At 40.7% G+C, this 144,179-nt stretch overlaps 7 protein-coding genes and 1 long non-coding RNA gene across 9 annotated transcripts; 6 read left to right on the forward strand and 2 right to left on the reverse strand.

The window, feature by feature from the left end:
* The first annotated feature begins 36,020 nt into the window (after positions 1 to 36,020).
* LOC139454435 (acid phosphatase type 7-like) lies at positions 36,021 to 76,105 on the forward strand. The gene is made up of 9 exons (XM_071236136.1): positions 36,021 to 36,400; positions 55,576 to 55,784; positions 57,930 to 58,022; positions 59,011 to 59,160; positions 61,000 to 61,075; positions 62,985 to 63,105; positions 65,682 to 65,879; positions 68,324 to 68,520; positions 69,687 to 76,105. The coding sequence occupies exons 1-9, from the start codon at positions 36,280 to 36,282 to the stop codon at positions 70,217 to 70,219; spliced, it is 1,698 nt and encodes a 565-aa protein (XP_071092237.1). The 5' UTR covers positions 36,021 to 36,279; the 3' UTR covers positions 70,220 to 76,105.
* Positions 76,106 to 82,958: 6,853 nt separating this feature from the next.
* Positions 82,959 to 85,635, reverse strand: LOC139454436 (uncharacterized). Of its 2 annotated transcripts, XM_071236137.1 has the most exons (4): positions 85,430 to 85,635; positions 84,682 to 84,723; positions 83,828 to 84,404; positions 82,959 to 83,632 (listed from the first exon to the last, which is right to left on the reverse strand). In XM_071236137.1, the coding sequence occupies exons 3-4, from the start codon at positions 84,386 to 84,388 to the stop codon at positions 83,219 to 83,221; spliced, it is 975 nt and encodes a 324-aa protein (XP_071092238.1). In that variant the 5' UTR covers positions 84,389 to 84,404; positions 84,682 to 84,723; positions 85,430 to 85,635; the 3' UTR covers positions 82,959 to 83,218. The 2 variants fall into 2 exon arrangements, with proteins under 2 accessions (XP_071092238.1, XP_071092240.1); XM_071236139.1 differs by lacking the exon at positions 84,682 to 84,723.
* Positions 85,636 to 90,557: 4,922 nt separating this feature from the next.
* LOC139454437 (uncharacterized) lies at positions 90,558 to 96,268 on the reverse strand. The gene is made up of 3 exons (XM_071236140.1): positions 96,203 to 96,268; positions 94,277 to 94,638; positions 90,558 to 93,897 (listed from the first exon to the last, which is right to left on the reverse strand). The coding sequence occupies exons 2-3, from the start codon at positions 94,628 to 94,630 to the stop codon at positions 93,493 to 93,495; spliced, it is 759 nt and encodes a 252-aa protein (XP_071092241.1). The 5' UTR covers positions 94,631 to 94,638; positions 96,203 to 96,268; the 3' UTR covers positions 90,558 to 93,492.
* A 1,854-nt stretch (positions 96,269 to 98,122) lies between these two features.
* Positions 98,123 to 103,029, forward strand: LOC139451426 (uncharacterized). The gene is made up of 3 exons (XM_071232959.1): positions 98,123 to 98,232; positions 99,588 to 100,290; positions 101,097 to 103,029. Exons 2-3 carry the CDS (start codon positions 99,595 to 99,597, stop codon positions 102,939 to 102,941), a joined length of 2,541 nt encoding a protein of 846 aa, XP_071089060.1. The 5' UTR covers positions 98,123 to 98,232; positions 99,588 to 99,594; the 3' UTR covers positions 102,942 to 103,029.
* A 2,731-nt stretch (positions 103,030 to 105,760) lies between these two features.
* On the forward strand, positions 105,761 to 107,539 carry LOC139453848 (mucin-22-like). The gene has a single exon (XM_071235300.1). The coding sequence runs from the start codon at positions 105,761 to 105,763 to the stop codon at positions 107,537 to 107,539; it is 1,779 nt and encodes a 592-aa protein (XP_071091401.1).
* A 15,150-nt stretch (positions 107,540 to 122,689) lies between these two features.
* LOC139451442 (uncharacterized) lies at positions 122,690 to 124,384 on the forward strand. Its single transcript, XM_071232961.1, has 2 exons — positions 122,690 to 123,091; positions 123,550 to 124,384. Exons 1-2 carry the CDS (start codon positions 122,696 to 122,698, stop codon positions 123,943 to 123,945), a joined length of 792 nt encoding a protein of 263 aa, XP_071089062.1. The 5' UTR covers positions 122,690 to 122,695; the 3' UTR covers positions 123,946 to 124,384.
* Positions 124,385 to 127,795: 3,411 nt separating this feature from the next.
* On the forward strand, positions 127,796 to 131,312 carry LOC139451458 (uncharacterized). The gene is made up of 2 exons (XM_071232962.1): positions 127,796 to 128,257; positions 128,686 to 131,312. Exons 1-2 carry the CDS (start codon positions 127,796 to 127,798, stop codon positions 130,972 to 130,974), a joined length of 2,751 nt encoding a protein of 916 aa, XP_071089063.1. The 3' UTR covers positions 130,975 to 131,312.
* Positions 131,313 to 134,864: 3,552 nt separating this feature from the next.
* LOC139451474 (uncharacterized) lies at positions 134,865 to 137,501 on the forward strand. Its single transcript, XR_011652346.1, has 3 exons — positions 134,865 to 134,947; positions 135,432 to 135,487; positions 137,106 to 137,501. It is a non-coding gene; the product is annotated as an uncharacterized lncRNA (long non-coding RNA).
* The last annotated feature ends 6,678 nt before the right edge of the window (positions 137,502 to 144,179 follow it).

Raw genomic sequence — 144,179 nt, forward strand, 5'->3', positions numbered from 1 at the left:
CTTTACTGAGGCTGGTCTCCTATAGTTCAAGTTCAGGTGGATGCATCATTGGAAGGGAATTTATCCATTGGATGGTGATTGAACGGACATAGTGTCCTGAACATTTGAAGATAGAGATGTAACTACTTCTATACATCTGTGGTCAGGTAGATCAGTGAAAAACGTCCCACGGATCAAGCAATGAAGCCTTTCCCTTTTCATGTGGGACATTGATTTACAAAGTCTTTAAATAAAATGTTTTGTCAGAATTGAACTTGTTTTTTTTTGAGAATGCAAATACATGTATTCAATAAAATCGACCAAACCCTTTCCATAATCATAAGAATATCCTCTGAGATTCTGAGAATTCACATGTCATCCTCAACATATACGTAAGTAAGATACAGATGTTTAAAGAGTACATGACATGCTTCGTTACAGGAAATGTTGGAGCTGAACTGCCTAACCATAGGACGACTTGTGCCAAAAGAAGCCATCAAGCTCAGGATTGAACACCGGAACAAAGCCCAAACATAGCATTTGTGATACTTTGTTTAAACCCGGATCAGCATGTATTATTGTATTCCTACTTCCTTGATCTATTATCAGTTGGTATTAAGAACAGGGTATGACGGAACTCGTCAGCGAGTTGCGAGTGAAAAAAAGAAAGGTTCAGTTTTTGTCCATTTTAACACGTTTTCTGTAACAATAGAATCTTAACATTTCCAGTTGACCAAAGGACCATTGACGTACCTCACCCATTGGGCAATCTGCATCCAATCAGTGAGAACCTCTGAGTTAATTTATCCTTTTAAACTTTCATTCCCAGTGTTCAAAATTGATAAAAGGATTAAATCTGATGGCTAAATATCCCACATGTGATAATTATATGTATTTGTATATTAACCAGACACGAAGCGTTAACTACACGGTGGAACTTCCGTTGCATGCAGAAATGTAAACTTTAAGGTATATATCTTAAACCCGATACACGTATGTAATGTAAAAATATTTATTTTATTGGATACATGGTTAATAGCGTGGCTTGTGAATGTCTCAAAGAGAAATGACTTGTACAGCATTTAGCCTGCCTGGATTTTAAATAAAAGAGACAAAACCCTTTCCTCAATCATATGATCTTGTCACTGCAGTAGGGCAACGTGCGGTCATCGTGAAGACATCTGTTGGAATAAAGAACATTAAGAAGAGTGTCCCTTTACCAAACACAATTTATTTCTGTCTTGTTAGATCGAATGAAGAGACGTGTCCCTTAGCCGTCCTCGAATCATTGAAGCCCTATTGCTTCCTTGAGAATACCATTGGTTGACATTGAAGTTTGTAAATATTCCTGCACTATTTAAGACACGATTTTCACCCAAACAACAAAGTTTCTAAGGGGGGGATACTGATCTGACTTTAAAGTGAGTGAATATTGTTTTACGCTGCTTTCAGCTGTGTTCCCATATATATTACGGCGGGGGACACCAGAAATGGACTTCACACATTGTACCCATGTACCCACGAGCACATGTGTATTCACCACAGGTTTCAGTGATTGATTTGCCAACACGGTACAATTGTAGGAACGTTCATTATGAGTGGCGCCTATCAATCGACTTCAATATGAGTGAGTGAGTTAAAGTTTAACGTCACATCGGCAATATTTCAGCCATATCGTGATGAAACAAAATTTGACATTAACACAATATATAGAAAACTGTATAAAAATCTGCCGACGAAGAGCAGTATAATAACTAGAATATTACGGACTAGTTTGAGAACAAGTAAACATAGATAACTAACTAATCATTCAACAACACATTATAAAAACGGGCTATAGATCGCCACCAACTGAAGGTTGATCACCGCGCTGGGGACCATGGGGACTTACAGTACTTTTGCTACCTGCATTGACCCCAGTCGGATTTACATCATCCCTTCAGTTGTTGGCGATGGATGACAAATTAGCCAAACATTAAAATAGCACATATACTATTATTAAAAACGTGCCAGAAATAAATATACTTTGAAAGACGAGGTCTAACATACCCTCTCAGGGGGCCAATATTTTTACAATACATTAACTCCCTTCGGGGATATTGCCACTAACAACCTCAGTTACTGATTGTTTCAGCCAATTATAAACATGAATTTATTTATTTACAAAACATTGTTATCAAAATTTATGAATCAGTTGAATTTCCTTGACGAAAACAAGAATTAAACGAGAACTTTCCTGATTAAGAAGATCCTTGATACCTGAAAGTTTGAAATGTTGATCCCTTTTGACGGAAAAATCAATGCAGTCAAGCAGGACATGTTTTACCGTGATTCTTTCATCACAAGGGATGCAGATTAGGGTATCTTCACCTTTTAATAAATATTCATGAGTATATCTAGAATGGCCAATAATACATCGTCTTAATACGACCTCTTCAAATCTGGACTGACAACCCAAGTAGGTATAACCGATATTTGCTTTTATTGCATGTAATTTATTTATACCGACTTGGGTGTCCCACTTCTTCTGCATTAGATTTCTGATGTAATATCTAATGACAGGCTTATAATCACTGTATGGTAAAGAAGTGGTGTCACAGATTTGTTGAATGCTGTTTTTGCGGCAGCATCAGCCATTGTATTACCAACAATTCCAACGTTACCCAGCACTCACAACTGGGGGGTGTTGCTCTTCACAAGTGCCAATTGGAAATAGGATCTGTCCACTAGCCGTTCCTGTCTGGGTATGCGATAGCCTGCCATATCTTGTCCGAGTAGCGATAGGTGTTTGGTTTGGTTTGGTTTGTTGTTTTACGCCGCACTCGGCATTATTCCAGCTATATGACGGCGGTCTGTAAATAATCGAGTCTGGACCAGACAATCCAGTGATTTACATCATGAACAGGGATCGATGACATGCATCAACCAAGTCAGCGAGCCTGACCACCTGATCCTGTTAGTCGCCTTTTACGACAAGCATGGGTTGCTGAAGACCTATTCTACCCCGGATCTTCACAGGTCGTAACGATAGGAGTGGGGTCTTGACGCAGCTGGTCTCTCTACGAGAAAGGCCTTACTGTTAAGAATACTTGACTTTATCCAGGACGAAGACGTCTTTGACAAAACTGTGCCTGACTATACCAAAACCGCGTCCGCCTTTAGCAAAACCCCGACCGACTTTGACAAAATCTTGTACGAGTTTAACAAACGTGAGACAAACCATTCTAAAAGTATGTCGGGGTGTTCTAAAAGCGTGACAGATCGTGTCAAAAGTATGACAGACTGTTCCGAATGTATGCCATTGGTAGTGTGTCTTTACAGCACATTTTACTAATAAATTGAGTGAGTGAGTTAATATTTAACGTCACATCGGCAGTATTTCAGCCATATCGTGACGAGAAGTACATTAAGAATACACATATTTATACGAAATAAAAAACCTGTCAATGAAGGACAGTAAAATAACTAGATTTATCACAGATTATATCTAAAACTAGTAGTTAGCCATAAAAAAGAACATCATACGAAACAATACACGATAAAAATGAGCTATAGATCGCCAGCCACTGAAGAGAGATGACCATGCTAGGGTCCATGGGGACTTACAGTACTTTTGCTACCTGCTTGGACCCCAGCCGGATTTACATCATCCCTTCAGCTGTTGGCGATTATTGACAAATCTAGCCACAATTTAAAGGAACATATATGCTGCGATTAAAAACGTGGCTGAAATAAATAGACTTTGAAAGTCATGGACTTACATATCCTCTCAGGGGACAATAATTTTACACTACTTTAACCCCCTTTGAGGATACAGCCACTAGCAATCTCAGTTATTAATTTTATTCAACCAATTATAAAAAAAACACTGATTATGTACAGAATATATAATTCAAAATTTAAGCAATAATTCAATTTCCTTTAAAAAACCGATGACTAAATGAGAACTAAGATTAAAAAGATCCTTGAGTCCTGAAACTTTGAAATAGTTATCCCTTGTGATGGCAAAATCAATACAGTCAAGCAGGACATGCTTGACTGTGATTCTTTCATCACAAGGGATGCAAAACGGAGGATCTTCACCTTTCAACAAATACTCATGTGTATATCTTCAAATCTGGACTGACAGCCCAAGTAGGTATAACCGATAGTTGGTTTAATTTCATTTAATTTATTGATACCTACTTGGACGTCCCACTTCTTCTGCATGAGATCCCTTATGTAAGCTCTAATAACAGGTTTATAATCACTGTATGGTATCAGAAGTGGTGTCACAGATTTGTTGAGAGCTGCTTTTGCAGCAGCATCAGCCATTGTGTTACCAATGATTCCAACATGGCTGGGTAACCAACAGAAAACGATGTCATATTGGCCAGTAGCAAGATCATTAAACAATTCAATAATTTTGATTAAAAGCGGATGTGTACAAGATAGATTTTTAATAGCTTGAAGGCAAGAGAGTGAGTCTGAAAATATAATGAATTGTTTATGTTTCGATTGGTTATTGATATATTCTAATGCTGTGAATATGGCCTTTGCTTCGGCCGTAAAATAGAACAGTTATCTGGTATTCGGTTTGATATAATCCTGGATCCAATGACAGTGGCGATGGCAACAGCGTCACCATCCTTGGATCCATCTGTAAATATAGATTTGTAGGTATTGTATGAGGATCGAAGTTGATTATATTCTTGCAGATACATTAGTGGATTTGTTTCAGATTTTTTTAAAATTAGTGAGAGAAAGGTCTACTTCAGGCCTCACTAGTTGCCAAGGGGGAGTAGACAAAAGACGGCATGGAGATATTAAATCTAAGTCAATATTTGCATCTGCAATGTGAGACTTGATCCAAATGCCAAGTGGCGGTACAAGTTTTGGTTTGTTGTGAAACAGGTCCTCATTAAGAGGATGGAAGACACAGTTATAAGCTGGATTTGATGGGTTTGTACGTAATTTAGTTATATACAGAAGGGATAATTTTAGTCGGCGTTGTGCAAGTGAAGGCTCATCGGCCTCCACATACAGACTATCTACAGGAGAGGTTCTAAATGCCCCAAGACAGAGCCGCAGTCCTTGATGATGTATGGTATCTAATTTCTCTAAATTACTTTTAGCAGCTCCACCATATACAATTGAACCATAATCTAGTTTAGATCTAATAAGGGATCTATACAGGTGAAGTAAGGTTGCCTGATCCCCACCCCACTTAGTATTTGCAACAACTTTTAGTAGATCAAGAGCCTTCAAGCATTTAGTTTTAAGATATTTAATATGAGGGACAAAAATCAAGTGGCGATCAAAAATAAGACCCAAGAACTTGGTCTCCTCAACAACCTTGATGGGAGCACCGTTTAACAATAGTTCCGGGTCTTTATGCAGTCTATAATTTCGACAAAAATGAATACAATTTGTCTTTGCTTTAGAAAATCTAAAGCCATTTTCAAGCGACCACTTTTGGATTTTATTTAGGCAAAGCTGCAGTTGCCTTTCTATTGTACGCATGTTTTTGCCACGACAAGCTATGTTGAAGTCATCTACTAAGAATGACCCATCAATTTAGTCATTCAATACCTTGGAGAGACTGTTAATTTTAATGCTGAATAAAGTGACAGACAAGATACTGCCTTGTGGGACACCTTGATCCTGATTGTAATGATCAGACAGGGTTGAACCCACACGGACTTGGAATTGTCTGTCGGTTAAAAAACCGGATATAAACGACCTCGCAAACCAAAATCATGAAGATCTTTTTAAATGCCATGCTTCCAAGTTGTATCATAAGCTTTTTCTAAATCGAAAAAGATAGATACAGCATGTTGTTTATTTACAATGGATTTTTTTATGAATGATTCTAAACGCACAAGATGATCAATGGTACTTCTATTTTTCCGGAAACCACATTGTATATCTGTAATGAGATGATTGGTTTCCAAATACCAAACTAATCGATTGTTCACCATACGCTCCATAGTTTTGCAAACGCAGCTAGTGAGAGATATGGGACGGTAATTTGATGGATCTGTATGATCCCGTCCAGGTTTTGGTATAGGGACAACAATTGCATCATGCCACGAAGGAGGAAAAATCCCTGATGTCCAAATATCATCAAATATAGTTAAAAGTGTCTGGAGACATGAATCAGGCAAGTGTTTTAACAGCTGATAATGAATATTATCACTTCCAGCTGCAGTGAGTGAGTGAGTGAGTGAGTGAGTTAAGTTTTAAGTCACATCGGCAATATTTCAGCCATATCGTGACTATCAAAGGTTAAACATTAGAAATACTTGGAAAACGTATAAAAACCTGCCAACGATGGGCAGTAAAATAACTAGATTTATCACAGAGAAATATTTAAAACTAGTATGGAATCATAAAATTGATAGTACGATACATAACAATACATTATAAAAACAGGCTATGATTTCCAACAACTGAAGGTAGATCACCATACTGGGGACCATGGGGACTTACAGTACTTTTGCTACCTGCATGGACCCCAGCTGGATTTACATCATCCCTTCAGGTGTTGGCGACGATTAGGGAATTTAGCTGAATTTAAAAGAACATATATGCTACGATTAAAACTATGATAGGAATAACAGACTTCGAATGATATGGACTTACTATGCCCTCTCAGGGGGACAATAATTTTACAGTACTTTAACCCCCATCAAGGGCACAGCCAATAACAATCTCATTTCACAATTAGATACTATCAAATTAAGAAACAATTATGTACATCAAAATTTATTTATCAGTTCAATTTCTTTTAAAAATGCAATAATTAAATGAGGACTAATATTGGTAAAAAGATCCTTAAGCGATGATGATTTGAAATATTTATCCTTTGTGATGGAAAAATCAACACAGTCAAGCAGAACATGCTTGACTGTGATTCTCTCATCACAAGGGATGCAGAAAGGAGGATCCTCACCATTAAGTAAATATTCATGAGTATATCTTGAATGGTCAATGCGACATCGTCTTAATATAACCTCATCAAATCTGGACTGACAACCCAAGTAGGTATAACCGATATTTGCTTTGATTGCATGTAATTTATTTATACCCACTTGGGTGTCCCACTTCTTCTGCATCAGATCTCTGATATAACATCTAATGATAGGTTAATAATCACTGTAAGGTAGAAGAAGTGGTGTCACAGATTTGTTGAGTGCTACCTTAGCAGCAGTATCAGCCAAAGTGTTACCAATGATCCCAACATGGCTGGGCAACCAACAAAAGACGATGTCGTATTGGCCAGTTGCAAGATTATTATGTAATTCAATAATTTCAAGTAAAATTGGATGCTGACACGACATAATTTTTATTGCTTGAAGACAGGAAAGTGAGTCTGAAAAAATGATAAATGCCTTATGTTTGGACAGCTGGCTATTTATATAGTTTAGAGCAGTTAATATGGCATGTGATTCTGCTGTAAAAATTGAGGAGTCATCTGGTAATCTGGTTGATAAAGTTCTGGATCCAATGATGGTTGCGCTGGCAACAGCACCTCCATCCTTGGATCCATCTGTAAATATTGATTTGTAAGTGTTGTATTCACTTCTTAACTGATTATATTCTTGTTGATATTGAAGTTGGTTCGTGTCAGATTTCTTTAGTTTAGATAATGTAAGATCCACCTGTGGCTTTACCAATTGCCAAGGAGGAGAGGAAATCAGACGGAAAGGAGATATATTTTCAAGGTTAATGTCAGCAGCAGAAATAAAAGGTTTCATTCTTATTCCGAGAGGCGGAAGAAGAGATGACTTTTTACTATACAGGTCCTCATAAAGGGGATTGAAAACACAACTGTATGCGGGGTTTGACTCATTAGAATATAACTTTGTGATATACTGTAACGAAAGTTTAATACGGCGCTGTTTAAGAGATGGCTCGTCGGCCTCAATGTACAAACTGTCAATAGGGGAGGTTCGGAAAGATCCAAGACAGAGTCTTAGACCTTGATGATGGATTGTATCTAAAAGTTTAAGATTGCTTTTACAGGCTCCACCATAGATGATGGAGCCATAATCGAGCTTAGAACGGACAAGTGATCTATATAAGTGAAGGAGGGTCGTTTGATCTCCTCCCCACTTGGAGTTAGAAACGACCTTTAATAAGTCTAGTGCCTTCAGACATTTAGCTTTCAAATATTTGATATGTGGTAAAAACGTAAGGTGATGATCAAAAAGTATTCCTAAAAATTTAGCTTCTTTTACGACTTTTATTGGAGTTCCAGCTAGATGTAATTCTGGGTCCTTATGTGGGTTATATTTTCGACAGAAATGTATACAATTTGTTTTAGATTTAGAAAACTTGAATCCGTTCTGCTCTGCCCAAACATTGATTTTATTTAGACAAAGCTGCAACTGTCTTTCTATCGTGTGCATATTTTTACCGCGACATGAGATATTAAAATCGTCAACAAATAACGACCCATCAACAGAGTCACTTAAAACCTTAGCTAAACTATTTATCTTGATACTAAACAACGTTACTGATAATATGCTACCTTGTGGAACACCTTGATCTTGATCGTAAAAATCAGACAAAGTGGATCCCACACGTACCTGGAAATTTCTATCTGTTAAAAACTGAGATATAAAAGAAGGCAAACGGCCTCTCAACCCCATCTCATGAAGATCTTTTAAAATTCCATGTTTCCAGGTCATATCATATGCTTTTTCTAGATAAAAAAATATAGATACGGTGTGTTGTTTATTGATGATAGCATTCTTAACAAATGATTCTAATCTAACTAAATGGTCAATAGTACTTCTATTTTTCCTGAAACCACATTGAATATTTGTTATTAGATTATTTGTTTCTAAGTACCATATTAATCTATTGTTGACCATTCTTTTCATGGTCTTACAAACACAGCTAGTAAGCGATATTGGTCTATAATTTGAAGGATCAGTGTGATCCCGTCCAGGTTTGGGAATTGGAATGATAATAGCATTCCGCCATGACAAAGGGAAATTACCAGTTGTCCAGATATTATCGAATATATTTAAGAGTGTTTCTAAACAGGATGCAGGTAAATGTTTAAGTAACTGATAATGGATATTATCAGCCCCTGTAGCAGTATCATGAGCTTGCCCTAAGGCAGTATTTAGCTCATGAATGGAGAAAACTTCATTATAATCTTCACCATTATCAGAGGTAAAATTAATTGGCTTTTTTTCTTGTTGATCTTTAAATTTCTGAAATTTTGGTACATAATTAGATGAAGAAGAATGTTTAGCTAAAGTTTCTCCTAATTTATTTGCTATGTCAGAATTATCAGTTAGTAATGTGTCACCCTCTTTAAGATGGTGAACACTAGATTTGTAACCTTTACCTTTAATCCTTTGAATCATATTCCAAACTTTAGACATCGGTGTTCGGGAATTTATTTTAGTTACATAATTGCGCCACGATTGGCGTTTGTTTTGTTTGAAAGTAAGACGAGCTTTTGCATTTGAAATTTTAAATTTATTAAGATTGTGGACAGTTGGGTGATGGCGGAAATATTTTTCGGCCTTTTTCCTAGCTTTCCTAGCTTGTTTACAATCAGTGTTAAACCATGGCTTTCGTACATGCGGATTTGTAGAGGACTTTGGTATACATTCATCAGCAATTTCTTTTAAAACGTCAGAAAAAACCTGAATAGGATCAGCAATATCACTGAAACACTCAGGAGTGAGCTTACTTTTGGATAATGTGTGAAATAAGGTCCAGTTAGCCTTGGTAAAATTCCATCTAGTTGAAGGTGGATTATCAGATGGATTGATTGCTTTAATAATAGTTGGGAAATGGTCACTTCCACAAAGATCATTGTGTACTGACCATTCAAATTCGTTGAGTAGGTTGGCGTGAGTTATAGATAAATCGAGAGAAGAGTAGGTGCCAGTTGCAGGATGTAGGTAAGTGTTGGAGTCATCATTAAATATGCACAGGTCATTATTAGTGAGGAACTCTTCAATTACTTTACCTTTGTTGTTGGTGTGCAGACCACCCCAGAGTGGGTTGTGGCCATTCAGATCACCCATGATTAAGCAGGGTTTAGGGAGTTCATCATATAGTGCTTGAAGATCAGTCTGCTGGAGAGCTGATGAAGGCGGAATATATAATGAGCAGAGAGTAAAAGCAATGTTCAAAGTAAGTCGAATTGCAACGGCTTGGAGATTTGTTTTAAGTGTAACAGGGCTATGGATAACATCGTGTCTCACAATGATTGACGAACCTCCACTGGCTCTATCGCCCGGAGGAGAGAAATAGTGATATGCATTGAACTGACGGAAGTTAAAGTTATATGTTTGTTTCAGATAAGTTTCTTGCAAACAGAATGCTGAAGGTTTCAAATCCTGGACTAATAGCTGCAATTCATTAAAATTAGTCCTCAGGCCTCTACAATTCCACTGCACAATATTATTTGAATATTCTATCTTTTGGGGGGATTGATTGGGGATCTACCCCGCACTTTTTTAGAGGGCGACAAGCTATGTGCCCTTGGATGGGTGTGTTCTGACACATCCATATCTTCAAGTGAACCAAATTTATTGAAAAATTTTATTTCATTTTCTGACCCCTTGGAGGCTCTGCCACTTTGATATTTCTTTGAAGCTTCTGACCGTGGTTTGTTTTTGCTTTTGACAACTTGTTTGACATTAGTTTCCGATTGATGTTTTGGAACCGACTGAGATGATGATTGTACCTGTGTGAGAGATGAGTCCTGATCACAGGATGATTGAATTTGAGGCGTGCTGGGAAGTGTGTCTGGCGTTTGTGTGGATTGTTCAGGTGAAAACAACTGTGGAGTATCAGTGTTCACCCATGTAAGATCAGTTTGGCAATTTATGGATTGAGTGTTGACTGGTAAAGTAGGACGTTTTGTGGTGGTTTCAGAAGGTGATCTGGTGACAGATGCATACGTTTCTTTTAGTTCAGGATTTTGGATAAGTTTTTTAGCATGAGTGAAATTGATGTTTCTGGTGAATTTAATTGTGTTTACTTCCATCTGATATTTCCATACTGGACAATCCTTTGAGAAAGACGAATGGCTTCCGGCACAGTTGGCACACTTTTTATGGGTACTGTCACAATCTTCTGTTACATGTGTCTTCTCACCACAGTGAGCACATGTAACAGACAATGTGCAAGTATTGACACCATGACCATACTTTTGGCATTTAAAACATCCCAGAGGATTTGGAGTGAGTGAGTGAGTGAGTTAAGATTTATAGTCACATCAGCAATATTTCAGCCATATCGTGACTAAATCAAGTTGTACAGTAATAATACATAACTATAAACTATAAAATCTGTCGGCAAAGGACAGTAAAATAACTAGAATATCACAGCTATAAATATAAAACTAGTAAGTAACTATAAAATTTGGACTAATCAATACAATACATTATAAGAGTTGGCTAGAGATCACCAGCAACCAAAGTTAGGCCACCACACAAGGGACCAGAGGATTTGGAATGTAGACGTCAACATTGATGTTGCAGTATCCTGCCTTTAATGATTTTGGAGCAGTAGGAGATGAAAAAGAGAACAGGTATGTATTGGTCGGAGAGGTCACATTGTTTTTACGGGCTGTGAAGCGTTTGACGAAAATAACACCTTGGTCTTTCATTTCTGAGATGATATCATTTTCATCCATGTCTGCAAACAATCTATCTCTGTCTCTCACAATACCTTTACTGGTATTGAGAGTACGGTGAGCAGAGACTGAAACCGGGACGCCTATAAAAGACTCAGTTGACATGAGGTTTGTCGCTTGCTGCCTTTTACTACATTCAATTAACAATGCACCTGAACGCAAGCGTTTAATGTTTTTGACGTCACCTGCAATACCATATATACCTTTAGATACTGCGAAAGGGTTCAATTTTAAAGGTGTTTTATCTAAAGTCTCAATCACAATGAAACGTGGCCAGTAATCAATCGATTTGGATGGTCGTTGGTCATCATCAACTTCAAGTGGACGTTTTGTTTTTTTTGGAGGGTGTTTCGTAATCCATGTTTAATTGTTATTGTTTCGTCACCCGAGCTCCCCACCCACCATGGAGTGTCACAAGGACAATGCTAATAACAAGTGGAGCTCCAACTTGCAGCACCAAGGATACAGGGGTGATATACTAAAGCAGAATAGTTAAAACAGTAACTATTCCACCAGATTGGCCCATGAGCCACGGCCTTCTGGGCATAGGACTCTAGGCAAATTTCATAATTGAAATACATATATTTGAAACACATACATGTGAAATTCAAATAAGACAACATTGTAATAAACAAGGCCAAACCTCAAGTAATATATAATTCTGAAATACAATTTGTGTAAATACAATTTTGAATGCACAGGGCTCGGCATGACCAGCCGATTGATAAGACCGGGCCCATCTTACCACCCGTCTAGGCGAAGTAAGGGTCGAAGTAGTGTATTGGGCAAAGGAACACAGTTCCAGGAACCAGTGCCCTCAACTACCAGACTCCCGTCCTCCGCCGACACAGGGACGCAACCCACGGCAAACAGGTTGCCCATTTTAGTCGCCTCATACGACCAGCAATGGGAGGCTGTGGAAATATTCTGCCCCGGTTCCACACGGGGGAAGAGCTATTAGCGTTACCCAGCACTCACCACGATGAGGTTGCTCTTCACGAGTGCCTCCAGTTGCAGTATCATGAGCTTGCCCATGGGCGGTATTGAGCTCATGTAGTGAAAATACTTCGTTGTAATCTTCACCATTATCAGAGTGAAAATTAACCTTTTTCTTTTCCTGTTGTTGCTTAAATTTCTGAAATCTGGGATCATAGTTGGATAATGAAGAGTGCTTGGCTAAAGTTTCACCTAATTTATTTGCTATGTCGGATTTATCCGTTAATATATTATTACCATCTTTGATATGTTTAATGCTGGATTTAGAACCCTTGCCTTTAATTCTTTGAATCATATTCCACACCTTAGATATAGGTGTGCGTGAATTGATTCTAGAGACATAATTTCTCCAAGACTGACGTTTATTCTGTTTAAATGTACGTCTAGCCTTTGCACTATTTATTTTTAAATTATTTAGATTATGGCCCGTTGGGTGTCGGCGGAAAAACTTTTCTGCCTTTTTCCTACGCTTTCTGGCCTGTTTGCAATCATCGCTAAACCATGGTTTGCGAACGTGCGGGTTCACAGAGGATTTAGGAATGGTTTCATCAGCTATGTATTTCAACTGTTCAGAGAACATCTGAATAGGGTCTGGAATGTTTTGAAAAATTTCAGGTTTCAGTGTTTCAAAACAACGGGTATGAAATAAGGGCCAATTTGCTCTATTAAAATTCCACCTTGTTGAAGGTGGCTCATCAGTTGGAAGAATAGTTTTTAGGAATGTGGGGAAATGGTCACTTCCACACAGGTCATCATGAACTGACAAGTCAAATTCATTCAGTAAATTGGCATCTGTAAGTGACAGATCCAATGCTGAATAAGTTCCTGTTGCAGGATGTAAGTACGTGTTTGAACCATCATTAAATATACATAAATTATTGTTTGTTATAAAATCTTCAAGGACCGTGCCCTTAGCGTTGGTATCAACACTTCCCCACAGAGGGTTATGTCCATTTAGGTCACCCATGATGACACAGGGTTGAGGGAGTTGGTCAAATAAAGACTGAAGATCAGTCAACTGAAGCGGAGAAGATGGTGGAATATACAAAGAGCAAAGTGTGAAGGCGATGTGAAATGTTAGCCGGACTGCAACAGCTTGAAGATTGGTGGTAAGAGGAATTTCTCTATGGATTATGTCCTGTCTCACCAAGATTGAAGAACCACCAGTGGCTTTTGCCCCTGGAGGTGAGAAGAGATTATACATGTTATATTTCCTGACATCACATTTATCTGTGTTCTTAAGATATGTTTCTTGTAAACACATAGCTGATGGATTAAAATCTTGAATTAAAAGCTGTAAATCATTAAAATTATTCCTAAATCCTCTACAATTCCATTGAATTAAGGTGTACGATTGAGTCATGGTGGCTCAATCGGTGAACGCTCACGTACTGCTCTGTGACGATGGGGTGACATCCATGTCAAGAGCATCAAAGGAGTTATGAACAACTATCTCTGAAGAGGAGGAGTTCCTGGTTGACTGTTTTTTAAGAAGTTTTTTCCTTTCTTTCCTGGTCAAAGGTTCAATGTCTGGTTCTACAGCATCCGATTCCTTAGTGACAAGCACTTCAGCAGCAGACACTGTATTGTCTGGTTCAGATAGATGCACAGTTTGGGTTGAAGATGTTTTAGAAGTTATGGTGACAGGTTGAACTGACTTAACCCAGGACAACTCTGTCTGAACAGAGATTGATGAGGTTTGTGTAACAGGACAAGCAACAGCTGCAGAATATGTTTTATTTTGTGACGTTGGAGGAGATTTGTTCTCAACAAGCTTCTTTGCCTCATGAAATGATATGTTATTTTCATGTTTGACCTTCAGAATTTGTGATTGGGTATGCCACACAGGACATAACCGTGAAGAAGCCAGATGTTGTCCTTTACAATTTGCACATTTTATCTCTGCATCACAATCGGTGTTCTCATGTCCACCGCCGCAACGTTGACATATCGCAGAGTGGTTACAATATTTAGAGCCGTGGCCAAACTTTTGGCACTTGAAACATCGAAGTGGATTGGGGACATACACCTCCACTCCGATGTTCAGATAACCAGCTTTGATAGACTTAGGCATTGTAGAAAGTGCAAAGGTAAACAGATATGTATTGGACGGGATGATGTCACCGTCTCTAGATTTCATAGTGAAACGCTTCACTGCAGTCACACCTTGTGTTTTTAACTCTTCTGTAATGTCTTGCTCGGACATGTCGGACAGGCAACGAGCTCTGTCTCGAACAATGCCTCGGCAAGAATTCAAAGTTTTGTGCACGGACACAGCAACCTCAATATTTGCAAATGTAGTTAAAGATAGCAGGTTGAGAGATTGCTGTCTCCGTGTACACTCAACAAGAAGAGAGCCACTGCGAAGACGCGTCACATTCTTAACTTCTCCACAAATTCCAGATACAGCCTTGGAAATGGCAAAGGGATTAAGTTTGATTGGTTGTTTGTCAGCTGCTTCTATGACAATAAATCGGGCCCATGAATCTAAAACAGGAGATGAATTATCAGTTTCATCTAGATCGACATGTCGTCGTTTGGAACGGTTTGAACCAGGGTATTGCTGAGCCATGATGAAAGAAAATAATTCAACACCCCTGTTCCCCACCCACCATGGAGTGCCAAAAAAGCGATGTTTTATTGCACCGGATCTCCAACATGCAAACATCAGGGATACAGAGGTGGTATACTCCAGTAAAAACTAAATGAATTGCTGAATTTGTCTACCAAATATAATGCCAGGCTGGTTCGGCCCATGACAGTAAATTGGAGACAGACAGAACTCAGAGGTTGATAGTACCAGATTGGCCGATGAGCCACCGCCTTGTGGCATGGGACTCTAGGCAAGTTGATATCATACATTAATAACATATACACATACCCAACATTCACATAAATTGCAATATTTTAATATGAACATGGTTCATACACAGGGCATGGCGTGACCAGCCGATTGATAGAACCGGGCCCATTCTACCACCCGTCTAGGCGAAGTAAGGGTCAAAGTGGTGTATTGGGCAAAGGAACGCTATTCCTGGAACCAGTGCCCTCAACCACCAGAATCCCGTCCTCCGCCGACAGAGGGGCGCAACCCACGGCAAACAGGTTGCCCAATTCGGTCGCCTCATACGACCAGCAATGGGGTGCTGTGGACAAATTCTGCCCCGAGTCCACACGGGGGAAGAGCTATTAGCGCTACCCAGCGCTACCCAGCGCTACCCAGCGCTACCCAGCACTCACCACGAGGAGGTTGCTCTTCACGAGTGCCTTTTACTAATAAAAAGATGATAGAATGTATAACACAACCATCTGCGTCGACGGGGATGCCTTTTTCTGATGTTTCTTGACGAGAGGTGCATTCTTACCCATCGTGGATGACGGTGTTTCGAAGTCGTGGTCGCTCGGTACGGCGTTTTTTTTCTTGCCGTGTTGGGAAGTGGCTGGTTTGTTTCCGTTGTTATGTTTGGTCGTTATGCTTGGTTTTGCTGGTGGTATGATGATGCTCTTCGTCGTTGCTGCTGTTGGTTTGATCGGTAGTTGTCACCGGAATACCCGTCCGGTGATGGTGGTGGTGGTGTTGTTGGAGTGGTGGGGCGGGGTTCGAAGAGTACAGGCTGTGTCGGAGAGCTACCATGACGTGTGACAGGGGGTTAATCAGGGGTCACTGACATGGAACATAGTGTCCACATTCTTACACATCCTGTCGTTTGACTGTTGAGACATAGTGGTAGGTACTGTACTGGGGCTGGGGGTAGACACCAACTGACCGAGCATACCGGTACCAGGGTGTTTGTAAGACTAAAATAGCTAGTGGGTCGCGGGGACGATGGGCTATTACTGTTCCAAGTCACGGGATAATATGGTCGAAAAGGGCGGATCGACGAATCACGTGGTACTGGTGTCATAACCGTAGGGTACGGTGTAAGTCAACCTAGAGGTTACGGGGTCGCGAATAATGCGTCGCTTACTGTAGCAAAACCCTTAATCTTTAGTTTGACTGACAGTGGGCACGTCCAGCCCACGCTTTAGCCCCGCCCTCTTAAGAAAATGTTGGTACCTGACGCGGATTTTTGTTCTAGCGTCCGGAGCCTGAAGAGCTGTCCAAGGCCTGGAAATTCAAAAGAGTCGAGGCGTGATAGTTTAAGGTAAAGTCTCGGATCTTGCTGGGGGGTTGGGGGAGGAGGGGGGGGGGAGGGGGGGGGGGGGGGAGGGGGGGGGGGAGGAGGGGAGGAGGGGAGGAGGGGGGTGGGGAGGAGGGGAGGAGGGGAGGAGGAGGGGGGAGGAGGGGGGAGGAGGGGGAGGAGGGGGAGGAGGGGGGGGGGAGGAGGAGGAGGGGGGTTTGGTGTAGATGATAAGCATCATTTTTCCGTCGTGAAAGAGGTCGTACAACAGACGCTCATTCGTGTTGTACAGACACTACGTCTTGTTCTTAGACTGACCAAATTTTCCCCAGTGGCTGTTCATCATAAATTTGCCTATAGACCACATGCCGGGGTTGTGTTCGATTTTGGAATTGTCCAGACGAAGGCCTTCCTTTCGAAATACTTCCTCGACAAAACGGACCTTGCTATCCTCCGTCGTACATTCGGGAGGATAGCCACTAAAATTTAGCTTCATGCTTCAGCTTGTAAAAATTGTCCACGTAGCTGGCGAACAATACTTTCGCACCGAAGAAAGGAATACCGTCAATGCTAGTTTGTGGCTCGTTGTGTTCGAATTGCGAAAAGTGCCATGCGGAGAAAATATGTCTGACCGTATAGCCCAGTTCCCAAACTGCTTAATGTACCTCTATTGTCATGTATGTACTCACCAACGATCTCTGATCATCGGTACGCTGACATTCTGACCTGGCATTTGACTCAGCACACGTCAGGCAGAGAGGAAAGTAAAGCTTACCATTTGCGCAATATGGTAAGAAAGGATGATAGAGACATCGAGGCGCGAGACCGTCCAATTCAAACAAACTTGTCTGAGGAGGGATTGTGTATAATACGAGGATGCAATACGGGAAAGCGTTCTCTCTTACACACGTACGGGTACCATATCTTTTCACCCTCCCCGCACTTTTTGTGTAATTGGATACCATCAGTGCGGCCCCCATAAAAAGCGTCCGGAGCTTGGAGAGGTACCGTAGCCTCGTCGGGTAGTTTGTCCTCCTCCTCGCCTCTACTAGCCTTGTACTGACACTCCCATATCGCGTGTATGGCCTTCATTTGCGAATGCTGGCGCAACAGACCTAAACGATACATAGTACAGTCGTGTCTGTCAGCCAGATTAGAGCCTGAACCCTAGTGTATTTTGACATTCCGCTTACGCGGGAAACACGTCGTACACGCTTGCCAGAAACCACCTAGGAATTCGTACACAACTTTGTTGACAGGATCATAAGCATCTACTATGTATGTATGCTGTCTCTGTCCGGTCGTTGGATAATAGTAGGCGTGATTGCCAACGTCGACGCCGCAGCTGAAGGACACTTCACGGTACAGCCTCAGACCTCTGTTTCGTTCGCGAGACGCTAACCACTCGGCGCATATTTTTGATTGCCCTGGATGATTGTCCTCGTATCCACCGGGCGGTATTATGGCTATGGTATTGGGTTTCAAGTACTTTTGTCTAAACGTCAACATGCAGGCACTCAAAAAAGGGGTTGATGTTGTTCAGAGACAGGAATGTGTCTATGAATTTCGCACAACCTCGCCGACATTACTTTATGAGTTCGACCTGCATATTGAAAGAGTTTTGCTCATTTTCCCTATACCCAGACATAAAAATGTCGCGACCGTCTCGAGACATACCATCCGGATCGTAAAAGTGTGAGGTGGGTAGACTGTCCAGGAAAGCTGACTGATTTGTGCCGACCTTTTTTGAAGAGATGGGGAAAATACCCCTTTTCACCTCCGTCCAAGCCAAACGTCTTACAGAAGTTCTTCAGAGCGGTAGGGATATAGTTGTGCGAGTCGCGAAAGAGAAGTCTACAGGTAACCATGTTCAAAATTTTACCACCGGTCAAGATCTCCTCGGGCTTTAGTGTCAGATGGTAGCAGTGATTTCAAAATGAAATGATTATCGTAACCCTTGGCATAGTGAGCCACAACCACGTTGCTATCGTTGCCACCTTCGTCACTAGTGGTAGAAGTTTGATTGGGTTCTCGGCTTTTCTGTGCCTACCCGGTTATACAATCATACCATTCCTGAGGTGGAATGGTTTGTCAAACTTATAAACCGCTATCCATTAATCTATGTCATTTTTGGAGCTTACATTTACACGGTATACGGGTCGCAAATAAGCGCGGTATAACGAGACACGCTTTATAAAAGTTGTTATCGCGGACTGCACGTGCAGAAGAGGGCTGTACGTGCAGAAAGAACCGCGTGCGTCGTACCACATGGCATTGTGTCGTTGACTGTTCACAAGAGAGGATGTCTGACGATGACGATATTTTCCTTACTCGAAGTAAGTAAATTGATGAAAATTCTAATTGCTCCTTGTTGAAAATGGTGGCCCAATCCTACTGAATATGACGTGGTCAGATTCCTTCCTCATCAGGCACCATTTTGTTAAAAGGAAAGCTACAAAAGCTGCTAGGAAAATACCAGCTGACTTTGGAAAGAAACGGGACGAATTCATTTCGAATGTGGGGGAGGCAGTTGTGTCAAAATCGATCCTATCTGACCTAGTCATTAACTTTGACCAAACTGGTGTCAAAATCGTCCCAGTTTCGAATTGGACACTAGCAAGTCAAGGCTCAAAGCAAGTCATGTCCTCGCCCCCACCCTCCCTCATCACTTTCACTGCACCCATCAACAGCAGCAAACACTTCCCAGGTCTAACCCCAACACATAATACAAACCCTGTGCCATTTGATTTTGGCTTGGACCTGGAACACCTTATCATACATAACCAAATGTGGCAGAGGGTACAAAATTACTTTTCCCTCCCAAGAAACACTCACACATGCCAGCAGACAACCCATCATGGAGCACTTAAACATCACATGGCAGGTACCCAACTGGTTCACACAAATTCAAGGAGTAATTCACATTGACTATAGAGACACCCAAGAAGATATACAAGAATACATACACATGGCTAACAAAATCTCAACTCAACCCCAAATCATCAACTACAAAAACATAAACAACCGCACACCTATTCCGGGCAGGACAACCATACAAACAGTCTTTCTCACCTTCAAAACAACCAAACTTCCCACACACATTATTTTCACTGCATCCACTGTTAATGTGAAGGACACACGGCAACACAAACACCTGCCCCATAAAACAAACACATAACAAAGGAACACCTTCCCTAACCGGCAATCATAACCACTTACAACTCCTTACCTGACTACTACGAGCTCAACACCACCTCCAACTCTACATCCAGCTCCCTTCCTGACCCTCCCCCACCCCCACCCCCAAACCCATACTCAAACAACTCTCCTCCACCCCCATTCCACCCATCACAACCCCTTCTGTCATCCCCACGTCCCAACCTTCCCTCCTAGTCTCTCCCCACCCCCCTCCCCACTGAACCCCATCCCAACCCCTCTAGCAGGCTCAACCAACAAACCGTCCCTAAAAGGTAAAAGGGCCCTTCCCCCTCCCTCCCAAGCCTCACCCTGAACCCACTAAGTCAAACCCGATCCTCACTTACCCACGTCTCACACACACCACCCAACCATAACCCTACCCCTCTCCCTACAATCACGCACGCACGGTGTTAGCGTTGGGCGTCTCAACGTGCCTGATTACCGTGCAGCCTTTTCGAGTTGAGTTGATTGGTTCAACTGTGTCATATGGCCCTGTGACGCAGGGGTAGCATTATGCAGATGACTGTTTCAATGAATGCTCGTTCCACTCGTGACGAACAGGTCTGGTTGTTGATGAAATATAGTGATAGCTAAATAGACAGATTTTTTTATTCATGCACCGATTGTCTTTAAATGTAATATCCAGTTATGTATGGCTGTTTAATAATCTCATACCAACTTTGACTGGAGTAGGTCCGATAGTTTTTCAGATATTGTAGTAAACGTCGGTACCTTAAATTACCTTCCAGACTATACTACAGCAGAACTTCTAGCCATCCAATGTGCATATCACCATATCAAACTATCAAAAGACAAAAATTTCTTAATCATATCTGACTCTTTAGGCTCCATAACCCAAATCCAGAACAAAAAGTCAAAATCGCGCCAAGACATTATAAACAACATTGATGTCACAGACACTAACATCTCAGCAACAAACAAAACAATAACACTAATATGGATACCTGCCCACACCGGCATACATGGAAATCAACTTGCAGACACAGCAGCCAAATTAGCAACCACACACCCCTCTCCATAAATTAATTTCACTACAAGCAAAGCCGAAACTTAATCACTTATCAGAAAAAGCATTAAAAATCAAAATTTCCAGATCAATATTCAAAATTGCAAATCCACATGGATAAAATCCTCTTTATCAAACCAGTAACTAAATGCCGCAAATTCACTAAGTCTATTCTTTCGGATAAAATCATAAACAGAATGCTAAGTGGCCAATTCAATTTAAACGAAAAACTATACAATCAAAACTGACACCCACACCCAAACCCACACCCTCCAACGACATATCAAAATACTCTTATCTAGCCAATTTCCTAAAAACAACAAATCTCATTAACAAACTTTAGACCAGTCCCAACAAACCTACCAACCTTACTTACTTACTTATATTGGAGATTTTACGTGCGCTTACCGGCTGTAAGCGTATGTCGCACACGGGCCCGCCAGGCATTTAATGTGTTTCTGAAAGGGGGGAGAAGGAAGTGGTGGTGCAACCGAGTGGTTGGGGGGCGAACTAAGGGAGCTGTGTGTGGTGGATTTTTTAGTTTACGTGATTTGGATTTGTAAGTTTATTGGGGTTTAAATGCGACTAATTAGTCCTGTTTTGATTAAGTATACGCCTAAGGCTTTAAATTTTTCTATTTTATTTTGTGGGTTTAGGATCGCTTCTAGAGTATGAGCAGTATTTAGATTTAGGGTGGTTTGTAGTGTGGTCCGGTGTGTTTGCTAGTGGGTGCAGTGAATGAGTACGTGTTCGGGGGTTTCTTGTTGGTTGCAATGTGGGCAGGTTCCTGTTGCGTGTGATTTAAATTTTTAAGGTGGTTATTTAGTTTGGTGTGGCCTGTCTTTAGTTTAGTGATTATTCTGTCTATTGTTTTGGATGGGTGTAGTATTTTTGTTTTAGTTAGGGCTTTTTTAAGAACTTTTCTGATTTGGCCATTTGAGTTTAGGTATATATTTTGCCATTTCTTGGTGACACTTTTAATTTCTTATTTTGAGATAGGTAAGTTTAAGCTTATTTCTGATATTTCAAGGGATAATTTTGCCGTTTTATCGGCGTTTTCATTGCCGTAGAATCCTACGTGGGCGGGGATCCAAATGAATTCTATTTGTTTGCTGCCTTAGTTAAGTCGTTTGAATTTTTAAGTATTTGATTTATTAGTTTGGGGCGTTTTTTTGTGTTTTTATTTTAGAGGGCTTGCAGTCCACTGAGGGAGTTGATAAGGATAAGGAATTTTTGGTGTTTGTTAGATTGCTGATTATGAAGGGCTGAGGCCATGTCTATTAGTTCGGCCGTGAATATTGATTGGTTGTTTGGGAGTCGGTAGGATTGGGTGGTTTTGGTTGGTTGTGCGATGTGGACTCCGAAACCTGTGTGTTTGGAGATTGGATCTGAAGATCCGTCTGTGTATATGAGACACCAATTTGGCCAATGTTCGTGTATGTATGCTAGTGTGGTGGTTTTAGCGATGTTAGGGTTAGTCTATTTATTTATTGTATTGGCTAGTGTTGTGTCTATTTTGGGTGTATGAAGTTTTGGGGTGAAGATATTTGATTGTTTAATGTTTTGTTAAAGATTATTTATTTGTTGTTCGTTTAGGTAATTGATTATTCTTTGGGATATTGGAGTAAGTAGTGGATGTTTCCGGGCTAGGGCTTGGTTATTGGGGCTGATATTTTTGTTTATTAAGTTTTGGATCAGAGGGTTTGATTGAGACGCGGCCCGGAAATTTAGGGTTAGTTGTTCCCTACGTAGATTTAGCTGTATTTCTCCTGTTAAGGCCTTGAGTGTTTATTGTAACTTGGATGCCGTTTGCTTCTAGGTTTGGCAAGTTTATCTTGATTTCTTCATAGTTTATATCTTCCCTGATATATATTATTAGGCCTCCTGCGGCCCAACCTGTTATGGTTTTGGCTCGGTCTGTTCTAACTGAGTTATAGTTTGGTAGTGTAAATTTGGATTTTTTGGAGAATTTAGTTTCCTGGATGCAAGCAATATGTGGGCCTTTATCTTGTTTAAATTAAGTTAACTTTTTAATTCATGGCCGTGGGGGGTTAGTCTGTTGGCGTTCTACTGGAAAATATTCAGACCTTCCATTATCAAGGGCTTTGTGGTTGGAGGTTAGGTTTTGGTTTTTTAGGTTTAGTTTGTTGTGGTTGCTGCTTTTAGGCTAAGGTTGAAGGTTTCGTATGACTGTGTTGTTAATTTTAACTTATAAGCTACTGCGTGGAGGGATTTGGTACTAGCTTTTCGGTTTACTTTGTGGAGCATGTAAGCTAGTAGGACATCTGTGGGGTTAGTGAATTTTGATTTAGTGGGGGTCTGAGAAGGTGATTTCATTAGTTTCCTCCGTGGTTGTGTAGTCGTTGTCTACGTTTAGATTTGTGTTAGTTGCCTCGCACTCCATGGGGGTGGTTTGCGTGCATGGTTGTGTTTGTGTTTGTATGTCGGGTGTAGCTGTTGATTCCCTATTGTCTGGGTTTTCGGGGTGTGCTTGCTTGTGTTGAGATGTTGCTGCCATGGAGGCTGTGGTGTGTTTGGTGCTGGGTTGTGGTACGGTGATCGTCTTGCGATTTGTTTTGCGTGCGGGTGTGGATATTGTGGATGCGGTTGGTATGGGGGAGAATGGTAGAGTGAGTTAAATTTTAAGTCACATCGGCAATATTTCAGCCATATCGTGACTATCAATAATTAAACATAATACATATATTGAAACTTGTATAAAAACCTGTCAATGAAGGACAGTAAAATTACTAGATTCATCACAGAATAAGATATAAAACTAGTACGGAATGATAAAAGAGAATAGCACTATACATAACGATACAAGATAAAAACAGGCTATAGATCGCCAGCGGCTGAAGGTAGACCACCATGCTAGGGTCCATGGGGACTTACAGTACTTTTGCTACCTGCATGGACCCCAGCCGGATTTACATCATCCCTTCAGCTGTTGGCAATTATGACAAATTTAGCCAAAGGTAAACGAACATATATACTACTATTAAAAATGTGGCCAAAATAAATATACTTTGAAAGACGGGGACAGGGGGACAATAATGTTACACTACTTCAACCCCCTTCGAGGATACAGCCACTAACAATCTCAGTTATCAAATTTATTTTACCAATTATAAAAACTATACTATATACAAAACACATCAATCAAAATTTAAGCAACAATTCAATTACTTTTAAAAAGTCAATAATTAAATGAACACTAATATTAAAAAGATCCTTTAAGGATGAAACTTTGAAATATTTATCCCTTGTGATGGAAAAATCAAGCAGGACATGCTTGACCGTGATTCTCTCATCACAAGGGATACAAAATGGAGGATCCTCACCTTTTAAAAGATATTCGTGTGTATACCTGCAATGGCCAATACGACATCGTCGCATAATGACCTCTTCAAATCTGGACTGACAGCCCAAGTAGGTGTAACCAATATTTGGTTTAATTTCATGTAATTTATTGATACCTACTTGGGAGTCCCACTTCTTTTGCATCAGATCACAAATATAAGATCTGATTACAGGTTTATAATCAGTGTATGGGATAAGAAGTGGTGTCACAGATTTGTTGAGTGCTGCTTTTGCAGCAGCATCAGCCATTGAGTTGCCTTTGATGCCCATATGACTGGGCAACCAACAAAAGACGATGTCGTATTGGCCAGTAGCAAGTTCATTAAATAATTCCAGAATGTTGATTAAAAGTGGATGTTGACATGATATGTTATTGATAGCCTTCAGGCAAGAAAGAGAATCGGAAAATAGAATAAACTTCTGATATTTTGACTGTTTACTGATATATTGTAAAGCTGTTAAAATGGCATTGGCCTCCTGCTGTGAAATAGAACTATTATCGGGTAATCTGGAGGAGATAGTCCTGGGTAGAGTGGGTGTGTGGAGGGTGTTAGGGATGCGTGTTTTGCGTGCGGGTGTGGATGTTGTGGCTGCGGGTGGTATGGGGGAGAATGGTAGAGTGGGCGTGTGGAGGGTGTTAGGGATGCGTGTTTTGCGTGCGGGTGTGGATGTTGTGGCTGCGGGTGGTATGGGGGAGAATGGTAGAGTGGGTGTGTGGAGGGTGTTAGGGATGAGTGTTTTGCGTGCGGGTGTGGATGTTGTGGCTGCGGGTGGTATGGGGGAGAATGTGAGAGTGCAGGGTGTGGGAGTTTGTTTCTGTGCGTGCGTGCGTGGGATGCTGTTTGGTTGGGGTGTTGGTAGGAGAGGTTTGGATGTATGCGGTGTTTGTCTTTTAGTTTGTAGTTTGGCCGTGTCTATGTTGATGTTTGTTGGCCTGTAGTGTTAGGGTGATTGGAGAGTGAGGAGTGGTTTATGCTTTTACAGTGTATGCACCAGGGTGTGCATGTCACTGGGCAGTCTGTTTGAGCGCATTTCTTACATTTTGATTTTTGAAATTTGCATTGATTAGCTGTGTGATTACACTGTAGGCAGTTGGAACATTGTTTGACTTGTTTAATGTAGGGTTTGACTTCTAATTTGGTTTCCACTCCAAAAGAGATAAACTTAGGGGCTTCTGGGTATTTTGTGGATTTATGGAAGTTAACGCTCACGATTGGGGTTGGAGATATTTTACCGTTTCTGTTTGATGTTATTTTACGTGTGCTGGCAATTTTGGGTTGTGGGGTACATATCCTGATTCTCATTGGCTTCTTGGGAGTACATTTCTAGGTCTTCGTTAGATTCTTTTGGGTTTACCCTAATTACTCCGCGTGTGAAAAGTTGCCAATTGGGGGTTTGGTGGGTTACCGTATATTGGAAAATTTGGGTGATTTTTTGCGGCGTTAAAAGAGTCCTGATTAGGGAAGATTATCTGAAAACCTTTAAGAGTCTGTTTTATTTTTTCGAAGTGGATTTTTGTTGTTTAAACAATATTCCAGACAATGAACACATTATAAAATCAGTTCACAATTACATCATTGAAACAAACCGCTTTACGTAAGTTATGTGTCAACTTAAGAATATAAAATGCATTTGGTATCTTGCTTTCCATTTTATTTCATTTTGTGTTACTCATTAATGTCTGCTCTATAGACTTCATTACAATCTACATGTATGATGTACAATATTAGGAGAAGCATTAATATAGGCGTTTTGGGCCTGTTTGATCATCCTTTTTCCATTTTGTAACGTTATGTAAATAACGTACGTAAATCTGAACATTAATGGAAATAAAATACTGTTTCAATCATATTCCCTGCTTGTTGGGTGTGAGAGGTTTAGAGAGGATGTTTACAGGGCCGGCTGCGCAGAAATACAAGGCGAAAGTTGTGAAGATGGAGGCAGGAGAGATGGAAGTGTCCAATTTCCTTTTCTTTTCTTTTTTGGGAGGGGGGGGGGGGGGGGGGGGGTTGTTTGCGTGTGCGAGTCGGCTTGTTTGGTGGGGCGGGGGCGGGGGCTGGTGGTGACTGGAGTGTTTGTGCCGAACTCGTCAGGGGTGAGTGTTTTTTGTTGGTTTTTTAATATTTTTTATTCATTTTGTCAGGGGTGAGTGTTTCTGGTATCCGCCCGGAAGTGTTGTGCGCTTCCGAGGGTGTTGGTAAGTTGGGTTCGTGGATGTCTGAGTGATGATGCGGGTGTGGGACATGTTGTTGGTAGTGAAGGTGATGTGAAAGGATGTAGTGAAATGTATTTGGACGAGGTGACCCAAAGACCCGGGTACAATGTGTGAAGCCCATTTCTGGTGTCCCCCGCCGTGATATTGCTGGAATATTGCAAAAAGCTGCGTGAAACCATACTCACTTATTCACTCCTTTGACTGGCTAACAGTGGAAGCTGTGCTGGCTTGGGAGGCTTTGCTGGGTGTGGATGGCTTGGTAGGCTGGAGAGGTGTTGCTAGCTTGGAATACAAACTGCAACGACGTCTTACAACCCTCCAACGACGTCTTACAACCCTCCAACGACATATCAAAATACTCTTATCTAGCCAATTTCCTAAAAACAACAAATCTCACCAGCAAACTTTAGACCAGTTCAATCTCCAACCATTAAAACTGCAACTTTGACATTTAGGATCGGGATCGAAATTCCAAGCGCGGATTGTCTTCTCCGACGTCCGCGCGAAAAACTAGTCCATATCCAGTCTGGCTTGCCCTCATTTCGCCTACAATGCTTAATTGCCTCACCCCTATTATATGAATGGGCATTGTCCATCTCAGGCTGTTAACTAATCCAAGCTCTAATCTTTTGCAAGTGTTCAAGCTTCCCTGTACAGAAACAAGACAGAGCCAAGACTATTCCACAAGTTCCAGAAACCAGAGCAGCAGTCAACTTGGAAGGAACGTGGACACAGACAGAAGATGGAAGAGGGGGGGCAGCCGATTATTCGTTATTTCCAACTATTCTTTTTTACTCTTAGCCCGTCTGGCCCCGACTGCGAAATAGCCTACGATTGAAGCGGTCGTAAAATCACTAAAATCTCTCTACTAGTACTCACAATCATGTTGAAGTACGTCACAGTCACCATGAGGCTCCTGATCTGCCTGATCCAGCGAAGGCATCGACCCAAGAGAAAGCTGCCAGGATGGAAACGGTAAACTAGACAATCCTTGACGCATTACGTTCAGATGACTTTACGACCAGTCGACGTGGTGTCAAGAGAAAAAAAGGACCAACAACAACTCGTGCTAAGATTGCCAAGTACAAAAAACTCGTAAGAAACGTGGTCGACCATTGTTAGGCGAGTTGGACAAACTTGTGTACGAACATTTGTTTATATACTTGTTACAAGTGCTGCTCAATAAACAGTGATGTGGATTACATAGTTGTTTATTTTTAGCGTATGTCTAAGTTGGTATTTCTGCATACCAAAATGTCTTATTGTTGATATAAATGCGACGTTTATAATATTAATGAGAGCGCGTTAATTTCACGATTTACAGTATCTATTTCCTGATTCGGTGAGTGCCTGTAGATCCATGTTAAGTCGTGTCAACGTGTTGGCAGTAAAAATGACGATGGTCGAGGAAATGGCGCAGTATTGTTACCTATGCGCAATTGTACGGTATTATTATTGTTGTTGATAATGCAAGAGGGTGTGGTTGAATGTACTATAACGATATACCATCTACGGGAATAAGTGGCGTAAGTATGTAGTGATTCGAAGGCTTAATCGTAGGTATAAACAGACCAGAGGATGCTTACTGCTAGCGATCAGTACAGACCCTACTCTCCTCTCACCATTGTCTGTCAACCAGTACTTCTTGGTAACGAGATGTCTTCCCCTACTAACACCGAGGTTCCTGCTATCGCCACCGAGTTACGAGACAACACCAGACCTAAAAACCTGTATTGTTGGAAATGTCCAGGATCCGTGGACCACGTATTCAACAACTGTCCAAAAGCTATATACGGGAATAGGTGTGGTAATTCTGGACATTGGGGGGGGGGGGGGGGGGGGGACAGTGTCCCATGCCCTGTACCCGCTGTAACAGGAGGGGGGGGACACTGACAGATACCTGTCCGGATCTTTGTCAAGCCCTTGATGTGAGGCACGGAGTTGCTGGTGCAGTCGACCCTGTCCCTGCTGTTCGTGCTGCTGCTGCTATTGCTCCTACCGGTGTACATGGGAGACAAACTTTGTCCGCGGAGCTGGTTCCCGCATTCGGTAAATGCTTCAGTTGCGGGGGTTCCGATCATTGGGCCTCTAATTGCCCCCGTACCAAGTGTTACAGGTGCAACACTAACGGACACTACGCTAGGGACTGTATGAAGAGTATGCGCGGTGGAAATGTTGCTGGTGTTTCGGTGGAAAAACCGAATAAAGACCCGTGACGGGGAGGGAGAGATGGCGATACCTGTAGAGAGGTGTGCGAAGTGTTGCGTCAAAAAACGGCCGATGTCGGCACTCAGACTGAAGGACGCGCGATCCTAGGTTCGCATTACAGAAAATTAAAGTGTATTACGGGTCTGGGACGGTTTAGTTTAAATGAAGATCCGGAAGATAGAGCTGAAACCGCTGGGGTGGTGGCTCCCATACCTCCACTACCCCCCGATACCGATGCAACCCTCCGGAAAGTGCTCAGACGGTATTAAATTGTCATAAAAAAAGCTCTTCATACCCTGTGTCAGAGACGTAGGGTGTCGCATGCCCATAAAAGAAAAACATTGGTGCAAAAAGGAGGTATATCTTTCCCTTGTTATTACCCTTTTGGCACCAGTAGTAACAAACCTTGTGTAGAGTATGGTAGGCAGTTTTACCCGTTCTTAAAACGACACCATGTCTTATGGGGTGTTGGACTATCTCTACACGACCCGAATATTGTATTTTCATCGAAATGGAGAGGGGAGAATTTATTAGGGAAGATATTAACGGAAGTCAAAGACAGTCTTATGACTGAACAAGCAACGACAACACCCGACCAAACCATCGACAACAAAACCAAGCATCACGACCAAGCACAGATAACTTAAAAACAACAACCGAAACAAACCAGCCACTTCCCACAACGAGAAGAGAAACGCCGTACTGAGTGACCACAACGATGACTTGGAAACACCGTCATCCACGATGGGTAAGAATGCTCCTCCCGTCAAGAAACATAAGACATTACCGTCGACAACGACAGAGGGTGAAAGACGAGAGGACTCCATGTTACTCTCGGCACATTACTCAAAGAATAAATCTAGTACGTCGGCTGTCGGGAACACCGAGAGGAAGAAGAAAGAACGATCGTGCTAGACGTGGAATTGCAGAGACTCGTGGCCGAGATAATGGGTAGCGACAACCCCGTGTGAATTGAACGTTTTACCTATGGACAAACGGGTCGTGGGCCGTGCCAACGTGATTGCGACATTGTTATAATGATAAATGTTCGTAGCACGAGACCCGTGAAGATTCCGGGGTAGAATAGGTCTTCAGCAACCGATGCTTGATGTAAAAGGCGACAAACGGGATCGGGTGGTCAGGCTCGCTGACTTGGTTGATGCATGTCATTGATCCCAATTGCCTGGACCGATGCTCATGTTATTAATCACTGGATTGTCTGGTCCAGACTCGATTATTTACAGACCGTCTTCATATAGCTGGAATATTGCTGAGTGCGGCGTTAAACAACAAACCAACCAACCAACTTCATGTTAAAAGGGAAGGGTAAAGCGTATAATGCACGTGGAAATAATGTACGAGGGTCGTAGGGGTCGCATACCCGTGTTTGTCGGGAGGCATAATGGTCAGGGGGGTGCTGGTCTGGGTAATATTCTAGGCGCTATAGATAAAATAGCGATGTCCTTACTCAAGTCTACGGGAAAAATATTACTGAGGGAAGGCGCCAGGGCTGCTGCGGGCGTGGTCGGCGATGTCGTGACCGGTAGTTCGAATGCCACGGAAAGTATAAGGCGGCGAAGTAAGAGATCTTAAAAACACTATCGCCGATGTTTTCGGACCAATTCCGTCAGGAACGCGGAGCAGTAAACGCATTAAATTAGTATAGGCACTCAGACACCCATCAAAAAAATACGCAAGGAAAAAGAGAGAGCTTTGGCAGTTGCAACCGCGCTATTGAAAAGAAAGAAACGTAGAAGAAAGATTCAGAGACGTTTGGTATTCTAATAGAGACAATATATATATATTATCATGGTGTCTGGGGATATGAGTCATGTACAATGCGGTTAAAAGCGAGCTGGATATATTTTCGCTACCAGGGATGGTCTCTACAATGACCGATTCACACTGGACCAAGTATGGTCCCGTGACCGGCCTGGGTCATTTGGACGATACCTTAAGATTTGAAAAAATTCTACAGTGGTATAAGTAGTTGAGATACATTGGGAAATGGATGAAAAAGATTGCAATGAAATATCCTTTACTGTTTATTTTCAGCACTGACAAGAAAGGTGAGTCGGGCAATCACTGGTTTGCACGTACAGGCCAGAGTGTAGAGGCGCCCGGTAAATTACACATCCACGACTCGTATGGTATAGATTACAGGCGAATATGGCATAGATTACAGGCGAATATGGCCCGAATTTCCCTATTTTGTGTCAAATATGGTTATTTGACATATTCCTGTCAAATTGTGTCAAATGTGAAGAGAAATATACAGGTTGTAGAATTAAGTGAGTGAGTTAGTTGGGTTTAACGACGCTTTAACAGTATTACAGTTATATTGCGGCGTGTCAGCTTAATGTGGGAGGAAAGCCCGAAGTAATGCAGGTCTCAGACGTTTACCACTTCGGTGAAACCCACGAGCACGGATCTGGTGCTGACAAACCTAGAAACATAAATGGGGTGAACCGGGAGTCGAACCCAAAAACATAGGCTTCAGGCGTGCCAAAGGGACGCAACTCTGCACAGCAAATCGTGGCGCCTTGGACGACTGGGCCCCCGGTGGAATTAAGAATGTTGAAGAGTTGAGAGACTCACACGCTAGAGCTAGGTGTTTGCGGGTTCGAGTTGAGTGTTGCATTGTTGCACGGTTCTGTTATAATAATATACTCTTTAAAAAAGAAACTCAATATTTTTGGCCATAAAAGCCAACTTAGCGGACCAAGAGGTGCAAAATGAAGAGGTTTAATGTGTTATAGTGTCAGTGACAAATTTCCCGGATCAAAATGATCACAACAAGGATATGCAAACATTTAGTCGGGAAACACGTACGATTCGGAAAAAAACGCACCCGGTGCATTAACAAAAGGGCCATGGAGCTGTACGCACTGCAAGTGCAGCAGCACTACCAACGGTATTAAAGTGAAGGGTTTTATACTGCCTGGCACGTACGTCAATCGGACAGTGACAGTTCAACATGTCAAGGTTAACAGAAGTGCAAAGAAACAACGTCACAGGCCGCTTGCAGGCAGGGAAATCCCGATCAGCTGTAGCCAGGGTTTTCAATGTAGCGCCCAACACCATCACAAGGCGATCGGTTTCAACATCATGGGTCAACACGGGATCGGCCAAGGTCGGGACGACCAAGACTAACCACCCCGCCCAAGATCGCTACATCCGACTGCGACCAAAGCCACCTCAACCGCATCCCAAATACCCGGACTGCGCAGAATCTGCAACCAGACCGTGCGAAACCGTTTAAAAGCAGCAGGTATACGAGCAAGACGTCCTGTTCGACGCGTCATATTGAGTCGACAACATCATCAACAACGACTGCTTTGGCGTCGTCAACACAGGGTATGGCCTCAACTGAGATGGAGAGATGTCTGATTCAGCCACGAATCAAAATTTCTCCCCCGTCGAGGGAATGGATGAGCATAGGTCTACAGACGTCATGGAGAACGTTACGCCGGAAACTGCGTACAAGAAGTGGACAGGTTTGGTGGGGGTAGCGTTATGATGTGGGCGGCTATCTCTCATCATGGCAGGACAGGTTTAGTCCACATCCAGGGCAGTCTTACGGCTCAACGATACATCAACGAAATTCTCCTACCACATGTCCCCCCAATTGCATCCAACGGCGTATTCCAGCTGGACAACGCTCGGTCGCCTGTCTACACAACAACAACGTTGATGTTCTCCCCTGGCCATGTTAAACAACGCAAAAGCCAGCAACACTTCCAACTACAGCCTATGTATCACTATCGATCAAAATACACGGGTTCAAGTCAGACAAACCAGTTACTGGCTGCTTGTGCACGATCCAAACAGTAGTGAGTGAGTGAGTTGGGTTTAACGCCGCTTGGAACAGTATTCCAGTTATATCGCGGTGTGTCGGCTTAATGTGGGAGGAAAGCCTGAAGTGATGCAGGTCTCAGACGTTTAGCACTTTGCCGAAACCCACGAGTACGGGCATGGTGCTGATAAACCTAGAAACAGAATCGGGGCGAACAGGGATTCGAACCCACGATCATAAGTTTCTGGTGCGTCCAAGGGACGCAACTCTGCACACGTGCCCCCTCCACACAGTAAAGGCATAATGAAACATTCAGTAGGGTCACACATTCTATAAACCAAACTGCTCGAACCTCATTTAAAAGTTATAAAGACAAACATAATTTTATGGGATCCGACAACAGCTCGACAGTACTTTGAGTTTGGCTATTCTAGTATTGTGTTGAATATTGACAAAACATGGACGGAGATATAAAAAGACAAATACAAAACTAACCTTTCATTCGTACTTTCATCATGTCTTTTTTAAAGTGAAAACAAATCTACACATAAAACTATTGTACAGACAGTTTTATGGATCATAATTGTCTTACATTTTATTATGATATCGTAACTATCGAAGTTGAGACTTGCAAGCCTTATCGAAACGGTATTAGGCTGACCTGTTGTGATATACTCATTGATATGTTGCATGTAATATCGCCTATGGTACCCGTATCAACTAAATCACCATCGAGTATCCCTTTCTTGTTTGCTGCTGTGTAATCATACTTAGTGAGTGAATATTGTTTTACGCCGCTTTTAGTAATATTTCAGCAATATCACGGCGGGGAAACACCAGAAATTCATATTTAGCTATCATCAAACATAGGTGTGTACATTCTTTCGCCCGGCCGTTTATAAGGCCACTTTGGGATGCTTATATCCTTATTCTATCTCAGTAATGATAAATTTGTTCGATTGGTAAGTGGTTGCTGTTTTTAAACCATTATGATTTCAGCTTTACTAAATAAAATAAAATTGAGTTTCAATTATTTTTTTAATTATAGGTATGCACAAAGGGCAACATTTGTGATTCAATGTTGGTTTTAACAGGGAAAAACACAGTACTTAGGATATTTTTTCACATCCAATTTAAAAAGTAATATTTTCATAAAAAGTTCATTAATCACGACCAAGTGAGATACTACTTGTCGATACATATTGATAAATGGATGTTATTAGTCAACATTTCCTACTTACGTTACATTGTAACTTTTCTTGGTCATGATCAACTCGAAATATATGTTTTATTTATCAATTGTGAACACATTTTCTAAGTAATAATTAATGGATTCCATCCATGGATCTTGTACAGAAAATGCAGATGCCTTGTCGTATTATCTACCTGTTAGCTGTACGCACGTGGAAAGAGGAGAGCATACCTGTTGTACGCCAACCTTACAACGATCTTTCTGCCAATGTTCACAACTCATTATTTGTCATTCGAATACTATAGGTGTAGATATTATATTCATTGTCATAAAGACCCGATGTAGTAGCATATGTGCCTGGCTTCAGAATAACATATATCAGTATGGAAAAACGACACTAGGGTGTAATTTCGATGAAAGTAGTTAATTCGTACAGTTATGAATATTTCATTGAATACCAACGTGTGGTAAATGTTGCGTGTAAGCATGATAACCATCAGCTTGTGTGAATATCCATTCCCGTGTGTGTGGTTAACCCCTCAGACACGCGCACACACAAACACACACACACACACACACACACACACACACACACACACACACGGGATGTTGGTCATAATGACAGTCACTGGTTTGTCTGATTCAACAAGTAAATGATGTTAGCAACCTTATATTTGGCAGGACCTTTATCTTGCTCTTCTCCACGATATGCACGAGTTCGATTTCATGTTTTGTTGGTGTTACACTACGGCTGTTTTCATCACAGAACATATGGACATCAATTCATCGATGGCTATTCCTACATTAATCAGTTGGATCAACACGCAGATGGCCGACAAATAATGACACGTGATATTAATAAACAATAATTTAAGGCCTTGGGAATTCCCCCTGCGGGCATGAGCGAACATACAGTCACAGCTGTTCACATGCAAGAGACACACTGCACCTTTAAATAGTACGTATACATGGTTTGATCTTTTAATATTGGTTAGCATTGAAGATGACCACTTGTGCCCAAAGTGATGACATAAATCCTGCTGGGAATCATGCAGGAGCTAAGGCACTGTAAGTCCCCATGATCCCCAGTTAGGTGGTCTAGCTTTGGTTGCCAGAGGTATATAGCCCAGTTTTATCTTGTACCAAATCTACTGAAGAATTCTTTATTTTTTATTGTGAACTGGTTTGTTTTATACCTTAACTGTGATACATGACTAACTGTTTTACTGTCCTTTGTCGACGGATATTTAATCATAATTAACTTGTTTTCATCGCAATATGGCTGAAATATTGCCGATGCGATGTAAAATTTTAACTCACTGACTCACTCACCAGTACGTATACGGATAAAATTCACAAACGTGCACATAAATGTTTTACCCTTCTTTGTTTACCAGAGTGTTTGTGATGTTTTGACCAAAGTTTTGATGTTCGTAATAAAGAAGTAAACACACATAACATGTTAGTGAGTGAGTATGGTTTTACGCCGCTTTGGGCAATATTCCAGCAATATCCCGACGGGGGACACCAGAAATGGGCTTTACATATTGTACCCATGTCGGGAATTTAACCCGGATCTTTGACGTGACGAGCGAAAGCTTTAACCACTGGGCTACCCGACCGCCCCTCCTAACATGTTAACTGAAAAAAAAGTAAACACAATAACACAAACCATATTTATAGTTTTTACACACTAATAGAAATGTTGCTTCAAACATCTCAAGCCAAATACTAATTAGGTAATACATTTTAGGCAATTCTAACTATAAGGATCATATGGAATTCGTCTATTTATATGCTCATGATGCCAATCACTGGATTATCTGGTCCAGACTAGATTATTTAAAGACCGCCGTCATATATAGCTGGAATTGAGTGCGGCGTTATACAACAACAACTAAACAAAAGGTATTTTATCGTTCACAAATGATAAGCGTTTTTAAGGCTTTCTTGTTTGAAAAGATAAGATAATATTCTACATTTATCTTAACATGCCACGCACCTGTATTTCTGAAAACCGCTGATAAATGCATGGATAAGTTTGGAGGTTTATAACTAATTTTTTGTACTCATCATTGTCTTATCAACTGAACCACAACCAATGTCGACATAACCAGATAACCGGTAAATGAATGTTACATAATCAATAGACAGGGATGCAAGCTGTTCACAAACTCCAACGGGGGCAGCCAGCTGTCTAAACCCTCTTTTTTGAGGTGTAACACGTTAGATTGCAATACGCATGCGCGGCGACATTGACATTGGAAAAGTGTTTATATCGATCGGGGCAAGAATTATTTCGTTCAGCGGATAGGCTTCGCGTAGATTAGCCCTACATATGTTGTCGACACGCGTCACGTGGATCCCATGTCGTGCTTTGTGAAGAAACTATCAACAGGAAGGGATGCGACATCCTGAACGTGTGATTCTACCAGTTGGCTTGTTGTGAGCGTGTACGAAAAGTCGTATCACTCAGGAAACGCAAGTTGTTTCAGTTCTAAACTTGGGTGTACACATCTAACAGGACGATGTTTCCAGAAACTGGTGTCAGCACTTGGAGCACACGTGGACGACAGGTCGGAACACTGGTACTAGCGCTTTTCCTCACGAGCACCAACACTGCGACATCCACAATCGATGTTGACGAAGGTGAGACGTTGATGTTGACGCTTTCTGACTTCTCTAGTCATGTGCATCATCATAGTGAACATACACAGGAACTCGTTATTTTCAGTGAATAAAACTTTACCCCCTATATAGACGTAGAGACTATATATAGGGGATATATTTTTATTTACCTATCAATATCGAGTTCCTCTGTTTACATAGTATAGTCAGTCAAATCCAAATTTCATACCGCAACATGTCATCATAAATGGTCATAAAATATATAACATTTTTAATTTTTCTTTGGAAATTGCCTTCACTGTAACCATGTTAACAGCCGCATGGGTCCAAACGTAAATGAAATATAAAGATGTTGATGTGTATTCTTACGGTGGCCCATCTACCCGCAACTGGTGAGATCATTTTTCACTGTATGCCTCTATATTTTGTCAGATACTTTTCGTTTCAAATTGGCCTACCACGTGCGACCAGAATTACTTCCAGATCAGTGTCCTGGCAATTGACAGGTTGGAGATTGTATCCATAAGATTGAACTTTGATTCTAAAGTAGGTATCAGCTGGACGATGAGCAATTAAAACTAGGAGTATCTGGCAAAATATAGAGGCTTACAGTGAAAATGATCTTACCAGTGGCGGGTATGGGCCACCGTATATTCCTGCCCATGATAAGACATTTGGTATGGTGATATATGGGAAACAAAAACTGAAAATTTGGATATTCACCTCATACTGACCACATATGTTTCTGCTCTCATAATGATTTTCAATTTAATCTGAGCCCCACTCAAGTTTTGGTACACACTTTAATACCTTAAAATTAATCAGCTTTTTGTATGATAGAACACACTCACTCACTGTTAAGCAAATTCGACCCACAACTTTCAAAAACATTAAACATGACCAACAGCTGGTGCTCATGTGTTATTGCTGTCTCAACAGCTTCTGAATATTGTCACTACATCGATACTTTCAAGCTATACTTTACGAGGGATAGTCATGATAATGCTGCAATATATTTCAAAATTTGATACCGGTTCCTGATATATCAAATACTGTTTATGTAGAAATATTGTAGTCATGCGCTTATCTTGTTTACTTAACATGTTCAAGTGGTTCATGAAAATTATCAAGCTGGAAGGAAAGTTGAACTTTGTTGCAAGATATTGATAAGTACCAAACATAACATTTACGTTTCTAAAACAAATCTTGTCTGATACACGTACAGCATGTCCGCTTTGGCAGCTCGCTGAATAGATTAGCTTTTCTTATCTGAAAGACTTAGTGAATGTTTTAGTTACCACAGCCAGTAAGAGGCACTTACCATATTCACTGTAATAGTTTACACACAGTTACATACCCCCATGTACACTGCTGTTTTTTCTGTCATATACTTGGGGTAAAACGATAAAGCAAGGTCACGATATGATGTGTATCACGATACATAGATCATGATACGATACGTATTGTGATACACATATTTTACGTCAGATCGAGTGGAGACTTCTTGAGTGTAAATATTTCAGAGCAAGTTCAAAAGGAAAATCTAGCTGTGGACACATGTTCTTATCGTCTACTTAAGTGGTGAACTTGAAAAAGTAATTGCAACACATTTTGCAATATTTGACTGACAAAATTGCTGGGGTGTATCATCTCACCCCTGGGCGGTCAGGTATCCTAGTGGTTAAAGCATTCCCTCGTCACGCCAAAGACCTGGGTTCGATTCCCGACATGGGTACAATGTGTGAAGCCCATTTCTGGTGTCCCCCGCCGTGATATTGCTGGAATATTGCTAAAAGCAGTGTAAAACCATACTCACTCACTCATCTCACCCCTATCACAAGCTATGGACTGTCCTGCAAAATTTAGAGCTTAGTCCTTGGTACTGACAGATTTGTGTAGTAGCTGAAGAAGGGGTGCTAATTGAAGCGGGGCACTTGATCATGTTAATATGGTAAATCAAAAGTAAAAAACAACACAATGTTTGCAAAGCGTAACACTGACAAAATCAAGAATATCGAGGCACATGTTGTTGTTTTTATAAAATAATGTAGGCAGGTTGGCAATGGTCACATGATGGTAGATAAATAATTATGCATGCTTAGGAAGGAATCTAGACTGGCTTCAGATGATAAATCAATATACTTATCACCACCATGGAAGGAGGACTTGCGATATGTTGTTGAGAGGAGTGTGCTCCCTTGACTATATAGATGCAGAGATGGAAATTAATCAAGCACGTCTACGAGCATGAATAATCAAAACATATGCATATAATATAAGTATTGATATCCCCAAAATGTTTGAAGCTCTACTAACCATTTACCATGTTTAACATAAGCCAAATTGGTCAGCCTTGTGCTAATTTCATTGCCTGCAATGACTCATATACCGTATTCGACTTAATAAGCTCCCCGCTCTAATAAGTGCCCACAGTGATATTTGCTAATATATTGGCAAGTGAACAATCCCAATTAGCACCCTTCCGATTTATAAATGTACACAAGACTTATTTATTCATGTATAATATGCACTTGTGTGTTATATGCACCTTAACTACGGAAAAATATATCTGTCATGTATAATACGCACAGACTTTTATTTTGTATCATTTCAGGCTGTCAGCATAAACCACAAAATTTACGATCTTTGAACTCTTTCACCAAAATCATATTCTAATAAGAGCCCCCTATTTCTAATTTTGAGTGCAACCTGGGTGCTTATTACGTTGAATACGGTAGGTTGTCTGTCTTCGCTTGACCTGGGTCTTGTACGTTGTTTTTATTATCAGTCATGTGAATACATTAATTAAGGAACATCTTGAATAGCATTATACATTCTCTTATTTTGATTAAACTGGTTGATTAATTGAAAACAAGGTAAAATGGGAATTGGAATGTTAACATTCTGTTCCTCTGTGTTCAGTGCTGTGATACTTTGTTGGGGAGGTAGTTGTTATTTGGGCCAGTGAAGACCTGGGATAGAATAGGTCAGCAACCCATCCTTGCTGTAAAAGGCGACTATGCTTGTCGTAAGAGGCGACTAACAGGATCGGGTGGTCAGGCTTGCTGACTTGCTTGATGCATGGATTGCATGGATCGATGCCCATGATGTCAATCGCTGGATTGTCTGGTCCAGACTCAATCATTTACAGACCACCTTCGTATAGCTGGAATATTGCTGAGTGCAGCGTTAAACAACAAACAAACAAACTGTGGTTTATTTGTCTTTTATCATTGTTTATTGAGACACAATAGAGTTGGGAATTTGTTGAATTTATTGAGTGAGTGAGTATGGTTTTACGCCGCACTCAGCAATATTCCAGCAATATCATGGTTGGGGACTCCAGAAATGGGCTTTACACATTGTACCCATGTTGGGAGTTGACCCCGGGCCTTTGGCGTGATGAGCAAACGCTTTAACCACAAGGCTACCCCTCCGCCCCTGTTGGAAGTGGTGTAATGATACAACAATACAGTATTGTATCCCAGTACAAGGCCCACAATACAATTCAACGATTTACAACCTCTGTGCTGCTGCTATACATGTGATACATTTCATTACAAGTTATATTGGTGTAAAAGCATGTGAATAATAACAGTAACCATGGTAAAAGTACTGTATCAGGAGGGGCAGTCGGGTAGCCTAGTGGTTAAAGCGTTCACTCGTCACGCCGAAGACCCGGGTTCGATTCCCGATATGGGTACAATGTGTGAAGCTCATTTCTGGTGTCCCCCGCCGTGATATTGCTGGAATATTGCTAAAAGCGGCGTAAAACCATACTCACTCACTCACTCACTGTATCAGGATATACATCGTATCAAATCCAAAGTATCAGGATACGTATTGTATCACGACCCCACCATATGGTTACACCTCTATTCGAAGTCCATACAATAATGAATGGTCATATTGTAATACACCATGTATACCACCATGTGTCACCTCAGTGGTTTAGTGGCTATAGTGTGTGCCCAGAGAGCATTCGGCCAGTCATTCGTTCCATGGCCACATCATACCAAAAGACATTAAAAGGTGGTTCCTGTTGCCATGGTTACCCAGCCTGGCGCTTGACATTAAGGGGATAAAACAAGGACATGTCGGCTTGGAGTCAGTATACTTGGTCTGAGTGGGGTGTCCATGTTAAACTGTGGTATGGTATCTCCGTCGACTAGCACTACATGTCCAGTCTAGTTCAAGCAGCAACAGACGCGCATGCACATCGCAATATAAGTGCGTCGCAATAATCTTGAACACAACATTACACCTAATTTCACCACATCTCACCATGTATACGAGGCGGCAGCAAAATGTCAGATATAACGAGAACATCAATGATTGCTTAGTTTTACAGCAGCTTTCAAATGTCAGTTTTAATGAATCATCAATTATTGCTCAACATGTCTTTTTGTCATACCAAGCATTTATATGTTGTCTGTTTTACAGTAAGATAATCAGAATGCTTTGTTCTAGGACACTGTTCAGACAGCAATAGTATCTTTCAAATCAGGGTTAAGCAACTTATATATATATATATAAAAACAAAGGGTCAAACTAAGAACCATGTTTCATTATGCCTGATGATCGTTCGCAATACCATGGGTGCGTGAAACTCAGAGTTGCAAAATGATATAAGGAAAGTGTATTCAAATCTGTATGTATGCTCTACTTTGTATTGAGCACTCTCTTCTGCAATTGGATCATACTTGTGTATATATATATATATATATATGATTTGGGGAGTAATGTATGTGTGTATATTATCAGGAAATATACATGTATGGTTTAGTTATATGTGCATTTATTCCTATTTATCAAACGATGCCATTTTCCAGTCGAGGTATAAATGGTGCAAGGAGTGCCATATGGTGGAATGACTCATGAAGTATTATTTGCTAGATTGATCATGAACAGTATGAAGACATGAAACGTTTTATGGATAACAACTTCTTTGACGTTTCAGGGCTACTAAAATTCATCTTGCCTCTTCATCATTCATCTGATGTAGGGCCAAAGAGTAGCCCTGAATTGTTGTTACAAACAACAAAGAAATCGTTATCCTTAAAAAGATTCATGTGTTCATATACTTCTAACTTCTTAATGCTTTTCCGGGTGGTGGGGTAGCCTAGTGGTTAAAGTGTTCGCTTGTCACGCCAAAGACCCGGGTTTGATTCCCCACATGGGTGCAGCGTGTGAAGCCCATTTGTGGTGTCCCCTGCCTTGTTATTGCTGGAATATTGCTAAAAGCGACGTAATATAATACTCACTCACTCACTCACTCACTCACTTGATGCTTTTCAATATGATCAAAGACTAAATTGATAATGTTGATATATATTTGAGTAAGCAGACAAAGTGGATTTTGAATTTCTTCATCCAAACATGCTTGGTCTACCAATTGCCCACCCTTTAAGTTTTTCTGTGTGAAGAATCAGAAAACCTTGGCCCCTCTACTGATCGTTTGTCATTGAGGTGGCTGTACAGACAATTGGATAGTCAAAATTACTGTGAAACCATTATTTTACCTGATAAAATTGTGAAATCCGATGGTTCCTTGACTACTTAGAATTTTAGACAGAAAACATGAAGTAATGACTAATCATGCTAATACTAGTAATAGCGTGTAATGTATTTCAGTTACATCTTGAGATTTTGCGCTACTCGCTTACTGTGACGTCATGTCAACTGCATTGCAGTGTATGCGCATCTGTGTCTGTAGCGTGTTACAATATCCTAATACTGGTGTACTATGTCTATACATTGCAGAGGTCACTTTATTTTCTCTCGTGAGTAGCATTGGAATAATGCCTACATGGTACTTGGGCTGGAGAATTTAATTGTGTTATGCCTTAATATGATGAAAAAGTGTTACATATTATCTTGAAAAATTATCCTTTGCATCTCATGATGAAAGGAGACATATGGTGAATTATGCCCAATCAGCATTCATCACATTCCTGAATTGTATCGTTAAACCTTTCAAAAATATTAAACTTGACCAATGGTTCACTTCCAGTATTATGAAGAAACATAGCATATAAAAGAGAAAATCAATTTTATTTTTAAATATCTCTTTCGGGGGTTTGGGCTCCTTGTTTAAATCTGTAAAGTTTTCACAGTGGAAATCTCACTTTGCTATATTCAGTTTTAAATGGGAGGGAGGGAAGTTCTCAGTCATATTTTTTTAAAATGACTTATTGAAATACCAGTACGTGTATATACACTTGATACGTGCTGCAACCATATGTTATACTCAACAAAGAACTGGGTCATCACTGACGTAGACTGACTGACATCTGGTTTTTGAAATGAAAATGTTTTACAGGGAAAAAGAGATGTTGAGTTGGCTTAATACAATATACCTGAAACTGCAGTAATCTAGACTTGCCATCTGTTCTAGACTTGAATGGGCTGAACTGGATATATTTGCTGCAGGGTCTGTATGACAGACTACAGTGTATGACTTAATGTGATCATTTGTTTATTTATGTAGACAAACACTCTGAGAGGCAATCTCAAAATTAACATGCTCAAGATTTTGAAAGATGTTATTATAAATATTTTTATTCATGACTGAGGAATATTCATGCTTTTCAAAAGTCAAATAAACATTACAGGATTGATAAAGGGTTTATTAATTCTTCTTTAAAAACTGAGAATTAATGCAGATAATATGAACTGTGGGGCTATGGAAGCTTAAAAGGTATCGGTGTTTCCATAAGTTAAACTTATCCAGTTGCAGTGTGAACAGGTCAAAGGGAGTGTGACAATTTGGTTACCCTCAGTCACGATGTTTCAGTTCAAACAAGGAAATCCCACCTTAAATAAACAAAAAACTTTACTAATACATCTTTTTAGATTTGTTGTTGGTAGTGATAATTAAGAGCCCCCATATACATTTCTAGGACCCCCAACATAATTGCTGTAAGTCCCAAGGACACACAAATGAATTGACAAAGTACCTGGCTTAAACCATTAGAGTTAATTTTGTTACAGTCAGAATTCACATCAGCAGGATATCCTTTCAATTGCTTTCACTGCATCCTGTTTATTGCCCTTTGTTCTGTTGGTAAATCGAAACCGCTATGTTGAGATGTTTCAGATAAATTGTTTTCTGTTCAAGTTTATTGTCAGTCACAGTAAATTGAAAATATTGATTAGTTTAGGCTTGGTAGAATTGTCTGCCTGTACTGTATCCTGTATACAGATTTACCCAGCTGTTGCAGACGTGACAGCCATATTGGATGTCTCACAAACACCTGAAATGCTGCATGAAACAAAATCTATTGCAGATCATTGGCAGACGCAGACACAGTGTCAAGGGTCTTTTTCTCTTTGGAGTTTTTGTAGATCTCGTTCTTACTCTCTGAGTTTCCGATTATGTTCCCAAAACATAGGGTTGGTAGTTAAAATAGATTGTTTGTAGGGATTTAATAACGTGTATGAAACTGTCTGGAAGCATGAATTATATCAAAACTGATAAATGGTGCTTTTCTTACTGAAAAGTCAAAGGGCTGACCTTATTTTCTTCCCTATGTTGTCCTGCTGTGTCATTTACTGTCCAGTCTCTTCATGGGTACACTCGTCCTTAAAAAGGGGGAACACGTGGACCAGTGATTTAAGGATTCACTATTCTTTGTACTCAGTTGCCTCCCTTAGCCATGCCATGATCTGCTGATCATTGATTCAAATAATTCTCCTTAATTATATCCTTGGTCTGTCAGCATCTTACCCATGCTTGTGACCAGATATTGCAGCAATCTGGTAAACGTCTTCAGCCAGGGCCTTGTTCCACAAAGCGATCTTGATCGTAAGCCTATGATGAAGTATTGGAGTTACGACCAACTTAGCTCTAAGAACGCGTTGTTGAACAGCTTCCAGGGCCTTGTTCCACAAAGCGATCTTGATCATAAGCCTATGATGAAGTATGGGAGGTACGACCAACTTAGCCCTAAGATCGCGTTGTTGAACAGCTTCCAGGGCTTTGTTCCACAAAGCGATCTTAGTTCTACGCTGATCGTAAGCCTATGATGATCTATGGGAGTTACGACCAACGTAGCGCTAAGATCGCTTTGTTGAACAGGTTCCAGGGCCTTGTTCCACCAAGCTATCTTAGTTCTTAGTTGATCGTAAGCCTATGATGATGTGTGGGAGTTACGACCAACTTAGTGCTAAGATCGCTTTGTTGAACATGTTCCAGGGCCTTGTTCCACAAAGCTGTCTTAGCACTAAGGTCATCGTAACTCCCATGCTATAACATGGGCTTACAATAGTTGAGCGCTAAGATCGCTTTGTGGAACGGAAGCCAGAAGATTTGCCTTATTCCCTACCGTCAAGCTTTCCTTACTAGCGTTTAACTGAAATACTCTCAAAGCGACATAACATCGATCAGACTCAATCTCTTCCAGAAAATTCCACTCTCACCGTATCAACCCTTCTGAATGCTCAGAGCACCTGTTGCCCATGTAATTACACTGCCTGATAGATTGACTATAACCCAGCAGGTAATGAAGGATAGACTTTGTTCTTTTATATTACAATTCCTCTGGCTGCTTCCCTGCTTGCTCATCTGCATATTATTAAGTCGGACGACATGTGGATAGGAAAATGACAATATCCCACTAGGGTCGTTGTTTGTTTTATTCAGACAGCTGTGAATGTTTCAGGAATATTTATGGATGTCACTCCCATAAATTGATTAATGGCTTTAATAATCCAAGCAATTTTCCAGGTGCTAGCACATGGTTTTCTGTTTAAATATGGGATTATGAGGGTGGTGTAAGTGTACAACCTTATGGCATGTATAATGTGCCATATCAGTTGTGCTAGTTATTGAGAGGAATTTCCACGATTTTCATGTCAAGCTGTCTGTTTGGTTAATCAGTCATTGTTTATAGGATTGTTGAATCTGGAGTGTACGAGGGTGGTATAACGGTCACTTCAATGCATGTATGTAATAATTAACAATGTATAGTGCTTAGGCCACACTGTTATATTTTAAAATTGATGGAATTTTGCTGAATAATTACCTTCTGTAAGTCAACATGAAAATTAGGATAAATTAATGTGTTGTTCAATATTTTTGTTATTTTATTATTTTTGTGGGGTAAAAATTGCTTGGTTTGATCGATTTAGTGAGAATAGAAAATAAGAAGGTGGTATAGCTGTCAGTTCATGGCATGTATATAATACTTCAAAATGTATAGTGCATAGACCACACTGTTATATTTTATAGTTGATAGAATTTTGCTAAGTAATTACCTTCAGTAAGTGAAAATGAAAATTAGGATAAAATTAATGTGTTGGCCATTATTTTTATTATTTTATCAGTTTTATTTGGTAAAATGTTGCTTGATTCGGTTGGTTTGGTGTGAAAAAATACAAATAATGTTTAAAGTGTACATGTTGTTGGCTTTTTTATATTATTGACATTGAAAGGCACATCTGTCGCTGGGTTTTGTCCACTGCTGAGACCGCATTTTATTAACGCATTTTAACAATGCATTTAATCAAATATCATCATGATCATGATGTAAGTTAATATTTTTGTTTTGTTTGAAGAACAGAAGAAGGAAGAAAAATAATGGTTTATTTTTTTTCTTTTGTGGCTTTTTACACCCATTGGTTTAAGTCATAATCATCCACGAAATTAATGACATGTCACCTTAAGGTCTATAGTCTGGTCATGCAGTTTGATGTTTAAAAAGTGTTTATTGTTTAGAAATTGTGACTGTCAATCATTGATTGTTATTGAAATAAGTGTGTCAGTAAACAAATCATTACAATTGTTTGAATGTTTATTAAGATAGGTGAATAAAGGATTTTAGTGGAAAAATAAACCTGCTTCAAATTCTGACGAAATGTTTCATATGGATTTTATGTGTTAATCTTATTTTTACTTTTCTTATTTTTCTTGGAGGCCTGTTGTCAGCCCAAGTTCTGCAATAAATGTCAGTATGTATTCCATAATTAGAATAAACAAATCCTGTTTTACTTAAATAACCATAACCAATAAAGAGAAAATACTTTATATTATCTTATCATTTAGACAATGAGAACTGTGAGTACATTGAAACCAGCATCCTAGAATTAGTAAGAATACGACTGTATTTTGCTGAAAAAGCCACAATCAGAACGTGAAATATATATTTAGTTGTGGTTTAATTGCCCCACCACTCTGTGATAGATTAGCAAAGCAAGGATGTCTGATGATATCCAGCCACCAAAATCTACCAGGAAGTAGCTGTTTCCTTTTTGAATAATTAATGATTAAATTCATTTTATGCCCTGAGGCTATGTGCAAACACCTCAATGTCTAATATATCCTTTTTAGTTGATTTATGAGACTGTTTTCCTATTAGATGAAATGAAAAAACACAAAATATTTCTTATCCCCTGTACGTAAGAAATGGTGAATAATATACACATGCACAAAAGTTAAGCGCCACCATATTCATAGTCTCTTGATTTCACGTGTGGGAATCAGAAATATGAAATATGATGATGTATGACTGAATTAGGCTTCCATAGTTTCATGAACCCAAATTTGTCCAGATACCACGTGTTGCTGCAGTTCCCCTACCCTATAAATAGTGAAATTCAAGTTTCATACACGTGGCTGCATTTTGCTCCTGTGTGAGATTCCCCTTCCAATAGAGGTTGAAAATCAGCCATGGTGAGGAAAAAGCTAACGAATGCTGAAAGATGGCAAGTTATAGGCATGAAAAATGCTGGCTCACTTATAATCTAGATTGTGTGTCATCATGCTCTGCATGCATGGTCATTGTTCATGATATCAATCACTGTTTTTTCTGATCCAGGCACGATTATTTTCCCATGGCATATCTGAATAATTGATAAATTTGGCGTTAAAAAACTATCACTGTTCAGCTACATCGCCAGTGAAGTAACAGTCAAGATGTATCAAAATTAGAATTGTCTGTGCTCTGCTATGTCAACTGACTGTCTACATGAAATAGTTATATAAAAGACATCCATGTGTAGAAAATCAATATGTACATAGTAGAGTGAGTGAGTATGGTTTTACGCCGCTTTTAGCAATATTCCAGCAATATCACGGCGGGGGCCACCAGAAATGGTCTTCACACATTGTACCCATGTCGGGATTTGAACCTGGGTCTTCGGCGTGACGAGCGAACTCTTTAACCACTAGGCTACCCGACCGCCCCGTACATAGTAGACAACCTCACTGCTGATGATCAACAGGTAACTTGAATAGACGTGCATGTTACCTGCAGCCATGATGGTTGCTCTTGTTAGGATCTAATCACAGGGGGTGGATAGCCTTGTGTATATGAAGCCCAAATAATTGTAATTTACGTTTTTCAAAAGAACCTATGCTCCCCTGCTGTTTTCATATCGAGGAGACCGCCTCTGTGGTCTAATGGTAGAGCATCTGAACGGAAGTGCATTCAAGAATCTTGAACGCAATGTTAGATCCCATTTCACCTCACCTCATATAAGAAAAGGACTTGCTTTTTGTTTCATCTAGACTTGTCTAGGCTTTTAATACAAATTAATTGATAAAATTGAAATATCAGGTGCCCGACTATCAAAGTGATGTGAAGTGGAAATGGTTTTTTTTCTTTGGGGAAACCTGCATGGGAATGGTGAAGATGAATCATAAACAGGGTGGACCTGGGATACAAATGAAATGGTATTCTACAAGCATGTTGTGCTGCCATAGATAGCAGGACCACCTTCCAGGTGTTGAACAGGACACAGGGACAGCTGTTGCTGTCTATAACAGCAGTGGTTGGACCCTGGCTCATTAGTCTGCTCAAGGCTAGACGTGGCGATCATCATCAAGATCCTGGAGATTCATCGATGATTGTGAACATGATGATGATGATGATGATGATGATAAAGATCCATCACCAATTTCCTCCTGTGTGTAATATCAAATTTAATGGCAATTTGACTTGTTTCTATGGTTAAAAGCAAGATTCCACGATGAAATTTTGAATTTTGAATGGGCAGTCAGAGGTTTCAAATCACAATAATCACTTCTTATTCAGCTGATTTTTGACAGCCATGTCATTGCGGAAGCAAATATTCAGAGCAAAGTGCTTCTTTCATAGTCATTGTTGGTGGTCATTTTAAGATAATTATACGTACACTTGTGGGTTACAATTGCAGATTTGTGGTTACTGCAATATTTAAAGTATATATAGTCGAACCTTGTGTTGAAATTGCATGTGTCGGATTACTGGTTGTCTCGAAATCATCTTCTGCTCCCTGCAAATTCCTTCTATAATCATCATCATTAATACTCGGATCTGTCGAAATGGATGTGTCGAATTCCCAGTTGTCCCAAAGATCCAAATTAAGCATAAAATTCCTGTGATGACTCAAAGAGTTCAAAATATAAAACAAGCACCCACACTCGCCAAACTTTCAACTCACTTCTCACACAATTGACTGACCTCACTGTGAATGATGCAATGACGTCAAAGGTAGGATTTTTTATATTCCTTCTAACCACAGGCCAATATCCAGTCAAGCACATTTTACATCAGTGGTCCACGCTGAATACTGTATACACATCCGTCGCAAGTTATTTAAGTTTTCTCACGCGACTGCTGATGACATGTGAAAATTGACAATTGAGTAAAACGGATTAAGATTATGTTAGTGGATCTAATATTCAATACAACATGTACAACTTTAACATTGATCACTCAATCAGATGGGGAGAGTGTGATCAATGATACGGCTGAGTTGCTACCCCATCCACTACCAGCAGCCAGGATAATAAAATTAATGTTTCCTTAAAATCTGGCGTTATGTCTGGTCCTGGCAATATATATGAATATATAAATTTGGTGCCTTTCTATATCCAACTATTTAAGGACGTCATATCTTGACGTCATAATAGAGACGTACTTTGCAGAATCAAACCATGTGAACCTTAGCATTATCTTTAGGGTTGCCCACTTCATGTTGGCCTCCGAAGTTACTATGCTGTAAACTTCCAATGTGTGTAAAGTATAATGATTTTAAATATTAACCATGTTTGAGTGTATTCAACACCATACTTTGTTTGATGGCTATTATAGCTAAAATGGATAGAATTATCATTAAACCGCCCGCATGTTATCAGAAATGAGCAGGCCACTGTAACTTGATAATGCCCTCATATTGCTTGATGACAGGCCATTATCCGACCGTTGGTAGGCGACGTCATCGGATAGGGAACGGTGAGGTCATGGTCAATAGTGACGTCGTCTGGTTTGTTCTCTGGGGTAACCATATTTGTAAAAGTGGGTCAGTGACATTCGTGTTGATTGCCGTAAATGTTTCCAAACCGATATTGTTGTTTCTTTTTATCTGATCATGCTTATGGCAAATGCCATCTATTTTAGCTATAATAATGGTAACGCTTTTTTTCAGGGCATTATCATTTGCAGAAGCCCTCGGTCTTTTCAACCGACCTCCTTTGTTGGGCAGTTAATGGAAGACCTCAGGCTTCTGTAAATGATAATGCCCTGAAAAATAGCATTACCCTTATATTAATGGTGTTTCATTAATTCAGTCGACAACCCACCCAAAAGATTGCACTCAAGCCTTGCCACTTTTCTCTATATCGTGTATATCTTGTCTAACACCAGAGAGTTTCACTCAATGTTGTCGTGGTCTTGATGGTAGAATGAAGATTAACATACTGATTTCAATGTAGTGGTAGGTAGGGTATCTGTACATTTTACCTCACTATCTTGAACATTGGAAGCCTCATCCGCTCGTTCATTTATCATCTATTTAATGACTCTCCCTGAAAAGGCAAAACGCAAAATTATAAAATATCCATTTTTTCATGACCCTTCCCAGGGGCGGTCGGGTAGCCTAGTGGTTAAAGCGTTCGCTCGTCACGCCGAAGACCCGGGTTCGATTCCCGACATGGGTATAATGTGTGAAGCCCATTTCTGGTGACCCCCGCCGTGATATTGCTGGAATATTGCTAAAAGCGGCGTAAAACCATACTCACTCACTCACTCACTCATCTATTTAATGGCATATTCATGATTATATTTATAACTGTATCAGCCAAACCTCATCACCTTTCCACTTACCATGCTTACTTATTCAGTGAAATAATTAACCTATTAACTACTCTAGGTGAGGCCATTATGAATTAATTATGAGATTTTTTGCATTTTAAAAAACAAAATGTGAAGGGGGCTTGTGCTGTAATTTCGTATGTTTGTACCTTTTTTTGCCAAACCTTTAAAGGTATCTGCATACATTAACTATGTTAACAGTCGACTGTGATTCACTGCGAGACTACTTGGCAGAACCATGTATATGGTGTGTCCTTGCCTGTAGATACTTGGGGGACAATGAGGTTATGTGTGGCAAGGTGTCTGGGAGCGCAGTCTCATTGAAATGAGATCTTATTTCTCTCTACTGCTAAACAAAGATCTGAGGAGATCCATTACCATAACGACAGGTCATGTTGGAACGACCGTTCTTCCGACCATTCAGAGTGTTGCTTTCCAGGTTGGGAAAGTCACAGTTATTCCAATGTTTTTCTAATCTTGCGACCTTGAAAAGGTGAAGAGATTTTCCATAACACGACTAAAGTACTGCCACACAATCTCAGCCGTCTATTAGACATTCCAGAAGTTTTTTATCAGTTTTCAAATTTTGATTCGAGATTTTTATCAAAAATATTTTTCATAGCCTAGTCTGGATCTGATGTCACCAGTTTGAAACCAGTGCCGTTAAGCTCAAGAAAGCTTCTTTCTGATTCACTAACGTTGACTTCCTGTCACTCATTTCTTTGGTTGGTCAAAGTGTGTGAAAGGTCGCTCTGACTTGACCTGTAATGGGATGCCCTCAGATCTTTATTTGAGTAGCTGGTTGTGCAGGAGGTGATAAAAATCCAATTATTTGAAATCTGAAATCTATTGAATGATCTCATGAAATATACAACATAATTCCAAATAATCATATGAATAACCATGGTTAAACCAATTGTTATACAGTTTGTCATGTATGAGCTTATAAGTAGTTCAGTCATTATTCTGCATGCAGGCCTATTTAACGTTATTGTTTTGATTTAAATAAATTGCTTTAGTAATGTCAGCTTGAAATCAAAACAGTCCCTTTTACTTTTGAAGTAATAGAGAATCTAACCCTTGTGTCTCTTTATGTCAAATATATCAACATCAGTCGATATAATACAAGTAATCCCATTTATTCTTGTAATAACAGTAAATAGAACACAGTAACTATAACACACTAAATATAACACAGTAAATATAACATAGTATTAAATATAGCACAGTAAATATAACACAATAAATATAACACAGTAAATATAACAGTACAGTAAATATAACACAGTAAATATATCACAGTAAATATAACACAGTAAATATATCACTTGTACCATCAAGCCTGTGAAAATCCTGGTTTGAATAGGCCTTCAGCAACCCATGCTTGTCGTAAAAGGCGACTAACATGATCAGGGCCCACTTGCACAAAGTGATTATAGCGCTAAGACTATTGTAAGCCTATGTTAAAGTATGGGAGTTACGATCATCTTAGCGCTAAGATCGCTTTGTGCAAGTGGGTCCAGGTGGTCAGGCTCGCTGACTTGGATGATGCATGTTATCGTTACCTAACTGCATGGATCGATGCTCATGATGTCAATGACTGGATTGACTGGTGCAGACTCGATGATTTACAGACCACCATCATATAGCTGGAATATTGCTCAGTGCAGCGTTAAACAACAAACAAACAAACAAAACTTGTACCATCACAGCAAATATATCAGTTAAGTCATAAGTAATAACCTTTTTAATCTGGTAATATCACAGTAATATCACAAAATCATATATAATAACTCATTTAATTCGGTTATATCATGACCAATTTAATCTGGAAATGACACAGTTAAATATCACAGTTAAATCATAAATATTACCAATTTAATCTGGTAATATCACAGTTAAATCATGAATAATTACCCATTTAATCTGGTTCATGTCACAGTTAAATCATAAATAATAACCCATTTAATCTGGTTCATGTCACAGTTAAAATATCACTTGTACCATCACAGCAAATATGTCACAGTACTAGAACAGTTAATACCTGAATAATATCCTGGCAATATCACAGTTAAAACTTAAATAATAACCCATTTAATCTGGTAATGTCACAGTTAAATCATAAATAATAACCCATTTAATCTGGTTCATGTCACAGTTAAAATATCACTTGTACCATCACAGCAAATATGTCACAGTAATTGAACAGTTAATACCTAAATAATATCCTGGCAATATCACAGTTAAATCGTAAATAATAAACCATTTAATCCGGTAATGTCACAGTTAAATCATAAATAATAACCCATTTAATCTGGTTCATGTCACAGTTAATATATCACTTGTACCATCACAGCAAATATGTCACAGTACTAGAACAGTTAATACTTAAATAATATCCTGGCAATATCACAGTTAAATCGTAAATGATAACCCATTTAATCCGGTAATGTCACAGTTAAATCATAAATAATAACCCATTTAATCTGGTTCATGTCACAGTTAAAATATCACTTGTACCATCACAGCAAATATGTCACAGTAATAGAACAGTTAATACCTAAATAATATCCTGGTAATATCACAGTATTCATGTTACTATTGCCCTAACAGAATTCTATAATGTGCACACTAATCGCATGACAATACATGTATTTTTATACATCATCAGGCAAGTTTTCAGGAAAGGGGTTTTCTCCATGTGATAACCGGTTTTTAGCGGTACTGCAACAGTTGACTTACAATTATAGTGTGCATCGATTGTGAGACAAGAATGGGGAAAAGTTATGAATCTGAGAATATTACCCAAACAGCCGTTGTGGGCATTACCAGAGTTTTAATTTAAGTTGCCTTAGCAACCACTTCAGGAAAACAAGAAGCCAGCTGACACACGTCTGGATAGTAGTAATTGTCGTTAACTCAACCAGTTGTACGATTTGTGTTGCTATCAGTTTTTATGCCATGTATATTTTGACTTAATAGATGAGTAACTATGTTTTATGATTGTGAAAAATAATGATTATCTGCATATTTATTGAAGCAACCAGCATGAAATGTATCATACCGCGGATCTGTCCTTATGACGAATGAGCATCATGGCTGATGTGAGGCAGTGATGGTGGCCGACTGTTCGGATGACTGGTGTTGATGGTTATTACATGTGTGTCACACTATGCAGGGGACAGCAGGTGCTTGTGAGCCCAGATCAAGTCTAACACAGGCTGGGATACTGATTGTATGAATAGTGTGCTTGCTTCTACTTATGTTGTATATATAACAATTAAGTTGATGATGGTTGAATGTTGGTCCTCATGATGCTTCGGCCAGTGGTAAATTGTAGAATTTGCTCTGCCTTTTTCGTGCAATGGAATCGGTTTCGGCAGATATTCAAGATTGTTTTTCTGGTGTTGACCTTTTAAAGTTTAACATGTTAAGTATGCTGACCCCAAAAAGACACACAAATACTGAGGGGTCCGGAAACCGTCATATGCGCCGGACATGTCCGATTGGGAATCTCAAATGTCCGGTTTAAAATATTGCTTACCGGACATTAAAAAAAGTATTGTCCGGACATTCTTAAATTTTGACCAGACATGATCAACAGTTAGGACTGAGCAGTTTCTGTCGGCAGTTGTAACACAATGTAGATTATCTACTCTGACAAGCTTTGTTTGTTTTGATTGCTGTAAATACATCGTACCTACATGATAGTCCAAGCGGTCAATCACTGTAATAGGCAATAAACTGAGTTGACTCTAATTAATCGAGGATTAATTACTGAGAACATCTTGTTAATTTGAGTGAAAGGGTTTACAACAGTACATAAATACCTTGCATCATTGATGTACCTTATTATCCTCACAATGCTACGATACGTAACCTCAGACAAGAAGCGAAAGCGTGACGACAGCCACTCAACCGATGCAGATCAGTTGTATTTGTCAAATACCATACATGTTAGTTAATATATGGAGAATTACTCATATTTAAGAAATATTAGATTGGTTTGATGCATAAACGAACACACTGGTATATTGTGTGAACAGACACTCATGAACGCATTACATGTCACATCATAGATGCACCATTTGCCTTGTGCAAGACTATAGCGTGTAAAGTTTGGAAATCACGTGCATTTCAGCATTTCGTGATAAGAATAAAGTCATTCTGAGGTAACACTTGACTGATTGTTAGTTTTGTCGTTAATTGGTACACATTGGAAACGTCTCTTCTTAGCGTGCATACTTCTCTTTATGTTTCTATGGTTCACATTTCTTTTGGCGGTGAGTATATAACGCTTATATCATATCTCAGAAATTATATTGCTGTTGTCATCCGGCCAGAAATACATGACTATTAAAACAGCTGATTTTCAAAGTGCTGTGGATTTTTCTCTATCTTGAGCGTTGTTGAGTGTGCAGGAATTCAATTATGGGATATGGGGATGATGGGAGAGAGTAGAGTTGTGTCCCTTTGCTGCCAAATTTTTGTCAGTCCCAACTACCGTATTCGACGTAATAAGCGCCCAGGGCGCTCTCAAAATTACAAATTGGGGGCTCTTATTAGAATATTATTTTGGTGAAAAAAAAAACATAGTTGAAAGATAAATTTTGTGGTTTGTGCTGACAGCCTGAAATGTTTGTGAACGACAGATATATTTTTTTCAAAATTTAATTGCCCATAAATAAGGGTGCATATAACACACGTGTGCGTATTATACCAAATAAGGGAGTCTTGTGTACATTGATCAATCGGAAGGGATGCTAATTGGGCTTATTCACTAGCCAATATATCAGCAAATATCGCCATGGGCGCTTATTAGAGCGGGGCGCTTATTACATTGAATACGGTAGTTTTAATTCTTTCAACATTATCAACAGTGTTTTCTGCATTCATGGTTGACAAATTGAGCGATGTCATGTTCGGGACTACCTTACTGATTATCGCTGATGCTTTGTTCAACAACAAAGATTTATAAGGTACTTTATTTGCCGGTCCACAGGGACTGACAGTCACATGAATTACCGGTCCAAGATTAATTTTACCAGTAATAAAATGGTAATTAAAGGTAAACAGGAACACTGTTCTGGAGGTATTTCATGATGTCTTCATCTGTTTCAGAGCGATGTATGCCAGAACAGGTTCATCTGTCATATGGCAACGCGCTGTCAGAGATGGTGGTAATGTGGGCGACACCCAGCAACTGTTCTACAGCTCTGGTGTATGGAGACTCAGAATGGGGCTTCCATGACACAGCTGAAGGCAAGACCATCAAGTTTGATCTGAAGAACCCCAGCGGCGTCCAGTATCTACACCAGGTCAAGCTACAGGTAGGGGGATGTTTGACAAGAGGAAGTGACATTGCCTGTTGAGGAAATAGAGGTTATCACGCAAGTGTGTTTGGGGATGGTAAATATCCTGCATTAGGAATAAACATTGTATTTAGCGAGCCTTGTTTCGAAATTTATATCTCCAAAGTTGCCAAAAGTTATAAAATGCCTTAGCTACATCACAGTTAGAGACTGATTTTCAGTATATTAGACTGTACTTTTGATAATGATAGCAATTATCCCTTTAGTTTATCCAGATTCCCGAAAGTTAATTCTGACTCGATCGCGGAATGACAAGGGCGGAGCCATGTTTGTTTTTAAACACTGAAAGTAGTCCCTACTTGACCTTTGAGAATGATATTTGCATCTCTATCCGCATATGATCCCAACGGATATTGTTTTTTATCCGTTGGCTTTATCCTGCCGAGAAACCTACCCATTATATGATAAAGAACGTTATTTGTACATACTGGGTCCATTATCTGCTTCTGAACAAATTTAAGATTCTCAAATTCCGAAGATATGGTACATTGCATATCTAGAGATTTGTGTCATTTGGGGCTGGAAATACCAAACTATTATGCAATCCCATTATTATACGATCTGGTTATAAAATCGTGTTCATTGTATATCTGGACTTATGTTTGTGAGCATGGTGAGATATTTTATTAATTTTATTCAAATTTTCATTCAATATTGTTTACAATAATTTTGGCGAAATTGTGTCAGATTACAGCTATTGATGCCTTGAAACAAACATTAGTTCTCTTTAAAAGTCACTTTTCTGGCAATGTGACTATTATATGTCAACATTACGTTTTCACAATCGAAATACACATGGCGCGGGAAGTCCCTACGGTGACTGGTCAAATTGGTCCATATGTCAAAAATATCCTCCAATAGCAATCAGTTGTACCAAAGTGTTACGCTTAAAGTTCTTATAATTATAAATGTATATAGTAAAAGCCGCAACTAAAATAACACGATTTTGGAATATAAAATTCCTGGTAAAATAATAATTTCCGATACAGTTTGTTCAAAATTCTTTGAAGTTGTATCAATGGGTACTTTTTGACTGAATCACCGGTAGATTGCTGCGAGAACGTGTGCACAGCTGATTACTATTTCCGGCTTAGTTTACGAGAAAATACACACGGTAATCTTCATCTCTGCATATAAAAAAATGCCTTGGAGAGCCAGAAATACAATTTAAATGGTAAATCATCATGTCTAACAAAGTTTTATATCAAATTTTATATTTTTATCGACCAAGTTTGTTATACCTGTTCGTTCACCTGAATTCTCTGAAACCAGGGATAGATCTATGACGTGTTTCATAGCATACAACACTCGATAGATACATAGATCTAATATATATAATTTCAACCTATCGGGATGTAGGTCAATGTGCCTGTGGTGATTGATGTTGACCAAATTTTAAAATGTCTGGTTTGCACTATTTCAAATTAGACATCTTGCAGTCACAGTCGGACAAGTCCAGCGCACAGACCGATTTCCTGATCCCTGGTCCTGACATAGCTGAAATATTGCTGACTTTGCCGTAAGACAGCAAGCAAACAAAGAAAGCATACAGTGTCTTTATGCTAGTCACTGGTCGGTGATTTGTTTAGGACTTTCAGCTAAATGGCAGGCAAATTTTTAAAAAGATTTATTTTTCAAAATTGGGTGTTCTTATTTCTTAAATTTATAACTTTTTAGCTTTGAATTCAATAAAATATTGTAAAACCACATTTTTCTCTGAATTGTTCCTGTTATCAGTGAAACAAATATAAAACGTCAACGCCAGAGAGTAACCAGTTTCTATTATCCACTAGAAGCAGATTCCAATTGGCTTTAGGGCAAATAACATGAAAATTATATGAATGGGTTACTGAAAATCAGTGATGACATCAGAGGGTCATAAAAAGGGTAAGCATAAAACGTTAATTTCATAATAATCTACATTGATAAATTCCAAACCTTTTCGCTGACTTTGCCATAGACCCTGGAACAAAATGTGGCCTCTGGGAGGACCTAGTTGACCCACTGCTGTTAAGATTGTGGTCTACAAACATCCAGCATCTGTCCTCCAAACTGACTTCATCTTGCTAGCAGTGTTGCAGTGCATGTTGAATGTTGTTTCAGAATCTGAAAGCAGAGACAACGTACCACTACCGCCCTCTCAGTAACAACATCGGTGCTGGCCCTTTCTACTTCAAGACTCCACCAACTGGACAGGTACCCAACATAAATATACATTTGCAGGTGCAGAGACTTCTTTTTGGAGCAGAGCGGGTGCATTTTGTGATTTGGCAATCCGCTTCAGTAATCATGTCATTTTGTTGCCAATTTATCACCAAATGAGTCATAATGTGTGAAATGTTTACTTTTAGTGTATCCAGTGACCCAGTAAATTCCTGCATGATTAAACGACCACACACGCACGCACGCACGCACGCACGTCGCTATATAAGTGCAATAATCTTCGACGCGACAGTAAACCCCATTTGACCTGCCCAAATTGGGTGGATGCTCATAACGTCAGTCACTGAATTGTTGGTCCAGATTCATTTATTTACAGACTGCCTTCATATAGCTGGAATATAGCTGAGTGCGGCGTTAACCAACAAATGGACAAACAAACAACAACAAAGTACATTGCCTGCCATCAGACAATCTGTAGAGCAGACAACCACAAGGCTGTCAACCATGTTGCACATGTCAGCAAACAAGAAACATTGTCAGTTGTGTGACACAAGCTGAGCACACTCACTCACTCACTCACTCACTCACTCACTCACTCACTCACCCCTTTTCTCTGGATTTGCTTATGGTTCGCTTGTTCTCAGTGAAAGCCTATGTTCCCTACAAGGGTACAATGTGTGAAGTCCATTTTTGGTGCCCCCTGACAAGAAATTGCTGGAATATTGCTAACAGAGGCATAAAACCAGCCAACTCACTCATTCATTCAATGGGTCCTCATATGAGGTGATATGTTGTGTGTCTTCTTGGGCTACCTTGAAGTTACCTGAATATGGACATGATATTCGACATCAGGTGTTGTTTCCTACCCCTTGTGTTAATACCAATGTAGATTCCAACATAGTTCCCAGCTCATGATGTCAATCACTGGATTGTCTGGTCCAGACTCGATTATGTACATACTGCTATCATGTAGTTGGAATATTGCAGCTTTAAACAACAAACAAATAAAACATCTTTCCAGGACTGGTCGCCTATGTTCCTGGTGTACGGAGACCTTGGTATCCACTCCTACACCATCCCCTCACTCACACAGGAAGCGCTGACCGGGGACTACACGGCTGTGCTGCACGACGGGGACTTTGCCTACAATTTGCATGATAAAGGGGGAACGGTAGGTTGCCATGGATTGTGATTGAGAAAATATTATGATCGTGATATCTCACAAATAGAATGTACAGTTTTAAGGACAAATATTTGAGTGAAGTGTTTGTTTTTCAAATTAATGTCAAATCTTCAAAAACTGGCCTTGATCTATAACTTCAATGAATGAAATATGGATTTTATGGCATCACAACCACAGGTATTTGCTAGTGAATGCAGTAGGAACACTTTCACATAATTATGTGTGACGGAAGGAAGTAGGGGCATCATGATTCGCCAATGTATCACTGCTTCGCCAATTTTCACTGCGACTGAAGACCCTCCTATGCAAGTATCATGATTGAAGTGTTCATTATGTATCAATTTCTAAAAGTATTATTTCTGAAATTTTGCAATAACTCTGATACCTAAGCTTGTCTTGCCTTACTATCTATCATGAGACAATGAACTATATGTGATTGCATCATATGTGCAAGGTTACACAACTCGATTAATAGCAACATCAGCAGGTTCGTAACAGTGTAGGTAGGAACACTTCCACCCGTTTGTAACAGTGTAGGTAGGAACACTTCCACCCGTTTGTAACAGTGTAGGTAGGAACACTTCCATCTGTGTGTAACACTGTAGGTAGGAACACTTTCACTTGTTTGTAACACTGTAGGTAGGAACACTTCCACCCGTTTGTAACACTGTAGGTAGGAACACCTCCATGTGTTTGTAACACTGTAGGTAGGAACATTTCCACCCGTTTGTAACACTGTAGGTAGGAACACTTCCATCTGTGTGTAACACTGTAGGTAGGAACACTTCCACCTGTGTGTAACACTGTAGGTAGGAACACTTCCATCTGTGTGTAACACTGTAGGTAGGAACACTTCCATCTGTGTGTAACACTGTAGGTAGGAACACTTCCACCTGTTTGTAACACTGTAGGTAGGAACACTTTCACCTGTTTGTAACACTGTAGGTAGGAACACTTCCACCTGTTTGTAACACTGTAGGTAGGAACACTTTCACTTGTTTGTAACACTGTAGGTAGGAACACTTTCACTTGTTTGTAACACTGTAGGTAGGAACACTTTCACTTGTTTGTAACACTGTAGGTAGGAACACTTCCACCCGTTTGTAACACTGTAGGTAGAAACACTTCCATCTGTGTGTAACACTGTAGGTAGGAACACTTTCACTTGTTTGTAACACTGTAGGTAGGAACACTTCCACCCGTTTGTAACACTGTAGGTAGGAACACTTCCACCTGTGTGTAACACTGTAGGTAGGAACACTTTCACTTGTTTGTAACACTGTAGGTAGGAACATTTCCACCCGTTTGTAACACTGTAGGTAGGAACATTTCCGCCTGTGTGTAACACTGTAGGTAGGAACACTTCCACCTGTGTGTAACACTGTAGGTAGGAACATTTCCACCTGTGTGTAACACTGTAGGTAGGAACACTTCCACCTGTGTGTAACACTGTAGGTAGGAACACTTCCATCTGTTTGTAACACTGTAGGTAGGAACACTTCCACCTGTGTGTAACACTGTAGGTAGGAACACTTCCACCTGTGTGTAACACTGTAGGTAGGAACATTTCCACCTGTGTGTAACACTGTAGGTAGGAACACTTCCACCTGTGTGTAACACTGTAGGTAGGAACATTTCCACCTGTGTGTAACACTAGGTAGGAACACTTCCACCTGTGTGTAACACTGTAGGTAGGAACACTTCCATCTGTGTGTAACACTGTAGGTAAGAACACTTCTATCTGTTTGTAACACTGCAGGTAGGAACACTTCCACCTGTTTGTAACACTGCAGGTAGGAACACTTTCACCTGTGTGTAACTCTTCAGGTTGGGGACACGTTCATGCGGCTGATACAAGGGATATCCTCACAGGTTCCCTACATGACGGCAGTGGGCAACCACGGTAAGTAACAAGCAGGTGTGGGTAGATTGTTGACTGTAGGTGTGGTTGGCTTGCAAGTGTGGTGGCTGTCAGGGGGCACAAGCAGGTGGGTGTGGGTGGCTACCTGGGGGTAGTATCAGGTGGGTGTGGGTGGCTACTTGGGGACAGTAGCAGGTGGGTGTGGGTGGCTACCTGGGGGCAATAGCAGGTGGGTGTGGGTGGCTACCTGGGGGCAGTAGCAGGTGGGTGTGGGTGGCTACCGGAGGCAATAGCAGGTGGGTGTGGGTGGCTACCTTGGGGCAGTAGCAGGTGGGTGTGGGTGGCTACCTGGGGACAGTAGCAGGTGGGTGTGGGTGGCTACCTGGGGACGGTTACAGGCCGGCAAAGCCACATTTCGAAAATAGATAGCCCAAATTGATGTGGCTCTCGCGGCAATGGTTATGGTTGCGTGATTGTATAATGTGGCTCTGGCGGCTATGCTGTCAAAACATGCTTTGTGATTCTAACAGGTTACCGTATATAACAAAACAAGTCTTGTTTTCTCAATTTTTATACAACAATGATAACATATTCATCAAAACTTTACATTGATGAATATGAATAGCATATGAATATCATAATGGATTTAATGTCATTACTGCAGATGAAGGAGGTCGCCCACGTGGTCGCCCACGTGACCACTGGTATGCCACCCTTCCAGGTGAGTGTTGGTACGGTGGCCTTGGTTTTCGAAATGGTTCCAAATCTCTGGCATGAAGGCCCCTCCTTGAACTAAACTGGTTGTCACGTAGTCCATGAAGGCAGTCACTTTAGGGCCAGCAGGAGAGTCAGCAATGGCATCAAGCCACACATCATCCACTTTGTCACGAGGTACTAGAGGGAGGGCAGCAGCTCTTCTCACCAGCTTCTTCACCTCCTCATCTTCCTTATAGTCCATCACCAGACCTTCTTTCTGCACCACGCTTTGTAATTTAAATGTGGGACAATCATTTAAAGGTATCTCTAAAGAACACCACGCTTAGTAATTTAAATGTGGGACACTCATATAAAGGTATCGGTAATCAGATTAATTAATTACCTGCTAGAATAGGTGAAATGCACTCAGCTGAAAATGTGGCTTTACCGGCAATAGCCATTTCTGAAATGTGGCTCTCCCGGCTAGACACCCCTGGGGACAGTAGCAGGTGGGAGTGAGTGGCTACCTGGGGGCAGCTGCAGGTTGGTGTGGGTGGCTACCTGGGGGTAGTATCAGGTGGATGTGGGTGACTACCAGGGGGCACAAGCAGGTGGGTGTGGGAGGCTACCTGGGGGCAGTAGCAGGTGAGTGGGAGTGGCTACCTGGGGGTAGTATCAGGTTGGTGTGGGTGGCTACCTGGGGGTAGTATCAGGTGGATGTGGGTGGCTACCAGGGGGCACAAGCAGGTGGGTGTGTGTGGCTACCTGGAGGCAATAGCAGGTGGGTGTGGGTGGCTACCTGGGGACAGTAGCAGGTGGGTGTGGGTGGCTACCTGGGGGCAGTAGCAGGTGGGTGTTCGTTACACCATCTGAGCTGATACCAGAATGTGTCTGTTGTTTATATAGCCTTCATGGCTTCAATCACTCTTTTCCATGTTCCACATAAGCAAACCTTCTCCCATGTTAACAGTGCCAGGTTTAAAAAATTGCTCAACATTTTAAAAGGTATTGATTTTAGTCATTTATAAGAAGATTTTACACAGGAAAAAGAATGAAACAAACTGAAACATCAATATGAGTATGATTATAGCTGTTTTGTCTTCATGAATACAATTTACAATTAATATTTTGCAGTTTAACCAGATTAACTATTTGCTATGTTCACTTTTGTAGACTAAGGACCTATCATTGGTAATGGCGCCATTATGTTTGGATATTTGAATTTCCACATTGTTCAATTGCCTTGGTTTTTCAGAAATCAATGATGACACATTCTCACACTATCGCCACCGTTTCTCTATGCCTGGATCTGATTGGCCAATTCCTGTAGATAAGATGTGGTACAGCATTGATGTGGGACCCGTGCACTTCATCAGGTGGGACCCCATGGGGATTTGGGGTAGAATAGGTCCTAGCAACCCGTGCTGGTTGTAGGAGTTGGTGGGGGACCGGGAGTGTCAGCTTGGGTGCCTTGGGTGATTGCGTGTACCCCATTGGCTTGTATCGTTGCTCACAATATCAATCACTGGTCTAGACTTAACTATTTTCAGACTGCTGTCATAAAGCTGGCATCCTGGTGACTGAGGCATTAAATAACACTCAAACAAAAAAAAAAAGCATGCACTGTGACTCAAAAACAAACCTACCCATAAGATCCGGGGTAGAAAGGTCTTCAGCATCCCATGCTTGCCGTAAAAGGCAACTATGCTTGTTGTAAGAGGTGACTCATGGGATCGGGTGGTCAGGCTCACTGAATTGGTTGATGATGTTGATGTCATCGTATCCTTATTGGGTGCGACCGCCTCTGTTGTCTTGTGGTAGAGTGTCCGCCCAGAGAGCGTAAGGTCCGGTGTTCGATCTCCAGGCCGCGTCATACCAAAAGACGTTAAAAGATGGTACTTGTTGCTACCCTGTCTGGCGCTCAGCATTAAAGGGCTAAAACAAGGACTGGTCGGCTCTGACTCAGACTACTGTGTCTGAGTGGGGTATTCATGTTAAACTGCAGCAGGGTATCTCAGTAGGCTAGCACTATAAATAGGCATCAGTCTGGACAAGCACACGCACGCGCACTCACACACTCACCCACGCACGCACGCAAGTAAGTACGTCGCCATATAAGTGCAATAATCTTGGACGCGACAGTAAACCCCATTTGACCTGCCCAAATTGGGTGGATGCTCATAACATCAGTCACTGGATTGTTGGTCCATATTAATCTATTTACCGACTGCCGTCTTATAGCTGGAATATTGCTGAGTGCGGCCTTAAACGACAATCTGTAGAGCAGACAACCACAAGGCTGTCAACCATGTTGCACATGTCAGCAAACAAGAAACATTGTCAGTTGTGTGACACATGCTGAGCAATTCTCGGGTTGAGCACTTACTGGCATTTCTCTTGCTGGAACCAGGCCATGCTTTGTGTCATTGGTTAAAAATAGTGACTACATCATGTATGGTCACATGGTATGGAGGAATGTAGTGTATGCAAACTCATGACATATTGACAATGCTATATGATTACTGTACTAAAACAAAACCTAGACTTGTTCAGGTAAAAAATATCCTGCGCTTAAAGGTCACGTTTACAATATGGCTGGATTGGACTGATCTGGACTGAATGCGTGTTGAAAGGAGATTGTTTGTAGAGTGTTGTTTTTTGACAAATTAACCTCCATAAAAGGGCCTGTTTCGAGGTCACTTACAAATCAGACTGGACTTGTAGATTCAGAAGAAAAGAAGGCATTGTCAGTGTGTATTGATTTACTTCTGTATTGATGTACTACATGCATAAGTGATGATCTTGGTATATTTTCTGAGTGACTATTGGATTCAGATTTCTACAAAATACATCTGCCTATGTGTTGATTCTTGTCTTTAGCATAGTGGTCTCAAAACACACAAAATACAATTCTGGTTAACACAAAATACATCTGCCTATGTATCGATTCTTGTCTTTAGCATAATGGTCTCAAAACACACAAAATACAATTCTGGTTAACACAAAATACATCTGCCTATGTGTCGATTCTTGTCTTTAGCATAATGGTCTCAAAACACACAAAATACAATTCTGGTTAACACAAAATACATCTGCCAATGTGTCACTCTTGTCTTTAGCATAATGGTCTCAAAACACACAAAATACAATTCAGGTTAACACAAAATACATCTGCCAATGTGTCACTCTTGTCTTTAGCATAATGGTCTCAAAACACACAAAATACAATTCTGGTTAACACAAAATACATCTGCCTATGTGTCGATTCTTGTCTTTAGCATAATGGTCTCAAAACACACAAAATACAATTCTGGTTAACACAAAATACATCTGCCAATGTGTCACTCTTGTCTTTAGCATAATGGTCTCAAAACACACAAAATACAATTCTGGTTAACACAAAATACATGTGCCTATGTATCAATTCTTGTCTTTAGCATAATGGTCTCAAAACACACAAAATACAATTCTGGTTAACACAAAATACATCTGCCTATGTGTCGATTCTTGTCTTTAGCATAATGGTCTCAAAACACACAAAATACAATTCTGGTTAACACAAAATACATCTGCCAATGTGTCATTCTTGTCTTTAGCATAATGGTCTCAAAACACACAAAATACAATTCAGGTTAACACAAAATATTTAGGCTGTAGCCATAAAGTAGACTTGTAAAATATGAAGAAGGCTTGCAACTTTGTTAACAAGCTCTCATGGCCAGTGAACTTTGGAAAATAATATATAGCCTGGCAGCTATTTGTTTGCTGCGCCAAAGGGCACATAATATATCATGATATGTATCATATTGTGGCTGATTAGGATATGTATCTATACGCGAGGTACGAATATCAAGACACACCTAATAGCTTGATCAAGCTCTCATCCCTAGCACAGGATTGTAAGACTTTTCAATAAAACTTGTAACATATGAGAATTGTGCTTTGTTTTCAGCTATTCGACAGAGGTGTTTTTTACTCTTGACAAGAAGTATGTTGGCAAGCAGCATGATTGGCTAATTCAGGATCTCAAACAAGCCAATGAGAATCGAGCTAACTGTCCATGGGTGGTAGCCTATGGACACCGTCCAATGTACTGCTCCAATGATGATGAGGATGACTGCACCAAGCCGGACTCCCTGGTCCGAGCAGGGTAAGTTCAGACAGACAGACAGACAGACTCAAGACAGCAGCGTAAGCTCACACATGTACACACTCAGAAAGGGTGAGAGAGTGGGTGGATGAGTGGGTGGATGTGTGAGTGAGTAAATGAACACACTCAGATAGAACAACAGGTAAACTGGGTGAGTGAAGTCATGCATTCATTCAGATAACGAAGAGGTGAGTGAGTGAGTGAGTGAGTGATTTACACAGTTAGATATGGATACAGGTAAACAACTGAGTGATTCTGTGTAAGCTCACTCACTTCCATGACGACAGGTAACCTGTGTGAGTGAGTGGGTGTTTGTAAACACCATAGCAGTATTCCAGCTCCAGGAGTCTGTAAATAATCAAGTCTAGGTCAGACAGACTGCAAGTATTTTTGGGTGAACAAAAGTCATTTCCCTGTGGAAACAAACAAACTAAGTAAAAAACAAGTTTTATTTATTACATGATACATGTATCTGGCCCTGTTGTCGTCAGATGTTGCACACCAGACATATTTTTATCATATAATGGATAGTGTTATTGAGATACCATTCCAATAAACATCATATCATGACCCAATAAATATGCAAATTAGGTCACCATGGTGACCTAGCAGGATCATTTTTCAAGGCCCATGCATCGATGTAATGCTTTCTTACTCTCCCAATAAACCCACTGACCAGTGTTGCCATACGTTTAGATAGGGGTTTCCTGCGTATGTGTTGCCATCTTCCTGAAGCAAGGGAGTTACCTGACTATAAAAGTCCAGTTTCCACCCTTGACAAACTAGGCTGGAATGATGGAGTTATATTTTGGCTGGACTAACAAGTCTATGCTTAGTCCAATCAAAATCACAAATCAACATCCGGTTCGTAAACAGCAGTGTAGATTTCGGTCGATTGCAAGATTTGTCAAATCATGTGTACCGTCAACTTAGCATCAACAGATATTTTCTAAATCTTTTCATATTTCTAATCAAGGTGCTCATGTGATTTGATGCAGTTCACAAAGTAAGGCCCCTTTCATAACAATATGGATCTTGATTGCCGATCAGATCATCTTCACTGGGCGCTGTCATTTTGTCTGAAGCAAATGCAAGTGTCATGAGAAGTGGAATTTCATTGGTCAATAGGAGAGACATAGAATGGGACATAACTCATACTAGCCACTGGGGCGCTACGATTGAACCCTGAAATTCCAGCCTTGTTCGGAAAGGGTGGAAACTGGACTTTTACAGTCAGTTACTTCCCTTGCCTCGAGAAGATGAGGTGTTTCTAAATGGCTGTAAATCATTTGGTGCCATAGGATAAATAGGGTGGTTCACACAAACTCTGTCTTCATATGCAGTTTGTAATGCTAATTGATGGAGTGACATTATGTGTTTCTGCATTATAAATGTCATATGTTAGGAATGCAATATATTTATTATGCTCTCATAAAACAGCTTTATACCTGATATGAGAAAATTCCCATTTAGAATGTCCTCTAATAATCGTCTATGGATTTTTAAAAGCACAAGGATACAGAGAGACATTATATAATACTTATCACCGTATCTGACCCACAATGTTATATGATGTTATAGTTGACTTGAAATATAAACTGCACATAATTTCAATTTGACGAACAAGGAATACCGTATTCGACGTAATAAGCGCCCCGCTCTAATAAGCACCCATGGCGATATTTGCTAACATATTGGCTAGTGAACAATCCCAATTAGCACCCCTTCCGATTGATCAATGTACACAAGACTTATTTATTCGCGTATAATACGCATGTGTTATATGCACCCTTAATTATGGGCAATTAAATTCTGTAAAAATATATCTCTCGTATATAAACATTTCTGGCTGTCAGCATAAACCACGAAATTTATCTTTCAAATCTGTTTTTTTTTCACCAAAATAATATTCTAATAAGAGCCCACTATTTCTAATTTTGAGGTGAGGTGAGGTGAGGTGAGGTGAAATGGGGTTTAACGTCGCGTCCAAGATTATTGCACTTATATAGCGACGTGCATGCACGTGTATGTGTGTGTGTGGCTGCTTGTACTAGTCCGGACTGATGCCGATTTATAGTGCTAGCTCACTGAGATACCATGCCGCAGTTTAACATGAATACCCCACTCAGACACAGTATACTGACTCCGAGCCGACCAGTCCTTGTTTTAGCCCCTTAATGCCGAGCGCCAGACAGGGTAACAACAAGTACAATCTTTTAACGTCTTTTTGTATGACGCGGCCCGGGATCGAACCCTGGACCTTCCGCTCTCCGGGCGGACGCTCTACCACAAGACCACGGAGGCGGTCTCTAATTTTGAGAGCGCCCTGGGCGCTTGTTACATCAAATACGGTAGTGTGTAAATCACAAACATTCTTGCATTACGTAATATTTTTTTTCAGATATGTTATGAAATGAATCTGACATATTCTTACTGATTTCCAGATTGGAGGACATTTTCTACCACTTCGGAGTGGACATCGTTCTCCAGGCTCATGAACATTCCTACGAGCGTCTGTGGCCTCATTACAAGGGTGTGGTCATTGCCAACAACTACACCAACCCTGGGGCTCCCGTACAGCTGATCACCGGTGCAGCAGGCAGCAAACATGGGCTGGACCTCATGGCTAACAGGACTGATGGTAAGTGTAGGGAGCCTTACCACAACATGACAGCTTGGCTGCAAATCATTAGAGTTGTCTCCCTTGTATCAGTCTCTTTCACATGTTACTAGCACAGTAATTCGTTAGCGGGAAATATGTTTTACAAGAAATAGTTATTTTTAGTGTAAGGTCATGGTAATTAAAAAATGTATGTGAGTTGATTATTAGTGAGTGCAAGTGAGTGGGTTATGGGGAATTGAACCGGGGCCTTTGGCATGATCAGCGAATGCTTGAACCACTGGGCTATCCAATTGCTGCTATGCAGTTCCCATTTGAGGAATTATTTATTTTTACGACTGTTATTTTGTGTATTCACAAAAGAAATGTGCAAAAGTCAACATATGTTATACTCTTTGTTCTTCAAGCTATTAACTATTCTGTAAATAATCAAGTCTGGGGCTGACAATCCAGTGATTGATAACATGCACATCAATCCACGCAATTGGGATACGATGACATGCATCAACCAAGTCAGCGAGTCTGACCACCCGATCCCATTAGTCACCTCTTACGACAAGCATAGTCACCTGTTGCAGCAAGCATGAGTTGCTGAAGACCTATGCTCTGCCTGTATCTTCACGGGTCTCTTGTGTGTCATCCTGCTATCCATGACATCATGCTTGTGCTGTCAACCCCTGCTTTTCCAGCAACTGATATTGTGAGCAACACCAAGGCTGACCACATGATCTATTAAGTTGCCTCTTACAAACAGCAAAGGTTGCTATTTACCAGTTCTAACCTGGAGTCCCCACAGGATCATTTTGTCACAGACTATCCTTATTAATCTACAATAGACCCGTGAAGATCCAGGGTAGATTAGGTCTTCAGCAACCCATGCTTGCCGTAAAAGACGACTAACGTGATCGGGTGGTCAGGCTCACTGACTTGGTTGATGCATGTCATCGATCCCAATTGTGTGGATTGATATTAATGATGTCAATCACTGGATTGTCTGGACCGCCGTCATATAGCTGGAATATTGCTGAGTGTGGCATTAAACAACAAACCAAACCAAACCAAAACCAGATCTTCAAAATCGCTGTTATCAGCATTGTACTTATGAGTAATATTTGTCTGTAGGAGGATTCTGATCTTGAATCAAGCATCAGTTCAATTACTAATCAGTTTCATGTGCCTCATTCCAGATCCTTGGTCTGCCTTCAGACGAGACAATGGCTCCCTCAACAGTTATGGCCGCCTGGAGATCGTCAACTCAACCCATGCATTCTGGGAGCAGAAGTCTGCCATGAACCACGAGCTCATGGACTCAATCTGGATCGTGCAAGAAAACCATGGACCCTTCAAGACGGAGGAACTGCCGGCTAATCTCACAAAAGAAATTGAAGAAACCATTGAGGCCACTGGCGGCAAACCGACCTTTTCAGAAACTGAGACGTCAAATACGGACTCTGCAATTGTTGAAGATGATAATAACCAACGCATGGCTATCGGAATTGCATTTGGTTCTCTGGCTGCTGTTGTGCTCATTGTTGTCATAGCCGTGAAGAAATGCCGGCGGAAAAGGAAAGCTGTCCGGAGGTGGGAACAGATGGATTTTAATTATGGGAAAAAGTTCTACTCCCCTGCCAAAGATCTAGACAAAGAGTTAGATAATGATTTTGAGATCGATATGAGTGACGGAACTCTTCCCACAACCAAATTGCTGTCTGATGACTAGCCAATACTTTCCAAAATATGCATAATGTCAAATTGGATTACTAACTTTGTGATGCCTTGTGTTACCATGGTTACAGACTTGGATATTGTAAGGCTGAATTTTCACCATTCCATTGTGAGAAAACATTTTGTGCCTTATTCACCATCATTCCATGCTTTCTCCGAATGACTGTTTTATGTTGTGATGATGTTTTATTGTGTTGTGCATAATATCCATGACATATGCATTGGGTTGTCGTCCTCCACATGCTGTGTTGGTGACATGAGTGGGTTATGACACTGCTCACAGTATTCCACAAGTGATAGTTTCAAGGACACTTTCAAAGACATAGCATAATTGTATAACATGTGTGAGGTACTTTGTTTTTTTGTTATTCAAAAACCTGATTTCTGTTGTAAGATAATGCATACCATGTGACCTGCACCGCGATTTGTAAGGGAATTTCTTATTTATAAAACTAATTTCTGTTGTACAATAATGCTTACTGCATGACCTGTATTGCAAGTGCTTGTATGGAGTGAGTGAGTGCATGAGTATTGTTTAAGGCAGCTCTGCTCCCTATGTCCGCCACTTTTTGCATGACTCTCCCTGAAAAGGCAAAACGCAAAATTATAAAATATCCATTTTTTCATGACCCTTCCCAGGGGCGGTCGGGTAGTCTAGTGGTTTAAGCGTTCGCTCGTCTCGCCGAAGACCCGGGTTCGATTCCCGACATGGGCACAATGTGTGAAGCCCATTTCTGGTGTCCCCCGCCGTGATATTGCTGGAATATTGCTAAAAGCGGCGTAAAACCATACTCACTCACTCACTCATGACCCTTCCCAAGTACAGTCAAGTCTCGTTAATCCGACACTCGTTAATCTGACAATGGGCTTTATCTCACTCTAATGATGGGAACCGATTAAATCAGTGCTATTTAGACTTGTTAATCCGACAATCTTGCACTCCGACTCCAACACACCTAATTTGCAACGAATTACCAAAATCACTCATTAAAGAGTTTTGTTAATCCGACACAGTGATCAGCGTACTCTGTGGTCATCTGCCTGGTAGCCAAACTGTGAAAAAAGTACAGAATGTTTTATATTATTATGGTTCTGGAATGTGAGTTTCATAAGACTCAGGTTTTAAATTTTAAGATCTTACTTTTTTACATATTTTCTATTCAATACCATGCACTGCCCTCAATGTTTGTGGATTGAGGTAAGATTGAAAATAGGATTACAAGTACAGTCCATCCATTTCTTTAGGAAAAGTAAATCAAAGAGGCACTCTTTTTCCCCTTATATCTTCAAAGTCTGTTTTTTTAATATTTAAATATGGTAGGGGGTTTGTGTTCAATGTTGCCCTGTTGATCCGTGAAAGTAATTAGATATAACGGCCTTGAAGTTGTGTACTGTGATGTGTGCCAAGTGAGCAAATAGATGAAGTTTATTGGATGAGTGCCCTTGAATGGTCAGTTGTATGATGTGGTCTGTTTGATACAAGTATAAGACTAGCCTTAGATCATGCTCATGCCCTTCAAGACTGTAACTACATGTGTAACTACAGATGGTGTCAGGTTAAACCATCACACAGACCAGACCCAGATGAATTCTGCTGTAAAATTATCAAATTCTGCAGTAAAATTACCAAAATTTGGTAGTTAAAATTACTAAAATCTGCTGTAAATTCTGCAATAAAATCGTAACTATTTTCTCTTCAATATTTTCCGGTAATACAAACTCTTTTTTTTGTCTTTAAAAATTATAATCTATTGCATTTAGACGCTTCAAGTTTGGTTTAAGATATAAACTTTCTGTAGTCTTTCTGTTCCACACATTTTTAAAAGTGAGAATATATTTTTTTCAATTTATTTTTTTATTGTAGGATTCATATTTCTATTTTTGAATTGCATGTTAATGCTTTCAAGTGCAAAATGTAATAGAAAAGCATGAAAATAATGAAAATTAGTGTATTGGTTAATAAAAATGGAATTCATCCGGGACTGATGGACATGTATCAACAGGTATACAGTGTCAGTCCGAGTGTCAGTCGGGAGATAATGGGAGGAGCCAGCATGTGGAAGCATGACCTGTGTGATAAAGGAGGTGTAGCAGTTTGTATCATTGAAGGGGGGGTCAGGTAGCTTAGTGGTTAAAGCGTTCGCTCATCATGCAGAATGCCCGGGTTCGATTCCTGACATGGGTACAAAGTGTGAAGCCCATTTCTGGGGTCCCCCGCCGTGAAATTGCTGGAATATTGCTAAAAGCGGCGTAAAACCATACTCACTCACTCACTCACTCACTTGTATTATTGAAAAGTCTTCCATGTGTCATACATTCACTGATGTTCTGTTTTTTTCTGTGCAATCGTCCTGTACAGCATTACAGGATTTGACAGTTGGTTGTCAAATATTTCTTGTTCCTTGCTGTAAGATTACAGGGATTTATCTGGTCCTGCTCAGAGGCGGTTTTCATGTGCAGTAAAAAATTTAATTTAGAATTTCCCAATTCCTACAATTTTATAAATTTAACATTAAAAAAATAAATTTATGATGTATATCGCTATTTGTTCCCAATTTTGTGCACACATGGATTCAATGGAGAGTGCAGGGGTGTGTGTCCCCATTCTAGAAGCATACTGATCATGTTTGCATTTAAAAATGGTTTGAAGACATGTTTACCGCAAAATAACAATTATTTGACTTATTAATGTACCATGTCTAGCATCTGTTACATTTCAAGTGCACCAACCCATCATCCCTACCGGCTACCCTTTTAAGAAAGCTGAATCTTTGTGGATCTTGGTTATGTACTGGAATTCCTGCAGTGGTATTTCAGTGGATGTTCAAAGAATTTTAGAGTATTGAAATTTCTATGGTTGCAATTGATTGATATTTTTCAGGTTGGATTTCAGCTTGTTTACTGAAGCTGTATTTGTTCTGCTATCCCATACTATGTTTGTTGGAAAAATGATAAAACAAGTTGGTAGGGTAGGAATATATTCGGGAATATGTTTCATGGTAGTATTCGAATTCATCTCAAGCCGCAGCAAATGACAGTTAAAAATCCATATTTGAATTAAAAATTCTCAATTCCTTTGAATTGACAAAAATAAGAACATTGAAAAAATATTTTCCCAATTTTCCTGCCAAGGGCACTTAGTTTGGAATCAAAGATAAATCCCTTCATTCACAGTGGTGCGTTTCATTAATGCCTCAACTATATTTTGTAGACTGTGACTGTAAGATGACTACCTTTGCCATCTGTGTTTAATGGTGATAATAATTATTTTTTTATTAAAGAAGTAGTAGACCGGCTTCATAATTTAGTTTTTCCCAAATCCTACAATTTTACAAAAGTAAAAAACATTAAAAAATTAAATGTATGATGTATATTGCTATTTGTTCCCAATTTTGTGCACATATGGATTCAATGGAGTGTGCAGGGGTGTGTGTCCCCATTCTCGAAGCATACTGATCATGTTTGCATTTAAAAATCGTTTGAAGACATTATTCAGGTATTCAGGCAGGTATTCTCAATAACTCATCACTGGGGGTATTCTCAATAACTCATCACTGGGGGTATTCTCAATAACTCATCACTGGGGGTATTCTCAATAACCCATCACTGCAGGTATTCTCAATAACTCATCACTGGGGGTATTCTCAATAGCCCCTTACTGTGGGTATTCTCAATAACATCTAGTCTCTGAAATGACACCTCCTACAGTGGTTCAATTATTGGTATAAAATATAAGAAGGAACTGAGAGACTTACATTCTGTCAAATTGAACACATGTATACCTTACATTTCCAAAAGTTATATAGGTGCAATATGTTTCTAAAATATGATGAATAAGAACAGGATTGCTGTGTAAGGTAACAATATTCATTGTGGGAAGTAGTGTATTTGGGGATGAAAATGTTAGAGCCAGTTTAGTCCCATTCATATCTTCAGGTTTCTATTTTGTGTTTTAAAAATTGTTTTGCTCTTTAGGTTAGGATTTAAAGAGAATCAATTTTACTGGTTAAGGAAATTCACCCATGTGGGGAGTCAAACCTGATCCTTAGGCGTGATGAGCAAACACTTTAACCACTACCCCACCAGCCTGTTTCAGTGAGACACAAGATATATGAATGGAGATTCACAACTAATACAGAAGATGAAATCCACTTGTTTCGTGTCTCTATTCACATTAGTTACAATTTACCATATTTCCTATAATAAGTGTCAGCCTCTGATAAAGAGGACAAGTCAAACGATCATATCACTGTGACTATTGCAACCCCTATACCTAACATAAGCTTATTACAGCCGTAGCCCTACAATCGCTGTGTGAAACGGAGCCCTGTCACCTACGGCTAATGATTCCTCCCCATTACATCAGACTGTTTGAATACTTTGAACATATTTACCCGTTTCCTACAAAAAGGTACATCACCGAAGCTTGTTTACTATTGTATGTGTGTACTAAAGATACATCTCACTGATTTTAATCCATAGGAATTCACGAGAATGTTTTGACAATTATACATCTCTTGTTTGTTTCAATGTCTTCCACTGGGTAGCTGTGTATGAAGCATTTGAGAATGTCATCTGTATGTTGCTGTATGTCCCAAGAAATTTCTGTTATGCTTATTTTCTGTAAATTTTCGTTAATATTGACAGAGCCATGTTGTTTGAATGTCTGCTGTGTATTTAATGCAATGATTCATTTCATGCCTATAGACTACACGCCCTGATTATGTGAAATATGTGAAGTGTTGACAAGGTGGAAATTACAAGGTTGTATTGTGAAGATGGTACACATGATAGTCATGTTGTTAGGTTGATACATGCCATAGTCGTGTTGTGAAACGTTTTCACTCCATGGTTGTGTTGTGAAACGTGTAGACTCCATGGTCGTGTTGTGAAACGTGTTGACTCCATGGTCGTGTTGTGAAACGTGTTCACTCAATGGTCGTGTTGTGAAACGTGTTCACTCCATGGTCGTGTTGTAAAACGTGTTCACTCCATGGTCGTGTTGTGAAACATGTTCACTCCATGGTCGTGTTGTGAAACGTGTTCACTCCATGGTCAGGTTGTGAAACATGTTGACTCCATGGTCGTGTTGTGAAACGTGTTCACTCCATGGTCGTGTTGCAAAACGTGTTCACTCCATGGTCGTGTTGTGAAACATGTTCACTCCATGGTCGTGTTGTGAAACGTGTTCACTCCATGGTCGTGTTGTGAAACATGTTGACTCCATGGAACAGACCAAGGTCATTTTGTCAAGATGGAACACTCCATGGTCGTGTTGTGAAGGTGGAACACTCTAGGGTCGTGTTGTCAAGGTGGAACACTCTAGGGTCGTGTTGTGAAGGTGGAACACTCCATGGTCGTGTTGTCAAGGTGGAACACTCCATGGTCGTGTTGTCAAGCTGGAACAAACCAAGGTCATGTTGTGAAGGTGGAACACTCCATGGTCACGTTGTCAAGGTGGAACACTCCAAGGTCATGTTGTCAAGATGGGACACTCCATGGTCGTGTTGTCAAGGTGGAACACTCCAAGGCCGTGTTGTCAAGGTGGAACACTCCATGGTCACGTTGTCAAGGTGGAACACTTCAAGGTCATGTTGTCAAGATGGGACACTCCATGGTCGTGTTGTCAAGGTGGAACACTCCAAGGCCATGTTGTGAAGGTGGAACAGACCAAGGTCATGTTGTCAAGATGAAGCACTCTATGGTAGTGTTGTGAAACGTGTTCACTCCATGGTCATGTTGTCAAGGTGTAACAGACCTAGGTCATGTTGTGAACAGACCTACGTTATGTTGTCAAGATTAAACACTCCGTGGTCCTGTTGTCAAGTGGAACACTCTGTGGTAATGTTGTCAAGGTGGAACACTCTATGGTCCTGTTGTCAAGGTGGAACACCCCATGGTCATGTTGTCAAAGGTGGAACACTCTGTGACCATGTCATAATCCCTATTGCATGACACCCAGTACTATAGTCACAATAATTGCATCTTGCAACATTCCTTGCAAATGGATTTTACCTAAAATTGAAGACTGGACACTTGATTGTTTCCAGAGTGTCTGTAAATATATTCATGTGTGTTGTGCAATAAAACAAATTTTTCATCGATTAATACCAAAATTACATCTCATTAATCAAATTCCACCTTATATTTCATACCAGAGTGATTGGAAACCAGGGAATGTTTGGTGTGTACAACATATCAATTAATAATGATTGAGTGAGTGAATGTTGTTTAATTCCGTAGTCATCAATATAATAGCTATATCACCTTGTGCATCATCTGGACCATGACAACAGTAGTTGATAGAATGGTCCACACCTTCCAGGAACAATCAACCATTTCACACATGGTAATAACCAAATCCCTTCATTAGTCTGAATACCTATGAAGATATGGGATAGAACTTGGTTTTCAGCAACCCATGCTTTCTGTAAAAGGCCACTAACAGGATCGGGTGGTCAGGCTCGCTGACTTGGTTGATGCATGTCATCGTATCCCAATTGCGTGGATCAATGCTCATGATGTCAATCACTGGATTGTCTGGTCCAAAATTGATTATTTTTTTTTACAGACCACCGTCATATAGCTGGAATATTGCTGAGTGCAGCGTTAAACAACATACAAGCATTAATCTGCTATTGTACTGGTGACCTATTCAGTGCTGAAATATATCTAAGAAGAAGCATATGGGAATCGATTTTACCCAAACACACACACTCACGTAAATACATACAAGTAGTTTCTTAGACAATATCAGATTAAGTCGTCCTGTAGCATATTCAAACAAAGAAATGCATCGCAAATATTAGGTTCTGACGCGCACAAACATAACGCACACGCACGTAAATACTTGTACGCATACACACATACAGACAACGCACATAAACACGCCATACATCTTAGTTCAAGGATATGTCAAGGTGAGTCCATTGTTTCAACTAAACTCTGTATCCATGAGTGAGATAGGATCATGACCCGCATCACTCCGGGTCTCCCCCCCCCCCCCCCCCCCTATCAAGCTGACACACCGTGATAAAACTAGAATATTGTTCAAAGAGGCGTGAAACCCAACACTCACTCTTCTTCATAACCCCAGCGCATATCCATAGCATATTCTCAAAGGATAATGTTGCTTTGATCATATATACCCATTGACAGCAGGACATTAATAATAATATAAATAATATCACTCATGATGAAAACAAGGCATTGCACAGTTTTCTTAAAGGAGCCAAGTATGTTGGACATAATCTCATGTCAGTGTTGATTTTGTTGATGGTTCTGTACTACTTAACGGTATTCAAATGAGTGCCAACCAAGGGACGTGCTATATCAAATCGGCCCAGACTCGGCCCAGTTTTATGAGAGGCTATCTGAACGACCACTGCATCCAGTTTATGTGCAATGTGTTGTGAAGATCAACCCTGCAGAGTCCTTCGCAAGGATGAAGTCGACTGTCCTGAAAAGGGAAAAAGAAGGCTTTCCGTTTGCTGCTCAAGACCAGTCACTTCCAGCTCGAAACTGTCAATGTGTGATTTTGCATCAAAATGTAAATATGAAATGTAGAATATGCCATGTTTGTTTGTTTGTTGTTTAACGCCGCACTCAGCAATATTCCAGCTATATGACGGCGGTCTGTAAATATAGTCAATGAGACTGTCCAACACATTGTCAGCTTTGGCACAAACACAGTATCTTAAGCGACATGATGGTGTAGCTCGATCATTTTATTACTGTTTTCGCCATGCTTGTGGTTTTGATACAGAGGTCCATCCATGGTACGACCCGGAATATGTAGAGGGCGTCATGGAATATGATAAATACAATTTTTTTTGGAATAGGCCCGTTTACAGCCTCAGACGTTCCCAAGCCAACAAACCTTGTCCTTTTTGATAAATCCAATGAAATCATTTATATCATTGAATTTTCTGTCTCTTTTTACACTAATGTGATTGACAAGATTCAGGAAAAGCATGGCGAGTATGCGGACCTCGCTTTCGAAATGTCAGGCTTGCATCCCAGGTACCAAGTTGTCCGACTCTCCATTGTTCTCTGTGCCTTAGGTTTGGTACCTCCCGATCTGTTGACTGACATTGGGAGACTACCCGCGTTTGCTACCAGGCCCTTCTGACTATCTGACAAAATGTTCGAACAAACAATTCACATATCTTGACTGACCAGTGAAGCGTAATATTATCTAAATGCATTTTTCAGTGAAAGAGTAAATCACGCCTTGATTCTATCCCCTTTTAATTAATGGACACGTGAAGCCATAATGAAAACCCATTTTTATGCTTTTTACTCAAAGTGTAATGACGTTTAGTGTATGTGGAGTGTAGAAGTCGGATTCAACATATACATTCAGTTTTTCGTTGCATTATATTTTGACTTTTGTATTTTAATCACACTCTCAAATTTGCATTTTCGGGTGTGTAAATACCATCCTTTGTCGGATTGTGGAAGCTAAATGTTGTGTAAACTTCTTCATTTGATGGCATCATACTTTGTTCAAATCATTCGAATTTCATTGTTTATTTTATTTGGCCGAAAACATTAAGAGATGGAGATTTCACAAAAAGGTTTTGTTCTCAAGAATCACAAAGTTTATATAGCTGAACCTTTGAGAGCATTCAAGGCATAATGGTAATGTAATGTCGGTAGACACCGGTGATGTTGCAAAAACAAGTTTTTTCTCTACTTTGCTTAGAAATATTCAAAGAAGAGAGCAAGAATAGTGGAGTCATAAAAGTGCATGAATTGGTTTCCCTGTGAACATGCGGCATGAGTTCGGGAATTGTTTTGTCTACATAGTTGGATCAATAGTACATGCATTGCTTTGCTGATATAGTTTGGTCATGAGTGAAGGAACTGTTTTGCCTATATAGCTGTGTCGTGAGTGCAGAAACTTCACTGCCCATATAAGGTCATGAGGGCAGTATTTGACCCCTAGATGTCGTGGCAGAGCAGGAGCTGCTGAAAGTCAATCTCATGTTTGTTTATTTGTTTGTTTGTTTAACGCCGCACTCAAAATTCCAGCTATATGACGGCGGTCTTTAAATAATCGCGTATGGGCCAGACCTCATGACCTCATGATCCACGGTACTGGCTTTCCCTTGCTCCAGTACAAGTACACATTGTTCCGCCTTGCTTTCCTAGTCATGTTTGTGGGGCGGTCGGGTAGCCTAGTGGTTAAAGCGTTCGCTCGTCATGCCGAAGATCCGGGTTCGATTCCCGACATGGGTACAATGTGTGAAGCCCATTTCTGGTGTCCCCCGCCGTGATATTGCTGGAATATTGCTAAAAGCGGCGTAAAACCATACTCCCTCACTATTCATGTTTGTCTTTTTCGCTGTCGAGGTATGAGGTTACTGTTAGTTCAGCAACTGTGCCCCCAGGAATAAAGATGACAGTCTCTAAGGAACTTTTATTCGAATATAAGTTTGAAAGAAATATTTATAAAACATGTTATGATAAGACAATGTGTTTTCTGTAAAAATGTTATTTATGAGAACAAAAAACATGCACGCAAAGAATAAACATAAAGGCATGGTCAAAGTGCAAAAGATAATGTCAAACATAATACTAGTCTTAAGTATAAACATATAAAACACAGTAAGGCAGTAAATACCTCGGATGCGATTGTTTAGCAACCAGTACTTATTATGCTGCCTGAGACGTCATGATAACGATAATGATTAAGTCAAATGTAAATCGTATACGTCAATACGACGGCGGTCGTAGATAACCGATTCTGAACCAGATAAACCAGTGATTGATATTTTAAGTCCCACGTACGCCTTCGGGATTATTCGCGTTCGGGCATCTACTCATAACACATACTCACAGGCATAGTTGAAAAGTAGGGGAACAGTACATATTAAATCACTGGATATTCTCGTATTTCATTTGCCTCAGGTTGTATCATATCTAAATATGATGAGTGAGTGAATTAAAATTTTACATCGCATCGGCAATATTGCAGCCATATTGCGATGAAAACAAGTTAATTATTTTTAATTACCTGTCGACAAAGGACAGTAAAACATAACATCTTTGATAGGCATTTAGAAGTTGGAGTTCTTAGTAAGGATAAGAACTTATGGATGAACAACTTCTTGCTTGATAACGGTGTTAGAACCTACACCGAAACGTCGCTCTTAATTGTAATAAAGAAGTTGTTCATCCATAAGTTCTTATCCTTACTTAGACAGTAAAACAGTAAACCACTGGCAACCAAAGCTAGGCCACCTAACTGGGGATCACACTAAATATGATGAGGTGATTCCAATTCACATTCTGTCCAGCATTATAATGTTCTTATCAGAAGATATGTAGAAATGTCTTGTAAATAGAGCTTTGAAAGGTAAAGGAACTTTGAGATATGACATTTTCCTTCACCCAAATACATGTTCAAACATCATACCCTTCTGTTATACCCTGAGTGGTTTGTTGCATACTGGGGAGTTGGGATTTTACCCAAAAGTATATTTTCCAAGAAAATCCTTAAAACTACAATTATGCTACAGACTGTTGAGATAAAGTGACATACAGCTACATAGACGATGCCAGGAGTAGAAAGGTTTCAAACTAAACACTACAATTTGTGGTCAGTTGAAACACGAGAAACATTTTGATTCTAATGGCGTGATAATTTTGTCTTGAGATCCAAGAGGACCTCCCTTGGATTCTTGCTTTGCAGTTTTGAAACACACTGTCGATACGAAAGCAGCCTTTTCTTGCCTTCTCTGCACGTCTCGCAGTGTGGGTCGTCATCCATGTGTCTCAGCCAAGCGATTCGGACATGCTTCTCTTTCAAATCGTTGGGTAAACTTTTCAAACATTTGCTGATATCTTGATTGCTTCCACCAGTAAAGATACCACGAAGGTTAGTTAATAGGGGCGTCTTTTTTGGCTCCCCAACATAAATTATTTTTCCCTTCCACTAAACTGTAAACACGCCGCGTTGGGTTTTTGTAAGGTTTCTTTGAAGATGAGAATATGTGACGCCAGAATCCTCAAATAACGTCTTACAACGTTTCTGAAACATACAAGTTAAATATTTGAAGTGCAGCTGATAGAAACCTGTTCAATCAAGTCAATTTCATCCCCCATTCCATAGGCTTGTCGTGTAACAACAAATAACGTACGTATGCACGTGCTTATGTTCAAAGCCTCGGTCGCAGCTAAGATCAAACGTTAGTTAATCATGTTCTCCATCCATCACTGATGCTTACACAATATAAGCCATATAGGAAAGGTTACATTAAAATGAAACCTCACGAATGACAAACTAACTTCTAAAACTTTCTAAAGCTAAAGAGCTAAGTTAACGGGTTGAAATGATACCTGGATTACTGTACGTGATGTACCCTGGTGACTTGGTGAGCCAGTGGGCGACAGTGGTCTTCTCGACGGACCGCGTGGTGGTCGGTCATCACTCCGCCCCGGAGATCCTGCCCCCTCCTCCCCTGGTTCCATCTTGATGATGAGTTCAGGTCGAGGTTCCACCCTCTCATGCTGACCCGCCGGGCACCCGCAATACGTACAGTTGTGTCTGAGGACAGGCTGGGAATACTGAGGACAGTCCTCGGGGCAGTCTCGACACTTCCCCCGAACAACTCCGTACTTGTCTCGGTTGATGTCCGTTAACGTTGTCATGTCTGAAACGTGAACAAATACAATAGGTTTGGCTATTTGTTAGACAGCACGACTCGGAATCGTACAGAAAAAAACAGTTTTAAAAAAGCCGCCATCATGTAGCTGGACTATAACTGGGCTGAATGCAGCTTTAAACAACAAATAACATTAATACTTAAATTTACCACAAACAATATTGTCATTTAGAAATGTAACCGAGTATAATGCTGTTTCAACCAGTCAGCAATGTTATGGCGATAACTGCCTGTGGCCTGTTCCCAATCATGAGTGAGTGAGTGAGTGAGTGAGTATGGCTTTACGCCGCTTTTAGCAATATTCCAGCAATATCACGGCGGGGGACACCAGAAATGGGCTTCACACATTGTACCCATGTCAGGAATCGAACCCGGGTTTTCGGCGTGACGAGCGAACGCTTTAACCACTAGGCTACCCGACCGCCCCGTTCCCAATCATACCAGGTCAAGACAAACTAAATTTGGACGACAGCATGCATATGAATCACACAATATGACTGCCATGACGAAATCACCAATGTCACACAATATAACACCCTTATCCCTCACCTTTCGTAAGTGTATGTTCGAGACAGGTTATTGTTTATGGTTAACTCATTATTCTATAAGGGGGCACGGGTGGCCCAGTCGTCTAAGGCGCCGCGATTCGCTGTGCAGAGTTGCGTCCCTTGGACACGCCAGAAACCCATGATTGTGGGTTCGAATCCCGGTTCGCCCCGATTATGTTTCTAGGTTTGTCAGCACCATACCCGTGCTCGTGGGTTTCACCGAAGTGGTAAACGTCTGAGACCTGCATCACTTCGGGCTTTCCTCCCACATTAAGTTGACACGCCGCGCTATAACTGGAATACTGTTAAAAGCGGCGTTAAACCCAACTCACTCACTATTATTCTATAAAAAAAATCTTATCTTTTAAACCTATACCAATGGTCTGTCGTTCGCTCGTCACGTTGAAGCTCTTTATTCGATTCCCCACAGGGATACAATGGGTGGAACCTATGTCTAGTGTCTATCGCCGTGATATTGCTAAAAGCGACGTTTAACTCAATTCACTCACTCACTCTGATAAGCTGCCTGGCTATATTAATAACCAAACATGTCAGTAAAGGTGACGACAACCCTTCTGATGCCATATCAAATAATGACCTCAATAATAACGAAGTTAATCTTGCTTTTGACGAAATCTTTATTCAGCTCAACCAAGTCATATGAAAATAATAGGTGAGACAAAGAAACAGTAATTAACCACAACTTATGCAAATGAGAATACATTTGCCCTATTCAAATTCAAAATGTTCGCAAAGTATCCTTTACTCCGATTTTTAGATTTCCATTTTGTGATCATCTGGGCCAGATTCTGAACAAGAACCCACTCGCTTTGGTCGCGCGATGAAGGGATGGCCCTGCATGTTGCACAGTGGCTTTCTTCCTTCCATTCTTTCAAAACACTTAAGGTAGCTGCAATTACAGGCATGTTTGATGCTAATATCAAGCCAAAACACTGTTATAAATTTCTCTTTGTGTTCTTCGTGTAGGGTGCTTAGATATGCTCCAATGTGTTGTTTGTCCATTCCTTTGAAATGTCTCCTCAGTGCTCTTCTGACTGATGCACTCTCGGCATTGCCTACATAGATTGTCCGACCATTCTCGGCAATTTTGTATGAGCCATTTAGTGCTTCTGGGGGTTCAGTTCCGTAGGCAAGATGGCTCATTCTAAGACGCCAGCAAGATGGTTTCTACAAACAAAGCAAACACTGTGTTTATGACCAAAGTATGTTTGGGTGACTGGGCAAGACTTTTCACAGTGTTGGCTCCGAATTAAGGACTCATCACTTGAAAGGTCCTCAAAAAAGTATTCCGAAACACAATAGTATTTATATCGTTTGTATGATATGTCATAAAAACATCTATTACAAAGTACCAATACATACCGGTCCATCGTAAGGTGCTGGAGCTACGAACACATTGGATGCCTTTATCGGTGTCCTCTTTGGGGTACTGATCTCAGACGCTGTTCGTTTAGGAACTGGACTTAACTGTTCTTTGTCTGGCTTCGCATCTATTGATCTTGGTGCTGCAGTAGAGTGACTATTACCTTCACTAGATCCAATATCTCCATCCTTTCCTGTCATTGATGATACTCGCTTTGTGATGACTGCACCTCTATCATGGGGCTTGACGAAATGTCCATGCGCCAAGTCAGACGGTGCGCGGACTTCCCACGTCTCTTCGAAACATATGTCAGGGGCTCCTTGTTCAAACGCCTCTCCCGTGTGCATCAGACTAACATCCACCGTGGCAGCATCCATTGTGTTCTGAACAGATGATTCACCAGTCTTGCTGGTTGGTGCTCTAACAGTTGGTTGTGGTTGATATTTGACGACGTGAAGGTCCATCTCGTGGTTGCAGTGGTAACATTTCTCTCCCTCTGGTGGCTTCACGTATTCTCTACATCCACAGTGGCGACATCCTGCTCGCCCGATGAATGACATCGTCGACGAATTGCGTCTATGGATATGAACAATCTCATAATTACACATTGCAATCAATTAAAAAAAATGAAAACAGAGACATTGGACATACACCTTCACAAGCAAGCATTTAAAGATCGCTGTATTCATCGATCACAAAACTGCATCTTTGAAATATTCAATGTAACTGTGAGACTGTAGCATATACTGGCCTGTATTATAATAACAATAGCAACAGCAACAACAACAATTATAATAATAAACAGTAACAATATCAGTGGTATTTGAATGAAACAAAATAGGTTTATTATTACCTGTATGAATGACTGTCCAAATTTAATCGTCTTCTTTGAGGACTGAATGAAAAAAGGGGGAATCGCGTCAGACTCTTACCTCGGAAAATTCCAACCGTATGACACTTAAAATCACCAATCGCTTTAAAAAAAATATAATATGACCGGTGCTAACTCGTTTGGGGTCGAACTGAATCTTGTCCGTGAAAAACTGCACAAAACAGACTTGCTTCCCTTTCACTGATGTGTAATACAATTCGGAGACGGATCCCGAATTATGAAATAAGAGAGCAATCCACAGTTCACACTCGTTGCTGAGTGCAGCGTTAAACAACAAACATGCCACTGATTTTAAGGAAATTCGCTTCAGACGCCAACCCAGAGTTGCCTCCCCTGCATTGTCAAAGTTTATTCAATGTCTGTTTTGGGGTAACACAGAGCAATGTAAGTGGCTTCGAGATGAGGTCAACCTACTAGTGTTTCAAAAGTATACAGTGTCATGTAGAGAAGAAAACACATGACAGGACACGTTCACACACACACACACACTCTCTCTCTCTCTCTCTCTCTCTCTCTGTCTCTCTCTCTCTCTCTCTCTCTCACTCTCTCTCTCTCTCTCACACACACACACACACACACACACTCACACACACACACACCATTAATCTGCCGAGGCAACTGTTCTACCTCCCTATGTTCTTCTACCTCTATCACTCGCACTGTCTCGGATACCAACAAACGTAGATAACAGCAATTATATATGTCTTACCTGTGGAACGTGAGGGGTGTGTCTGGGTGCTGATGTCGGAATCTCAGATGTCTGCACACTGCGTCACCTACATCCGGCGGTATCACTGTGCATCTGACCTACATACAGGCGTCAGTGTTCTGGCAAATCTATTTTCACTTTCGTTGTGATAAATTCTTAGTAGTGCAGCCCTGCATAACGATAACTCATTCAGTCTTCAACGGAGGTATGCCGTCAACAACAGCCACCCTGTGATATAAGGGTCTAGGAAAAAACGCCGATCGTGCGTGTATGCATGGAGATGTTGCAAGACATGTGCTTAGTTAATGGGGGTTTTAACAGTGCGACTATATATAGCGACACGTATGCATATGTGTATTGGTGCGTGGGTGTGCGTGCATGCGTGCGTGCGTGCGTGCGTGCGTGCGTGCGTGCGTGCTAGTCGGGCCTAATGCCGTATAATAGTGCACTAGCCCGCAGAGTGCCAGTCAGGGTAACAACAAGTACCATCTTTTAATGCGATCTCTGGGCAGACGCTCTATACACTAGACCACGGAGGCTGGTGGCAAGTGTTTTAAGAAACAGAAAGGGGAATATCTCACATCGCCAAGGTTAGCTGAGTACCCTATACAGATACAGGACTATACTGAGTTTAGTAACTCATAACCCGCCATTAGGGGGCGGGTGGCCCAGTCGTCTACGGCGCCGCGATTCGCTGTGCAGAGTTGCGTCCCTTGGACACGCCAGAAACCTATGATTGTGGGTTCGAATCCCGGTTCGCCCTGATTATGTTTCTAGGTTTGTCAGCACCATACCCGTGCTCGTGGGTTTCACCGAAGTGGTAAACTTCTAAGACCTGCATCACTTCGGGCTTTCCTCCCACATTAAGCTGACACGCCGCGATATAGCTGGAATACTGTTAAAAGTTGGCGTTAAACCCAACTCACTCATTCACTCACATACGGATATGTTGACCTTATAACACATCCTCCTACTTATAAACTCTTATTCGTCCCCCGCCGTGATATTGCTGGAATATTGCTAAAAGCGGCGTAAAGCCATACTCACTCACTCACTCACTCATTATAAACTCTTACATTGTATCAGTTACCAACCGTTGACTTGAAAGTCGATAGGCCTTGCACCGAATAAATATCCCTTCATGTTAAGGTTGAATCAAAAAGTTGACGACGATCCTTCCTTTGCCAATTTTAAGAGGTGGGCAGCGGAGTTCAAGAGGTGAAGACATTAGAGACGGTCTCGAAGATGTTTCAAGATCAAGAAGACCTTCAACTGCCACGGCTAAAGAAAACATATAAATATATGATATGATAAGGGGGGCGGTCGGGTAGCCTAGTGGTTAAAGCGTTCGCTCGTCACGCCGAAGACCCTGGTTCGATTCCCGACATGGGTACGTGTGAAGCCCATTTCTGGTGTTCCCCGCCGTGATATTGCTGGAATATTACTAAAAGCGGCGTTAAACCATACTCACTCACTCACTGATATGATAAGGGATGATTGACTACTCACCATACGCGACATAGCCAATACAGTCAGCATCTCTCATAACAGAGTTGAAAACATTCTGAAGAGTGAACAGTTTCAGCACGCTAGGTTCCAAGGCTTCTGATTCCTGATTAGAAACGCTTCAGGTTCATCCTCACTAGTGAGACGTAACGTGGTTTTGAAGCAGACCCAGCTCAATGAGTTGAGTGATTTGTGACCGTGGACGAGTCTTGGCTTCCCCACTATCGGATTAAACAACAGTCAAAGCAGTTGAAACACCTGACGTCTCCTGACCCGTGAAGATTCCGGGGTAGAATTGGTCTTCAGCAACCCATGCTTGCCGTAAAAGGCGACTATGCTTGTCGTAAAAGGCGACTAACGGGATCGGGTGGTCAGACTCGCTGACTTGGTTGATATATGTCATCGATCGCAATTGCGTGGATCGATGCTCATGATATCAATCACTGGATTGTCTGGTCCAGACTCGATTATTAACAGACCGCCGTCATATAGCTGGAATATTGCTGAGTGCGGCGTTAAGCAACAAACCAACCAACCAACCAACCTGACGTCTCCTCCGACGAAAAAGGCAAAACCTGTTCCATCAGCTGGCAAGGTGACCATGATGACTTCATTTTTCTGGTTTTCCAAAGGAGTCAAACTGATGTATCTCCCGAAAGGTCAGACTATTAAAGGCCTATATTATGCTCATCTGCACAGGTAACTGCGTGTGAATGATAAGGAAAACGTCGTCATTGTAGAAAACTCACTAGCAGTGTCTGGTTCCACCAGGACAATGCAGGACAGTCTGTATTCACCAGATTTGGCCCCGTCAGTTTTCCAACTCTTCCTTAAACGTGCGGAAAGTATTGCTGGAAAAATTACGTTATTTCTTCTGTGAAGGTCATGAAAGAAGGATGTCTTCTGAACCAGTGAGATCCAGGCGTATTAAAGAATCGCTGATAAAAGAATGTGGAGGAAATCATGAAAAATAATTAGTAACCAATGAGTTGATGATTCACGTATTGGCATTTCTATCATCCGAGGCTCCAGTTAGACAAGTACGCATTGTTCCCCCTTACATTCACATTCATGTTTGTCTTCTTCATTGCAGGGGTATGAGTTATTATCTTACTGTAATATCAGCAGCAAAACCCCAAGAAATAAAGATGGCATTCTCCATGAGCAAATTTTATTGGAACATAAGGTTAACAGAAATATAAAAAAATAAAAACAAGTTATGCTCAAACGTTTAGTTTTCTGTCGACATATTGGTAAAATTTGTTATTTATCATAACAAAAAAACATATACTCGCCTAATGTATAACTAAGGCATGGTCAAAGTGCAAAATCAAATGTCAAACATATACTAGTCTAAAGTATAAACATATAAAACACAGCATACAGTGTACATAAAGGCAGTAAATACTTCGATTATTTAGCAATATGTACTTGGTATTAAGATGCTAGAAACGTCATAATAATGATAATGATTAAGACAAATGTAAATTGTATGCGCCAGTAGATAAAATCGAGAGAATTCAAAATGTTCAGCTGTATGACGGCGGCTTGTAGATAACTGAATCTGTACCAGATAAACCAGTGATTGATATCTTAAGTATAAAAACGTTTTTAACAGCAACGATGAGAATTCCTAGCCCCAATCATATAGATAATAGAATCTGGACCAGACAAACCAGTGATGTATATTATAAGCAACGCCCCAGGCACGCATTCGGCATATGATGCCACCAATCTACGAAGTCGCCTCTTACCACAAGCATATGTTGCTGGTACACTTGAAGGCGACCACGGATAGTCCATGATAGTTACGTTAGAGTGAGTGAGTGAGTTGGGTTTAACACCGCTTTTAACAGTATAGTTACGTTAGAGACAGAGCCAACATTCAGCACAGTTTCTTAATGGGTAGGTGAGACGTTAAATATAATCTCACTCACTCACTCACTCACTCACTCACAAGTGGGTGGGATGCCAACTAGGCTGTGCATTACGGATAGTGACCAATTAAGTAACGTGTAAATACATAAGCATAGTGAAGAATTACTGAAAACATTATCAATAAGAATGACTACATGCACTGATATTATTTGCTCAGAGTTTATTTACGGATTGACATGATCGGCACTTATCAGAATGAAAAGTGTATTTAATGAACAGCCTGTAAACCTTTCAACAAAACACGCCAGAAGTCAAGAAACATAAGGAGGGCATGTTAATATTCAAACCCATTCGTGACCAACTCGTGTTATTCCGGGACAAGCCGAATAGCGACTCGTGCCCGTCAACCTCTCGCTCCCAGACCCCTGGTCGGAAGGCTGTGAGATAGGGGTGTGGCCAGGGCCATGACAATGTACGGGTGCTTCAAACAAGTGTACCCCACAGAACTATCAACAAGGATGTACAATTTTTATTTTGGAATGTATCAGGGCTGATGGCTAAATTACAGGATCGTGACTTTGTAAGCTTTATATGTAAATGCGACATCATTGGATTGACAGAATCCTGGTCCAAAGATATTGACTTACTATCCATATTTCCAGATTTTAAGGTTACAACAAAACATGGAGAAAAAATATCTGACTTCGGCCGCCTTTCAGGTGGAATAGTACTTCTTATAAGAAAAAGGTATGAGAATTTTGTGAAATGGACAAAAATCCGTAAAAGTGGAATATTTGTGTTATTAGACAAAACCATGTTTAATATAGATAAGGATGTAGTGTACTCATGTGTGTATATTCACCCAGAATCGTCACGCTGGTACAGTGCGTTATCACCTGATTGTAGTAACGGTGTGCTATTGTTGCAGGAGGAGCTACTAGATGTTCTTTCTCACTGCGGCAACTATTATATTATGTTAGGTGGAGATTTCAATGCACGCACAGGTACTGAGCCGGATTTTGTTGAAGATGATATTCTTGAATATTTAGAAAATGATAATTCTTCCGTGTATAGTTTTCTACTCGACCATTTTAACATGGCACGAGCGTCAGCAGATAATGTGTTAAACAACTTTGGAAAAAGTTTGATAAATTTATGCAGTATCTTAAATATACATATCTTGAATGGAAGATGTGGGTCAGACTCAGAAGTTGGAGACTATACGTTTATTGGCCATCAAGGTGCTAGCGTCATAGATTACATAATCTGTTCATCTGGGTTGTTTGACGTATGCTGTAATTTCACCATTGTATCACGCACGGAATCCTGTCATCTTCCTGTCATGGCGAGCTTATATACTTCTGTGCAGACTAAACCCGTGCAAGCTCATGGTAATAAGAAGGCTTCCAAATTCGTTTGGGTCAATGATAAAGCTGACCAATTTATGTATAACTTGTTGAGCAGTGAATGCTACTCTTTATTAGAAAAGGCTGTTGACGAAGTGTTACACAATATAGACGAAAGTGTTAGATACATGTCAGAGGCCTTGTGCACGGCAGCAAGCGACATGAAAAGAGTGTGTACTTCTAACACATCTAGTCAACAGTGGTTTGACCGTGAATGTGAGCTACTCAAAAAGGAAAGATGTAAATATTTAAACAATTTTATGAGAAAAAAGGATAATAACTCATTATATGAGTATAATTATATTAGAAATAAATATAATAGTGTATGCAGAGAAAAGAAAACGATTTTTTTCAAAGAGAAACAGGAAAAACTTGAACGTTGTATGCGCGATTCTAAACAATTTTGGGCCACTCTTAAAGGGCTAGACACTAATCGTTATACACAAAACAATATTCCAATTGATGATTGGTTTAACTATTTCAGGGATCTGTTTTCAACTTCTACAGAGAACGAGGAAAGATGTTTTGATATCGACGAATGGAATGTATTTGATAACTCTTTTTGTCAGTTAACTTCAGATATTCTTGATTCACCTATAACAAGAAATGAAATTTCAGAAAGCATTGCAAACTTAAAAAGCAATAAAGCAGCTGGTGAAGATAATTTGATTCCTGAATTTTTTAAATATTCTTCCGATATTCTCCTCCCCTACCTTGAAATTCTTTTTAACGTTATGCTTGAAAAGACTTATTTTCCAGAACAGTGGACTCTGGGGATAGTAATTCCTTTGCACAAACAGGGATCAACTAATGTCACCAATAACTATAGGGGTATAACTCTTTTGAGTGTTTTCAGTAAGATTTTTACCAGTATTATACACAAACGTTTAGTATTTTGGACAGATTCCTTTAATAAGATAGATGAAGCACAAGCCGGTTTCAGGCATGGATACTCTACAATTGATAATGTATTTGTATTGCAGACACTTGTACAGAGATATTTAGCACGAAAAGGAGAAAAAATGTATGCTATATTTGTTGATTTTGCTAAGGCGTTTGACTCAATTAACAGAAACATGTTGTGGTCCCTTTGCAAATCTCAAGGTATCAGTAGTAAAATTGGTAAATTACTATGTTGTATATATCACAATGTGAAGGTCTGTGTTCGAAACAATAACACCTTATCTGATTCCTTCTACTGTAATATTGGGGTTAGACAAGGATGTATTCTAAGTCCATTCCTGTTTTCATTTTTCATAAATGAACTTTCGATACAAATATATGAAAATTGTAACGAGGGTATCCAACTCCATCCAGAAACTATTAAACTTTTCCTACTCCTTTTTGCTGATGATATAGTTATGTTCTCGAGCACAGTACCTGGACTTCAAAAGTTAATAAATGAACTTGAGTATTATTGTAACAAATGGAAATTGAAGGTCAATATCGATAAGACAAAGGTTGTAGTTTTCAAAAATGGAGGGAAATTATCAAAACGAGAAAAATGGCTATACAAAGGTGAAAAACTTGAGGTTGTAAGAAGTTACAAATATTTGGGGGTACATTTTACAAATCGACTTACTTGGTCACTGCATTGCAACAAAGCCGCACTACCAGCCAAAAAGATTTTAATTGGCATTTTACAAAACCTAAAACCCCTTGGAAATATTAGCTTTGAAACATTCTCTAAGATTTTCGACACTAAGATCAGTCCTATTTTACTCTATGGTGCTGAGGTCTGGGGCCTAGAGAACTATGATACAATAGAGAAGGTACATCTATTTGCGTATAAAAGATTTTTAGGAGTAAATTCCAACACTCCAAATGTTACAGTTTACGGGGAATGTGGGAGATACCCAATGTATATATTCAGTTACATAAAAGTAATAAAATATTGGATAAAATTGCTTAAAATGCCAAATACCAGATTCCCAAAGAAATGCTATAACATGATGATTCTTTACGATAGCAGAGGTAAAAATAACTGGGCCTCGGGTGTCAAAAAGATACTCCAATCTTGCGGGTATGAGTACATTTGGAGAGAGCAACATGTAACAGTACCAGATCGTTTCATATATAATTTAAGACAATGGCTAAAAGATATGTATTTTCAAAAGTGGTACTCTTCACTAAACTTATAATAATAAGTTAAAGCATTACACGTGTTTTAAATCATTCATTCTGACCGAAAAATATCTTTTGGATATAAATGTTAAGAAATTCCGAACAGCACTATCCCGTTTCAGATGTGGTTCTCATGACCTTCTAATAGAAAAAGGTAGACATTTAGCGATACCAAGGGAAAACAGATTGTGTAAATATTGTACTTGCCAAGAGATAGAAGATGAATACCATTTTTTGCTAGTCTGTCCATTGTATGCAAATATCAGAAAAGAATACATACATAACTATTTTTATCTGAATCCTAGAATAGACAAATTTTATATCCTCATGTCATCCCAAAATGAAACAGTCACAAAATATCTTTCAATGTATATATATCATGCAATGAACATCAGATCCTCTGCATTATAGATGTGATATTTTGTTACGATATATGTAATTCCTATTGCACCCATTGCTACTGTATGTATATATGTACTATAGGCCTATGGCCTTTTCAGTACTTGAAATAAAGATTGACTCGTGCCCGTCTCATGGCCATTTTTGCGACCGGGTTCCGTCTTAGCGCAAACGGGCATACCTAAAACCATTGTCAACTCGTTGCGTAATGGTTCACATACATTTCCCAATTTATTTTATATTTCAGATGCAATTTAAAGCACATCGGGACATGTGGAATTATAAAGTATGATTGAACACATTTAACTGTGTCTTTGGTATATTTGTAGATGCAAGACATATGTAAGATCAAAAAATTATTTCTGAGGGATTCTTTGATGAAGAACTTGAAATTATACGCGCATTCTGATTGGTTTGTCGTATTTTCGCACATAACATTCATCGATAGGGGGACGAGTCTTCTTGCAGGTTACGGAAAGGGGCGAGTGGTGACGTAGATTCAAACCCCGTGGGGATTCCAAAGTAGCGCAATGCTTGTCCAAACAGGCAACTTAATGATACATTGTCAATCTCTTGGTATACCAACAAAAACGTTATTACACTGAATGAAGTACCCATATCCTGACGCGCCTTCTGATTGGCTTGGCTTGCACCGTTGAGACGCATGGCGGCCCTTGAGATGGACGAGCCTTGTTGTAGATCACGGACACATGTGGTGATGAATGTTAAAACACGACAACCATTTTGATTCTATCGCCTGATGTTTTTTCCACTCATGTAATACCTGAGCATATCCTTTGGAGTCTTCCCTTGCAGTTTTGAAATACACTGTCGATACGAGACCACCTTTTTCTTGCCTTTGCCACAAGTTTGGCGATGTGGGTCGTCATCCATGCGTTTCAGCCAGGCGATTCTGATGTGCTTCTTTTTCAAATCTTTGGGTAGACTTTTCAAAAATGTGCTGATGGCTTGGTTGCTTCTACCAGCAAAGATACTACGGAGGCTTGATAACATGGGCGTTTTCTTTGGCTCACCAACATAAATTATATATCTCTTCCATAGGATTGTGAACACGCCACGTTTTGTTTTTCTAAGGTTTCTTTTAAGAAGAGAAACATTGACGCCAGTATCCTCAAATAACGTCTCACAACGTTTCTGAAATATACAAGTAAAATTTAAAAAGGTCAGTTATGAAAATTCGTTTAATCAACCAAACTCAATATTTAACTGCACAAACCTAAGTATAAATACTCAGCATCTAATGTCTAAGAGACCAACCACTTAATATCTTGTGGTGGAGGGGTTTGGGAAAAACACCATTTAGTATGACAACAAATAACCTACGTAAATATGTGCTTATGTTCAAAGCCTCGTTTGCAGCTGAGATTAAACATAAATTTATAACGTTTGCCCTCGATCACTTGTGGTTACACAATAGTAGCCATAAGGTTAGATAAAACGAAGATAATTAAGAATAACAAAGAACTTCTAAAAACATTCAAAAGCTCAAGAACTAACTAAACTGAAATTATACCTTGGTTACTGCTTCCGATGTATCCGGATGTTTTCGTGAAACAATTGGCGACTTATTTCGCCTGGAGGAACGAGGTTGGGCTTGAGCTGTAGGCAGCCCGTCCTGTTTTCTCGACAGACCAGGTTGTGATCTTCCAACAGGCCGCCCCGGAGATCCTGCCCCCTCCTTCCCTGGTTCCATCTTGATGATGAGTTCAGGTCGAGGTTCCACCCTCTCATGCTGACCCGCCGGACACCCGCAATACGTACAGTTGTGTCTGAGGACAGGCTGGGAATACCGAGGACAGTCCTCGGGGCAGTCTCGACACTTACCCCGAACAACTCCGTACTTGTCTCGGTTGATGTCCGTGACCATTGCAATGTCTGAAACGAGAACAAATAAGTTTGGCTATTTGTTGGACAGCACGACTCGGAATCGTACAGAAAAAAGGTTAAAGAGAAGCCGCCATCATGCAGCTGGACTATTCCTGAGCTGAATGCAGAGTTAAACAACAAACAATAAGTAACATTAATACTTAAATCTACCACAAACATTAAGAAATGTAATCGAGTATAACGCTGTTTCAACCGCAGTCAGCAATGTTATGACGATAACGGCCTAAGGCCTGTTCCAAATCATGCCAGGTCAAGACAAACTATTGGATGACAGCATGCATAATGAACCCTACTATCCAAATGCCACGACGAAATCACCAATGCCGCACAAAATAACAACACCCTTAACCCTTACCTTTCGTAATATTTTTTGGTCACTTCTTATCATAAAAACAACAACATGCACTTATTCTCTGAAAGGGAATTGATATCTTTTAAATCTCTGCAATTGGTCCGTCGTTCACTCGTCACGTTGAAGCTCTTTGTTCGATTCCCCACAGGGATACAATGTGTGGAGCCTATTTCTAGTGTCCTAGCCGTGATATTGCTAAAAGCGACGTTTAACTCAATTCACTCACTCACTCTGATAAGCTGCCTGGCTATATTAATAACCAAACATGTCAGTAAAGGTGACGACAACCCTTCTGATGCCATGTCAAATAATGACCTCAATAATAACGAAGTTAATCTTGCTTTTGGCGAAATCTTTATTTAGCTCAACCAAGTCATATGAAAATAATAGGTTAGACAAAGAAACAGTAATTAACCACAACTTATGCAAATGAGAATAAATTTGCCCTATTCAAATTCAAAATGTTCGCAAAGTATCCTTTACTCCGATTTTTAGATTTCATGAGTATCCATTTTGTGATCATCTGGGCCAGATTCTGAACAAGAACCCACTCGCTTTGGTCGCGCGATGAAAGCATGGCCCTGCATGTTGCACAGTGGCTTTCTTCCTTCCATTCTTTCAAAACACTTAAGGTAGCTACAATTACAGGCATGTTTGATGTTAATATCAAGCCAAAATACTGCTATAAATTCCTCTTTGTATTCTTCGTGTAGGGTGCTTAAATATGCTCCAATGTGTTGTTTGTCCATTCCTTTGAAATGTCTCCTCAGTGCTCTTCTGATTGATGCACTTTCGGCATTGCCCACATAGATTGTCCGACCATTCTCGGCAATTTTGTATGAGCCATTTAGTGCCTATCTACTTCTCCCACCCCTGTCACTCACACTGTCGCCGATACCAACAAGTGAGGTGAGGTGGGTTTAAGATTATTGCACTTATATAGCGACGTGCATGCACGCGTGTGTGTGTTTGTGTGGCTGCTTGTACTAGTCCGGACTGATGCTGATTTATAGTGCTAGCTCACTGAGATACCATGCCGCAGTTTAACATGAATACCCCACTCAGACACAGCATACTTACTCCGAGCCGACCAGTCCTTGTTTTAGCCCCTTACTGCCGAGCGCCAGACAGGGTAAGAACAAGTTCCATCTTTTAACGATAAGAGCAATTATACATAAACACTGAATAAACATGTCTTACCTGTGTGGAACGTGAGGGGTGTATTTGGGTTCTGAAATAGGAATCTAGGATGTCTGCACACTTCGTCTCCTGCACCCGGTTGTAAGACTGTGCATCTGACCTACATATAGGCGTCAGCGTTCTGGGAAATCTACTTTCTCTTCCATTGTGATAAATTCTTGGTAGTGCAGCCCTGCATAACGACAAATCAATCAGTCCTCAACGGAGGTATGCCGTCAACAACAGCTGTGATATAAGGGTCGAAGAGTGAGTGAGGTTAAAGTTTACGTCACATCGGCAGTATTTCAGCCATATCGTGACGAGAACAGCTCTGCATAACGACAATCAGTCCTTAACGTGTGTGTGTGTGTGTGTGTGTGTGTGTGTGTGTGTGTGTGTGTGTGTGTGTGTGTGTGTGTGTGTGTGTGTGTGTGTGTGTGTGTGTGTGTATGTGTGTGTGTTTTGTTTTTTTTACTTGCTGAACAAGTTCGAATTAATGTCGTATAATAGTGCACTAGCCCACTGAGATAAAATGCTACAATACAATGACCCGGGGTTTGTGAGAGATACACATATGTCCCACATGTTGATATATCCCAATTGCAGAGCTATAAATAGGCTTTTGGTTTTTTGGTATTTTACCCAGGGGTTTGATTTTGATTGGGTATCCACAAATTTTAGAGGGTTTTCAAATTTTCGTAACCCACCTATTTCTTGACATCTGAGCATTTTCGTCTCCTGCACCCGGTTGTAAGACTGTGCATCTGACCTACATATAGGCGTCAGCGTTCTGGGAAATCTACTTTCTCTTCCATTGTGATAAATTCTTGGTAGTGCAGCCCTGCATAACGACAAATCAATCAGTCCTCAACGGAGGTATGCCGTCAACAACAGCTGTGATATAAGGGTCGAAGAGTGAGTGAGGTTAAAGTTTACGTCACATCGGCAGTATTTCAGCCATATCGTGACGAGAACAGCTCTGCATAACGACAATCAGTCCTTAACGTGTGTGTGTGTGTGTGTGTGTGTGTGTGTGTGTGTGTGTGTGTGTGTGTGTGTGTGTGTGTGTGTGTATGTGTGTGTGTTTTGTTTTTTTTACTTGCTGAACAAGTTCGAATTAATGTCGTATAATAGTGCACTAGCCCACTGAGATAAAATGCTACAATACAATGACCCGGGGTTTGTGAGAGATACACATATGTCCCACATGTTGATATATCCCAATTGCAGAGCTATAAATAGGCTTTTGGTTTTTTGGTATTTTACCCAGGGGTTTGATTTTGATTGGGTATCCACAAATTTTAGAGGGTTTTCAAATTTTCGTAACCCACCTATTTCTTGACATCTGAGCATTTTAACTTGAAAACCTGTTTCTTAATAAACCCTGTACGTTATTTAAAACTATGTGAATAGTAGTATACCTGTCTGCGTCTGCTTGCGGCTCCCTCTGCCGGAAGCCGTTTGCAAAACCTGGCACACTGTAAGTAAGGCGCTATTTTTTTAAATCACCAATCAGCGACTATTAAAAAAACAGCATGTGCATTGACTAGGCAGTATGTGCTTTTTCATTGACATCTATCAGTATGTGGTCAAGCTCGCCGACCTTTCAGATGCATGCCATCTTATCTCAATTGCGAAGAATGATGCTTTTGATGTCAATCACAGGATTGTCTGGTCCAGATTCGATTATTTACAGACCGCCGCCATATAGCTGAAATGTTACTCAATGCGACATGAAACAACAAACAAACAAGATCATTCAGTTCATTCATGTGGAGTGACTAAATTTTACAAGGAGCGATATGACTCTTCGCCGACAAACACATCGCCAATCGGAAAGTCCTTGACATTCCTGTTCGTAAGAAAGGCTGACAACACTGATAAAGCCAACAGCGGAGAGTAAATCCCGATCTAGTTCATTTTAAGAACTGTTTTCAACAGCGTTAGTTGACAACAGCTTAGCAAGAAGTAGCGTACATGGATATGCGTACTTGCTGGGTCGCCCTGACTAAATGCCCTTTCGTTGATAACTACACCGATTACATCTAAAGGTGGGTAATTATGTATTCTTTTTGCCAATTAATATATAGTGTAACAATATATAACATATAACATATAATACCCCATTCTGTCGTAAATTAGAATAGCAAATGTCAATTATGAATAAGGGGTTTAGAACGGATGATATATAACGTAAGGAGGTGTAATCATAGAATGATTCATCTGACCGATTCAGTGTTATGAAACAAGCTGTAAAATGTCACCGTGACCCTGATACCACACAGTCGGACCCTGCCTGGTACAATTGTTAGTAAGCAGCTGACACACACACTTATGTGGGTCAACTGTTATTGAACGTTATTTCACACGCGCGCTTTATTGTGGAGAGTTTTTTTTTAATTTTTGGAATGTTGAAACTTAAATAATTGGAGTTAACATTACATTTCCGATCAGCATTGTTATTAAGAGAGATAGTGAGTTGGGTTTATGCCGCTTTAAACAAAATTCCAGTCATATCAGGGCGTGCGAGCTTAATGTTGGAGGAAAGGCTGAAGTGATGCAGGTCACACACGTTTACCACTTTTGTCAAACGGTAATAGGTTTGGTGCTAGATAAACTAGAAACATAATTGAACACACCGGTATTCGAACCCACAATCATAGGTTTCTGGCATACCCAAGGGACACAACTCTACACAGTGAATTGTGGCGACTAAGACGACTGGATCACCCGTGCCCCAATTATTATTAATGTTTATTATGTGTTAATATTGAATGTATATCAAGTCTTGTTTTCAGCAATAGAAGTCAAGGTTGTGAGTGAGTGAGTGAGTTGGGTTTAAAGCCGCTTTTAACAGTATTCCAGTTATATCGCGGCGTGTCAGCTTATGTGGGAGGAAGGCCCGAAGTGATGCAGGTCTCAGACGTTTACCACTTCGGTGAAACCCACGAGCATGGGTATGGTGCTGACAAACCTAGAAACATAATCGGGGCGAACCGGGATTCGAAACCCACAATCATTGGTTTCTGGCGTGCCTAAGGGACGCATCACTGCTGCACAGCGATTCGCGGCGCCTTAGACGACTGGGCCCCCCGTGCCCCCTGTCAAGGTTGTGACTTTATTACAGTTATGAAGTAATGGGGTATCAATTGTATTGGCGGCCCAATCTTCCAACGCGCCGCAATGCTCTGTGCAGAGTAGTGGGTCTTTGGAGCGTATCGTTCATGATCGTTTGTTCGAATCCCGTGGTCGTGGACTGCACTAAACGTTAAAGACCTGCATCACTTCGGGCTTTACTACCACTCGTTGGAACGCCATGAAATAACTGAAATATTGTTCAAAGCGGCGTTAAAGCAGACTCACTCACCCACTCGCTCAATACATTTATGTACACTTTCCATTTCAGCACAGTCATGAATAACCGTGGCGTGTTGCCTGGGCCGAAGGACTCTGGAAAGCCACAGCTGCGTCCTCTCTACACCCCTCACAACATAAAGCTGTACTCACACTTCACACCAGTGTATGTCCAGCACCCATGGCCGACTAATCTGGAGCTGGTTGAACAGGAACCGAGCCAGGTCTCGTCATCTCGTCAGAGTTTGCACGGCTCAATCCAACAGACAACATGTCATGCACATGTTCCAAACAGCTCTGTTCCTCGAGAAAAACCAAGAGAGCACACACAGAGGAATGACTGTCCGCCTCCTGCAGCACAGGGTGTATTGTATTGCCAAGACGAACAGGGAACAAAGGTTGTTGCACATGTTCAAAATAGCTCTGTTCCTCGAGAAAAACCAAGAGATCACACACAGAGGAATGACTGTCCGCCTCCAGCAGCACATGGGGTATTGCATTGCCAGGACGAACAGGGAACTGCTGAGACAGCACTGGGACTGATAGCTTGTGCTTCTGATGACGTTACTTCGCAACCTGAAACAAATACCAAACAAGAGTGTGAACGTTTAAAGGACTTCCAGACACCGTGCATTAATAAAGGACAAGATATGGACACAGAGAGATCTTCGAAGACAGAGCGGCCATTGAATAGAAAACAAGACAAACAGGCTATGGTGCCAAAAACAGGCCGCATGTCGATACCCTTGATTACCGTAAGTAGTGTTAATGAATGAAGTGGTATGGCTTTACGCCACTTTTAGCAATATTCCAGCAATATATCACGACGGGGGACAACTGGAATGGGATTCACACATTGGACCCACATGGTTAATCGAACCGGGCCTTCGACGTAACGAAGTAATAGGAGTGACTGAGTGAGTGAGTTGGATTTAACGCCGACAGTTATATCGCGGCGTGTCAGCTTAATGCGGGAGGAAAGCCCGAAATGATGCCACGTTTACCACTTCGGTGCAACCCACGAGCACGGGTATGGTGCTGAAAAACCTAGAAACATAATCGGGACGAACCGGGATTCGAACCCATAATCATAGGTTTCTGGCGTGCCCAAGGGACGCAACTCTGCTGCACAGCGAATCGCGGCGTCTTAGACGACTGGGCCACCCGTGCCCCAAGAAGTAATAGGAATGTTTCATGAACAATATTAGTTAATTTCCCATTGATTTCCTTTCGTCATCAACTCGTCATGAACACCAACAATGTGCCTCTTGTCTATGTCATAGTCGCCTAAGGCTCTGAAATTCCTTAAGCGTGCCAGAAACCTATGATCGCGGGTTTGAATCTAGATTTTCCTGATTATGTTTCTAGGATTGTCAAATTCGTAAACATCCAAGACCTGCATCACTGCGGGCTTTCCTCCCATGTCAAACTGACACGGGATACTGTTAAGACAGGAATACTGTTCAAACTGTGTTGAACCCACCCACTGACTCATAATGTTTTACAGGCTGGCTTACTGACTTGTGTTGAGGTGTTACCAAAATACTGCTTTTTATTCCAGATGAAACCATGCAAGCTGTTACACAGAGGCCATGTACCATACTCAGTCATCGTGCGGACGACGCGCAGGCCAAGTGGCGTGTACAAGATAGCCTACAAGTGGGAAACTATCTATGTCAGTTCGCCAACAAGCAATATCATCAAGGAGCTTCGGAAACAGTTCAGTGGTGATGGCAAGCAGGAGATAGTAAAGTTCTTGCTGAATCTTACCAAGGAGGAACTTGAGCTGGTGTCAGTGTTCTGGCTTAATGAGAGCATACATGTCCATCACTGTGGAAGGTCCTACCTGGAATGTATCAGAGACCTGCAGGGAAAGAAACCAATGTTTAACGACATACAACCGAGTCTCTGCTCGATGACAACTTCCGGTGTGACAGTTATCAATAATCAATCCAAAACTTCAAAAGATGATAGAGAACAATCACAGCATGTATCTATCCTACCTAGCCACGCTACTGAAGATGCAGACAGATATAGCCCATTAGATGATCATAGTGCACCTACATTCCGCTTGATGCCGAGAAAGAGACCTGCCTGTGATGATGGAGAGAAATCACAGTTTCATACCGATGCAAAGAAAAAAAAGTATGATCAACATGGACAACTGTCAAGGCATCTTCCGACAAAGAGTCCCAAGGACATTCCCATCTGTCGACGTCAAACAACCTTATCTTCTTCAGCCACAGTGCCGAGTACAGTAATGAACTTGAATATGAAAATAACTGAGATGTCACTGAGCAATATTTCTACAAATACAGCCTTGGTCGTGTCATCCGGACAAAGATCTCAACCAATACGAGCTTCTGAAGATAAGTCAATGAACCTTCAAAACTTGCATGAAAATCAGACAACCCATGATGTGCTTCAGCAGTTAGGTATTTCTCCCCGGTCACCAGAATTTGAAGCCAGGACCAAAAATGATAATATTGGGAAAGTGACTGGACATGCTGTACCAACGAACATCATTAGAAAAGATAAAAGAGTAGATGCGACACTTTCAACTGTCACTAAAGAGTACCAACCTGCCTGTCCTACCACAATACAGGTAAATAAATATTCCCCAAAGAAGCTACAACGACAGAGCATCAGAGGAAAATGTAAATCTCCCAATAAAGAGACATTAAGAGATCACTCAACGGTTCTAGGGAAACATTCACAGACAGGATCCCCTTGTTTCGAACCATCCTCTGCAGAGAAGGGCCAGAAACACACTGTCGGTTCTGCACATTCTCAACACATAACAATAACACCTCGATATGAGCTTATGCAGCCTGAGAAGAGAACGAGGGGCAATGTCTATTCAGATCAAGAACAGAAAGTATCAACAACAAGTGGAATTGACCCTACTAAGAACAAGAAAATAACTCCAGTGTCTTCCGAATCAATTTCCGATAACAGTTTTGCAAACAAACCGTCTGTGGTCACGCCTCATGCTGTAAACCAGAAACCAGAATTAAATGTGTCCAAACTGTTGGAGAGAATGTTAAAAGCTGCACCAACCCAACAGAACCCACCAAACTTTCTTGGTCAGACAAAAACGCCTGGTGAAGGTAGAGGCTGTAAAACCAAGAGTCCACAGTGCAAAGGCCGAGGCTCCCATACTGGAAAGACTTTGGTTTGTGAGTCCATTGTCTCCCGTACGCAAATATATTCCTCAATCCAACGCTCTCAGACAACAGTTGGAAACAAAACATCAGGAGAAACACGTAAAATCAGGGCACGACAATTGCTTAAGAAAGACACAGATTCAACGCAAGGTGTTGGGGTATTCTCAGTGCTCAAGACCTTTGGCTCGAAAGTTTTGAATATGATGAACCCATTTGTAACTTCAAACGATGGTCAGTAGGGTTGAAAACGCTCAAACAACACTGAGCTATACACTGCTTTGAACATGAGTTCAGTTGATGCGCGGCAGCAGACCAAACTGATGTACTCTGTCGGACAAAAGTATTCACCCGAGGTTGATGATGAATAAAACAAACAAGATATGGTCATTCTATGGTGATGAATTTGATACAGGTATCACAGTAAACTGTTGTGTTTTAGACCTTACGTCTGCAGTGTTGCAGCGACTGTTTTCCGCCTTCTAACGTTTTGATAACGTTTGGCATTTTTTGTCATCTCCAATTTTCAAGTGTATCCTTTCTTTTGCCCGGTCACAGACATACACACTTACCACTGAAAACCCACCACCACTCGTATTGTGCTCATAAACATAATCAGATGCTTTAGTAAGCAGTCCACATCCCATCAAACCACCACATACACTTTCTGTGTAAATGCAAAATACGCCGGACCACTTTGGATCATCTGCCGAAACAGATTCCACCGGGTGTAAACGGCAAAAAATTGATTTTACTTCCAGAATCGGGCGTATTTCATGACCTTGCTTATGCTCTTATTCTTTCCGACAAACTTGTTATATCCCTGATTGTGTTTTGCGGAAGTGTCAGTGTTCGGGAGGGTCGGCCTTCAAAATGGGTAACGCATGTTGTTTTGTTTTGTTATATATGTGTCGTATATTGACTTCTGTTATTTCATCCTGTATCAAGTACAATTAATACCTTAACGAATCGCAATTATATATCAATGAAAAATCTCATATATTCAATGTCATTGGTGAGCCCTCATCAGGCAGGTTATGATGATTATAACTGGGACTGAACCGACAGCATTCAAAAGATGCGGCCTTTTTATACAGCCAAATGTGATATTTGTCAATTGATATCAAGTTATATTTTCAAGGTCTTGTTTTATTGCATAAAATGAATTCTTAAGTGTACAGTGATCATCAATTCAGTTTATGTGTATGGTTTCGTAAGAGAGGAGCAAATAGTTAAATTAATTTTGCTCCATGTTTAGAACTGACTTCAACATTTCTTTTGCGTTTATAGAAGATTAAACGACAATTTCGGGGTGCACACTGTGTAAATCCGTATAGTAGATGTACGCAAAGAGTGCACGCCCGTTTTCACTCCATAAACGCAACAACAAAAATTGAAATCAATTATCAATAAATACGTCAACAATAATAATAACTTCACAAAAACTGCTGACAGCCATAAGGAATCAGCGACATTATTCAGCGCAATAACGTAATTATTTTTTATACAAGCCCCTCCCATTCTATTGTCAGCCAATCAGAAATCAGTTGTCCGTTAGTGCGCACGGCTTAATTTTGTTTTCGGTTTATGGAAACATAAACGCAAGACATGTGATGGAATCACTTTTTTTATTTGTTTACTTAATTATTTCAGTATAAATGAAGTTCTTGATTACCTTTTGTGCTTGTTTTAGTTGCCTTCGGTAAATGTTAGATCGTCTGCGGTAAATGTTAGATCACCTGCGGTAAATGTAAGATCGCCTGCGGTAAATGTTAGATCGCCCGCGGTACATGTAAGATCGCCTTGGGGAACTTCCAAGTCAGGAGTGGTTGGTACATCAGACATGTCTTCACAAGGTGGTATAAAGTCGACGCCAAAGGTGTTTGAAGACGGCAAACGACATCATGGAGATTCTGATGGACCAACTGTGGAACCAGAGAGTCCTGAGAACAGGCATTCGTTGCAGGCGAAAAAACGTCGATTATCGATACCCCTGATGGAGGCTAGTGATCTATCGAAGTACGTTGATGTTGTTCTTTTTTCAGCGTTAATGCCCCAATATGGATTCCGTATTTCATCAAAGTTGTTTGTTATATCGTTTCTTCGGCATTTATTTGATGTGTACTGTATACTAGTGTTAACTATAAGTAATAATACCTTGTATTCTACCATGACATTGTTGAATGCTTGATTCTGATTGGTTAAAAAGAGGTTTCCTTTTTAATCTACAGTGGGACTACATCAAATTTCAAAACACAGTAGGTTTATCTCCTAAATAGGCGATTGATTAATTACAAGCACAGAAACCCATTTCCATATGCTATGAAATCTGTCACAAATTTGAAGATCTCCTTATAGCAGGGACGTTGGTTTCCAAGTAACCCTCCGTTCAACTATCAGGCATGTTTCCCTGTCTTCTCGGCACCTTCCGCGGTTTTCTTTTGTTTCTGAAAATAAATTCACACCGGTAAATACCACTTCAAATGATTCCATGTACGGTCTAGTATAATCCTAGTAAAGAATATAGTACTATGTATGTTTATAGGTATGTGTTTAAAAGTAACATATGATAGTATTGGTGTATCTCTGCAGTGGTGAATATTTGTTTTAAGCGAAGCGTATCTTTTCCTCAGCATACAAAACATAATATTATTGAAAATAGTTAAGTACCATGAAGAATATTGATTGACGAATGATTGTTTCGAAATAACAGCATACTGAATCGCTAAATATTACATCGTCCATTATATACACAAAACTGTAAATTTGTTTCTCAATCTAAGACCCCGCTCATATGCACATGTATTTTACATAGGTATGTAAATTAATATTCTATGAAAGTTTGTTCTGTCAGCAAACTATGTGTCATATGCTATGAAATGTATGAAAATGCTGCTTTTATTTGTAGCTGGTGGTATACATGTATACTGAGTTTTCCCTTTTATCACGTTATGTTTTCAGTATTTTACAGAATAAAAAATTATCAACTATTTTATAAGTGTTTGAAATCAATGCTCCAGAGACTACACATGTGTCTGTTGATGCTCCAGAGACTACACATATGTCTGTTGATGCTCCAGAGACTACACATGTGTCTGTTGATGCTCCAGAGACTACACTTGTGTCTGTTGATGCTGCAGTGACTACACATGTGTCTGTTGATGCTCCAGAGACTATGCATGTGTCTGTCGATGCTCCAGAGACTACACATGTGTCTGTTGAAGCTCCAGAGACTACACATGTGTCTGTTGATGCTCCAGAGACTACACATGTGTCTGTTGGTGCTCCAGAGACTACACATGTGTCTGTTGACGCTCCAGAGACTACACATGTGTCTGTTGATGCTCCAGAGACTACACATATGTCTGTTGATGCTCCAGAGACTACACACATGTCTGTTGATGTTCCAGAGACTACACATGTGTCTGTTGATGCTCCAGAGACTACACATGTGTCTGTTGATGCTCCAGAGACTACTCATGTGTCTGTTGATGCTCCAGAGACTACACATGTGTCTGTTGATGCTCCAGAGACTACACATGTGTCTGTTGATGCTCCAGAGACTACATATGTGTCTGCTGATGCTCCAGAGACTACACATGTGTCTGTTGGTTCTCCAGAGACTACACATGTGTCTGTTGATGCTCCAGAGACTACACATGTGTCTGTTGATGCTCCAGGGACTACACATGTGTCTGTTGATGCTCCAGGGACTACACATGTGTTTGTTGATGCTCCAGAGACTACACATATGTCTGTTGATGCTCCAGAGGCTACACATGTGTCTGTTGATGCTCCAGAGACTACACATGTGTCTGTTGATGCTCCAGGGACTACACATGTGTCTGTTGATGCTGCAGTGACTACACATATGTCTGTTGATGCTCCAGAGACTACACACATGTCTGTTGATGTTCCAGAGACTACACATGTGTCTGTTGATGCTCCAGAGACTACACATGTGTCTGTTGATGCTCCAGAGACTACTCATGTGTCTGTTGATGCTCCAGAGACTACACATGTGTCTGTTGATGCTCCAGTGACTACACATGTGTCTGTTGATGCTCCAGAGGCTACACATGTGTCTGTTGATGCCCCAGAGACTACACATGTGTCTGTTGATGCTCCAGGGACTACACATGTGTCTGTTGATGCTGCAGTGACTACACATATGTCTGTTGATGCTCCAGAGACTACACACATGTCTGTTGATGTTCCAGAGACTACACATGTGTCTGTTGATGCTCCAGAGACTACTCATGTGTCTGTTGATGCTCCAGAGACTACTCATGTGTCTGTTGATGCCCCAGAGACTACTCATGTGTCTGCTGATGCTCCAGAGACTACACATGTGTCTGTTGGTTCTCCAGAGACTACACATGTGTCTGTTGATGCTCCAGAGACTACACATGTGTCTGTTGATGCTCCAGGGACTACACATGTGTCTGTTGATGCTCCAGGGACTACACATGTGTCTGTTGATGCTCCAGGGACTACACATGTGTCTGTTGATGCTCCAGAGACTACACATGTGTCTGTTGGTGCTCCAGAGACTACACATGTGTCTGTTGACGCTCCAGAGACTACACATGTGTCTGTTGATGCTCCAGAGACTACACATGTGTCTGTTGATGCTCCAGAGACTACACATGTGTCTGTTGATGCTCCAGAGACTACTCATGTGTCTGTTGATGCTCCAGAGACTACACATGTGTCTGTTGATGCTCCAGTGACTACACATGTGTCTGTTGATGCTCCAGAGGCTACACATGTGTCTGTTGATCCCCAGAGACTACACATGTGTCTGTTGATCCCCAGAGACTACACATGTGTCTGTTGATGCTCCAGGGACTACACATGTGTCTGTTGATGCTGCAGTGACTACACATATGTCTGTTGATGCTCCAGAGACTACACACATGTCTGTTGATGTTCCAGAGACTACACATGTGTCTGTTGATGCTCCAGAGACTACACATGTGTCTGTTGATGCTCCAGAGACTACTCATGTGTCTGTTGATGCTCCAGAGACTACACATGTGTCTGTTGATGCTCCAGTGACTACACATGTGTCTGTTGATGCTCCAGAGACTACACATGTGTCTGTTGATGCTCTAGAGACTATACATATGTGTCTGTTGATGCTACAGAGACTACATCTATGTCTGTTGATGCTCTAGAGACTACACATGTGTCTGTTGATGCTCCAGAGACTACATATGTGTCTGTTGATGTTCCAGTAAGTGTCTGTTGATGCTCCAGAGACTACACATGTGTCTGTTGAAGCTCCAGAGACTACACAAGTGTCTGTTGATACTCTCCAGAGACTACACATATGTCTGTTGACGCTCCAGAGACTACACGCGTGTTTGTTGATGCTCCAGAGACTTCACATGTGTCTGTTGATGCTCCAGAGACTACATATGTGTCTGTTGATGCTCTCCAGAGACTACACATATGTCTTTTGAAGCTCCAGAGACTACACATGTGTCTGTTGATGCTCCAGTGACTACACATGTGTCTGTTGATGCTCTCCAGAAACTACACATGTGTCTGTTGATGCTCCAGTGACTACACATGTGTCTGTTGATGCTCTCCAGAGACTACACATGTGTCTGTTGATGCTCCAGAGACTACACATGTGTCTGTTGATGCTCCAGTGACTACACATGTGTCTGTTGATGCTCCAGAGACTACACATGTGTCTGTTGATGCTCCAGAGACGACGCATATGTATGTTGATGCTCCAGTGACTACACATGTGTCTGTTGATGCTCCAGAGACTACACGCGTGTCTGTTGATGTTCCAGTGACTACACATGTGTCTGTTGATGCTCCAGAGACTACACGCGTGTCTGTTGATGCTCCAGAGGCTACACATGTGTCTGTTGATGCTCCAGTAAATTCACATATCTCTGTTGATGCTCCAGAGACTACTCATGTGTCTGTTGATGCTCCAGAGACTACACACGCGTCTGTTGATGCTCCAGTAAATTCACATATGTCTGTTGATGCTCCAGAGACTACACCTATGTCAGTTTGATGCTCCAGAGACTACACACGTGTCTGTTGGTGCTCCAGACTACACACGTGTCTGTCGATGCTCCAGAGACTACACATGCATGTATACCTATGTCTGGGTGTATAAGTTCGATAAGTTATGTGTTTCTCCTCCAGACTTTGTGTTCTGGTGGCTTTATATGTCATGGCCTTGCTCCGACAATACATTTGTGACACACATCACCCCAGGACAAGCCGAACGGGGACTCGTGTCCTTTCTCGAATGATTCCGTGATGGAAAAATCATGAGAATCTGTAGAAATCGGTAATAGAATCAACGAGCCCCAAAGGGTCGAGTTGATTATACTTCCGGAATGAACAGAGTCGAGTGATTGTTTTCCGATTTAAATGATGGTATGGTTGATATAATTTATCTATAGCTTTGCATAATGACCTACAGTTGCGTCAGTTTTTGCTTTTCATCTTTAGAGTTTAAATATTGGCGTATAAACCCTGAGAACAACTTCAAATAAGAATGATAACTATATTTCTGTTTGAGTCCAGTTGTACTCATAAAATGTTACAGTTGTACTGACATCTTCCTGTTGTAAAAACGATGCAACCTCTCTATAAAAAGAAACATTTTGTTATAGAATAGAGCCAGGTACCATCTTTTAACGTCTTTAGGTATGGCGCGAGCGGGGATCGAGCCGTCTCAAAAGTTTTTTGTGTACATGGTGTGCGGAATACCATCATATAAACATAAAAATAACCTGTAACAAAGCACTGTCAATTATCTGCGATGGGGATTAAGCGCAGAATAACTAGGAGGGGCCATATTGACTTTAACTGTTGTACAGTAAGATTTGGGTAGCAAGTGGCTGATTGGCTGACTGACATAGAAGCACAGCCACGTGACAGATATGACGTCATTATAGTAGACCATACAATTACACCAAACATAGTTTAACAAAGAAGGCCACTCGTAATGAGGGAATATCACATATCAGTCAAAACAGATCGCAGAAAGATATGTGTGTTTGGAACCCGAACAACACCGTCGATTTTCCTGGAATGAAGAGACTGGGGATTACTTTAGAGAATTATTATCATTAAACCTTACACATAACGTTATTTATACATTAGCTGGCAGGGAAAGGAAAATATACGCCCATGTTTGATGGTGATAAAAATGAAACCAACAAGAAATGGTGCTGTATTTCATACGGATGGCATAGTTGTCTTTTGGACCTTAAGTTTGCAGTGTTTCGTTTGTAACGTTTTGATGATGTTTGTAATGTTTTGGTCAAGTCCATGTTTGCAGTGTATCCTTTCTTTTGCCCGGCAGTTTGTGTTAGTCTAGGGATAGCCAAGCTTAAGGTATATCACTATATGTTTGCCCAGCCTAAGTAAGGGTAGCCACGTTTAGCTAGCTATCAATCCTTGGCACAGGATCTCCAATTTTTGTTCTTCGGTCACCATACGAGATAACGACATGCGCCCGGCTGATTATCCAACTACATGTTTTGCTGATATGGATCCTCTGTAAGGTGTAACGAAACTGACTTAACACCGGTTTATTCGTTTCTGAAAGTCGTTTGGTTGGATATCACCTGCGTTAGACACATTACTGGATCGGCGGCAGGTAAGAGGATCTTATTTATTACTGATTGTAATTTTTATATTGCTGGGTCGGCAGCGATAAGTGACATTTTTTTATATTCATATTGTTGCTCCATGTGTGTTGACAGATAAATCAACATTATCTCAATGCACCTATTAAGATAGCTGCATATATCAGTTGTCAGGACCTTCCGGGACTATGAAAGCTTTATGCTAAATATTTGTGAACTACTTTACCTATGTTGATATATGCCGTCATGGAGACTATACAAAGAGAGAGTGGAAACTAATTAGTCATTTATCTACACTATACAGTAAACTACTGTTATAACGAAATCAAAGGGACTACTTATTTTAGTTCGTTATAACCGTAGTTCGTTATAAACATATATACAGCATAACTACAGCAAATAGTCGGGACCAAAAAGTAAGTTCGTTATATCCGTCAGTTCGTTATAAGCGTGTTCGTTTTAACAGTAGCCTACTGTATAGTGAGTGAGTGAGTTAAAATTTAACGTCACATCGGCAGTATCTCAGCCATATAGTGACGAGTTCTACTGTATAGTGGAACCGCTGGAAGGTGGTCCCGCTCCGGTGCACTCATGGTCGATTCGGTGCTGGAAATGGGAAAATATCTGTTCGCTGGTTCCCGTAGTCACTCGGAAATACACGAAAACAGAATCGGAATACCGCCGGAAACAAGCAAAAACAGGAGAAATTTAATCCGATAGCGTTACGTCCATTTGTCGCTGTTTACTTCCTGCTCATGGTGTCTCTGCCGGTTCTAGCCACATCATCTAAAACAGAAAACGTTTCAAGACTGACATCAATATTAAGAAACAGAATTAAAAAAATACATGTAAACGTAATTTATTTCGGTTTATAGCGCTTTAAGCCTCAAATCTACGTAGCAAAAAACAGGGTCAAGACAATTCCCCACATTTTTCTTGTTAGAAATTAATAAGAGGAAGCTTCGTGGTTAGCTCCGGAAATATTTTCAGGAGGTGTTCTCCTAAACTCTGCTACCAATAATCAGAAAATATGAGAAATGAGTATGGAGTGTCATGTTGTCTGGCTGTAGCTATGATTTCTGATTTTAACAATCACCCGGCGTAACCATGTTGACAGGATTTCATTAGGGATTGTTATTTTGATAATATGTTATTGTCCAGTGAGCATGCTGAAGATTGGTGCTTGGTGATACCTGAGATAGCAGTTTAAATTAGAGGAAATTGATAATGGATGCTTAATATCATCTTTTTAATCCTTTCATCGTCTCCAAAATCTTCTCTGAGGTATCTACTGGTCATCTTCCCGAGGCAAGAGAGTTAACTGTCAGTGACTATAAAAGTCCAGTTTCCACCCTTGCCGAACTAGGCTGGTATTATGGAGTTACATTTTCCATACAGGATTTGCAAAGCATGTGCACCGCTAACTCGTTGTCAACAGATACTTTCTATATCTTTTCATGTTTTTATTCAAGGTGCTCACGTGATTTGATGCACTTCGCGATGTAAGACTCGTTTGATCACAATATAGATCTTGATTATCGATCAGATCGTCTTGACTGGGCGCCACCGTTTTGTTTGAAGCAAATGCAAGTGATACGATAGGTTGAATCTGATTGGTCAATAGGAGAGGCATAGAAAGGACATTACTCGTAATAGCCACTGGTGGCGCTACGATCGAGCCCAGGAATTCCAGCCTAGTTCGGCAAGGGTGGAAACTGGACTTTTGAAGTCAGTTAACTCTCTTGCCTCGAGAAGATGTCTACTGGTAGAAAAGTTTAGAAGTAACAATGGCATCGGAAAGTTAAAATCTGACAATATTTATATCATTATATTTTGTCAAATTTTAATAATACAGTGATTTTAATTGCATCATATTTATATTTAATGAGGGGGAAAGTCCATGTGGGAAGATGTCTTACACTCATAAAAAAATGTATTTAATGTTTTGGAGACCAAAGGAGCACGAAACATTTATTAGACAACAAAACAAACTCTGAAGCAACATAATATGAGGTTCAACTTCAGAAATATTCCAAATTTGGAATTGAGGGAAATGTGAGAAAATTGTTTTTGCAAGAACAATATGCTACATGCTCGGTCGTTCCCGGTGAAAGCAAAGCACCATGTAAAAGACGATGCAATCGTTTGGAAACCAAAGAGCCCACGGCAGGAACACAACCAGCCCCCAAGAACCTAAAGGTGTAGTCTACAAAATTTACTGCAACTGTGGACAATCTTACGTAGGTGAAACATCCCGCCCCATCAACACCAGAATCAAAGAACACAAAACCTCAACCAATAAATCAGACAGTAAATCAGCCATCTCGGACCATATCAGCAACTGTCTTAATCACAACATCAAATAGGACAACGTCCAAATTCTCTACAACAACCTCCATAATTTCACTAAAAGAAAACTAACAGAAGCAGTCCATATTGGCTTCCATCTATGTGTTCTCTGTCCATCGTGCTGTTGACAGTATAATCCCTTTGTTGTCAACACTTACTCATGTATGCAATTGTTGTTACTGTTAATCCTACTCATGTATGCTATTGTTGTTACTGTTAATCCTCTACCGTTAATCCTCCATCTACTATATATATTCTGTACTTTGTCCCTCATTCCAAATTTAAAAATTTCAAAAAATCAATATAAGCAACCCCTAAAAGCCCCCTCTTGGGTTGCACACACCACTTTCACCCTTCTCGGAATACACTAAATGGTCCGGCCAGGCCCGTGTGCGAAATACGCTGGAGTCGGAAAGCGCACGTTAAATCTTCTATATCAGTCAGTCAGTCCCTCATTCAGTCCTGCTTTACAACGGTAAAAGGATCTATACCGAAACGTCGCTTTTTACAGTATCAAAGAAGATGTTATCCACAAAACTGTGTGTACCTTGTCACCGGTCAAGTTCTAAGTAATGCCCATCAAACAAGTTAAATTTGTCAAGTCAGGTAGCAGCCATCTGATGTTACCGAGCATGCGCAGAAGTCGTGCATAAGATCAATCGGAAATCGCCGAGTGCCCACTCCCTCTAAAAAGATTGATGTTATATTATACAAGTGCAGTGTCACAGTAAACTTTCACCAAGTTCACAATGATAACGTATGTAGTTATAAATGGCGGGCAGTATCAGTGCATGCGTTATGTCTGAATTGTGAAGGTCAAGTCTGTCACAGATATGATAGATTACACTGCAATGTGAGTTTGTGGTAAACCGTAGTTCTACGGAGTAAACGAGTGTACGCGCACGCACGCGCACACACACACACACACGCACACACACACACATTGTATGTAGTTACATGTTGTCCTCACACACCTATGTAACAAAGCTTCACAACATGAAAGGGCCAACAGCCAAGTTAATGAGGAACAACAACAAGACATCTATTTCACTTGCTATCTAACCGTTAAAGGTCAATTTTTACTCATATATATTCTACTTCAAAATTGCCACATTACTCCGAATCCTTGCGCAAATCTCCAGGAAAACATTGTTGATTAATATGCATTGCTGTTAAAGTGTATACGTTGCGCCTGCTATCAAACATGATATATCATATCTCAGTATTACTTTACAGCATAGCCTATACGATCCTTGGGCTGCTTCAGGTAATGACGTTATAACGAATCCTTACATTGTTCACTCATAATACCATTACGTTATACGTTTCACTTGTTTGATAGGCATTACTTAGAAGTTGGCGAATGACAAGATAGACACAATTTTATGGATAACAACTTCATTAATACTGTAAAAAGCGACGTTTCGGTATAGATCCGTATACCCTTGTCAAGCAAGACTGAATGAGGGACATAGTGCAGAATATACATAGTAGGTGGAGGATTAACAGTAGAGGATTAACAGTAACAACAAGGGCATACATGAGTGGGATAACATAGGTAGGTGTGACAACAAGGATGATGCTATCACAACACGATGGACAGAAAACACATAGCTAGAAGCCAATGGGGCATGAAGCCAATAAACAGGTGATTATTGTTTGATGAGTTCATAGTAGGGCGGGATGTTTCAGCCGCCTCCTCAAACAGCAAGCCAACATCGACACCCACTTCACCAGCTCCAACTCCCTCAACACCATGCTAAGAGCCAACGGCAGGAACACATCTAAACCCCAAGAGGTTAAAGGTGTAGTCTACAAAATTGACTGCAACTGCGGGCAATCTTACGTAGGTGAAACATTCCGCCCAATCAACACTAGAATCAAAGAGCCTAAAACCTCCACCATCAAATCCGACAGCAAATCAGCAATCTCGGACCATATCATCAACTGTCCCAATCACATCATCAACTGGGACAACGTCCAAATCCTCGCCAACAACTTCCATGATTTCACCAAAAGAAAACTAACAGAAGCAGTCCACATTCGCCGCCACAAGTCATCAATCAACAGAGATCAAGGCTATTTCATCCCATCCGCCTACTATGAACTCATCAAACATTACGCAACGAGTTGACAATTGTTTTAGGTATGCCCGTTTGCGCTAAGACGGTACCCGGTCGCAAAAATGTCCATGGGGGGGGGGGGGGGGAACGAGTCGCTATTCGGTTTGAAATTGCCCGCTGATACCCGCTATTTGCTTGTCATGGTCATGAGTGGGGTAACATGAGTAAGCATCCCGCTCATGTATGCAATTATTGGTACTGTTAATCTTCCACCTACTATACAAATTCTGTACCATGCTCTTCATTCAGTCTTGCTTGACGACGGTATAAGGATCTGTACCAGAATCAGAATCAGAATCAGAATCAGTTTATTCTCAGAAACCACAAAAGGTGGTACAAGAGCATATTACAATAAATAATTATGCATATGTACAAAAAGCAGACAAGATGGCAATTAATAACAACATGTGATTACCTAGCATTTTTAATACTAATGGACATTTTTACAATGAATCTCGATAATTTTTTTAGATCCTGTGTGTTTGTTGTTGATAAGAGTTTTACAAATTTTATAATATTTGGCCATTCAGTATAATATGGTGAGAGAAATGTTCGCCTCTCTCTTTTAAAATAATTACATCTGAATAAGTAGTGAAATTCATCAGCAATAGATGGGGAATTACATAATTTACAAATTCTATTTTCCTTTGGAATATTTTTCCATCGACCAGTCTCATTAGGTAAACTATGATTACAGGTTCGAAATCGTAGTATTGGAATTGCTATTCGTTTTGGCAATAGAAGATATTTATCGAGAACCGGAGTGTCCTTTAAATATTTATAGTATAAGCCTTTAGAACTAGAATTAACGTCACTTCTCCATTTCTGAAAAAAGTGATCTTTAAGTATTTGCTCTACTTCTGACACTAGCCACTTTGTTGTGCAGATTGACGGATTGTTAAATACATAAGATAATCCAATACTGTCTAATATATTCATAACACATCTAACCCAGGGATTTGTTGATGCAATAGTCTTGTTCCCGTTAATTGACAGATATTGATATAACAGATGTGAAAGTTTATACACTCCAGTTTGGTATGTTAATTTGTGCCAGAAAGATATCATTCGTTTACAAATTATTATTCTTAATGGTAGCCTACCTAATTCGCCATATATCATATAACGAGGAGTTGAATTTCTTAATCCTGTGATAAGTCTGAGGAATTTGAGGTGTATTCTTTCTATAATTTCTAAATTTTCAAAGCCCCAGATTTCTGAACCATAAGTTAATAATGGTAATACCATCGTATCAAAAGCTGATAATACACAGTCCAAAGGTAAATTTAAATTTCTTGATTTTTTTATCAGGCAAAACATTGCTTTCAAAGCATTATCACTGAGGGACTTAAGACTTGATACTAGTTTTCTATTCCTGTGAAGTACAATTCCTAAATACGTATAAGTGTCGACAATATCTAGAGTTTTATCAGAATAGGGAAATTTATGTTTCGAATTTTTCGATGGGCCACCACCGAAAATCACAATTTTTGTTTTATTTATATTTACATGTAATTTCCACTCTTCACAATATTCATTAAAAGTGTCCAAGGCTTTCTGTAAACCTTCTGGTGATTCATCAAATAATACAGCATCATCTGCGTACAATAGAATTATGAATTGGATCCATACAATTAAGTCTTTATCTTGATCATAGTTGAGATGAACTCCTCCACACCCAGATGAAAGCAAAAAGATTTCCACGTCATTTATGAAAATTGAGAATAATAGAGGGGATAGGTTTTCTCCCTGTCTGACACCTATATTACAAGGAAAGTAACCTGACATTTTATCACCACACTGTATCAACGATTTAATATTTTTATACATATTTTTAACTAACGTAAGAAATCTACCGAAACGTCGCTTTTAGAGTAATTAAAGACATTGTCATCCATAAATTGTGTCTACTTTGTCATCCGTCAACTTCTAAGTAATGTGTATCAAACAATGCCTCACCGTACTAAAAGTAATATAGTTCTATTTGCAAGTTGGCATGTAGGATTTATTTATTCCGAATTGATAATGTGGGTTGACGTTGTACAATACTGGCTTGCAGTTGGTATCTTTGGTTGCATGATCTACTACAAATGCGTATGCAATTTCAGTTTTTTTAAATTTTAGTGCGCAATGTTATCTCTATATTCATGCAGGTGTTTTTTTACTTGATACTTATATTACTTTGTTGTGGGGATATAGAGTTAGACCTGGACCAAAGACATATGCAGACATGAAGGTAATCCATATTAATGTCTGTAGTTTCAAGGACAAAACAGATAGCATAGCAGCTGAATTATTAAAATATGATGTGATATGTTTGAGTGAGACCTGGGTGGCTGTGGTATTGCATTACCTGGCTTCCAAATACCATTTAGGTGTGACAGACCAGCAAGGGGAGGCGATGTAGTTACATATGTTAAAAATTGTCTATCTGCTAAAAGACTTGATGATCTAGTACCAGTCGATCTTGAGGCAGTTTGGGCACAAGTTAAAATTGAAAATGAAAATTTGCTCACAGGTACCAGGTACCGTGCAGATAAAAGCATAAATTATTCTAATATGATAGAGGAATCTATTGGTAAATGTTGTCGATCTTAATAAGATCACAATTATGAAAGGTGATTTTAATGTTGCTTGTCTTTGAAATCAGTAGGCAGATGTCTTAAATTTGGAGGACACACGTGGTCTAAGGCAGATAATTAAAGAACCAACAGCAACCACGTCGCATTCCAGCACATTAATTGATATAATTTTCTGCACACACGAAAATAAAGTTGTGAAGACTGGAGTACTTGATCCTATTTGCACCGACCACTGTCCAGTATTTGCACACGTTAGTGCAAGAAAGACTTGCAATGATTGCAATGCTTAACCAAGGCATCGAGACGTGTGTCTTCAAGTATGACTTTATTATTCTCTGAGATAATGATACTTTGTCAAAATTGCCCTCGGATTTTATATCTGGAGATTCCACGTAAAGTCAACTCAAGTACGTATACAATGAGATAGATAATGCTTTAGATAATGCACAAAGGAATAAACTGGTATGTTGTTTGAAGCAATGCTCATGAACACATCACATGTGACGTCATAGATCCATGACTCGAGATGCACCATTTGTCTCGTGCAGGATTAGCGTGTAAAGTTGTTTTAAATCACGTGTAGCACATCGTGCAAAGAATAAAGACACTCTGTGGTAACACTTGACTGATGGTTAGTTTTGTGTAATTGGTACACGTTGGAAAACTCTCATCTTAACGTACATACTTCTCTATAAGTTTCGATGGTTCGCGTTTCTTTTGGCTGTAGGTATAGATAATAATTACAATTTAAGTGTGAGTGAGTAAGGTTTTACGCCGCTTTAGCAATATTCCAGTAATATTGCGGCGGGGAACAATATAAATGAGCGTCACACATTGTGCCCATATAGGGTAATGGAACCCGGGTCTACGGCATGACGAGGGAATGCGTTTTAACTACTAGGATACCCCACCCTCCCTACAAGTTAAGAAATGGTATGCAGCTACAAGAAATATTTAGTAAGACTTCGTTTTGCACCAAGTTTTTTCTTCAAGCTGCTACCCGCCTTTAGAATCTGTAACCAGATGATGTAACGCATTCTAGCACGTACGCTGATTTAAAAGAACAAGAACTTTTTGATACAGTTATCTGAATAGACATAGTGAGTGAGAATGGTTTTACGCTGCTTTTAGCAATATTCCAGCACTATTCTACCCATGTCGGGAATCGAACCCGTCTTCGGCGTGACGAGCGAAAACTTTAACCACAAGGCTACCCGACCTGCCCCCAAAAGTCATAGAGTTGAAAGACATATATTTCAAATATTGCAGTATGTCAGTGCGGTTTTTATTGGGAGTCTCCACTTCACTTCCTTTACTTATTTATCGTAACACTAGAAACACTATGTACTACTACATAACGGGTTTTGGTATGACAACAGCATTGTATGGTGACAGGATTTAACAAGAGATGTCAACCATAACATGTCTGTAGATGATTTTATAGAAAACAGTGGTAGGTTTGTACAGTGAGTTAAATATCTGTCAAGCTTATACGCACATGGCTTTAGTGTTGGTAACATGAATGGTCTTGCTACTATTTTATTTTTTCTGGACCTTAAAGTTTTGATGTCAACACAAATGTAATGGTGTAAGAGACAGGGCGTTGTTGACACAAGCCAGTTAGGCGAAAAAAATTATATCTTTAAACTACGTGACGCCTACCCGTAGTGCTCGATATGCATTGTTTGCCTAGTGATATGTTGACACGAATGAGCTGTCAAAGTTTCCAGGAAAATTTATAATGCCTCGCCCACAGATAAGCGTCAATTTCTTATCAGGGGAACACCAATGCACGTCCTTGGTCCTTGCAGTAAGACAAGTGTTAAAAGGTAGGTGGTTTGTGCATATGTGTACATCGATAATGCATCCGACAGTAGATTCAGGTGTACAGCTAACAATCGGCAATACCTGGTTTGCCTGGTTTGATTGTATCTGTTTCAATGGTTACCACGACCCGTGAAGATCCGGAGTAGAATAGGTCTTCAGCAACCCATGCTTGCCGTCATAGGCGACTATGCTTGTCGTAAGAGGCGACTAAAGGGATCGGGTGGTCAGGCTCGCTGACTTGGTTGATGCATGTCATCGTATCCCGATTGCGTAGATCGATTCTCATGATGTCAATCACTGGATTGTCTGGTTCAGACTCACATATTATTTACAGACTGCTGTCATATAGCTGGAATATTGCTGAGTGCGGCGTTAAACAACAAAGAAACAAACAAACAAACAAACATTGTTGACCACTCAGAGTGATCAACGTTGAAAAAACAACAAGCAGTGGACCTTAGAACGATAGCGGGATTAGTTATAGTCAGTTTCTGTTGACAGTGCTCACCCTGACCCTGATATGCTAATGAGTGAGTGAGTGAGTTGGGTTTTACGCCGCGTTTAACAGTATTCCAGTTATATCACGGCGTGTCAGCTTAATGTGGGAGGAAAGCCCGAAGTGATGCAGGTCTTAGACGTTTACCACTTCGGTGAAACCCACGAGCACCGGTATGGTGCTGACAAACCTAGAAACATAATCGGGGCGAACAGGGATTCGAACCCACAATCATTGGTTTCTGGCGTATCCAAGAGACGCAACTCTGCACAGTGTGTGCGGCCACCCGTGCAGCCGATGTGCTAGTGAATGAGTTGAAGTCATAATCGTGTGAAAGCTGTTCATGTCAAAATTGCTGGACTTAACTGCTGGATCAGTTACTAGACTTGACATGGGTGGGCACATAAGAGTTCGTCACAGATGCACCGTTCACCACATTACAATTGCAAACGCACAGGTTAATATCTTGTACATCGCTAATGCTCAAGGTGGGCAAAAATAAAGTCCTATTCTGGTTAACATACTTACTGTTATTCCTAAGTATGTTATATAACATACATATTTTAGGCTATTTGTTTTAGTTTTATTTGACAATCTAAAACATTACAATGTTTAAATATGTATTAGTAGTAGTATTTTAGTTAGTATGTTCACTGTATCCTTAAGTATGTTATTTAAATAGTGAGTGAGTGAGTGAGTGAGTACGGTTTTACGCCGCTTTTAGCAATATTCCAGCAATATCACGGCGGGGGACACCAGAAATGGGTTTCACACATTGTACCCATGTTGGGAATCGAACCGGGGTCTTCGGCGTGACGAGCGAACGCTTTAACCACTAGGCTACCCGACCGCCCCGTTATTTAGATAGACATGATATATGATATGTAGACAGTACGTGAAACACTAATGAAATAAGTTTCTTCTTCTTCTTCCTCCTCTTCTTCTTCACATCTTACACTATTTGTTTTAGTTTTCTCTGACTAGCTGAACAAAGTTTAATACAGACTATACCCTTATCTCTCAACCCACCTTTTCCCAAAGTTGTATGAAGTGGGGGAAGACCGTTTCAATTTCCTGGAAACAACTCGATCAATACTGTGTGTACAACACACCAGTTGGCAAGACAGGCCGGTGCAGTTGCTGTTTTAATTAATGTGTATTGGGGTCACTTAGACAATCAGACCTTGACGGTTCCCCTTTCAAACCTATCTAATGAGTAATAAAGACGATGTAAATAGCTCTCATACAGCTGGTGTATGTGTGTATGTGCGGGCGTGTGTGAGTGTGTGTGTGCGTGCGGGCGTGTGTGAGTGTGTGTGTGTGTGTGTGTGTGTGTGTGTGTGTGTGTGTGTGTGTGTGTGTGTGTGTGTGTGTGTGTGTGTGTGTGTGTGTGTGTGTGTGTGTGTGTGTGTGTGTGTGTGTGTGTGTTAATGTTTATTATAGTGTCACATGTTATATACACTTCATACTAAAACACGTACACGAACAGTAAAATATAACATCCGACCAGGTATGGCCGACGAGGCAATCAGGCATAAAAGCAAATTATAACGTCATGATCTGGGTAAGGTAAAATAAGACATATACTAACACAATGTTTAAAATTAAGGTTGGTTTATGAACACGCACGCTCGCACGCACACGCACACGCACATGCACACACACACACACCAAATTACTTATAAAGTCATGCACACAATCATACACAAACACGTAGGTACCCACACACCCACACCACACCATACCATACCACGCACACATACACACGCACAAGTACACGCACACACAAACACACGCACGCACACACACATACAATACGTACATTATACCATACACACGCACACAAACACACACCATACGTACATAATACGTATTATCACCGTCTGTGGTGTATGAGACGGCCAATGAATTATACAAGTAACCATGCATTCCGCTATCCCTTGTGTAAAGAACATGCAAATTGTTAGGCGGAATGTGACTTTGAAATTTTGAATCTGGTTACATTTAAATTTCAATAAATCTATATAAATACAGTTTGGTCAATAAATAGCATATTATGTGTGATTCTCGCTTTATTTGTAACATGTGTCGGTACTATTTCAAATATATGAATATGCATTAAAAGAAATTGGCAACAGTTAACCCCTAAGCTTTAATGGACGATCAATCCTATTCTGTTTCTCTTGAGAATCTATAAAGTAAAACATCCAACTTGGTTTGGCAATACAGATTGCCCAGCTGTAGGCTGAAAATTAAGCATTTTTCTGGAATCCATTTGAATTTGATTTTGTTATATAGTAGCATAGTAGCCAATCAAATCCTCTGAAGGAAATCCAGGGCGGGGATTTGAGATTGCGCGAACAACGGGAATGGGTATAGGGGTTAGATAACTGCATTTCTGGGACTAGATGTATCCAAAGTCCAAATCTATCTAATTGCTGTGAACCTCCACATTAGTCTTCACGCTTCAAGGGACGCGATATATACACCAAGGGCGACTAGTTTGAAGATTTAAATGTGTTGCCGGATAATTGCGTTGGTTGGTTGGTTGGTTTGTTGTTTAACGCCGCACTCAGCAATGTTCCAGCTATATGACGGCGGTCTGTAAATAATCGAGTCTGGACCAGACAATCCAGTGATTGATATCATGAGCATCGATCCACGCAATTGGGATCGATGACATGCATCAACCAAGTCAGCGAGCCTGACCACCCGATCCCGTTAGTCGCTTTTTACGACAAGCATAGTCACCTTTAACGGCAAGCATGAGTTGCTGAAGACCTATTCTACCCCGGAATCTTCAGGGGTCCCGGATAATTGCGTGTCACTGTGACCCGACGGCATGGTTGGCTATGACCCACACGTTTGCCTGGTCCCGATTGCGGCATATAACACTATTCACATCGAATACCTGTAAACGATGCAATTTTTGTGTGAAGATGTTGATCCAAAAGGTCAATATGCCTTATCTTTCAGGTCATTGCGATGGAAACATCAGGACTCCACACCAAATTCGGCTGCAAATGTCGGAACTGCTACAGCTACACCAGTCCGGACAGTAATGAAACGACGGACTGTGCTAAGTGTGGATGTTCTCCCATTGACCACACCATCATGAGGATCAGCCCTATTGAGGTGGATAACGATGACGTCTCTGAGCCCTCGTGTGATTCAGGGATGCCAACTGTATCATCTGAGGCTGTATCAGGCATAACATCATTCCCACTGTTGGGTACAACGTCATGGTCATCATCCGACTTTGGAAGTCTATTTGACACCAAGAAACGAGCCTTGGATGATGTCAGTGGCGGACCTGCAAACAAAAAGCCGAAGGGTACAACGACTGGACAAAAAGCAGGCACGGATTCTCTTGGGATTGAGGTATGATCTTCAAACTGTATTGTTATTATTAACTCCTAGTGAATGGTCATAGGACTGTATGTTTCATGCCCCACCACCCAGGTAACACCCCTGCACCCCACCCACCCCACCCCCTCTCCTCCACAAAAAAAAGACAGAAACAAAATTAACCAGGCAATCTCACCAACCCCGATAATAAACTACCAGTCCCAGAGCCCAGCTTGACATATGGAGCACAGACTCTCCTTAAACGCAACTCACGCCAGCAATAACCAATTCAATGAAAGTGAAACGTATTAATACTTGTAATCGGGTCAAACTTGACAATCAGGCCAGGGTATCACGGTGTATCCCGACAACACGTTTCAAGTATGGTTGGATCTCAATCTGTTTAAAAGTCCTGTATGAAATCAAAATCCTGTTTGTTTTATCGCAACAGGTGATGCAACCTTGGGTCACATTCTGTCCATCTGTTCTAGGGGCTGCTGAAGCTGAAGCCCTGCAAGGTCCTCCAGAAGGGCCACATCCCCTTCACCGAGCTGGACCGTATCCCATATTATGTCCGAGGAGTGTACAAGATCGCCTATAACTGGCAGACGATCTACGTGGGCTCAAGTTCCTGCAAAGTCAAACAAACACTGAAGAGTCATTTCAGCGGCCACGGTCGATCCGATTTGTTCGAGTTTATCAAAAGTCTGAGCCAGAGGGACCTGGAGAAGGTGACAGTGTATTACCTGGACGAAACAGTGTACGACCACAATTGCTCAAAGAAAAGTTATATGAAGTGTATTGAAGACATGCAAGGGACCAAACCCAAATTCAATGGACCACTTCCCAAAAAACCCACTTCTAAATGGTGGTGCATTATCCAATAAGAATAACACAATCAGTTCTTTTATAGAAAAACTCAATACCCGACATCAACGTGCTTGGGTCCACGAGCGAGAAATTGGCATACCATGCTCCTCCTGCTACCGTAATTAGTTCTAAGGTACCGATCATGTTGATATTTGAACTTAACAACATATTGTTGCAAGATCCATTTCAAAATGTTTTTAGGTTTGTAGTTATAAAAAAAATGTTAAAGTAGCTGCCGCTGAAAAAATATCCATAATAACCCCCATACCCCCTCCCCCCCACTCCCCCACCCCACCCCCACCACCACCACACACCACCACACACACACACACAAAATATCAAATGGTTGGTCCCTAATACTCAAATGACAAGATCAGCTATCACTTTCATTAGCATAGTGTTTGCGATTTTGTTTAGAGTTTGAATAAAAACTGAAATATATGCTGTCGCACCATTCCAAATAAAAAGACTATTCTTCTTGGGGTGGTTTTGTTTTTCTTCTTTTTTTGTTGATGCTTATTTGGATTCGATCAGATATGGTAGTACTCACGACCCTTGTACACAGATCGGCACTACACGTGTTTACGTATTTAAGTATTACCCAAGTTGGAGCGAGATGGTGATTGGATCAAAGTTTCGATCATTTCACAGTGAGGACATTGCTCGTTCAAGCAGTTTGTTTGCCTGAATAATAAATGACGCAATTTGACTGTCTGAGAAGTACAACGGTGCTACTATACACTCCTTCAAAAAATCGGCAAGCAACCACTCAGTCACATAATATATGTCGATGACCAGAATTTAATATAAATACGAAAACATGCGATCATTTAAGATCCAAAAGAAAGGTGTCTTTTTTTCATCTGCTGAGATAAAATATACATCACAATCATTGCATTTAATTTTGTCTCATCACTGATGCTTACACACAATCGATACGTCGACAGACTGTGAACAAACAAGCCAAGATATTTATAGAGGCCTCTTAATTTATAAAAAAAATATTCAGTTAAGGTCACTTATCTAAATAGCAGGCCGTAACAGCATAAATGTGTCAATAAAAATGTGTTGGTATGACTTATTGGTATAGTTACATCATTAATATCTCATAACGTCTGAACCGCCGTCATATAGCTGGAATATTGCTGAGTGCGGCGTAAAACAACAAACAAACAAAAACAAACAATCATAACGTCTGAAAAGAAGTACAACTGCAACCTGCACGCTATATTAAAAGTGACTCAGAGTTACCCGCCCTTTCCTTTATGACCTTGACCGCGTGTCATTTCGTAAAGACGAAAAGCACATGTCGGTGTTCGGTACGTTTTAGGCAGCTGGCAGCCACGTTTGAGGTAAGAATAGATGTTGTGGTTAAATGCAAAATCGATTTCATCTAATGCTTGTTATATGTTAGAGTGCGTAAAACTGAAATTAATTAAAATCAACACGGGATCATCAAAAATAATCAGGAATATGCGGGCCCGAAATATTGACAAAAAATCCGGAATTAAACCTAAAGAAATATATAGCAGCTTGTCTGTCTTTGTAACCGACTGTTGTGTGTGTTGGCAGTATTTTTTATGTCATCTTCTCATATTATAAATTTAAGATAGGCATATGAACAAGAGCAAAGGTGATAGTTATTCAATCGCCCCACCCTTGAAGAACCAGGTTAGAATAGCTAGGTCTTCAGCAACTCATGCTTGTCGTAATAATTAAGCGACCAAACGCGGGCTTGCTGACTTGGTTGAAGCATGTCATCGCTTCCCAATTGCATGGATCGATGCTCATGATATCAGTCTCTCGATTGTCTGGTGCAAAGTCGATTATTTACAGAACGGCGTAATATAGCTGGAATATTGGTGAGTGCGGCGTTAAACAACAAACAAACACACTATTCCATCGCCCACAAGCTAGGGGAGGCAACTCTTCCTATCATAACAGTGTGGTCTGATACTGTGAAGCGCGGTGTTGCTTACTGTTTTTTCCCTATTGTATTACATAGTACATTTATTGATACAATAAATTATATTTTTAGTTATCAATAAATGTATTTATTGATAATGCTATTTATAATTGAATTTTGTTTATAAATCTAGAAAATCTGAAAATCACCTTTGTGACATCAATAATTATTTTAATGACAAACAACAACTTTGTTTTATATCATACAGTTAAAATAGTGGTAGTAGTCATTATTTTGTGATGTGAATAAATACATAATTGATAGCCTATATGAAGATAGGGAATAAATAATTAAGCAGTGGAACAAAAAAATCACAAAATTTGGAGCATAACAAATTATGATTTGATTTTTGCTGTTATATTCCATTGAAATGCATGTACATTTGACTGGTAATGTTGCAAATACACAAACTCCATAAAAGCAAAATTTAACAAGTTGTAATAATTCAATATGTTCCTATTTCAACCACTGTGCACGGGCGGTCAGGTAGCCTAGTGGTTAAAGCGTTCGCTCGTCATGTCAAAGACCCGGGTTCGAATCCCTACATGGGTACAATGTGTGAAGCCCATTTCTGGTGTCCCCCACCGTGTATTGCTGGAATATTGCTAAAACCAGCTTAAAACCAAACTCACTCACTCACTCAACCACTGTGCAGGTCATTGTTGGCACAGTTGTCTGAGTTGCCGCAATTCGCTGTGCAGAGTTACATACCTTGGGCATGCAAGAAACCTATTATTGGGTTCGAATCCTGATTAACCCAGATAATGTTTCAAGGTTTGTCAGCACCATATCCGTGCCAATGTGTTTCAAAAAGTAACAAATGTCGCAGACCTGCATCACTTCTGGATTTCCTCCAACATTAAACTGAAACGCTGTTCAAAGCAGCCTTAAACCCAATCTAAAAAAAATCTCCTTGGTCACATATTTCGACTACACAAAAACTGATTTTAGGTGAAACATACGTCTTCATTTCTGCACTGGAACCCCTATTAGTAGTCAAGAGGTTAGATGTGTGCTGTAGACAAATTAAGCTTCAAAAACATCAGACCGCCTCCGTGGTCTAGTGGTAGAGCGTCCGCACAGAGCAGAAGGTCCGGGGTTCGATCCCCACTCGCGTCATATCAAAAGACGTTAAAAGATGGTACTTGTTGTTACCCTGTCTGGTGCTCGGCATTAAGGGGCTAAAACATAGACTAGTCTGCTCGGAGTCAGTATACTATGTCTGAGTGGGGTATTCATGTTAAACTGTGGCATGGTATCTGTGTGCTAGCACTCGGATCGGCATCAGTCCGGACTAGTAAAAGCAGCCACACACAAACACCCACATACATGCACGCCGCTTTATAAGTGCAATAATCTTGGACACGACATTGAACCCCATTTCACCTCACCTCAAAAACGTCACCTTTCGGAGTTCCCAAAGAAATATGTATGCTTTTAAGGATTTATCTAAATCTGCACAAAGGCCGATATTCATTCCTAAGTTCGCACTAAACCACCTGATCCTGTGAAAGTTAGTTGCGACTTTCGAAAAGCCAATTTTGATTGTCTTCATGTGTACCATAATTAGAACATACTGATATAGGTCAGATTTGTCTTTGTTAGTAGAAACAATTAATAATTATCAGGGGACTTACAAATACAGTGAATATGGTTAAGTTTTGAGATGTTTCAGATATATATATCATTTATTGTTTAAGAGTACAAGTGTTATACCACAGAATTAAGAAATAACTATTGCCTTTAAGAGAAAATGTGCATGTAAAGAGATTAAATTCAGTTTGTTGCATAACAAGTACAAATAGTTGAACTGATTACATACGGGATACAAGAGAAAAATTATCATAACTATTGATCTGCCTAACTGCTCTGCAATAATGTAGGTTGCTGGAGACTTCCTGATGTCCTACGTCAAAGACAAGCGTGGGGTTCCTCGGGGTAGCTGCGGCTGTGGACAATGTGCCCATTATGTACCACAGACTGAGGGGCACGCATGCGGTTATTGTGGCTGTCTGCCAGTTAAGCATGAAGACCTCAGGAAAATCACAAACCTTCAAAAGTCATTTCCAATTCTTGAAACAGACACCGAAATTGCTTCAGAAGATGAACTTCCTGTCATACTTGGCCCAAGTCGACCCAGAAAATCGAAAGATTTTCCAGACAGATTGGATGCACCAGTATGCAGCCCTGAACAGGATACGACCACAACCAGTGGCACAAAGATGCACAGCAATTTGGGATCAGACAGTACAAACAAAATCCCAAATGATGTGGGCCTGGCTAAATCAACACAGGATAGTCAAGTTCATGGATCTCAGAATATGAAACTTCCAAAATATATAAATACAGACAGGGTTACGGAGGTAATATATACAAAGGTTTTAGAATTTGTATAGGAATGCTTGTGTTTATATACTTTGGCCATCAGCATGCCAAGCAACAATGACAAGTCTTAACTTCACTGTAAATATGAATGTATGATTTAGTGTTTCAAAATATTCTACTCAGCTATCAATGATCATCATTTAAATGATTCCATGACTAGGACTATAAGGATGAAAATGTGTGCATATGTGTCGATAAAATTATGTTACTAGGCCTAAAACAGTCATCAAAACACAGCAAACGTAAGGTCAAAAACACAACTATGATATCAATATCAAATACATCGCCATCGAATAACCATTTTGTGTTTGTTTCATTTTAGCCACCATCAAACATTGGCGTATAGTACTGTATGTTTTGTTTGCATCTTGTATTTTGTGTTGTATGTAATATTCCTTCTACTCAGGTACCACCATGCGAGCTCCTCCAATCAAATCACATGCCATACTATGAGCTTCCTGACAAACAGCCAATGAAAGGTGTGTATAAGATTGCCTATAAACACAAGACAATCTACATAGGAAAATCCCTCAACATCCGTCGGCACCTGAAAAGGCTTATGCCAGGGAGATTAAGTCAAGAAATTGGTAAGTTCCTTAAAAATCTTCCAAAGAAGAAAAAGAAATATTTGACAGTGTTCTGGATCGACTCAGACCTATATAAGCACAACTGTAAAGGTAGGTCATACTTCAAATGTATCACCAGAATACAGGGAGAAAAACCTAAATATTCCTATCCTAAAAAGTTTAGTGATGCTGGAGGTGGAGGAGTAGCTACTGGTGTCATGTGCACACCTGGAGACACAAGCATGATCACGACTGCAGTCCAAGATAGTCAGGTGGAGGCTCCACCTCGAACACAAGACACTCCCATTGGAGTTGATCCTACACGAGGAAGGAAGAAGTGGAAGAGGAGTGGATCCACACCACAAGCGCACAGCAGTCTCATCAGAGCTGGACAGGGAAGAGGGAAGAAGTGTTTGGGGAGTGGGAACCATTTGAAAGAAAAAGCTGATGTTGTAATGCTTGGAGACAAAATGACAAAAACAAACAAACCAATGAAAAAGGTTGCATATTTTGAATCAGACAGACAAGATCCCGAGTCAGAAGTTGGGAAATTAACATCACTCAAAGGCAAATGTCAAAGAAAACGCAAAAAGTCTAAAACAAGCGCTACTAGCCTACTCTCTGAAGCTCTTCAGCCTAAATCAACAAGAAGTTCAACAAAAGAATTTTCTCCGAGCTCTGGCAGAAAAGAACTATCCACAAAGACAAAGTTGTGTTCTGTTTTACTTGACAAGAAAAGATTTGTTATACAGGAAGCAAAGGTAAAGATACCACCTTGTGATCAGTTGGAGAAGAAAACACCAGATACAGAGGTATGTTCTGGTGTAGAAAGAGTCAAGTCATTAGCTTCCCACAATATGAAAACCCAACATGTGCCTTGCATTGAGGAGACTACAGTAACCAAATCTTCAAAGGTAACCGTAGTAAAGGTCGAGAGAGAGGATGTCACCAAAACTACCAGGTACGCAGACACTGCTCTCTCCTCAACATCTCAGGGGTCTGCTGGAGGACCCCCTGTATTTTCTGGACAAGATCACCAGTTTACTAATATGAGACTAAACACGTCAACACCCATTCCCGTCAGTTCAACTGAAGACAAGAATGACTCAGGATCTATATATAAAGAAGAAAAGTCAGACCAAGAATATTCCTTACAAGGTGTCCCTTTCACTCTAGAGGATAAACAAGAATGGATTCCTGATATTTTGGCTGATTCAGAAGACTCAATGAAACTAATCATAGATGAACAGCAATGTGCTTATTCTCCGGGCAGATCAAAATGGACTCATGAAAACTGGCCAGAGAGTCCCATAGCTCCCTGTAAGAGGGAGCAAGTTAACAGTAATGAGTCTTTTCGATTTGATTCAAGATCTAGTAAAGAGGAAGATGGTGCTTCTGTTCCAGCTAGTCCCGGAAACCGAGAAGACACACCAGAGTCATCAACTACCATATCAACACAGAGGGTGTCAGTGAGTCCGGTTAAGTGGCAGCCTGCAACCAACGCATCAGCAACAGATTCATTCAGAACTCAAACTGTGAAACTATCAGACGGTCTAAATTCTTTTGGAGAGGACAAAGTGGTGCCTTCAAAGCCAGAATCATCAGCTTCACCTGATTCTATCAACAGTTGCTCTGTGGCACAGGGTAGATTAGTGGGCACTGCTGATGGTAAAACCCATATTGGCCTCACTGATGAGAAAGCACCAACTGACACACTTGCTTGCATAGCTCCCGGTGATGTCCATCCTGACACAAGTTTGTCAAGCGCCACTAATGACACAAAACCCATCAAACCCTTTTTGGACAACAACGCTTTGGATTCTACCACAAAGTTTCCTCCAGGAAAGAACTCCCGTTGTGATACCAGGATTGTTGTTTGTGAACAAAGGTCGTGGCACGCTGGTGCTTCATCATCTCAGTATAAGAACACATCCTACAGGCGGGAGTCACGGCCTGTGTTTGATAACATCGAACACTGGAGATCTCATCAACGTCATTTCATGTCCAACGGCTGTAGTAGACGCTACACGAACCGAGAGCGAACTTTCGACAGGGTCGAATACCGACATGGAAATATGGACATTAAGGACACAGCCCTAGTGAAGACAGAAGGCCCAGACCCATGGTAGGCAAGTTCTGGTCTACTTCAGAGGGCACGGGTGGCACAACAGCATAGGACTTTGCAGTGTTGATTCGCTCAGCTGCTCATTGGATGGAATCCACGAATCGTCACGCCTCGAGCTTCACTTCCACAAGAGTGAGTTGAGTTTCCCGCCACTTGTAGCAATATCATGGCATACACCAGCAATTCGAACCAAATGGCTATCCGAGCATATTTGAATCAGTAGTCTCGTCTAAAAAAAAATGATGATGCAGTCTTGCTTTAGCGATTCAAACTGCAATGTTGTGTAGGTTGTTTGTTGTTTCATTGTTGAGTTGTTAAATATGTGTAAAGGTCACACATTGATCGTCGAGAAGTTACACCTTGATTAGAGCAGAATGCAAAAGAAAATTCTACTCAAACACAATTCATTTCAAGGAGTATTGAGATCCAGACTTGACTTAATTTCAAGATTTGTTCCTTCAGATTATACCCAAGTTTGTAACGTTGTTCAATAACATTTTGTTGAGGTAAGGAGAAGAAAAAGTGTGATTTGTGTGTTTCTTTGTAATATTGAAATATTGCTTCGTGTCTTTTATTCTACGATGACACCAAATTCAAGAGGAATGCTATTTACTTATTTTCATAATTTACGATTAACGTTTGTACCTAACTTGTTTCTTTGTAATGTTGTAAGTAGTTTCGCGTGTTCTATTCAACGATTACACCAAATCCGACAGGAATACTACATACTTATTTTCATAATTTGTTATGATTAACGTATGTACCTATTTTCACAACAAGTGCTGTATATAGTTTTAACACCTTTGAATTAAATTTAATCAATCATGATACTGGGTTTCGTCTTCTGTTAAGAGATTCGGCTAAAACAATATGTTATATACAGAGATACAGTAATCTGCGTATTTGCGCCAAATACACCCCCCCAACAAAAAAAATTATAAAAAATCCAAAAATATTCAAAACCCAATTACTTTCAATTAACTTGAAACACATGCATTAAATGAAAAATTCAAATGTATAAAAACAGTACGCGTCGATACCCAATGAAGCTCTTTCAGCATGCGTACAACGGAGCTAATTTCCGAAACGCAATTACGAGCTAATTTACTTTCCGGGTCAAGCCTATGTTTAGAACCGTTATTTACATCTGAAACATTATTTAATCTTTTTTTTAAATCCCAAAATGTGTACTAAATTTGGGAAAAACCCAATAGAGTGATGAATAGATGAGTGAAACAATATTGGTTACCAAATGTAAAATGTAATAACCCAATTAAAATATAAACCGAGTAAAAACTCAATTGCTCAAAATGTTATCTGAAGCACTGTATATATGTGATAGTAAGCGCCTGTTGTTGCTTTTTGTGTAGCCCGTCACAGCTACCAAGGCGGAAATAAAACGAGGAGTACCCTGCTGATTCGCTATCAACTTTGTAAACCTCAGGGGGCGGTCGGGTAGCCTATTGGTTAAAGCGTTAGCTGGTCACACCGAATACCCGGGTTCGATTCCCGACATGGGTACAATGTGTGAAGCCCATTTCTGGTGTCCCCCACCGTGATATTGCTGGAATATTGCTAAAAGCGGCGTAAAACCATACTCACTCAGTGTAAACCTCAGACATGGACTCATCAACAGTGCAAGTCCCCAAACTCTGAATCTTCTCTACTTTTCCTGATTACTTTCCAGAGTTGGTCTGCTGTTTAACGCCGCACTCAAATATTCCAGATATGTCGCGGTGACCTGAAAATAATCCATTCGTCAGTCACTGCGTCACCCAGACATCTTGTCCATTTAGCAGCGTTTTTATTATGTAAACCATCGGGCAATAGACAGCATACGCTTGAAAGTTGGATGTGACAAAATACAGCCGTTATCAAAACGTTACTCGACTATAAACAGTCGCAGAAAATTTAAGGTCCAAAAGACAACTATGGTACGTAAATAAATCACCATCAAATAACCAGTTCTTGTTTGGGACATTTTAGCCACAATCAAACATAGGAGTATACTTTGTTTTGCCCGGCAAGTTGGTATTCCTTCTTTATGAAATAAAAGTTGTCAGGTGAGTTGAGGTAAAATGGGGTTTAACGTCGCGTTCAGGATTGTTGTACTTGTTTAGCGACTTGCATGCACGTGTGTTTGTAGCTGCTTGTACTAGTCCGGCCAGTATACTAACTCCAAACTGACCATTTCACATCACCTATTCTAATCTGGTCACAGCTGGGTGAATTTCTTCAACTGCAGCTTTACAGAGACAGCCTATCCCCTTTTGGTATGCAGCATTCGGGATCTTTTAAGTGTCAGTGAGTTTGGTTTAACGCCGCTTTTAACAGTTTTCGAGTTATATAACTGCGTGTGAGCTTAATGTGGGAGGAAAGCCCGAAGCGATGCAGGTCTCAGACGTTTACCACTTCGGTGAAACGAGCACTGGTATGGTGCTGACAAACCTAGAAACATAATCGGGATTCGAACCCACAATCATAGGTTTCTGGCGTGCCCAAGGGACGCAATTCTGCACAGCGGATCGCGGCGCCTTAGACGACTGGGCCACCCGTGACCCCGGATCTTTTAAGATGGTATTCGGGGATCAGCAGTGTGTTATACGGGACGCAAATTAAATCGTATCTTTGGTTCGCAGATTCAACATTGTTTGTTTGTTTGTTTGTTTGTTTGTTTGATGCCGCACTCAGCATTATTCCAGCTATATGACGGCGGTGATTCAACATAATGGTGCATAAAATGCTAACACAAATGTACCTCAAATCGCACACTTTTTGTCGAAGCTTTTGAGGTTGGTGTTAAGTGGTATTCAGGATGATCAGTGCGATAGAATAGCTCTTCAGCAATCCATGCTTGCCGTAAAATCGGAATCGGGTGATCAGGCTTGTTGACTTGGTTGATGCATGTCATCGCGCATCCCAATTGTGTGGGTCGATGCGCATGATATCAATTACTGGATTGTCTGGTCCAGACTCGATTATTTAAAAGATCGCTGTCGTTTAGCTAGAATATTTCTGAGTGCGGCGTTTAACAACACACAAATATAACGGTGAGGCTCCGAGTGAAAACTTAGATGGTAATCGGTATTCAGATGATGCGGGAGAGGGAGCGGGGAGAGCACACCCTTTTACAGCTAGGGCAGCTCATAACCGACACAGACTCGTGAAGATCCGGGGTAGAATAGGTCTTCGCCAACCCATGCTTGCTTTAAAATGATTGTCGTAAGAGGCGACTAACGGGATCGGGTGGTCAGGCTCGCTGACTTGGTTGATGTATGTCATTGGTCCCAATTGCGTGGATCGATGCTCATGATATCAATCACTGGATTGTCTTGTCCAGACTCGATTATTTACACAGACCGCCCTCATATTGCTGGAATGTTGCTGAGTGCGGCCAAACAAACAAACATAACCAACACACGAGATCGACCACTAATATAGAGGATTAACGGTAGTTAGTTTTTATGGTCTTCCTTTTCTTTAAAAAAAAACTGTTGACCCTCCGACACGAAATATCGGACATATTCCGTTAACTACCCATACAGAGTCCTAGGGGACAACAAGGGGCACATTTTATTTTCACGTCGCTCAGTTCAGTCAGGGTCCCATTCCACAAAACTGTCTCAGTGCTAAGACGATCGTAACTCCCATACATAGACTCCGACTCTCGTAGCACCAAGATCGCTTTGTGGAACGATACCCGTGAGATTTGGTAAGATGGTGATATATTCAATTCTAACTGCGCAATACTGTGTTCGCGTATACATCAACCCAGATCGAGTTTAACCGCAGCAGTGAGAAGGCTATTTATATACGCAACGCGGTGTCCATATAACGACAGATCACTTCCGGGTTTAAGTGCTGACTACAGCAAATCGCTCAGAGCGGTTAACCGTTGTCAATATAAATACACGCGCCAATCCATGCTGTCACAACTAGCCAGATTTCTCTACTGAATAACGTCAACACTGTACAAGGTAAGGAGTTGTGTCTGTCAATTTCTTTGTATTTCACATTAAACTATAACATCAGTAGTGAATATATATTAAGACAAATATGCTGAATCAGTCTTTTCATAACATTAGATAAGATTTGTATTGAAGGCAGTGATTGGACTATTTAATCGCTTTATTGGTCTATTTAATCGGTTTGATGTCCGTATGTGTTTCCCAGAATCTGTAAATATACTATTTGAAGAAAAAACGTAAAAAGAAAATACGCTTCATTACCCCGAGACGTGTAACGAGTAAGGGCCAACTGGAAATCAAAATGATAGGTTAATAGAATCGTTCAGTTTTATTGTTTGAGGACAGTATGTTAAGAACACTATTAAGACTGCGTATCTCCGATAAACTATTTTTCCGAAGGCATAATAATGTTATTCCTGGCCCCAAGTAATGATGTGTTGGGCAATCCCCGTTAGGTACAGATTAATCAAGACATTGCACCGTCTTCACACAGATAACAGGACAAGGATGGGAAAGTGGAGCCACTGCAGGAACCCCTGGAACTCCCCTGTAAGTAGTCTCTAGGTAACGCATGCCCGAGAGCGGAATATCGTGGTTCGATCCCCGGCTGAGTCGCACCAGAGGGCGTTAGAAAAGGGTACTTCTTACAGTATGTATTACCGCCCTTACATCATCATCATCCTCTTAGCTCCAGAGGCGGTCGGGTAGTCTAGTGGTTAAAGGTTAAAGCGTTCGCTCGTCACGCCGAAGACCTGGGTTCGATTCCCGACATGGGTACAATGTGTAAAGCCCATTTCTGGTGTCCCCCACCGTGATATTGCTGGAATATTGCTAAAAGCGGCGTAAAACCAAACTCACTCACTCACTCTTATCTCCAGGGCTAGCATTTCGTTAACCTACACTAACCCCTGTACCCATCCCCCGTGGTTCTCGCAGTTTAAGAACTCTGGAGATACAGAGGATGCCCTTATATCTATTGTAAGTCTATGTTATATTGTTAAGGCGGTGTAGGTACGATAGCGGTAACGCGTGGATCGCATCGTGCATGCAGGCACTGAGAACGTAATAGATGCGGGACGGATTAAGGAACAGTTGAAAGAAAAGGGTCGAACTCCTTGTCCTCTATCTCCTAGAATCATAATCGGGGCGAACCGGGATTCGAACCCACAATCATAGGTTTCTGGCATGCCCAAGGGACGCAACTCTGCACAGCCAAATACTCAAATAGTATATATATATGTAGTGATGTGTTCGCGCAAAGGAACTTTTCACTTTCCGCTGAACTTCTTCGAACACTGCCCAGGCTTCTATTCTGTGAAATTCAGTATATGTAATAATGCACTGTTGTATAAGTGTAAGGATGGAGTACGTCTTCGGTGTATATTGTAGTGCACGTACGTGACACATGACGAACGCCCATTGGATCAGAGCCTTTAATAGCTGCAGGGTTAGGGATGAATGGAGTTGGTGGGAGAATATCGTGCAGGGGTTCGGTTTAGTCGTGATGTGAATTACTGGAAAAGAACCTGTACATAAAGATTCCGAGGATAACACTGCAATTATTCTCACAAGTGTGCGAGTCAGTCGAAAGCCACGGCTGGAAGAACTGATCATCGTTTAAGTTCACCCTTGATATATATTTCTTCAATATCACATAGCTCTTATCCAGATGCATAAAACCCTATGGATATTCCTTTGTAGTCTCCCAGACCCTACAGAATAATGAAAAATGCAACCAACATGGCCAACTCAAGTCTAGAATGATCTGGCAAGTATTTAATAAGATAGCTGTATTTCTAAGACTAAAGCTAAGAGCCGACCATATTGGTAATCGGGTGGTCAAAATGTGTGACCTGGCTGGTTAAGTGGCCCGACAGGGGGAAAGGGTGCTCATGTTATCAACCTTTGATTTGCTTGACCCTGGTTTACATGTCGTGATGAACCTGGAACAATTCTGACTGCGGCGACAAACATGATTCATTCACTTAAGTATCATAAAAGGTATAATATCCGTAACAAAAGGTTGCCTGGAAATAGGAATCAAATTATTTCCCTGTCCAATTAGACGAGGCATTTATGATAATGAACACCCGAAAAAAGCTGGAAGTTGTCTGCTGTAGTTTTGTTGTCTTGTGGAATAGGTTTGAAAATGTTTTCTTGATTGCAGGCGAAGAGAGGTGTATCGCAGATGCTCCGGCAAGAGAAGTTGGGCCAAAGCAGCAACACGTCACATTTCAGGCAGACAGAAAAACATATTGTGGAAACGCGAGCAAGACTTGACAAACTGAGGTCTTCCACTGCGCCAATCAACGAAGATCTGATGAAACTTCAACTTCTGTGCCACTCTGTCACCTTTGTGACGTCATAGCTGTGTACAAATGACCGTCCAATCATAATAATCATTCACTGATTCACTGACAATGTCAATCCTGCCTTCAAACTGCCCACAGCAGAACTGAAAGCTAAAATGAGAAACAGCAATTTTCTGAGTCGTCAATATTTTCACGACAAAAATGTATGAATATGTGCATCCACAATCTCACGAGAACTCTCTCCGTTTTATCATGCGCTATCATATGTTTGTGAAATATATAATGACAGTTTTATTTTCAGAAGAAGACATTATTATAAACAATAAATGTTAACTGGATGTTCATTGCTTGGGGTGTTTGTCTCGTTAGCCATAGATATTCGTGCACCGGGACGTCGACACATGTTAGCAGGCAGGATCCAGTTACCGGGACGTCGACACATGTTAGCAGGCAGGATCCAGGTACCGGGACGTCGACACATGTTAGCAGGCAGGATCCAGGTACCGGGACGTCAAAACATGTTAGCAGGCAGGATCCAGTTACCGGGACGTCGACACATGTTAGCAGGCAGGATCCAGGTACCGGGACGTCGACACATGTTAGCAGGCAGGATCCAGTTACCGGGACGTCGACACATGTTAGCGAAGCATAACGATGCATATCCAGGTACCAGGACGTCGACACATGTTAGCGAAGCATAACGACGCAGGATCCAGGTACCGGGACGTCGACGCATGTTAGCGAAGCATAACGATGCATATCCAGGTACCAGGACGTCGACACATTTTAGCGAAGCATAACGATGCATATCCAGGTACCAGGACGTCGACATATGTTAACGACGCTGGATCCAGGTACCGGGACGTCGACATATGTTAACGATGCAGGATCCAGGTACCGAGATGTAGACATATGTTAACGATGCAGGATCCAGGTACCGTGACGTCGACATATGATCACACTGGAGGATCCAGGTACCGGGACGTCTACATATGTTATCAATGCAGGATCTAGGTACCGAGATGTAGACATATGTTAACGATGCAGAACCAGGTACCGGGACGTCGACATATGTTCACACTGAAGGATCTTGGTACCGGGACGTCTACATATGTTCACACTGGAGGATCCAGGTACCGGGACGCCGACATATGTTAACGATGCAGGATGCAGGATCCAGGTACCGAGATGTAGACATATGTTAACGATGCAGGGTGCAGGTACCGTGACGTCGACATATGTTCACACTGGAGGATCCAGGTACCGGGACGTCGACATATGTTATCAATGCAGGATCCGGGTACCGGGACGTCGACATATGTTAACGACGCAGGATCCAGGTACCGGGACGTCGACATATGTTAACGATACAGGATCCGGGTACCGAGACGTCGACATATGTTAACGACGCAGGATCCAGGTACGGGGACGTCTACATATTGTAGCGGCCTGGACCCGAACTTCTGATAAACCTTGAAGTCTGGATGTAACTGAGAGTTAAAACACTTCTTTTCAATGAATAATTAGTTTTTATTCATGTGGGTATAACAATGCCTTATATGGCCAACACAATGCTTCCAAATAAGTATATCCCTCTGAGTTTTAAGGTTTATTTGTAAGGACCAGTGTCAGGGCAAAATTATTATTGTCTGTAACTATAATGGTAGTTTACTGCTATAAATATATATAGATGACTTCTTTATCTGAATAACTTTACAGTTACTAAGATAGCAATTTGTGTCTGTGTTCAAAAATGCAGTCTATTTATAGAAATGATTACATAAGGACAAGGGGAACTTTTGGGCTGAATTATCTGCCCTTTGATTGAAACTGACCTTTAGACTGCCAAAGTCAGAATGACCCAGTATGGATCTCATCGTATTTATAGGTGTGAGAAAGTGGTCACATGTCTGTTTTTGACCAATCAAATTACGAGAAATTACGTCTGTTTACGTCCTTATTCCTTTGAGGGATTTACTTTCACAAGGTAAAATCACTGAAATAAAGAGGAAGGCAAACCATCTCAGGAGGTAATTTGGTATAAAAATGAGTATTTATACCAATCAATTAACTTTTCTAATTGATTCACTAATTGCCTTCCAATATCACAAGATAAACAATTACGTCCTGCTACGTCGAAGCTACGTCCTTGCTGCCAGACGAGAGGAGTGAGTGAGTGAGTTTGGTTTTACGCCGCTTTTAGCAATATTCCAGCAATATCACGGCGGGGGACACCAGAAATGGGCTTCACACATTGTACCCATGTCGGAATTCTGAGATAAACGTTTATAAAATAAGTACATCTGACTTAACACGTCTTTTTTTTTTTGTTATATCTTGATGTTTAGCTATGGGTCATTCATTTATCAATCCAGGTAACAGCATTGCACTTTGTTGTGCACTCAACCAGAAAAGTTGTTATTTTAAGGTGTCTAACAACTGGCTGTCTAACTAATGGGAGGACACCTAACCAATCAGTGTTCAAAAATGCGTTAAAAAAGTTTATTTAGCTGTCCTTGCAGACGGTAGCCCAGTCTCTGGTCACGCTCAGTTGCGTAGCGTATCATCCGGGTACTCACGGGGGGGAAAAAACAATAACAAAGGCAACAACCAGTCCGTGGAATTGCGTTAGATCAGAGCCCGTTTAAAATCACATCTTTGTTCTCGCTACCGCTAAACAAAGATCTGAGGACATCCCATTAGGGGACACTTTAGAACGACCTTTCATCCGACCAATCAGAGTGAGTGAGTGAGTATGGTTTTACGCCACTTTTAGCAATAATCCAGCAATATCAATAGAAATGGGCTGCACACAATGTACCCATGTCGGGAATCGAACCCGGGTCTTCGGCGTGACGAGCGAACGCTTTAACCACTGGGCTACGCTTGCCTCGGAAAGATGCAGATTACAGGAGTGAGTGAAAATGGTTTTACGCCGCTTTCAGCAATATCACGGTGGGGGACACCGGAAATCGGCTCCACACGTTTTAGCCAACAGATTACAGGATCAGAGTGCAATAAACGAAATACAGTCGTGTTGTGAGTGAGTATTTTTTACGCTGCTTTTAGCAATATTCCGGCATTATCACGGCGGGGGACATCAGAAATGGGCTTCACACATTGTACCCATGTCGGGAATCGAACCCGGGTCTTCGGCGTGACGAGCGAACTCTTTAACCACAAGGCTACCCGACCGCCCCTCACAGTCGTGTTGTAGTGTTGCGTTTGTCATCAGGAGCAATTATACTGACATTTTATCAAACGTCAAATACTCATATTATTACCTTCCGAATTAGAATTCTATTACCTATGCTGGTCCAAGAGGCGACTTAATGGTAAAACTCTGTGGCTGATTTGCGTGCCACCGTACCCCGGCGGGATGGGTGGTTGCTCACTATATCATCACTTGAGTTTCTGGTCCAGACTCGATTATTTACTGGCCGCCATCATATGGCTGAAATATTGCCATGAGCGGCGATGATCTCGAAGCCGGGAGGAGTTATCTCCCTTCCAACACGATCCGCGTCTATGTCACTCAATTTCATGAATTCGAAGTTCTGATCAAAATGCAATATTTTCTACTGTTTCAAGACATATATTTTTACTTTGAAAGGTTGAGCTTAACAATTACCTTTTTCACACCACATTGTTTTTTTTCCAAAACATCATGTACAACAGTCAACTTTAAAACCTACGGCAAAATATTTTTTTCAAGTAAACTGCAGAGCAAAGAAAGTATTCACTTCAACATTAGATTCACTAAAAAGTGAAAACAGTCGCCGAAACACTGCAAACTTAAGGTTCAAAACACTACGATGATGCCCGTGTCAAATACATCACCCTCATGTCTTCTTTGTTTCAAACCATGCCACACTTTCACATGACTCGGAGCCGACCAGTCTTTGTTTTATCCGCTTAGTAAGTACCACCCTTTAAAGTCTTTTGTTATGAGATCGAACGGCGGTGTAACTAATATGAATCTTCATGTGGAATGTACAGATTTTGAACTGGCAAGACGGGCCTGCCTAACATCCTCCCCTTCAATATGAAATATTTATGCTCAAGGTTGGAAACAAGATATTGCTGAGTTTGAAAACATCTGAGTGCATACCGAATTATCATTATTCCATATCCAGATGTATTGGCTGTAATTCGCTTTTGAGATCACAAAATCAGGACGTCTGTGGGATAGTTCACCAAGGGGGCTGAAAGCCTTCATGGTGCCTTTCCTAATTTCTGTTGCAATAAAGGTCAGTATGTGTTTGCACGTATAATGTGACCCCTATCTAGACAACTAGAGTTTACAGATGAAATATTTCGTTTTTATCGTAGTTTGCAATTAAAACACAGGCAGTAGATAAAAGGAAAATTCCCAGTGCAAATCCCATGTTCACTTTAGGATATTTGCTTCTTCGTGCATTCACTGTTGTTTCTGTTGAAATACTGTTCCTCTTCAACACTTCTTGGTACAGTTCCTGGTGTGGATCCTCTTGGCGTTGATTCTCTTGATGTTGAGGACTTAAATAGTTTATCTCTGTTTGCTACATCTGTTCTATATCGCATTGCAACACGGTCTCCACCTCTGTCAATTGCATGATTAGTCCGAATAGAATCACTGCTCTTACACCTTCCCCGCGAGTAGGGATTTACTCGCAATTCCGATTTCTTTTCCGAACGTGCATATTGCTTATCTCTTCGCTTTGCCGAGATATTTGATTCAGAAAAAACAGCCGGACCCCAGTGTTTGTTTTCACAGTTGTCGACTGATCGACATGTATGTGTTGTGTTTCTCCTGTTAGCAATCAGTGCACGCCTCACTCGGTTTTCTAGTCCAGTTGGTGCTCTAGCTTCATCAACATACCCTGGACCTCGAGTTGAGGATTGAGCATTGTCTGTGTACTTGGTATTTTTGGGTAACGCCATGGTCTCAATCTTTTCTACAGTTACCTTGGATGATTTGCTTCCTGTGGTCTCCTGAAGGTAGGGCGCATGTTGGGATCCACTAGACACCAGCAGTTTACTCCTTTTTCTCACAGACCATTCCTCCCTAACTGACCTTTGCTTCTCATAGTGTTTTCCGGTTAGTATATCTATGTCCGAGTCCAGTATTCGAGGTATGTCCGTGGTTTGTGCAAACGCCCTTTTCCTACTAGAACTTGGCAAAAAGTCTTTAGTTGTACTTCTTAATGGTTTGGGCGTCAGATTTAGAGAAAGTGCATTTGGAACACTTGTAGGTTTAACTTGGTTGGTTTGTCTTTCAGATGTTCTGACTGAGCAGATATCTTGTCTGTGTGACTTTAAATGTCCTTTCTGATTTGCTGTACTTTTCCTTCGTTTGGGAATAAAACTGTTCCTGCGATTATTTTTGAAAATGTCAGTTACCTTCCCTTGTCCCTTCAGTGATGAAATCCTGTCAGCTTCTTTCACAACTGTCTCCCTGCCTTGAAACAAACTATTCATCGTTGTTATTTCTTCTTTCTGCTTCTCATTCCTGTATGGTACAAACTGAATTTCTTCACTTTGGAATTCTGATGGGTTAAACCAATCTACAACAGGAGATTCCACCTGGGCTGGTATTTGCTTCTCAGAATATGCTTCTGTTGGTTTAACTGTGGTTGCTTCATTCACGTGAGACACGTTCGTGTCATGCAATACAAACAAAGGTTCTGTTTTGATACAAGAGCTGGAGACAAAGTCAGTACATATTGAATGAATATCTGAAAAATGTTTTTCCTGTTTTATATTATCGTTTCTTGTCGTTGGTTTATCTATTTCTTCAAGACTTTCATTTTTCAGTCGTCCATGATCAACTACTGCAAGCCTGCTGTTTGCTGGCGGCAGGGATGCACTCCCCTTGTGCTTCTCTCTTCCTCTTCCTCCTCTTCCTCCGTAATCAACTCCAGTAGGACTTCTGTGTGTTGGGGGCGGAGATGCAATACCCTTGTGCTTCTCTCTTCCTCCTCCGTAATCAACTCCAGTAGGACTTCTGTGTGTTGGGGGCGGAGATGCAATACCCTTGTGCGTCTCCTCTCTTCCTCCATGATCGACTCCAGTGTGGCTTGTGTGTGAAGGTGGCGGTGATGCACCCTCCTTGAACTTTTCGCATCCGCTCCCATGATCAACTCCACTTTGACTTCTGTGTGTTGGGGGCGGAGATGCAATACCCTTGTCCGTCTCTCTTCCTCCACAATCAACTCCAGTGTGACTTCTGTGTGCTTGTGGCGGAGATGCAATCCCCTTGTGCGTCTCTCCTCTTCCTCCATGATCAACTCCAGTGTGACTCCTGTGTGCTTGTGGCGGAGATGCAATCCCCTTGTGAGTCTCTCTTCCTCTTCCTCCTCCTGCGTAATCAACTCCAGTAGGACTTCTGTGTGTTGGGGGCGGAGAAGCAATCCCCTTGTGCGTCTCTCCTCTTCCTCCACGATCAACTCCAGTGTGACTCCTGTGTGCTTGTGGCGGAGATGCAATCCCCTTGTGCGTCACTCCTCTTCCCCCATGATCGACTCCAGTGTGACTCCTGTGTGCTTGTGGCGGAGATGCACTACTCTTGTGCTTCTCTTCTCTTCCCCTATGATCGACTCCAGTGTGACTTGTGTGTGCTTGTGGCGGAGATGCACTACTCTGCGTCTCTCCTCTTCCCCCATGATCGACTCCAGTGTGACTTCTGGGTGCTTGTGGCGGAGATGCACTACTCTTGTGCTTCTCTCCTCTTCCCCCATGATCGACTCCAGTGTGACTTGTGTGTGCTTGTGGCAGAGATGCATTTCTCTTGTGCGTCTCTCCTCTTCCCCCATGATCGACTCCAGTGTGACTTGTGTGTGCTTGTGGCAGAGATGCACTTCTCTTGTGCGTCTCTCCTCTTCCCCCATGATCGACTCCAGTGTGACTTGCGTGTGCTTGTGGCAGAGATGCACTACTCTTGTGCTTCT

The sequence above is a fragment of the Haliotis cracherodii genome, unplaced genomic scaffold (assembly GCF_022045235.1).
Source record: "Haliotis cracherodii isolate W230 unplaced genomic scaffold, xgHalCrac1.p SCAF_10, whole genome shotgun sequence".
NCBI classification, from domain to species: domain Eukaryota; kingdom Metazoa; phylum Mollusca; class Gastropoda; order Lepetellida; family Haliotidae; genus Haliotis; species Haliotis cracherodii.

What these genes read in the sequence shown, in the direction of transcription:
- LOC139454435 (XM_071236136.1), top strand. Translation starts at nt 36,280, where the DNA reads ATGTTTCCAGAAACTGGTGTCAGCACTTGGAGCACACGTGGACGACAG. An exon ending in CACAATCGATGTTGACGAAG is followed by an intron (nt 36,401 to 55,575) that starts GTGAGACGTTGA and finishes CATCTGTTTCAG; the next exon opens with AGCGATGTATGCCAGAACAG. An exon ending in GACTCCCTGGTCCGAGCAGG is followed by an intron (nt 65,880 to 68,323) that starts GTAAGTTCAGAC and finishes ACTGATTTCCAG; the next exon opens with ATTGGAGGACATTTTCTACC.
- LOC139454436 (XM_071236139.1), bottom strand. Translation starts at nt 84,388, where the DNA reads ATGTCATTCATCGGGCGAGCAGGATGTCGCCACTGTGGATGTAGAGAA. An exon ending in CAGCACCTTACGATGGACCG is followed by an intron (nt 83,633 to 83,827) that starts GTATGTATTGGT and finishes CTTTGTTTGTAG; the next exon opens with AAACCATCTTGCTGGCGTCT.
- LOC139454437 (XM_071236140.1), bottom strand. Translation starts at nt 94,630, where the DNA reads ATGGTCACGGACATCAACCGAGACAAGTACGGAGTTGTTCGGGGTAAG. An exon ending in CATCGGAAGCAGTAACCAAG is followed by an intron (nt 93,898 to 94,276) that starts GTATAATTTCAG and finishes TGTATATTTCAG; the next exon opens with AAACGTTGTGAGACGTTATT.
- LOC139451426 (XM_071232959.1), top strand. Translation starts at nt 99,595, where the DNA reads ATGAATAACCGTGGCGTGTTGCCTGGGCCGAAGGACTCTGGAAAGCCA. An exon ending in TGTCGATACCCTTGATTACC is followed by an intron (nt 100,291 to 101,096) that starts GTAAGTAGTGTT and finishes TTTTTATTCCAG; the next exon opens with ATGAAACCATGCAAGCTGTT.
- LOC139453848 (XM_071235300.1), top strand. Translation starts at nt 105,761, where the DNA reads ATGTCTGTTGATGCTCCAGAGACTACACATGTGTCTGTTGATGCTCCA.
- LOC139451442 (XM_071232961.1), top strand. Translation starts at nt 122,696, where the DNA reads ATGGAAACATCAGGACTCCACACCAAATTCGGCTGCAAATGTCGGAAC. An exon ending in CGGATTCTCTTGGGATTGAG is followed by an intron (nt 123,092 to 123,549) that starts GTATGATCTTCA and finishes CATCTGTTCTAG; the next exon opens with GGGCTGCTGAAGCTGAAGCC.
- LOC139451458 (XM_071232962.1), top strand. Translation starts at nt 127,796, where the DNA reads ATGTCCTACGTCAAAGACAAGCGTGGGGTTCCTCGGGGTAGCTGCGGC. An exon ending in ATACAGACAGGGTTACGGAG is followed by an intron (nt 128,258 to 128,685) that starts GTAATATATACA and finishes CCTTCTACTCAG; the next exon opens with GTACCACCATGCGAGCTCCT.